The following is a 125,882-nucleotide window of genomic DNA, read 5'->3' as shown; positions in this document are numbered from 1 at the left end:
ATCCCTGGCCACATGAAGTACCCTTGGGAAAGATACTGAACCCCAAAACTACCCCCGATGCTGCGCCATCGGTGTGTGAATTCATATGTACTTCGCTTTGGATAAAAGCTTCCGCCAAATGACTAATTGGAATTGGAATTGTAATTGGAGGAGACTTTAAGAGCTCACCCAGCAAACATTCCGACATAGAGAAGCTGAAACATCAAAATCTGGACATCGTCGGCCAAAATGACATTTGAACCGCCGACGTCAGGTCACAACATTGATGTCGTCTCATCTCATCATCAGTCTTCAAAAACTAGTCAACTTGTTAATTACTCTTTCCCGTTTCCTGTTTCTTATCAATGCCCACGTTGACATCAGGGCAAAGCACAACCACTCAAGAATTACTGTGCACAACATCTGACCAGATTAACTTTTAAATCTAAAATAATGAATGACTATGAATTCTAATACACATGCAACTGCATATGATACAAAATGGCTTATTAAAGGAATAGTTCAACACTTTGAGGACTATCCATATTCACTCTGTTGTGTGTTGGCTCTGTTGCTCAGAGTTAGATGAAGCTACCGCTAAAGAAATGGTTAGCTTAGCATGTACAGTAGATTGGATACAAGGGGAAGCATCTGGCTTGTCTCCGTCAAAAAGTAGAAAAAAAACTTCCTTCAACCAGTGCCTCTAAAGCTCACTAACACGTCTACATCTTCTTTATTTAATCCGTTCAAAAAACAAAGTGTAGGTAGCTTCATGGAGTTCCAGTCTGAACGTGTTATTTGGTGAGCTTTCAAGGTGCTGGTTGGTGGATTTACACAAAGCCAAGCTAGCTGATTCTCCTCACTTCCCCTCAGTGTGCTAAGCTAAGCTAACGTGCTGCAGGCTCCAGCTACATGTTGACTGTACGGATATGAGAGTGGCTTCTCTTCTCATCGAACTCTCTGCAAGAAAGCGTAAGATGTATTACTACATAATGTAATGTACTGTACAACCGATACTGTGAATGGTTATGTTTTTCAATAAATCCACAATGGCTCTATTCAGTCTGTGGAAACTGTAGTGTTATGAAGTGCACTCACGTCATGCCATTTGCCTGAGCGCTGTAAAACACTGTCATGTGTGGGGTGAACACACCAAGGCTGAGCTTGTAAAAAAGCAGAAAACGCTTAAGCTGCCCTTCAGACACATAAGACTTCAGCACCTGTCAAGGGGTTACTTAAGTGTCAGCCTGTAACCACGTGCACCCAGCAATATGCAGCCAGCCTATAGTACATGAGGATTGGTGTTATTTAGTATTTTGTTCCAGAGGAAGCCATTCCACCTTCTTTTCAGAACAGAGTGCCACTCCATCTCCGATTTGAAATATTGGGCTGGGAGATGCTCTTGCCCCCTAGGCACGACTGTATTTCAAAAACTGAAATTTGAGTGAGTTTTTCTGAAGTTCCCTGTGGTGCTGTTCTTTTGGACCACAACAGGCCACAAATCTGGCAGCAGTGGCTTTTTCTCAGTGAAAATACAGAGGAACAACTACCCATTAAAGCACAAGAGGAATTCGGTTGGAGCTGGAATGCAATAAAATGTATAAAAAAGCCAAATTTGACTTTATGCAAAAGATCTGAGAATGTCGCTGAACCAAACAAGGGATATAAAGGAACAAATAGATCACAATCCTTTTTATTTATGGCTTATAAAGAAAGGGGCGGTCACATCCTGCAATAGGGTTTCTGGTTATCACATAAGAGAGGAATGTCTGCAGACTACAAATAAATCTGCAGCACATGAAATCATGCATTTGGTTGATCCTAGTTTGGAACTGATCGTGGAAACAGTAATATGCTGGCAGTTTGACTAGTTGTTATTTGCATATTAATTAATAGGCTGTAATTAGAACATTATACCCTTCTTTTTGAAAATGAGCTACATTACAAACTGAGAGAATCATAATGGGAGTCTTTAAACAAAAACATTCGGCCATTTGGCTTGGCATCACTTTGCTCCTTTGTTCAGCGCAGATGAAAAATGACTTAAATACAGTGCAGATTAATTTAACAAAAACCCCATTGCTGGGAAAACACCCAAACCTTGCTTTATTGGCAACAATCTCGGTTCTGAATGTCTGTTTTGCAGATTAATGACTAAGACGTTTTAAAACAGAGACAAAGATGGAACAATAGTGCGGTAAATTGTAAGTCTTGACGATCATTGTTAATAGCTCTGATTTTCTTGAAGCTGCTTCCTCCTTTTAGAAAAACGGGGCCCTCTCTGAGGCTTTTTGCAGATCACACGACACTCTCGCAATATCAGTTTGTGAATCCCACTCCTCTTTTGCGACGTCACCTTGTAAATTCCTCCCCTCGGCTTTAAATGCATTTTTACTGCTTTGAACATGAAGAGACCACCATGTGCCTTGAACATACCTTCACTCGCAACAGGTTCTTCTTTTCTTTTTTCTGACTCCCACTCAAACACTCACCCACTCACTCCTCTCCACTTGGTGACCAGAATAGAAGCAGAAAAGCGACATTGACGAGCCCACTGGGCCTGCAGGCTGACGTTAGGCCACCCTGGGTTGAGGCTGGTGGAGGACCACCCCAGCAGGCTGCTAAGCCCAGGGTGCCTCGGCCAATTTATGACACCTACAAGAGGAGATTGCACTGTAGACACTTTAGAAAGCAAGTGGCTGAGTCACAGACCTGCTCCACAGCTTCCTGCTTCCATTCAAGGCTTTATTTTGAATTGTTTATTGTGCCCACATATTTACCATTATTAGTGTGGTTGATGCTGCAGCGTCACACTCATAGTGTCCTTATTATTATTTTCCCGTGCCCTTTTTTTGTGGTCACTTCTGATTCAAAAACCCTTTATGCTACAAATACTGTTCATATGTTGGCACATGTATAATTTTACTCAATTTTCTTGCATTTTCATAAAATATCCACAAAAAGACCTCTATGATTCGTTTTTCTTTGTAAAGCTACCAAGAAGATTCTCTTTGACATTTTAGGAATTAATTAAGATTTAAAAACAGTCCCATATAGATGCACATTGTATTTTATCCACTGCATAGTTTCAAAATGCTCAGTATCACATAATGATCAAGTCTACATAAGCTCATTATGGTAGAGCACTTGCATACAGTGCAGCCTCCATTAAATGCTCAACGTTGCACCCTGATCAACTTTAGTTTAAGCTCTTTCTTGTCATATGCACAAGACTTACAGTGAAGCAGTTATTGGCAATGAAGTTCTTAATTCTCAAGCTACAATAAGTTCATTATGACTGTTTTTTGAGTTACATAATGCATTATTGCCTATGGAGCCTGGCTGGCCTCCATTGTATTTATATCTCTATCATGGTAATTTGTATAATCTCCATTCAAATTTAAAGATGCTCAGTGCTGCATGGTAGTCAAGTGTTAATAAGCTCAAAAGGGCATTTACAGTTTATTAGTAATTATAATATGGAGGCCTACAGTAGCCCATTTACTCCCATTGTTTTTATAACTTAGCACTTGCATACAGTAGAAACGCCACTAAAAAGCATTACACATTGTATTTCATAGTCTCCATTCACTCCCATTGCTCACTCCATGTTGCTCAGCATCAATGCACACAAATGCATTTTTATTATTATTATTATTATTATTATTATTATTATTGACTCCTGACATTGATTAAATTGCAATGAGCCTTCAAAGGTATAGACAGTAATCAGAAGCACCCCTTCAGTCTGACTGCTCAAAAAGGAGTAAAATTAAGACCAGACCAGACTGTGGACGAGGCTTAATCCACAGCAGATCCTCCCCTCAGCTTGAATAAAGCTTTGCAGCGTGGCTCTCCACTATGTCTGCTTGCTCTGGTAACAAGCCTCCTCTGTGACCGGAGAGGAAAAATTCATAAGCAAGGAAGGCAAAGGTAGAGCTACCTCCCTCCCTTCCTCTTCAAATAGAGGCATGCTGAGCTTCACTGGAGAGGGTGGCGGTAGGGAGGCACAGGGGAGCATTCAGGCTCCTCTCCCCCTCGCTCCCCAGTTTTTAAACAGCCTTTTCCACGACCCAGTGTGCACGCAAGGCAAGCCAAAATAGATAATGAGGAATGTCAGCCTAGAAACAGAAAATCACCTCTACCAAGACCAAGCTGTTCCAGAGGACTGGATTGCATTCCACGGCAACTCTGAGTGATTTATTACTACCAAAAAAAACCAAAAAAAAAAACAAGTCTCCCAAAAAGACATCTAGCTACACAGCTGGTTAATGCCAACTGGTAGTGACTTGTGATGAGTAATGACATCCCTTTGAGTCAGTAGCTTTGTTCTGCCGTGTCTGGATGATGGATCATTCTTTTCAATACGTTTTCAAGATGTGCCGATTACCCGTTTCATAATTACTATTTTTTTGTACAGCAGAGCCGAGAACTATAAGAAGTCATTCTCCCCTCTGCCAGGTCAGCTGTGTTATCACGTTTCTGCGGAGCACGGGTTGAAGCCGTGGATGTCCGCTTTTCACCGTGCTCATCAACAGTAGATCCAGGGTCCATACAAACCCAATTAAGAATCAATTTGAGCCAGTGTCAGACAGTCTGGCGCCTGGAGAGGGGTAAATGCTTTTAATATGAGCATTTTATCGTTGTCTCACAGTCTTCCATCGTCTAACAGTCTAGCATGTGTAAAGTATCTGTCATAAGCCTTGTGCCTGACTGCTACCACAGTAGTGCATCCACGGACCTCCACACATGGCATGCATGTGAAAGGAAAGGTATAAAAACTGATATGTGAAACGATCCCACTTGAAAGGCATACATCATACAATACGCAAGAACAATGGAGTTTTGACAGTAGCTGTGATTGGCATATTTATTCTTCCTGCTGTTCAGTCTCAATTTAGTCCCAGGACAAATGTCATGGCATGAAATGCACTCTTGAATCTACAATGCGCCCACATCGAACATGTTTGACATGGGCGCAGATTGACGTGGTTACATGAACACTTTGAAAAACAGACACCTTTGCCACTCTTATCTTGCAAATAGCCTAAGTAACTCCCTGCCACTTCACATTTACCACAGCTTAACCGTCAGTCAGATTAATATATATGGACCTGCATATCTAAGCATGTGTTTATTATTGTCACAGCTCCGTTGACGACCTTTATTCAACATGTAAAAACACCAATTTCAAGGAGAAAAAAAAATTGCATGCTTTACGCCAGCACGCACAGAAAAAAGCATCAATGCACTACATCAGGCCAAACAACCATGTTCTCTTCTCTGTGTGTTTTCACAGCAGACATACCGTATGCCATTCATAATGGAGCTATCAAATCAATATCATACTATACTTCTGCCTCTGCTCCCATCAGGTAGCACACTGTACCTGTATTTTCCATCAATTTGTAGCATTTCAGATAACAAGAGCCTGCACTTAGAGCACACCCTGCCTGAAACCTGGGCTGTAACAGCCTCTTTTGGTGGCTCTCTCCACGCTGACATACCTGTGGCAGTGAAATGCCATCATTATCATTTGAGGCAACGCTGCGCAGAAAAGACCCGTGAAGAGATGATGGCCCGTAATGGCTGAGTGGCAGTCAAGAAATGAGTCATGTTTTCTGAACATAGTCACTTGAGCATGAAGGTAATTTTTTCACAAAGGCCGTCAAAAGTTGTGGATGGCAGTGATGGTTTTCATGCTCTTATTGATTAAACAATTAGGTTAACTTATGGATTGGATACATGTTTTGTTTGACAGTTGTGACAATAATAATTATGTGTCCCATTTCTGCCGTGTCTGCTGTAGGGTTTATTGATATTTTAGATCACAATATTGTCTGGAGAACAGACCTCGTGTACGATCAGCCTTTGCTTGGACTTCTTTTATTGTTCTTTCTGGAAAGCTGAGACACAATACTGTGTTTTTTTTGTCCATATTCTGAACTCAATTGGAACGTACGACTTTATCGCACCAAAAAAAATTAAACACCTTTACTATGACTCCTGTGAGGCTTTGAAAGTGCTTCTGTTCATCATGTTGCATATTGGTGCTTGTTAACCAGTGTATAGCTTAATTAGCTTCAGTGGAGGTTATGTTGGATTTTATTTTCATGTGACTGCTAGCAATGAATATCAGGAATTCCCAATATCTCTGACTCTGAGGAGGTGATGAGCTCCCACTGAGCTGCTTGGAATGGATGGAAGGCAGCGAACACATCATTGGATGACTGAAGATGTAGAGGTGGTTGTGTGAGGGTTGACAAATACTGTGCACTGACGATATAAGGCTTTTAAAATTTAATATGGGTTTAATTTAACAGTAGACTTTAGCTGACCAAAGTTATCCATATTTGTTTGGTTTTTCAGGCATTCAGCATTTTATTAAACGTCCCATTAGCAGTGGGCATAATGGGTAAAATCTTTGATCGCAGTAACATATATATCATGACATAAGATAACAGTTGAGTTAAAAACAAAAGATTCAGAACTCTATAACTAACTTTCTATCACAATGGAAGCTTAAAGGCTCCAAATGAGAACAGTAATTTCTACCTTTACAGGTTTTAAGGTTAACAAGTGCAAAGAAATACCAGCCTGACAATATAAAAATCACACTGCTCTCTCATTAAAAATTCGCTTTGGCAAACCAGCTTAGTGGTGCCTTATCGTCACCAACTGCAGGCATTCCTGCTGCCCAGATCACATGATCTTGCGAGCTGGAAGCTAGATTGGCGAGATCATGAGATCACAGGAGAATCCAGCGCTGATTTGCATCATAGCTCGCCTCGAAAATTTAGCAGACACTAAGGCATAGCTCCCACGGTGGAAATGGTAATGCCAAATCTCTGCTGGTGGACACATTTGTACTCGCCAAGTTGAACGTATCTGAAGCATATTTTCAGAAAAAAAAAAAGCTGTTTTCTCATCATACTTATTCATGATATGCAGTCCAATTACAACTTACATGAACAGAATTTTGAGGAAAAGGGTTTTGACAGAGACTTAAAAATTTGTAAAGGCTCTACCAAACACAACCCCACCCACAGAGGTGTGGTTGATCTGACCTCCGTGCATGTCAAACTTGGGTGGAGCAATGCAGGGAATTACATGAATTCACTGAACTACCAAATAAAGATGATGGTGGAGTGACAGGAGAGTGGGAGAGGGATCACCCCCCCCCCCCCCCCCCCCACAGCCACACAGCCCTCAGAAAATGATACTCCTCTGTCTCATGAAGGATAAAAAATGTTACTATCCAGTACATAAGCAGCCAATTTGCAAGTTATCTTACAAAATAGATAGCACCCCCCACCCCCACCCCCCCAGTGCTTCACATTTCAGCTTTTCAGAAAGACCAATTACAGAAACCCTTCATGAGAAATATATTAGGTAAGTGGAACAGAAGCTAGCTTGGAAAGGGCTAAGGACTATATTTAAAGTCCAACCCCACCATAAAGATTGCTCGTGTTCCTGCAGCATCAATTCCACTGTGTATTTTTGCACGAGCGTTTATTTCCCCCAATTTTCCTTGTGCACTGCGTTGCAAATTAATGACTTCCAACCAAGCCTTGAGAGGATGATATCTTCCTGTTTGGTGGATTTATTATTTATTGCGTCTGTGTTTGTGTCAGGGTTAAACTGTATGGTATGCCTCTGAGCTGCAGGTGCTAAAAATAGAGGCAGTCCCAGAACTCCTACTTGAGTGACAGGATTCCTTTCACTGGCACACAAAGATGACCCATTTCCTCTTTTCCTAAAAAGTTAACTACCACCTAAATACATTTACTAATTCGTTTAACTACAATACTTTTTTGCCAGACCAGTTATATAAAAGTTATTTTTAGTATTCTATAGTTTATTCTGCAGTCTGGAGCTTTCTTAAAGAGAGGTCTGACTTGGCAAGTGAGCAGCTCAACAGTGTGAAGAAAACTTAACTATGGAATCACTGGATGTTGTAAATCTCTTTTTTTTTCCCCTTCCTGTCCTCTTTTTCTCAGCCTTTTCACACTGGAACAATGAGCATTTGTTTTCATTCTTTCAGTGTTTCAGCCTCTATGTGGAAGAAGGTAGACTGACTGCACAACAACACGTGTACTGTAACTACACTCTAAGATAAACATTCATCATTGGAAACTAAATTAAAACAAATGTTCCCGAGTGCTTTACCAAGTGCTTTCAAATGCTCGAGTCTAGATTGAGATGCTTTTTTCAGATAAGCTTGTTTTTGGGCTGAGACACACTGATATTTTTGGAGCAAATCACACAGTTGGAAAGCTGTGTGACTGTGGTACATTACATTTATTTGTTCGGTGCTTTTCCCCATATAAGAGCATTTTTACAGACGTCTCAAGGACAGAGGAAAGGCAAAGTTCTGTGAGCCAAAAAGATCTAGAGAGGAGACAAGCCTGGATCCATGTTGCTTGTCAGATTTTATCTATTGTAGAGAGCTGAATTCGCTTTCTATGCTTGATCTAACTTCTGTCAGCGGAGTCTGCAGTCGACACAAGTCTCATGGGGGAAAAAAATTGAGCACTACATAACTTCGAGAAGGAAGAAAATACTGTATGAAATTCAAAGCCAGCTCCAAAACAATGTTAAAGTCCCAAATTATTAATTGACTATGCTATTTATACGATGACTAACCGTATGTAGCTCCCAAATTAGCTGCAAGTGAAAGAGGCAATATGAAGTTAAACATTAAGGTGATATGGCCCTAAAATAGCCCAATTATTTTATTTCAGGATATTTCTGCGATAATGATATTGTTGATGATATGACAAAATACGTAGTGCTATTTGCCAAAGATTTGGCGATGGTACACAATGTAGCCTAGTTCATCTGACTTTCAAAATGTCATATCGATATTGTCAGGCTAACTATCAGTGACGCTAGCATACTTGAATATTTTCCACTCATGCAAATACTACTAACTCAGAAACACGTGTTTCTCCATAGCAGCTATGTTTAGCATATCGCTCGTCTCCTAGAACTGTTATTGCTGGAAGCTGCGTGATGTTTGATGATTGCGAGGTGCTACAGATGTTTCCTGGGAACCGATTTACAAGTTACTGAAGTTGCGAACACATTCCTTAAGTTTTGATGGTGCAGCCTGATTCACTGAATAAGTTTGAAACTAGCCGGTAGTTACTAAGAACAAAGACTAATTAGTCTCAGGACAGACTTAGAAAACCTGTGCGCTTAAAAACCAGGCACATGCACGTGATGCGAGCGCACAGAACAGTATCCGCGAGCAGAAAGCCGTCCTCACAGGGGAGCACTTCTGCTCCACATGCACACATGCAGACGTATGAGCACAGGGCTGTGACGAGCATGAGCTCAACCCTCCCTGTGAGCTCGCAACGGCTCAACACTCACTCGTCATAGCCCTGCGCTCATAGGACATATCTGTGCACATGGAGAAGTGTTTCCTCACAAGGATGCACCTCTGCTCGCAGATGCTGTTCTGTGTGCTCGTATCATGTGCACACACCTGGTTTTTATGTGTGTGAGTTTCGAGACTAATTAAATGCCCTGCTATACACACTATTTAGTGATATGCAAACTGCTGAGTTCAAACTGCTTGCACCACACAAGCTCACATAGAGATTAGTTTTTGCCAAATATTTACATCCACTAACCGCCAGGTGTAACTGCTGCGTCGCTCATGGCGGCTAAAATGAACATCAGCCTTCTGACACACGTAGAGTGAGAGCTAAAAGAGGCGATATGAAATATGATCAACATGCCTGAGCTGGTGGGATGATTGGTTAAATTTTTGTGCAAAATGTGATTGCTTTTCTCAAAAATAACCACAAATTACAAACAAGAATGCTAATAAGGCTAATTTATGCTCATAAGGCTAAATGTCAGTTACGTTAGCGTACTTGAATATTTTCATCTCGTTCTAAAACGCACAAGAAGTTAAATGAATAAAACAAAGTAATACATTTACAGCAGTTGTTACATTTTTTATTTCGCTCTTTCAGTAAAACTGATTTATTATGTTTCTTTTTGGAAGTTATGTGCTGTGTGCTGATTGTGAGTTGAGTTAGATATTTCATGGGAGCCAATTAGCACGAAAGTCGCTGATAGTTAACACAATCCTCACTGTTTTAATGGTGTGACCTGATTTTAGTAAAGTTTGAAACTTGCTTGTAGTCGAGGAAAGACGTGCACACAGTCTAAGTGATGGATTTAGGAATAGCTGGTGCAAACCAATCCTCCTGGTCCTTATTGAATTAAGTCATTGTCTTATCATGACTGTGGTACAGTTCACTTGTGGGTGAGTCTGATAATCAAACCCCATTCCAGCATGGGAACCACCATTAAACGACCATCATGATTATTCCCACCCTTCTTCATGCTGCCCTGTGATTACAAAACTATAGAAAGCTACTCTGCACAATAAGCTGGGAAATGGATGCCGCAAAGAATTAGCTTCCTCTCACTGTAGAAAGAACAGAGAGTGTTTCTGTCTGCGTGGAACAAGAGCGTTTATCAAATCCCATAGAAAATCCTCAAAAAACTCAGTTTAGATCCTTTGATTTTTCTTTTTTCAATAAATGGCTTTTCCCTTTAAGGTTTGAGATTGCCTTTGAATTTGTGGCTTTTGATCTTAATGAGTAAAACCACCTAATAATGACTCAAGACATTGCCGCAGCATTCCCAGCTACCCTCTTATTTACCGCATGAATGTTTGTTGAAACACCCCACATTATTGCATGAGGTTTTGGCCCGCAATGTGAGCGGCACATTTGGAGACAGGGGACACACACACACACACACAAACACACACACACAAGGCATTAGAGGACAAAATCAAAGACAACATGTCGAGGTGAAGGGACTTGAATTCTGAAACTGTGTCTCTCTGTGGGGTCTCTGCGGCGGCAAAATACCACACAAAACCTGCCACAAAAAAAATGTAATTATCACTCGCATAATCCAGTGTAACGTCTGAAGTGTGGATTCATGTTTTAAGGCATGTGGACTGCTGTTTTCTTGTGTTTCTGCAGCTGATTTCCACGAAAGAATCAGCAACATGAGTGCAATTTCAAAGCAATGGGCTGCCATGGTACTGCATTGTGTATTGTAATAAATGAAGACCTACAATATTATCAATATAAGCGTATAGCAGGTAGCCAGTAGGATGTTTGTTTAAGCTACAGTATAATGTAGGGAATAGCAAGAGCATGAGTAATCATGGGCAATGTAATGTGTAGGTATGGATAGTATTTATTCTCCCCAGTGTTAATTAGCACAAATTGAGTAAGTGAAAGCTATGGTCAACTGTGGATGTGAAACTATGGCAAAAAGTCAGGGAAGTATACAGGAACAAGGAAGCAGTTTTTTGCCCTGCTGTAATTTCAACATGGCTTAAAGTGGTGATTCATAAAGACCTATAATTTACAGCGTGGAGTCTGCTCTCATGATAAAGTCTGATCTCTCGCAGGGAAATTTATTTACACTCTTTCGATGAGTCAGCAGCAAAACTTTTAGCTCTTTTGTGCCATTATTTAAGGTTTTGATTGCACGCTGAACGCAGGCAAGAATGAGAGGCTGCAGCACGGAAAGCAAAGCAAAGCATTTTCTGACAACTTCATCTGTCCTCAAGAAAAAAAAAAAAAAAGAAGAAGAAGAAGAAGAAGGAGAAAAAAAAAAGAAGGAAAAACAGAGACGAGGGCCGGCTGTGTGTATTTACATATATACTGCATTGACCACAATGAATAAAACACCAGCAAGCCAAGCTCTCCTGGGTCAGTTCAAATGAAACAGAGAGTTTACACGTTCAGTAGTAGGCCATTCATAAACATTGTTTCTCTAAATATGAATATGTGCCAGTGGATCAGCATCATTACATCTGCTTTCTTTTACTCGGCTATTCTTTATTATGTAAAAGTACACCTCGGAAAACATGCAAGCTTTGCACTAATCCTCTCACTCTCCACCTGGTGAATTTGACCCAAATTCAGATTTCCCCTGTGCGGCCGGGGGACTGCTTTTTATTGAAGCCACGTGTAACGGAGACCACTGACCTGGCTATGTACTTTGGCTCATGAGAGGAAGAGAAGCGAAGTGATATTTAGGACATTAATAGTTCCATAACTTGGCATTCGAGAGTTTCTTCTTAAACAGACTTTTCTCAGGCAAATATGTCCTTTGCCTGATTTTGCACCACTGAGGCAGCTCTTTTATTACAATGCTGGAAAGTAAGGATCTAAAAATAGGCGTAGTGTTGGAGAAGAATGAAAGCTCCCACTAACAGTATAATATCATGTTCAAAAGGAAGCTGCATGGGGCTGAACTTTAGAAACCTGAGGAAAATGTTACCATAAACCTGCTTCCAGCTGGGCAGATCATTTTCCTTCCAGTACATTGATTGTTGAGAAATGACAATCGAGACTTCACATGATATTTAGAGGTAAAATGACAGAGCTCAGACAGCATAGAGCATATTAAAAATTGCACGTTGCCTGAAAAGAAAGGCGGCTGTGCTCAGACACCTCGACTCACAATGAGGACCCAGCTGGTAGTACAGCAGCACAGGTAAGAATTACACATGAGCCATTAGTGTGTTGTGTTTCTTCGGCTTATCATGGGTGTAATGGTTTCTAATGATAACCTTAGTGCGATGACTGAATGAAACAGAAACATATGAAGTACATTTGTTTCTTCATTTGTTTTTGCAAGATGGAAAAACATGTAGCCTGCAGCTGCCATATCCAGAGCAGTCAACAAATCATGACTAAATAGTTGGGGATCTGCTGTGCGCAAACATGCGGCCGTCCAGTTTGTCATTAAGATTATGTCGTATTTGTTTGCAAATGGCAATTTAATGCTAATGTTTTGCAGCTTATAGTAAAATAGTAATGGGCTTTCAGCTTTGAAGTGTAATTTCATCGACAAAGCCGAATCATTCCCAGTCATCTCGGTTATAGTTTCATGTTTTTTGGGTGCCAAGTCTCTTACAATTCTGGTCTCCATTCATGGGCGTAAAATCAGGATTCAATTTGCCCCCCTCTCCATTGTACCCAACAGAGCAGACGTGCTTTAAAAATGAAGGCAGGACTAATGCAACGAAACTCCTATTTGCATCATGGGTAATTTCTTCAGTTAAAGGCAAGCATCTGTGGAAACTGTGACAATACATTGCATACAATAAATATATGTGTGATGATACTGTATTATTCAATAAAGTACACAACGGCCAAAGATATAGACTGTAATCTGAAAAATCCATACAGTCTTGTTTTGAGGACATGTACTGCGCCTGCAGGATAAGATACTGGCCTTGTAGTACTCCATAGTGTTTTTTTTTATCTCCTATTTCAATAATGTTCTTACAATGACCAGGAAGACATTATGCAGTTTATAGAAATGTGTGTTTACCACCAAGCCTTTGTTTAAAGAACCAGCCATTTAACAGCATTCAGTTCCAGTTCAATAGATACGATGTAGGCTATTTAATGCGTATTTATTATCCACATACATACATTACATAAAGGAGTTACATGAAAAACAACTGGAATTGGAGCGTATGTGCTTTTTCCACACATTTGAACACTCAAATTTCACACTCGCCTGAAAATTACTTTTACTCGCAGTAAACTGCAGCCCATACCAGTGGCTTTTCACGTTTCAGCCGACTTTCTAACAAATGTGGTGCACTTTACATCAAAGCTAACCAATTTCTATACCATGCTACTTTATTTTACAAATTTGAATCTATTTATTCAAACATGTCTGCCAGCCACTGATTTCTGTTCATTTCCTTGCAGTATAGAAATCAGTTAACAAACACCTGAAGCTTTCATGCGTCATGTAATGCATCACATTCAATATTCAACATCACATTAAGAGATAAAAATAAAATAGAATGACATAATTGTTGAGTGGTAATTCACTAATGGCAGATTGATTTAAAAGTCTGCACTACATTACAAAAACAATGTAAAATTGGCAAAAATGAGCACAGACTTCTTGTTGACTGTGATGGATTACAGCTCAAGCAAGCTACAGGAGTTTGTTAATTGATTTTCATACACATAGAAATGAATGGAAACCAATGGCTGCCCAGAATATCAGGACACAAGTATGCATTGGAAAATATGTGTGTGTGTGTGTGTGTGTGTGTGTGTGTGTGTGTGTGTGTGTGTGTGTGTGTTCAGCATAATGAGTATATAGATATGGCTGTGAAAAATGATATTCAGAAATTAAAAATCCCTTTTTTTTGGAAAATTGCACATTGAATTTAATGCAAAACTATCAATTAGTTATAGTTAGTTTCCTCATATATAAAAATCTACACATGTCCTGACAGCTCTTGTAATTCACATAAGTGAGACAATTTTCAAAGGGACAGTGAATTTAATTAAATGGATTCATCTATATGAGATTTCAGTGAAGCATTTTAACGTCTCGTGGTCTAAATCCCGTTTCAGATGCTTTTCCATGTCGACAAGAATTTAATTCAAAGGGAGGCGGTGAACATTACCACTTCTTGCCTTGAACATATGGATGGATCCTGAATGTTTGCACACAGCGTATTCGAGCGTCTGCTCTGAGGAACTCAATGTTACTGTGTGCTGCTAGTTAGCATGTTCGTGTCAATGTGACTGCATTCGATTTGTGCATGGTTATGGTTGAGGGAGTGTATTTTGACACTTTCCCTCAATATTTCAGGTTTGATGCATTTTTATATACAGTAACACTGCACATACACACTTTCTTATCTTAACAGTGAGGCTCATTCTGCTGTGTTTATTGATTTTTTTTACCGCACATATTACACTTATTGCACATTACTGAAATACTGTCGCTGCATTCATTCATTCTGCACATGTATTGATTATTGCTCATTTTGAATCATCAACATTCCTTCTTGCTGTCTGTCATTGGTTGATTGTTCATTTCGTACATCATCGGGCTGCAACGAACAGCTGTTTTCATTGTCAATTAATCCACCAATTTTCTTGACTAATCGAGGTGTCATTTGATCTACACAATGTCAAAAATGAAAAGGGTCCATGAAATCACCCAAAGTGATGTCTTCATATGACTTGCTTTGTCTGACGGACAGTCCAAACCCGAAGATTTCCTGTTTATCATCGCATGAAGACAAAGAACAGCAGCGAACCCTTTTCGCTTTCCCCATCTGATTCGATGCTAAACTTTAACTTGCCGTGTGCAGTGACCATAAAGCAGAATGTAATCGTATAGAGCAGCTACGAGAAGAGTGCAGATTTTTTCCTCTCTGTTAACATGGTCCTGATATATGGAAAGCTTCTTATTAAACTAAGTTAAATGCTTGACCCAGTTAAAACAAGTTTAAAGTCAGCCTCATTATTTGGTGTTTTTATTCTAAAATACTAATTATCCAGGTGCAAACTGCTGCACACAATCCTGAAATTCCAGCAGGACAGAAACTAGCATGCTATTTATAGGAGTTGCTTTCAGTAAGGTGTTTTTTGGTAATGAATGGTCTTGCACTTTTTGCACTCTTCTCCTGATTAAACAGCGGGGCTTCCTGATTTAAATACTGCATCTCATTGATTTGTTTGAGAAGTTTGCAGAAAATACAGCAGAACTTGTTGTTTAACACACAGCGCACGCCAGATAGGGCGTTCATACCAGCCTGGATGCGGGCTGCTGGTAATTAGCATTAGGATCCAGTCCGTGTCCCGGCGGGCTCCGCTCCAGGTTTTGCGTGCAGCCCTCCACAGCCAGCTGCTGCAGAGCAGGGGACCGGTGCGCCGTTTCTCCTCGCCTTGTTTGCCTCCAGTCCGGCTGTAGCTCCGACTGTCTGCGCGGCGTGTGGATGAGACGCAGAGGGAACAACCGGGAGCGCACCGAAAGCCAGACGAAAGAAGTCATATCATCCCTCTTCGGGCTGTACGTGTGAACCAGGCCGCTGGAGACTTTCAGACAGACTTGACAGTGGGGAAGACGTGCTCGGAGTTTCATTTTGGAGCGAGGCTGGGGCGCATCTCCTTGAAGTGATCCTTTTTTATGCAGTCTAACCGTAGCGCTCCCGTCGGAAGGAGTCTGGGTGCACGCACCAGAGGAGGAGGAAAGGGGGGGGAAGTAACGATCTTTACTTTTGAACAGACCCCTCGCCATGGAGCTGTTCGTCCGGTCCCGGACGTGTTGGCTTGAACAGATACCTGCCACTGGAAAGCCCTCCATCTGCCCGCTGTGAGGAAGAAAGTGGAGCATGCAGCCGAGCCTCAGCCGTCTTTGTGCGACCCGCTGCTTAGTTTCTGGGGGCCTCTTCTGAAAAAGGGAGAGGAGAGGAGAGGAGGGGGGCTCCTGGTGTTGATCTCAAATTCACACTCCATGCCGGGATCCATATTTTGGCACGGCGTACCCACTGTAAGTAGCCTTTAAAAGCGGATGTTTTGAGTCTTTCGAGGGAGATGCGGGGTTATGCCTCTCTGAATCAATACCATTTATTTACACTCCCAGGATATGATAAGGCAAATGTCAGAAAACGGGCCCACGGGCTCCTCCGGCAGTTTGAAACTGTTGTGCTGGGATCAATACATAGCCCGTAGTATATTATTATGGTATTTTGTAGCGTCTGCAGCCTCCACACTTTTAATTAATATGAAGTTGCTTGGCTACCAGGACCCTGAATCCAATGTGGATTTCAATATATAAATATTTATATATGTCATTGTCTCTCTCTGTCTCTCTCAATATATATATATTTATATATTTAATTGAAATCCCACTAAGAGATGCACTCTGTAGTGCTTGATAAAATGTGTAAAAATGCTTATATTCAAGATGCTTTCAGATGCCGGAGGGATTTTAATTTTTAAGAATTTGTTTAAGATGAACACTATGACAAAGAAAGTCCTGGATATGAATGAGAAACCCATAAAAAAAAACCAAACAGGGGTTGATATTCAGTGATGATAATCAGCGTGATAACATGGTGAAAAAACAGAGCTCACACAAACATCTCCACCCAGTCCAGGACACCATGGAGCTAAGTAGTTGGATGTCAGTTACTGTCTCCATTTACTTCTCCATTTTGCGGCTATAAAATAAGATCATTTCACAGAGCATGTATAATTCACAGACCTGAGCCAGCCATGTGTGATGATGGGACACACACACACACACACTCACACACTCACACACAGTTTTTACAGGCTCAGGGAACCATATCTCATTCTCACGTGAAGCTTTTAGAGATAGGGCTGCATAGACCTCAGCAAGAAACCCCTGGAGAGCTCGGCTGCGATGGACTGAAATATCAAGGTTAAATAACATTTACACAAAATCCATACTGTCAATGCCAAATCAGCATAGTGGTGCAACATTATATAAGCCATACTGACAAGTTAGGGAACTGAGAGCTTCCCCGGCATATACTTATATAACAGCTTTCACACAGGGGAGCATAGATGATGACTTTTTCAAATCCAGTTGTTTTTGGAAATAAAAGCAAACCGAAGCATTTGGTGGTTCAGTTTTGAACTAAGAAAAGTGAAACATTATATAAGCTGTATGCACGGCGTGAAGAAATTGACTTGCCACCACACAAATCCGGGCATATTTTGACCGTGGCGGAGAAGTTTTTGTGTCGTGCCAGCCATTTTGGAGGGATGGAAAAAAAAAAAAATGAGGGGATGATACTGACATGCCCATCAGTGATCCCTGAAGATGAAAAGGTCATTTTGTTCCCCTGTCAGTGCGCCATGATGGGATGTTTTACTGGTCAGTGTAGATGTTGCACTTTGCAAATTCTCGCTCGGGCTCAGTCTATTTCTTGAAACAAATGCTGGGGACAGTGGATTGTAGGAATTCAAGGAGAGGAGGGAGGGTGAGGGTTGGGGTTGGGTTGGTGGGGGACAAATGTTCTGTTGCCTCTTTCTCCACCCCTCCTCCCCCTTTCCACCCTCCCTACCTTCACTCCATCTCTCACCCGCCCCAGACGTGCTGGTTTGGTCCATTTGTCTGCGTTGTCTTGGGAGGAAGTGCCATCTCATCTCACATTGCGCAAATGGTTTCAATGCATGCTAGTGTGAATTCTAGCAGGTTTTTGTAACTGCCAATTTCCATATCAAAGTGTCTGCATTTCAATAGGGAGAACTTGAGCTACCAGCCCCCTTCCTCTAAGCAGTTTTGTTCTGATAGAGTGCTGCTGCTGCTGCTGCTGCTGGTGGTGGTGGTGGTGGTGCTGGTGGAGGCTCCTGACAAAGATTGCTGGACACTGCAGTTGGTTGTGTGTGTGCGTGTGAGAAGCGAGTGTTAGTGTTGGAAACAGATTTCGTGTGGATTGGGAGAATTTGTTGGCCATAATCTCGCACCAAAAGCCATGTATTTAGTGGAAATTCTTGGACGCCACCCAGAGACGTGGTCATGTTAAAAATGTTTCGTCTGTTACAATATTTCCCCCAGCATCTCTCCACGCGAGCATGAAACATCAACAAAGGCCTGCATTTTATTTTCAAGGAGAAAGAGAAGCCACTGTAGCCACGGCGTGAGGGGAGGGGAAAAAAAAAAAAAAAGCATAAATAACTCGATGAAAAATCTGTTTACATACTCGACTGGTATTTTGGCTGTAGCAGTCTACGTCAAAAATGGCTCCGGAGTGAATTTACTTTCAAGTGCTTTCTTTCACAATAAATGGTTTAATTCCACATTCAGCGAGGGTAGATGTAAAGACGCAGAGCATTCAAGCTTTGTGAGAGAGTACCTCGCGGAGCCTGATTGTTTTTCTGTCGCCGAGATAATATTTATTTCCCATTCTGTGCAGCTGTTGTTTGTCAGTGAAAGAATGCTGAAAGACACTGTTTATTTTGATGGATTTTCCCTCTTTGTCTTGTGATACATGGCCTAATGTTCTCCGCAATTTTAGGTGAGTTGAAGGGAGGAAAAAACAAACGCTCGTTCTGACGAAGCACAAAGAGAAACAAAGAAAAGTAGCGCCTTCTTGGCTTTGTGCACGGCCCTTACTTTGGAAGCAGGATCAGCATAGGTTAATAGTGAAAGAAAGTGCAGCACGGAGGCGTTATTACACAGAGACAGGGAATGGAAATGCCATTGGGAGCACAGAAGGGGTCAGTGGCCCCTTCATGGTCATCCCGCTCCGGGGTAATAGCATGAGCCAACTGCTCCCCAACCTGAGAAGAAAGCTTGCTCCCTCTTTTCCTTCCTTTGTTCGGACAAAATAACATAAAGAAAACTTCGAGAAGAAGGCAGAAGTGGGAGTTTTTCAACCCAGAGAGCAGCAGGGAGGAAAAAAAAAAAGAGGACTTCACCTGCCATCTTCACTCATGGCGGCCGGGTTTGACAGCTGTCTTGTTCAATTCCTCTGACGTGCTCACTGTGAAAAGTTTGACAAACAAATGGACAGAGAGAGGGGAAAGAGGGAGTGACGCGTAATGGAAGATGAGACAGTTTTGATTGGGTTGCTCTTGCGGGAGAAATCCTCCGTTTACATCAGTTACATATAATCAATGTGTGATGTTCAGTGCTTTTTCTCCTGAATGGTGAAATCCTTTTCTCTCTCTTTTTTTTTTTTCCTGTTGACTTTACACCAGTCTACGTCCTCTCCTGTTGGTGATTTCCCATGTTTTCCTACAACCGCTGCTGACAAAAACCCACAGAACAGGGCTCTCTGCATTGTGTACGTGTAGGAGGAGAGGGCAGGAGTGATAACAACAGCAAGTGTAGGAAGTTTGTCGAGTCAAGCAAAAAAGTGAGAGAGTGGAGTGGAAACCGTGCTGTGGTGTGCTGAGCTGAGCCCGGTTGTTCAAATTATTAAAAAAGCTGCTGAAGAGGAGAGGTACATGCATTCTGCTCTGTGGAGGCTGCTGGTGGTTGAGAAATTGGCATCAGTGCTCCTTCTGAGATGGATTTCTTCCTGGGTGAGTGTTGCTGCAAAATGGTGTCGATAGTAGTCTCTGATTCTGAGGGGCTGACTTGAACCTGACGTTTGCCACTGATGCTGTGAAGAGACCAAACTGCACTCTTAGTGTTCCTGTTTGGCCATGGTAGCCAGAGGAAGAGGAAGAATACAAAGCAGATGAGCAGGTTTAATAATTAAAAAAAAAAAAAAGCAAAAAAATTGCATTTTGTTTATTTAACAAAACTGCTTTGGGGTGAGTTTCTCATTTGACTGCGAAGGCCCAACATGGCCGTTTGGTGGCTGGCCTCAAAAATAAAGAGACAGATGACTGGAACGAATGATTACGTGTTAGGGTAGTTAACCCGATGGATGGATGTGCGGCCTCGCTCGCTCTCGCAGAGAAAACACATCTGAGGGAGGGAAAAAAATCTCTCTCGTACCGCCACCTCCTGTGTTCAAAATGACAGTTAACTTTCCCCCACTGCTTTAAAATGGATGTTTAATGATCAACAGAGGCATGGAGCTTAGGTCTAGCAGTCACGCTGGCTCTATACGCACTCACCGCCAAGCCTCTGCTAAGAAAGCTACCCCCTTGGTGTTGTTAAAGGACGCTCAAAAGGAGGATGGGTCTTGAGTGACGGATCATCAGAGGTCTCTTTCGGGGGGGGGGGGGGGGGGGGGGGTGTTAACCCTTTAGTGTGTGTGGATTTCGCCCGGTTGGGGAGCCGTGGGCGGCGTGTGATGGATGTGTCCCGGGTCTTTAGGCTCCATATATCAGAAGATTAGCACTGACCTGTGAGTTGTCTGAGCCGCCCTCGGAGCTTCTTCTTCAGTGCTGGCTGGCATTAGCATACGAGGACACTGCTCTGTCTCAGGGGGATACAAAGATAGTGTTCTTTATTTGGTTCTGACACAGTATAGGTCACAGGAAGTGTGCAGATTGAAGGCTGAAGGCTTTGTGTTGGTGTTAGGTGTATCTGACAGGTCATCTGTCTTCAGCTGAGGAAATGCTTCCCTCTTCCTCAAATTCCTAAACAGGATCATGTAATTGTCCCAGAAATTGAGGTTCAGGCCATGCCTCACTGCAGAAAAACCTCTGCCCGTCCTCCTTTATGCTATTCATGAATCATATAAAAATGTAAATCAGTCGGCTGATGCGGTGTAACGCTGTTATTTCTCGTTCTGCTTCGGAAAGAAAGGAATTGTAACACTGATGTTTTGTTTTCCAAATAAGTCATCTGCGGGGCGTCTGCGCGCGAAAGACGGCTTGAATTCGTCTATTAAATGCTTTCACGTAAGCAGCAGAGGTGCGTTTGCTTCCTCAGAAACCAGCTTTTCGCTGCGTTGAAAGGATGAATTCAGTATTTTTGTAAGTTTCGCAGCACCTTCTCAAATGATCATAAAATCCTTGCACATTTAGTTTCTGACCAACGCTCGCATTATACTGCTGGCACTCTTTGTTGTCGTGGCTTTATGTATATGAAGAAAGCTTTTAATGCAGAGTTTCAGAGAGCCTTTTTCGTGTTGAGAAAGAGGCTCGCGATCACCTTTAGTCTGCCACCTCTTTGTCTGCCATGTCTAATGGCTATTTGATGCCTGCTTGGTGTCACTTGGTGTCTTGTGATGAAGCCAATGAGTTTTCAAGGTGAGGAGATATTGTCAAAGCCCTTGAATGTTCCCCGGGCTTTGATTGGCAGGCGTTGTCACAGAAGATGAGAAGCGGTGGGAGTCACACAGCAAAGAGAATCTATTACCTAGGATGGCAAGGCGTGCTTTCACAATGTGTCAGTGCAGTCAGCCATCTTGCTCTCTCTGTCTGTGGAATAGTCCCTCCTCTGCGCAACCAGGGAACAGCTTTCAAGTTTAATTTTGGTGGCTGCCATAAGTAATGTTGTTGATGGCTTTTTTTTTTTCTGGGGTTTCACACTATAATGAATTATCATTTAAAACCAAAAACATTTAAGCGTTCATCAGCAGCAGTGTGTAATCGGCTTTATGATTGCTGGCAGTCAGCATTAAGAAAAATAAAGAGGGCAAAGTATTGCAACGTAAATGACACCCTGCTATAAAAAAAAAAAAAAAAGAAGAAGAAGCAATGTAGAACTCAAAATTCAGCTGAGCCCTTGCTTGTTGAGTTTCTGATTTCCTCCATTTCAAAAGCCTCCTGTGAAACAGAGAGAGGCTGCAGGCTCTGAGATGCAGTGAGAGAAGGAACCTTGTTGATCAGCCAAGCAAATCAGATCTTGATATTTGAAGAGTGGAGTTGTGATTGCTAATCACTCCACTGCTGAGCTTTAATTAGGAGGCTCATAAGCATTATGCCATTTCTCAGCAGAGCATAGTCAAGCATCTGATCAACTTAAGAGAACAAATAATTCATTTTATTATTAGTTGTGGCTGCTAGAACAAGCACAGGCCCTTTTTGTGTGCTGTAGATGAATGAGTATTTTATTTTATGTACTTGCGCTGATTAAAAATATTGCAGCATGACTGTGTTTCATGTACATTACACACTTTCTTAAATCATAGCTTGACCTTATTAAGGGATAAAACAGACAGAACAGGGCACCGTGCATGGACACTTATCAGCAAAGAAAGCCTGAATCTAATCTAAGCTATTTTCTAGGAGATGGTGCTGTAATATGGACTGAGCTTACTTTCAGTGGGCAGGTTTTTCTGCTGTGCTCCGAAGACCTTTGTTAGGACATTTTAATTACAGCAGAGCTGGATGTAATTGATCTAGGCTTAGAGGGATTTCACTGTCAATGAGAATAAGCCTGGGCGTTAATACAGCCGAGCAAATGCTTCCACCTCTGTGCTGCAGTCGCACACACAGGGCCGGCAGAGGGGAGAGGAGTTGTGTCTCCTGGTTGACTTTGCCTTAATTCGGCGGGGCGTCTGTCTTTTATGTGTAATGGTTAAATCAGCCTCACAGGGCCGTCTGACACAGCGGCGCAGACGAGTCCTCCTCTGCCTCCACTTTAGCATGCATTGTTGCCACCTGGAGTGTCCTCTTACGGAGCACTTTCTGCATGGTTCCGTGTTGTCACCCACAATCTTTAAATTTTTATAAGGCTGTTAGATAATGCTTCCCGATGAGGGTGAATTATTGATGGTCTTGTTCGTATGAGTGGGACAGGGCAGGCTTTTAACTCTCTGAGCTACCGGGTCTCTTATCCTGTAACTAAGGGACACCGCACAAACACCCAAAGGAATGATGTACTGGAGGAGAGGGGGGGGAAAAAACGGAGGCAGGGGGCTGAAAATAAAATAAAAGAAGCATGCATCCTTTACACTACTGTTGGGCTAAGCCACAGCACAAGGGGAACTTGGCAGCAGAGAAAAGCATTGCATCTACAGAAGCCTTTCTGTGTTTTTGAAGCATTGAGGAGTGGTATGGCGGCTGTGTGTTTGTTGCTTATATTTGTTGGTTTATGTGGGATACACACAGCGCTCTGGGTCTGCTATTTTATTTTGTAGAGACAAATGTTTCAAGTTATCTACTTTTGTTAACACAGCGGGCTCAGACTGTGATGTGAAGCTGTTTTAAGTTACTTTTTTGGAGCTCGGGTGGACAATTAAACTCGGCAGCGAGGATTGTTTAGGTCAGTTTGAGTGAAAACACCATCCATTCACTGACTTGTGCTTGGGTTTTCTGCTTTTCTCCGTTTTTCGTCGCTCTGAGCTGAATATCTTTGGGGTTTGGACTGTTGGTCAAACAAATCAAGCAATAAGAGTTTGCATTGGGTTCTGGAAACTTGCGACTTTTTGTGTATTTTCTGGCGTTTTAAAGACTAAATGATCAACGGATGAATTGGTAATCAGATCTGTAGTTGCGGCCCTGGTAGAGAGAGTGAAATGGCCAGGTGGCGCAGAGCGTGCACAGTTCAAGTGGTTTTGTTGTGGAGGAAAATTGACTCTTTCTGCCTTTGTATTGTCATATCCTTGGTCCAAGGTAGCATAAACAGTATTTCTCAACATATCTTGGAGGACGAAACCACACAGCCAAGAGACTAATTTGTTTTTAAGAGGTGAAAAGGAGGTTTGAGCTGCTCCTTCGACCCTGAATGACAAACTGTGAAACGTGCTGCAAACATGGAGTGATTGCCTCAACATATGCACATAGCTGCTTTTCAGTAAATCAGTCCGCTGAATGTACACCAGTGCACCCTGACAGCTGTCCTGACTCTTATAGCACGCACTTTCATCATTGTTCCAATTCATTCTCTCTGCGCTCGTATGCTCCTCCAGTTTGCATCACAATGGAACGAGCAGAACAAACTCATGGAAATACTGGTAAACCGTATAATTTAGCAGGCTGAAATTCAGGCGTATTGTCCTTTAAGCTTCATTTCAGGGTCCATTTTAACACGTATTTGGAGATGTGCTGTGTTTCAGTGAAAGAGCGCTACACTTGTCCTGTGAATAGCCTTTTGCCAAAATCTCACAGATTTGCTGCATTTAAAACACACAGCTTGGCCGATGTTACACTCCAAGATTGGACCCCCTTTTTTTAACTGATCTAGTTGGTTAGATTTTATGTTGTGTAAATGTGTTGTATTTTTGTCCATTCTGACTTTTTAACACTCAGGTTGCAACTGCCCTAAAGAAAAGTATGTTTTCAGCTTCTTTCTTTTTTTGAACAGCAGGCATGAGTCTAACGGCGATGGAGGAAGAGACATTTTAGGCCCACCGGTAAACCTGCAGTGGGTCCATCTTTCAAAATGAAAATGAAGTGTTTCGCAGCTGAATCAGGGGTAGTAAATCTTAAATAATAACCCCGAGACTGTCAGGGCGAAGACAGGAAGAGAACATGAAAGTAATTATGTACAAAGGAACAAGAAAAACAAGACCAACCAGTTCCCATTTCCCACTGGAAACGCTGCAGATTGATGCCTGTTTGTTGGTTTCCAAAGGAACAGGCAGAGTGGGTGGACAAATTAATAGAAACCAATGCTGAGAATAAATTAGTCTGAATTGAAAACAAGCACAAAACCCGTCCAGGCATACAGCGCGTGGATGCATATTAAATCCATGGCTCATTTCCAACTCAATACAGCCAAATGGTAGAGCTGGGCAATATGGTTAACAGATATTAGCTTGATATTTTAAGCCTTGGTGAATTACTGCATCTCTACGAACAATTTTTTCCCAATTAGAGCAGTAATTCAGAATAATCTGCTTGTGATAAATGCTGATAGATTTGGACAGGCCAGTCTAAACAAACATGTTTTCATTCAAAGTTATAAAGCATTTTCAATCATGTTTTGACAAACAGAAAGGAAATTTAAAGTCAAAATAACCTGGTTCTGCATCCAAGCATGTCCCTCCAGGATCTTGGAGAGTTTTCCATGATTATGAACAGCCCGAAATACTTGAAGCAGAACATGGAGGACATCTATGAACTTAGTGTCATTTTCCTGCTTTCTCTCAAACATTCGTCGAATATTTTTAATGTCTCCTTATTTCCAAATGAGAGTACACACACTGACATTAGCTGCCACTGCTATCGTGTCATCAAGCATATCTTATTTTCTCTTTCACTCTTTCCTTAATGGAAATTCAACTAAATTATTGGTTGTGTGTCCGCTTCAAAAGAGGCTAATCACCACTTTTTAAACTGAAATGATGCAACTACCAGTTCCAAACAGAGATAGCCTGAATTGCAGATCAGACACGAAAGCTGAAAATAATTTAAGGTGGTATTGGGAGAAGTATACCAAAATGATGGCAGCATAGTGCTAGGTAGTGTTTAGTTTTTGACTATGGAACAGAAACTTTGCCTTAATAAAAGCCAAAACATGGCAACAGTTATAATTGAAGCAGCACATATTAAAAGTTTTATATTAATAGTGGATCAAATGACCATATTTAATGTGACAGGGGCAGCGTTTAGTGTCTTCCAGCTCATTGTTTTGGTTTTACCGGCCAAACTCCGCTCCAATCGCTCTCGTAGCATCATTTTTGGCAGGAGCAGGCAGCTCATTTCAGTGAAAAAGCTCTAAAAACCCACTCCACTTCCAACTCTGCAACAAATGCCATGCAAAGTTAGCTAGCTGGTGAACACAGTCTAACATGGACTGTCTGTGGAAACAGATATTTTCCCCCAGGAGCCGAAAACAGAGCTTTAAAGGAGAATGAATATTGGGTTAACATTCATCAGGTGGCAGAAACACGACTACAGACGCATGCTAATGTTAGTCTGTGTCTGCTGGATGTGTAGATAGGCTGCTGCTTCATAAGTTAACTTTATAAGGTGTTAAAATGCGGAATATGTTGTTTTTACAGCTATGGGATTAAATCTACAGAGGATTGGTACAAAAAAGTGGATGCTGCTAGGATAGATGGGAAACACAATAAAACTGTGAACTCAAAACATCTCTGTAGAACATCCTCAGCTAAATATCATCACCTTTACAAAGCAGGTATTGGTGATGCCCGTTTGAAAACACTTTCATCCGAGGCCAAATGTCACAGCTGGTTGCACAAGGCAACTGGAGTAGGAACCAAATACAAGCAGAGGAGGCAGCAGGATGATTCAGGTGGCAGAACCTTGAAAGCAAAAAAGACAGGAAAGCAACAAGCAAGGAGGAACTGTCCAGGTGAATGAGAATGTGCTGGTTTAACAGCTGAAGGACTGATGAGGGCAGCGAGGACAGGTGAGCGGAGAAGGTCAGGTACCTGCAGGCCTGAGGAGAGAAGAGGGAACGGCGGCATGTTCGGCAGCGACAGAGCGTTACTGCCACTGCCATCGAGAATAGCAGAGAACAAATTATTATGAAATCTCAATCAAGTGAAAGAGTACGCAAGTGTGGCTCCAACACCGCTTTGAGGAAACATGATTGAGTTGTGTCCCAGGTGGGCGGATGGGTGGGGCGGGTCAGGTGAAGGGCAAAGGGAGGACACCTGGTGGACAGGAAAAGAATGGCAGTGGTTTGAGGAAGTGGACATGTGACTGGAGGGAGAGAGAGGCTGAGTGTGACACCAAGAAACACACTTGCAGCTCATTACCGGGCACAATAAGCAAAAGACTGAGAGGCTGACAGTAAGTAGTAAGACGATGTTAAACGTTTCTTTCACGTTTTCCTGCTTTCTGATGGATTTACCTGCAGAAAAAGACAGAATGTGTCTGCTGTCGACCGTGGCTCTATAATAGCATTGGCAGCCATCTCGTGGGACTCATTAGGACTGACGATTACTTCACGGCATTGTGTAATGGCCAAGGTATATGAGGCAATTTTACAAGACTACAGTAGCTGCACCATGTTTTGCGGTGGTTTCATGAATTAAATCATATTCCTGGAATGGTTTCCCCTGTCACCAGATCTTAACATCATTTAACATCTAGGGAAACCCTGCCGAGCACAGCAAGGAGTCGATTTCCACCTCATTCAGACTTTACCTCTCCGAGAAACTTAGACATTTCAGACTTGGAGACACTGTAGTCCTTCATACCTTCTGTTAGGATCTTGATATGTACAGGTTAATTGGTTTTCACTCAATATAGCTTCTCCATATTGATCTTTATGCCTCAGTTTCTTTGTAGGTGTTCAGCATAATTGACTCTTCTTATATACTATTTCATATGTTTATCATGTATTGTGTGAGTGAAAAACATCATTATCATACACTGACTTCTTGGCTTTAAGTCTATTGTGGCATATTGTGATAGCGTTTTACAATAATGTGTTGTCCACATTCAGGATTCTAATCAAGTTTTAATTAAAAAGCCAGTGGTAGTGTGCCAAATACCGCAGTTCCACGAATGACCACTTGAGGCTGGCTCCCCAAAGCGAGGCTTCATTGCACCTGCCTCAGCTCCACCCATACTCACTCATTTTTTGGATTAGTCGGTAGTTTGGCGAAGTCAGGAACTATCAAGATAGTGATGGCTGGAGCCACTGTCGCTGAGCTTCACAATGGCTCCTCAGAAGCCAGTGGGTGGCATCATGGAGACTAAATCCACGTTTTATACAGTCTATGGTGTAAACGTACCATGACTCCTTTGGAAGATGTTTACTGAGGTAATAAATCAAGTGAGGATCAGGACTGTTTTCTCATATGGTGACATACGATCAGACTTCTTTCGTAATAAATCCTAACTTTGTGAAGGTTATTAGTTTTTTTTTGAAAAAGAGCTCATTTCAAATTAGTGGTCTTTTTAGTTGTTGCTGAAGTGTGAATGTGTTTTTCTCTTAGAAAAACATTCTGACATTGATTTCAGCCCGAGTGTAAAGTGATTTGTGCCTTTGTGACTGACGGGTGTGTTTTATAAAATTCTGTATGATCACTGTGCCTCTGGGTGCACATTACAGCCCTGAATTCAGGAAAATTAATGCATGTCAGTCACTAAAGACACCGAATGAATAGAGACCACACAAACCGTCCACAGTTGGAATGCGGCCCATGTGCTGACCATGCATACGTAATGCAAAGCAGACAGGATTTTGGACAAAATGTGCTTCAAGTCTCACAAAACTTTCAACTTTCTAATGAATCCATTACAGGAAGGTGATGAAACCAGGAGGATGGATGGATCATTGTATGTGAAGTGAGCCATTGTGGCATAGCATTAAATTGTTTCCAGTTGAAAGAAGCCATATAACTTTAAATAGCTTCTAAAATCAGGATGAAAATGCATTGAGCATGAAATGTAAATCTGGACGTCAGGAAACACATAGCAGCTTGTTTGAGTGATGAAAAATGTCTGGTTAGCAGTTTACATTCTTCTGATAAGAATGAAGTCTCACAGACGGAGACATAACAGCTGTGTGAGACACTTGTACTGCTGGCATTTCTGAGTTAGTTGTCGTAGGTGTTACACGTGTTTTATCTCAACTTGAGTGGGAACAACCTTTTGACACTTCAGAAATGTTCTTATTTGTGTTCAGTCACGATTGACTGAATTGAGCCGGTGAGAATTGACTTGATGACAGTGCTGATGTAATCTAGGACACGATTTCCAATAAAATAAATAAAATCAGAGTTTTCTTGAGCCCAGTGTGACATCCCCAAAAGTCTGTATTTTTTTTAAGCAACAGTCCCTAATCTAAAGATATTCACTTTAATATATTGTAAGACAAGAAAAAAATCAGCAAATTCTTGATTTTCAGTATTGAAATCAGTCATTTTTTGCCATTTTCATGTCAAAAATCAGTTAGTTTGATCTCTAGCAACAAAAAACTAAATGTGGTTTTCCGTGGCGTTAAGCTGGAATTCACATTTTATATTTCATTAGACGCCTTTATTTTGGAGAGCTCAATAACCAATTTCATAATAACATGTTAGCTGCCAGATGTATAAAAATGTATAAATGCAGGAAACAGCACCTCAGACTTCATGTGTGCCCCCACCTCTCTCCAAATCTACACCCCCGCATACGATTCCAAATTTATTTTTCAGTTAAAGCGCCAACTACTTGCTCCTCTCAAGGATTAATAGTGTTTGCATATATTTCCTCGGAAAAAGTAACTGCTCTTCGCTTTTGGCAACAAAAATGCCACTTTGTCATTGTACCACTTTGTCATAAACCCCATTTGGATGGGATTAGATTTAGGGGGGGGGGGGTGGGTGGGGCTGTAATGGAAAATGGAGCATGTCTGTAAATTTCAGTCCCGTCAAATCTTGCCATGTCAGTAACTTGTGCAGATTTCAGCGGTCAGCCAAATCTGGGACCTCCCGGGGCCTGGCAGGAATAAAAACCGTAGTCCCATCCGAAATGACAACCCTGAGATCGTTGGCAAATAATGTGTCATTCCCTTTTGGGGAGTGAAGCGCTCTGTACGCTCGTCTCGCTCTGACCCCGAACCGAGATCACTGGATGCTCCAGATGCAGCGTTTCTTCTCCTTTGCTGCTTTGTCATTGTTTAAACAAGTTGCTGTCAGTTGCGGAAATTATGTTTGATCATTGTTGTACATTTCTGGTGCGATGGCAGCACATGAATGGAGCTCTGTAACGGCGGAGACTGATTGCACAGACTTCTCCTCCCCCTGCATGTTGTTCGTTAACATCACAGATGTTCTGTATTAGCATTTACTTCACGTACATTTCGCTGAAAACTAATCCAGTCTGAATGGGGCTACAGTGTGTAAAAATTCAACGTTGTGTCAATGTATTTCCCCCCAGAAGGTGTGAACATCAACACATCACCTCCCGGAAATGTGTTGAAGGAGTGAATGAATCTGTGTGTATGTGTGTGTGTGTGTGTGTGTGGCTCATGTTTAGGTGAGGGGTGATGTTGCCAGGCCAGTCATGGTTTCCGTTGTAAAAATGTGTTTTTAGCATTGCAGCGAGCTGGAGGTGAGCAGTGTGTGTGTGGGTGTGTTTGTGTGGATGAAGAGCAGGCAGGGGAGTGCTAGAATTATGCGTGGAGGAGGTGAGAAGTGAGGCTGTCAGAACATTTGTGAAGGGACTGATTGAAAAGGAGAAACCTCTCTTTTCCATGTCAGCGTCGAGCTGCTCCCTGCTCCTCTCCGGTGACCCCACTGCTTAACCAACTGCTCTGAGGTCAGCCTATTCATTTCAATGGCAAGCAGGAGTGACCGCTGAGATCGAAGCAACTTCAGGCTGAAGATTGATGAATGGAACAGACGTTTCACTTCACACATTTTCAAATATGTAGTTGCGCAGCAGATATGGTCTCAATAAGCCGAAGTAACCTTTGCAAAATATTCAGGGAATCTGAAAATGTGAGCGTACCGCCATAAAATCTCTCTGCAGCAGCAACTGGTTTAGGCCAAAGTATGAAAAGATAACCATTAACAAAGTAATATTTCAAAGTTTGCTATAGTTTAATAATCATTTAAGTCTTTTTTAAAGCAGAAATAGCAACTCACCAGTTCCAGCTTCCTAAATTTCTGGTTTTGTTCATCTTTAATGGCATTCTGCACAATTTTTTTGTACCCTTTTTGTAAGTGCCTGCACCTCCACAGCCCCTTTTTGAAAACTGCACACCACCCTCTCTTCATTTTGCTTGACACTAACCTGGTTGTTCAGTCTGGGTCTTCTTTGTTCTCTTCACTTTACTAAGCTTCTTTGCTCGCCCCTCTCTGTTTCGCCATGTCCATCTGCCCGCTGGCGCTCTATCTTATCTACTGCCTCAATCATTTGGCCAAGAGCCGCTGAACACACCAACTGTTGTGCTCTCTCAATAAAATAGTGAAGCATTGCACCTTTCAGGGGTTTTCTGTTCTGGCTTTTGGTGCTTTTTTTTTTGCTTCAGATGTCTCCTTTTAATCTAGAGCAAATCATCCCTGAAACAGAACATGACATAAGAGCTTCAGTTTTGCATGTTTAAATGTTACAGGAAGCCATTGTGACACAGGCCTAAACAGACAATGTAAGAAGTTCTGTCATCAATCATCATAAAGACAACTGTTGACACGTAAATTATTTATAGACACTGAACCAAGCTGGAATTATGATGGAAGAAGTAGCCCGCACTGGCTCCCAGGAGCTCGGAATAAAGAGGCTGGTTTGGGATATTTTATTGCTCTCGAGTTAAAGTTAAAACTACTCTTAAACCTTGTAAAGACTTTTCTCATATTATCACACACACAGTTTCCTGAAGTCCAAATTTAAATGTATGAATTGCACTCAGTGTGCTTGCACAGAAGAAAAGGACGAAGAAGAAGACAGACGTTTTATCAAACTAGAGAACTAAGAAAACCAGAAAATTATCACATTAGAGAAGCTTCTGGAATTTTTGGGTCTTTTCCTTAAAAAAAAACCAAACAAACAAACTCAGAATGATTAATCATTAATCATTCATCAGTCGTTTATCTTGATAGTTTTTTGATCGATTAGTCGAGTTAGCTTTACATCTCTGCTTTCATCAAAAAAGCATAAAAAGGATGTTTTGGATATTGTGTTGCTCTTTATATGTTCAGATTGCTTGTTTTGTCCAATTGACAGTCCAAAACCACAAATATTGAGTTTCCGGTGAAAAAATAGACGATGAAAACCGGCAGATTTTTGCATATTTTAAGCTTTCTGTTGGCAACAAGCGATTTCAGCTGAAGACACCTTTGAGAAGTCTTTTTTGTTTCAGTGTGTGCTGCTGCAAGCCACAGTTAACAACCTGTTTATCCTAATAGTATAATCTTATCAGCTCTGTGTTGAGAAAACACTCTCTCGGTGTCGGCCCATCTCTGCGCCTGGCAGTTGATGGCACGTTCTCTCCATCACTGGTGGAGCCAAGGAAATGACATCATGTCCCTGCAGGGGTTGAAAGCGCAGCCCTGACAGGACTGTCATGACAAAAGAGCTCCTTGGGAACATCAGGGTGCACCGAAGACAGGGGAAAAAAAAGTGTCTGGAGGCTGTGTTTTCTTAGTTCCTGTAGTTCCCGTCTCCCACTTCTAGCCCATCAACCATTTTCTGATGTTTGAAATTCCCCTCTCACATGTGTGTCTTTTTTTGTCCTGAATGTAGGGCATGGGGGCGGGGCAGAAAGTTCTCCAAATTAGTAGTTATTCAAAGAGTGGAAGACGGATCATTGTGTTGGCAAGATGCAGTTCAACAGAGCCACATCTCTATTTCACTTGTAGGTTTCCAGCTTACACTTGGACTTGTGCATTAGTTTTGTTGCGGCCTTACTTGATATGTATGTATGCGCTCTTTATCTGTCTCTTCTCGCCGTCGACAATTGAAAATAAATTAACATTCCTGGGCTTTATTTTTGTCTTCCCTAAGCCTGTGGAGAAAACTTGGAGGCTCACCCAGGAGGTCAGGCCATACTCACAGGCTGTCAATCCTCTGCAGTGACCCCACCGCCCCCTCCTTTCTCCCCCTTCCATTCTTCTCCTCCTCTGCTCTCCCTCTCCCATCCATTTAGTCCCTCCTGGCTTAGAAACTCAAACTGCCCCCCCCCCCTTCCTCTCTCACTCTCTCTTTCATTGGACGCCTCTCCAGCTTGAGTGAGGCAGACACAAGCTTTGTCAAAGGAGACTCGCATTCATTCAGCCGGCTGTTGCACACAGCCTTGTGTTTCATGTTAAGACATGTGGGCTGTCTCCTTCTATCCATTTATTTTAATTATATTTTAATTGCTTGCCGTCCTCTTTTAAATGCTTGCTTATTATTTCTATCAGGCTGATGTGAAAAATTGGCTGTGGACTGTGATTTCCTCCATTATCTTAACTGATGATAGATTTCTCTCCTTGGGTTTCCACTGTGTATGTATAGGAGACAAAAGAAAAACAGATGTCCTGAATGTTTGCATATCATTTTTCATTTGATGGGTGGATTTTTTTTTGTCTCGTTTCCAGAAAGATATACTGTTAATAGAGAGAGAAAACCCAGGGGAATGTATGTACTTGTGATTTTTTAGGAAGAGGAGCTCAAGGCACAGATGAGAATGAATAACTTTTATTTAGCCAGTGGTCTTCTGGTGTGTGTTGCATGCTTGAGCCCATTAGATTTAGTGTAGGTGGTGACAGTTAGTCATAACTGTGTACCTTTTTTTAAATGTCTGCCTCAGTGGAACATGATGATCATTATGCCGAAATCGCTGGCCGAGAAACAAGTAACCTCAATTCCCAGGCTTTGGGGGGTGGGAGTTGGGGGGATATTGGTGTAGATAATTCCTCTGCACAATCTCTGAGGGGTTAACGATGCCTCGCTTACCTCTTAAAAATCATTTTCTGCTTGAGAACATCTTAGCCCCCCACAACCATCATCCTCGCCGTCCCCTGATGTGAAATTATGATACGTCTGTCAGCGCTTGTGTAAAGCATCTTAATGTTAATCGCCTAATCCCTTTATCTCAAGTCCGGACCGATTCAGGGCAGAAATCCCACCATACAAAACAGTGTTTTTAGGAAGATGAGCATGGCTATGTCCTCCACCAGCTTAAGGGAGAAAGGAGACATGTTACTCAGCGGGGCGACGGCTGATCGGGAGAAAGGACCCCGGGGTGGCGAGGGCAAGTCTGCATCCACGAGGCCTGGCAGGCTCTCGCCCCCTGGTGTCTGGAGGGGCTGAGTGGCTCAGCGGGCCCAGCAGGCCAGAAGGGCAGGGGGATGTCCCCCCCAACAGTTTCCAATCTCCTCCTGTCAGCCACGATTATGGTTGCCCCATGGCCCCAGGCCTCATATTTGCAGAAGATAAATGGCTGAGGAAGGAGTCACGTGCGTCTCTGGAGATTTGGTGTTCTGCCCAATATTGAACTGGTGGCAGTCTTGTTAGAAGACTTGAGAGCATGAGCAGCCTCAGTGGACTGGTGGTGTGAGAATTCCCGTGCAGGAGAGCTTGTACCCTCCATTTCGCTCTTATCTGATCTGGTTGGGCGCCACTGGCAGATAAACAACTGGAAGACAAATACAACTGCAATCCCTATAAAAATCAGCCAAGTTTAAATGATAAATTATAACTTTGCCGCATGTGTGTCTCCTTGGCTCAGACCATGCTGCACAACTGCTCGGTTAGAGTGACCTCAAATGAAAATAAACACTCTCTCAGTCTGCGTCGGGCGAGGTGCTGATCCAGTGGGGCTTTTTTTCAGCTATTATCCCCCTGACAAAGCATTGGTCATGTAGAGAATGATTCTAATAGTGACTTAAATTATTAGTCAGTGTGCTAATGTGAAGGCTTCCCATGTTTTGTGGGTTTTCATGTTGCCAAAAATATCCAAGCGCATTAGCGAGGCCCAGAGAGCGATCAGAGCTGACTGCTCTGCTGCTCAAATTTAGGTTCATTATAAAGTAATCAGGGTGGGTGACGGGTGGCTGTGGAGGAGCAGCATTCAGGCGGGGAACGGGAAACATTCGTTCTCCTCTGCATGGCGACGGCTACCAAGTGACCAGTGCTGTTTACGATGTTGACACGTGTGTGTGTGTGTGTGTGTGTGTGTGTGCACATTGGGGAAATATTAGATGGCACCCTCGTAGGAATGAACAAGATACAATACTGCAATGTGTGCATGCGCTCGTGTGGATGCCGTCTCTGCATGTGCGTCCACGTCGACAGGAGTGTGCACGTCCATGGTTAATATGTGTGTGCAGGCATGCATGTGTGAGTGTGTGTGTGGCATTTCACATATGACACAACACATCCCTTCTTGGTGTTTGACTTTGGTAAGCAGCTTATCTGTCTGGTGTGTTCGTCTGTCTCAGGCTCTAACCTTTTGCTGCTTTTGCAGACAAAGGGCTGTTTTTGCCACCCCTTGATAAGGAAGGCGACAAAAGTAACTCACAAAGCAACTGTGTCTCTAATGGCGTCCTGTGTGAACGTGTTGCCGGAGTGACAAGCTCTCTCCCGTGGGGATCTGGGAGTAAATGGGGAAGGTGGAACAGGGAAGAGTGGGAGAATGAGGCAGTGTAAACATCCAGTCGTAACACGCTGTATGAGTGTGCAGCGCCAGGATCTGCTTTGTTTTCATGTCGGTGCCCTCATAAACATTTGAGAACAAAGTTTTAATGCAAGTATTTCTGTGGAACTTCTGAAAAAATGCTTTTGTTTATTCAATCCAGCAGCAGCCAGGAGTGTTGCTTCATGGTGCTCAGATTTGTGTTTGACTACATTTCATAAGCAGCTTACACACAATGTCTTTTATTGCAATGCACACATGCGTAGCGCCCAGACAAAAAGATGACACCCGGGGCTGTGATTAGGCCGTTGATGACCGTCCATTTTCCTCCATCCTTACGCTCTCTCTTCTCCCTTACTTCCAGATGAGAAGATGACTGGCGACGCCTCTCTGAGAACTACTGATCGTTGACATCCCTCCAGCTTTCCGCGCTCCCACCGCAACGCACTGAACCGCTGTTACTGGCTCCTGGATTGTTTGCATACAACACATAATGGCCTCTGCACTGTGGAGGTGTCCGCTGTTTCGCTGCCTCTTGCTCCTTCTCTTTTGCTTTCACTCTTCAGAAGGTGAGTTACCATGGAGTTATGTGGCAGAGAGTAGTGTTAATGTGATTCTGGTCAATCTTTCAAGAAACCGCTTATTATTCAGCTTATGAATGTGTCGAATTTATTAGCAGACATTCTTCAGTGTGTACTAATAGTTTCTCTTCAGTGGTTTTACCCTTGGAGTCTGAAAACGGTATTTCGAGCACTCTGAACTCATTGAAAATTCCTGGCAGCCCATGGACACTTTACATGACACATTTCTTCACAGTACAAAGCTTGCGCGTTGTGTCAGAGACCTTCCCCTACAGGTTCGTAGCCGCACCTTTTTCTGCACAATGAGCTTCATAACAGATTGAGCGTACTTTCAGGCACAGGAGCTGCAGAGAATAGGTGCGTTTTTGTTTATTTGAGCCTAAATCACATCGCTCTGTGCAGCCAGTACACCTGCAACCATCAAAAGCAGGCGGCTCGAGCCAGTGCCAGACTCAGGAACTGGGAAAGAATGTTTCAGTGTTTTTAATTGTCTGCAATGACATCCCAGGGCTCTTTTTTACTTCCTTCCCTCACTTTTGATTAGTACATTTGGCTGTAATTACAAGTATTGTCACAAAACACACCCGTCTGTTACATGCCCGTCAAAACCACTGATGCTGGTATGTCTGCTTAATGATGATCATTACATTTTTTTCCCTCTGTCAGTCCCATTGTACCAGGAAATAAAGTAACCCAAAATCACATGCTTGCGTGCCAAGCATTGATTACAGATAGACGTTGAAGCACATTATTTTGGGGGCTTCCTTTTCAATTTGGATTTTGCCTTTTTTGTCCCTCTCTCGCTTGCTGTTTTGTTCTGCGATAGATTTCTCCTCCAGTTTTATTTTAGGTCTAGCTGTGGTGCACAATTTGTTAACAAAGCCAGATTGCTATGGAGCAGGCTATCCCAGCAGTCTGTCAAGCGTTTTTATTTTGTAGATTAGCAATTTTAGATAATATGGAAGACTCTTACTGAGGTATTTGAAGACTAGCCCTCTGATTTGGCCCGGCTTTCAAACTGAGTTGAATAGTCCTGTTGAATTTCTTAAAGAGCAATACTGCTTTGGTATGCAGAAAGTCCAGGTTTTGGGTTTCAGTTGATGTGAGGGCTCTCAGGCCTAAGAATGCATATTTTCCCATCCATCAATAAAGGAATGTGTGTGTGTGTGTGTGTGTGTGTGTGTGTGTGTGTGTGTTTGCATGTGGATCCCACTGAAAACAATATGTGATTCTATCCACATGCCGCTCACCTTCAGCCAGCATCCCCACGCTTATGATCTACGTTTCTATCTAGTCGCTGCATCGAAACCTCTTCTCGATAATTTCCTCCTGCCCCTCACCAGGACAGAGCATATTCAGGTTATTGTTTTCACCCAAAACATTCCTCATGCTTTGAAATGCTCATGATATAGCTGAAGAGCTCGGTTGGGCTTTATCAATTTGTGCAAAGTCAAATGAAATTTCACGCTCCCAGCGAAGATCTAGCAAATCCATGTAATTGAGCATAGATTATTCAGCTAATCCTGAAAGTAACTATAATCAATATTTTTATAGAAACATTGTATTAAATGGCGATATGAAAGGGGCTGCTAGGAGCGATGAACCTGCAGAGAATCGTGACCTGGATCTGCAGCTCCTTGGCTCGACGGAGCTTTATGGAGAATCTCAGCTCCTTGTTCGGCTGTCCGACCTCAGCTTTACTGGTTGGCTCTCACAGCTCTCAGGACGTCGTTTCAGGCTGCAGCAGTTTTCAGCAAATAGCTCTAAAGACCCACTTTTCACTCCCTGCTCAGCACCAAACAGCAGACAGACACAATTAAAGACCACTGCTGGTGAACAGAGTGGAGCGGCTATGGCAGATATTTCCCTCAGGAGTTGGTAGAGACCAAAAGCAGAGCTAAAAGAGAGAGATTATTGGACTGGCATTCGCCTGGTTGCCAGAAATTGATAATGTTTCTCCATAACTGCTGGATGTGTAAATAAGCAGCTGTTTGCTAAGTTCGCCATAACAATTTAAGAGGTGATGATTTGTCAGGGTTGTTCACAACATGTTTCTGCTTGTTCCATTACTCTCCAATACTCTCGCTTGCAACAAAAGTCGAAAATGATCATTTTCTTGTTTTTCTTTTGATGCGTTTCTTTTGGATATTTCCTTTTCAGGTTTATTTTAGCAATTGTATATAACATACAGAACAGTGAAAATACCCCCTCCCCTCATTGAATGGAGTGAAACACAAGGAGACACTGCACTAACACAGTGTTATATCCTTCAGAGAAGCCGTCTGACTTTCTAGCTAAGCAGAAATGATCACATCCCCACGGTGGTGTCAGTGAAGCACCCATATACTCCAAATAAGGCTGTAAGATTTTCAGAAAGGTTTTATATCCTTTCCCAAGACTATACGTGATCTTTTTAAGGGGAATACAACTCTTCATTTCCAAAAAATCATCCATCAGTGAAGAGAGGGGAATCAGATTTCCCAGTGTCACGACTATCGTTTAAAGCAATTTCCTTAAATTTAATTTGGGAATTACCTGAAAATCTGATGAGTGTCTGTCAGCTAAGCCTCAGATCTCATGCTTCATTTTCATGTGAATTTGAAGACAGTCAGGGAATGGTGGACCCCACCACTAATGATGAAATCTAACGTACAGAGCTATAATCAAAGAATGTAAATATATTGAATGGATATTGTAAAAAATATGGCAACCATAAATAGTATAAAGTTTGGTTATATGAAAATCTTAAGGATTTTCATACAGTGGCATGGCACACTGACACTTCTATGTATATTTCCTCTTCTCATTATTTGTACTCCATTTCTTCCACATCCCTGTGCCATTATATAACAGATCTATAAAATGACGCTACTGCTAGAGAAAACTAGGTCATGCAGGTATCAGATTTGTTTTAGATGTTTTAGACCTCCCAGTCTACAGATATGAAAGAACACGAGCAGATTCAAAGGGAGCGGCCACAAAGGTGGGGCAAGTGCACAGACACATATCTGCTGTGAGTGAATGAGAGCTGTTATCTGAGTCTTTAAAGTAAAGAAAGCCAGATTTAGGGGGGGATTATGTCGCGCAGTCAGTGTCAACACTTCTAGTTGGCTGTTGTGTTTAAATGCCAAAAGGAGAGCAAGCACCTCGGCCTTCATATCTGAATATTGCACAAAAGGGAAATGTAAAAGATTAAGTGGGTTGTGTTTGATAGCTGTCATATCTGCAGAGGGAGGGGATCAGAGTAAAGAGGCAGTGTGTTTTTTTTCAGGTCTAGAGTGAGAGGCATTAAATGCAGATTTTTTTTGAATAATTAAAACAGTAGATGCAAGAAATGCAGATGAGGGAAATGCAGTTAGAAGCAAAAGATTCCTAAAAATATTCTCTGCTCTGTTAGCCTGGACCTGCTCTGGATAACACACCGTTCAAGGGAGATTTTTTTATTTTGATTGTCAAATATTCCTCGGTTGAATGTACCAGCATGCTTGTGTTTCTCCCCCAAAAGGTTGCAAAGGTTAACAATACGTCTTAGCACAACGTTTGTCTCAAGCAGTGCCATACATTGTGTTGATGGAAGACCCTCCCTCGTGCCACACTGGTATTTCCAGTCCTGGGGTTGACTGAATGGGGAAACCATTGTGCTCTAACTCCTCTCTGGCCCCGGGCCATACATATCCAGTCTGTCATCCATTGATATGCTTGGCTTGCCATTTTATAATTCATATTGAATGCTGCGGGTCCATGGCAGGGCGATCATGAATTATCAGCTAAACCATGGGAGATTCACAGATGACTGGTCAATCTGTGTGGTGAGAACAAGCACAGAGGAAGAAAAAAAAAAAACGGATACAACGGGTTTGCATGGAAATTCTGCCCAACTGGAAGTATTTCAAGAAATAAGGCAGGGGTTCATCATCTGGAGTGAATGGACTTTCTTTCAGATTGGGAGCCATATGGAGACAGATAAATCATCACATTTGTTATTTTTTTCTACTTTATCTTTAATACAGTTTTGTCAGCACTTTGCCACAGTCCCTGGAGTATGCAGCTTTTCAGTGTCTGCACCGAGCAGCAGGCATATTTCTGTATACCATTGCGTAACAATATGCTGTTTTAATAATAACCGAGGACCTGGAAAGTTTTGAATCATAAGAGAACATGAAATTGAAATGAGCCAGAGTCATATGAATCTCCTGGATCAGTATTTCACTCAGAGGAAATGAAATACAATATCACCCTTGATGGGGTCATCCTAGATTTATTGCAACAGCGATTTCCTGAGTGCGTTTTTGGTGAAGCAAAAGCAGCAAGAAATGTCTCTATCCAGTGTACGAATGTGAGCGCAAACCTTTTTTCTGCCTTTAGGAGAGAGCCTTGTGCTCCTTTGTGTGCTTAGACGAGATTGTAAAAGTCGCTCTTTAATGGCCAGTTGATGAACAAACACTTAATTTAATGGGCAAGGAGCTACAGTTTTCTGACAGTTTGATTCCATTTGTTAAGCATGCTTTACATCTCACTCGCTCAGCAGCATCTTGGAGCTGTTCAGTTCACACCCCTTATGGTAACAAGTTGTATAAACATTGGACCAGATGCCCACCTCACTCTTTCCTTTCTTAAATGCTGTCCGCACTTGTTTTTTTTCTCCTCCGGGCAGCCTAATTCAAATAATAGATGAGTCCGGCTTACAACCACAAAGTAGTTTGCCTCATAATCTAAACTTTCGGATTTGCTCGGTGTGAGTCGCTGCATCACAGGAGGGTTCAGCTGTCATAACAAAGTAATGCATTTAATCTTGAGAGGAAGCAGAAGGGTTTCAAATAAAAGTCTACGCTATAGAAAGCTGTAGAGTTTTTCCTTTCTTTGTGTGTAGGGAAGGTGTTTGCCAACACTATAAATCAGGTTTGGAAGAGAAACAAAAAGTATTTACAGAGGCAACAAGAACCTGTCGGATTTTAGTGTGGTTCAGTGTTCACTGAATACTTTTGAATAGCTTGGAGGCATGTCAGAACTAATTTCATTTGAACAAAAAGCACAAGAGCTAAACAAACATGCAAAAACAAAAGCAAGCATGTTACATTTAACGCCAAAGGGACATTGTACTAAAGCAATCAAAGCAGATTGTTGCTCTGACTGAATTCCCGCGGCAGAGAATTCTCTTTTTTACCACAGCCACTCCAGCTGTTTTGTAGTCACATACATTTTAAGCGTTAATTTGTTAAAGAGAGCTTAATTTGGAGACACATCATGTGTGTAAAAGAACATGAAGGCCATTTGAACAAAGAGCCCCGCTCTCGTAGTCACAGAGAAGCAGAGCCAGGCTACAATTATTTTAACTCTGTGTGAAAATTGTTAAAAAATGATGCATTTGTCTCTACCTGTCCTCCACGATCCGTATCAGAAATGTCATAACAGCTCAGGTCTCGTGTTTTTGTTAGTGCTGGTTATGATTTGCAGAGTAAATGGCGGTGCTGACAGTGAGGAAAGGATGACAATCAATAAACGAAATTATGATGGATTCTGTAAATGTGCTTTTGTGTGCTTTCTTTGACTCAAGTGTGTGTTTTAGTGTGCACACAAATTATCTGACGTGTCGGTTCTTATGACAGAGAAAAACATGCAGAGAGGGACTGATGTGTAAATATAACATGAAACTGGTTCCACTTTGGTTCTCCTACCAGTGGTTTCTTGCTCATTTCACTCACTTTTGCATGGCTTAAGGGCATATGTGATTCGAATCAGTGTAATAATGTGTGTTGGATCTCTCTCTCTCTCTCTCTCTCTGTCTGCCTGCTAGCTCTCACTACAGGCCATGAATGCAGCTCTGTTGCATTCACTGTATTAGTAATCTCCTCAGGCTGAGAGGCTGTGCCATAGAGCATGACCACACATTTTTTGTCCAGGAATTAAATGTCACCTCAGGGTGGGTCACCTGCAAACAAAAGGCCACCAGCCGATTTGCAGGTATAAACAGTCTAAGATAAGGAAGCCCTCTCCTGCCGTGCAGGAAATTGAATAAGTACGCGGCAAGAAAAAAGCCAGAGAAACAGCACAGCACAAAGGACGTTTTTGTTTGCCTTATGCTATCGGTATTGACCCCCTCTTGTAGCGTATATCCCCATTGAGTGTGCGAGGCACAATGGTCTCATCGAAGATGAGGGGCAGGAAACTGTCTGTCATCAAGATCTCCCCATCTGCGCGTCTCTTATCAGCGCTCCTGTTTTCTGCTCACATTGACCGGAATGCTGGTGGAAGGGAATGGGGCAAGGTCATCACGCTCAAGCCAATCAAAGTGGTCAGTGTTCCAGAGATAGCAGGGGGCTACTGCCAAGGAATGTGCCTGGATGTTTTATTTTCTCTGACTTTCCTGGTAAATCTCGTAGACTCCAAACAGAGCTATATAAAAGCCCACAAAGGCTTCCCCTGTTGTGCAGCATGCATGCGCAGTGTGCTAGCAATATCTTTGTATGCATGGGAGACTCTCAACAGACTGTTACAATCTGCAAAGCGAAGGTCACATGCTCTGCGTAGGCTTATTTTTGGTAGCCTTGCTACCTTGACTACTGTAGACTGTAGAAGGGATATAGCTATGAAGCTCATGCTAACTGCTCTTGAAAAATATGTAAAAACACAGCCAAGTTTGCTAATCAGCCTGCCACAGCTCTTCAGTCTTTCACCTGTGTTTAGTTTGGGGCAATTTGGGCAAACGGTGCACTGGATTGAAACAATGCAAAACATGTCAATGTATGATGACTGCAACTGAAACAAACTTTTTTAGCAAGCCAACCCCCTCCAAAATCAGTCATATCCATTATGAACATTCATGCAAACGTACCATGTAATCAGATTAAAAAACAAACAAAAAACCCCCCCACACATTTAAAGATCCCTTCAAAATCAGTGACTTCCCAGTTTCAGCCATACAGTTCTACTGTCACAGATTTCTTAAATTGTTGCCCAACAAAACATTTCGACCAGCTTTGTTCAGAATGTCTGGCATTGGGGTTACAGCTCACAGCCATTGCAGTAAATAAACAACAACTGTCGTTTTTCGATAATCTGTTCCTTCTTGTGTCTCTTGTAACCTGTTTTCAATAAAAACCCAGAAAACAAATTCATGAAACCCAAAGCCAGTGTTGTCCATTATCTGACACTGCAGGTGCTTGCACAACCAACTGTAGTCAGCTGGCAGTAAACATGCTAACACATTAGCTTGATAGTGTTAATCCTAGCACGGCTCTTTACCCTCACCTTGCGGACTGTCGCAATCCAAGTCTGAGACTCCTGTGTATGCATATATCGACTCAATTTTCCTGAAACTGGATGCAATTGCAAACACGGAGTGGAAGCACAAAGGGGTCTGACCAGGGACGTGCACACACATTTTGAGGGGCTGTTGCTCTGGCCTGAAAAAAATATGCCCAACCCTGGTGTCTAGGTTTTAGCCAGCTAGGTAGCTAGCTAGCTAAGATTGGTTAATGTCATAGCATAACATAAAGCAATATTGCCCGACTTGGTGCTAAGTTAACAAGCTGTGCATTGTTGTGCATCCCATTGGTTATATCATTCGACATTAATCCATTCCACAACTTCCACTGGATGCTGCAGTTTCACATTACAGGGAGCATGACATTGCTTTGCTTTTTTTTTTGTCTTTTTTTTTTAATGTCTCTGTGCACCCCACCTCTGTGTCCCACAGTAGCATGCCTATCGAAGTTTTGATGACATGGCAATTTGGTTAACTTTAGCAGTTATGGACTTGTATTTGTGGAGCCACAACAGCAAAAATAAACCATTTTTTTCCTCCAGAGGGGCAGTTCAGCCACAGAAGGCAAAGGCTGTTGCTTAGGCAACTTTATCATAGCCTTGTAAACGTCCTTGGATCTGACCAACCAAATTTTGTCCAGAATTATATGCAATCTGGAAAACATTGTTAGTGGGAGCTGAGGATGTGTCCTCAAGACATTCCAGATAAGAATCATCTATTAATCCAAGCCAGCACAGGTTCTTTCTTAATTGCATTAAAAATTGCATTTTAATGTGCCTTAAAATGTGCACTAGATTGAAAACGTATGTCAAAATGAAAGAGGCAAAAAAAACCCCCATACATGAAAGGTTTTTTTTCTTTTTTGCGTGCACCAACTACAGCCACAAAAATTTCTTGTATGCTGTTGTTGTATCTTGGATTGAATACAGAAACATAATTTCATGCCAAAAAGAATAGCAAAATTGCACTACACCACCTCATCTGCATAAGTACAACCTCAGCTACATCACTCCATCCACTTGGGCACAAGTGGGTTTGTTAAGAGACACGAAAACACCAAAATGGACTTGTGCCCAGTGAAAGTGATAGCGTCACTGCGTTAAAGGCTACTGCAGGCTCTGCGTCTGCATGAAGATAAAACCTGTGTCTCTTATCAGAATTATCTTTTCATTATCGTCTCAAGGCCCCGATCTCTGTTCCTAGTCATCCTTGTAGTCTCTGGTTCATTATTCGTGTAATTCGTGTTCCAGTCTCAGCCTCTCTTGACACCCTGTCTATGACGTACCGAGTAAGCCTCCTGGGCTCGGCTCTGTGCAGACAGGGGCTGGGTGGAGGGGGGTGGCGCCTTTGTTAGGGGAGGGTGAAATGGGGAGACTCTGCCACAGCAAACAGCAACAGAGACACAAGCATGTGATGGAGACAAACCCACATCCCCCTCTTCGTCTTTTCCCCACTTCATCCTTCGTTTTTTTCCTCTCCATCCCCACCCCGAGGGAGGCACCTGACTTATTCTGAGACGTCTTGTTGAGCGGAAAATCCAGCTGAGGTTTAAGTGCAGGGGTAAAATATGGGCTTTGAGGGAAGTTAAGCATCACTCAGGGTAGATCAAACCTGTGAAACTATACCCCTGCTGCACTTGGGAGTGTTTCTTTAACTCACCTCTTTCTGTGTGTTTCATCAACTCCTCTGCAAAAAAGAGATGCAACAATATGTTAGATATTGAACTAGCAATGAACTAATTCTGTCAAAATGGCACTCTCCTGGGAGCATATAGGTTTTTTCATCTTCCAAGTCGAACATTTTTTTTCTTTCAAATGTTTAGCCTCTGTGACAGTTTTTTGTATCTTTATGAAAGGGTTGTTTTCTCATTAGACCATACAAGGTGTCGAATTATACTTTGCTTTAATCCGAGTGATGCGTCTATGGAACGAACTAAAGAAGACATTACATCTGGTAATGTCTCTGCAACTGAATTGCACTTGTCACTTGTCAGCGTGACTTATATTAAGCACTGACCCTCTTTGCATTTAGAGGATTATATGTATTACTAATGTAATGATGCTCCTCTCTTTCCTTGCTGGTTTCCTTTGATGTGCGCCCACAGGGTCAGGGATCATCCAACCAATCGACAGAGGAGAAAACCTTGATACTTGCAGCCAAATTAAGACACAGTCATTATAGCCTCCACTCTCAAGCTTTTTTCTTTAGTTCTCACTCCCCTGGGAGAAATTCTTCATCCGCAGTCTTCTGCAGCTGAGCCGCCGGTTCTGTTCAACGAAAATAATCCACCGTGTCGACTGTGCATCAGTTGTGGCAAAACTTAAACATTTTCTGTGTGTTGTGTAATCCCAGACTGATTTGTGCAACATCAAAATAGAGCGGTCTGTGCATGTCAAACATTTTGTGTACATTGTCGGGTTGTTAGATACTTTATAAAGGGATTTGCATGTTAGAAGGAAATTTCTGGTCTTTTTCAATCAGGGTCTTGTTCTCATAATTCCTATGGTAAATCTGTTTCCGCATTAATTTGAATTTAACGTAAATTATTTCAAAGGCTTGTCTCGCTTAGCAGGAGTAGCCAACCAATTATTACATATCGTATTATATATATCCAGTTGATTTCTTCTCCAGCACAGTAATGTAATGAAACCAGTGTGTGCAGTTGAACAGGCTATTTGGTTAGCTGGAAAGTTGCCCCTGAAGTACGTGTTTATGTAGTTAGCTAGATAGCTAACCCAGTGGGCTGCGGACCGTTTTTTTTTTTTTTTTTTTTTTTGTTGTTGTTGTTGGACTCAGAGACAAGCATTTCAAAAGAATGGAAAACATTTTGGAAATATGCTTGTTCATGTTCTTGCTGAGTGCTCGATGACAGAGTTAGATGTATGCTAAATATGTAGCTAGCAGTAGCCAACATCAGGTTAGCCTAGGTTACCTCATAGTGACAACATGATATGAGTCGCTGTTGGACCACAATGTGTTGTTTTTATGCTTTTTGTATGGAAGAGATAAATTAGGGGTACTGTTTTTAATTGGTGAAATTGTTACCTTTAAAAAAGCTAGAGCCAAGCTTTGCGCTAATGAAGCTAACTGGCTGCTGGTGCAAATGAAGCTAACTGGCTGCTAGCTTCATAAATACAGGACCGGTATCAGTCTTCTGGTTTATTTTTCAGCAAGAAAGCAAATAAGTGTATTTCCCAAAACGCTGAAATTGTTCATTTGAAAGATTACTCTAAAATTGAAGTTTCCATGGAAAGCTTTAGGAGGCTTGTGCAGCTAGCCCTCATATAAGTTGTTGTGTCAGTGTTGCATATATGTCAGAATGGCCACAATTATGAGAAGAAAACCCAGATTGAAAAAGCACTGGATTTTCCCTTTAAATTTTTGCCGCTCACCTACAAGAGAAAGCATTACACGGCTGCATCTGGTGTGATAGGATCTAGCTGCTTCTAAATGGACCCACCTGAGGAGTTAAGAGGCAGCGGCAGGGTCTGTCACGCTTAGCTTTGGCAATATGACAAATCCTTACCCTTAAACCCCTTCAAGGAGACATGCGTCAACATGCAGCATGTGATTCTCTCCTCCCACCTGCTGTTTTTTTTTAAGTCAAGTGAACGTTCAAGGGATGCATTAGAGAAAACGCCGTAGCCATGAATACAAATGGCGGCTTTGGAATTTGAAGTGGCAACACTGAATTCATTGTATCACCAGAAAGAGAAAAGAGATATGACTCAGAGCGCTTCATCTAACCACAAATGGACTCAGTCCTATATTGCCAGTTTCTATTTTAGAATACTTATATCGGAATCAAGAGTGTCTGATAGCAGTTGTCTGGGAAAGGCGGGTGTAGCCCCGGGGTTTGTGGTCTTGTCTGACACTGTCTTTAGAAACAATTCCCAGCAAGGTGGACTAGAGTGAGGACTTAAGTGTCATGGGAAATGGTGCCATATGTCCAACTAGATTTTCAGTGTTTCACCGCATTTCAGCAGTTGAAATGAAATACGAGCCGTTGTGGCATAGTGAGGAGTTCTGGGGTTGTTGACTGTATTTGAAAAGCAGGTGTTATTTTGCGAATCCCAAACCTCCTTTCTCATCTCCCACCTCGCCCCTGTGTGTCTCTCACTTCTGATAGGCGGTCGTGCTGCATTTGCGAACTTGTGTTGCACATTGTAGCCGGCAACACTAGGCACCTACCAATTTTAGGGATGTGGAAATGGAAATTTTGAGTGCTGACTTTGTACAGTGTAAGCTGAATTTCTCCAAGTGTTTACTTTGTCGGTTTAGAGGCATGTGCATGGACATGTGAAGTGTAGTTTTGTTTTATTTAATACATAAAAGGTTTACCACAGTGGTCTTTTGAATTAATTTTTTTCTACGCTAATTTGATTCCTTGGCCAGCAATCAAAATGTTCCACTGAACAGATTAGAAATACTGCAGAAAAGAACAAAGGAGCTGGAAAAAAGCGCCAAATGACTGATGATGCTTTGAAAATCTTTACCCCACCAGAGCAAAACATGCTGTATGGCCACTCTGTCACTCCGGATATTGGATTATGGAAGCATCCCCCGCTGTTGGAGGAAAAGCTTGACTCTAAGATCTGCTCTTTCTTCCAAAGATGTTGGCTACCAGTAATATCAGGAATAAAACAACGTAAAAAGACAAACAATCTTGAAGTACTCCTGCTGTGACCGCGGTGGGGGCACTCTTATTTGACTAAAGGCTACACCCTCCTTTATGCTGCAGAGAAAGCGTCCCTGTCAAACCCAAGCCCAGAACAATGGGGGCCAGCCTAGGGGAAACAGGACCATTTGCATGCAGCTGTTTGCCGTTTCCAGGACCACAAAGGCCAATCAAAGGAACCTTAATGGAGGATGACAAGCGTCAACCAACGCCTTTGCTCTCTGTCTGTGCCAGCCCTCACCACTCTGTCTACCCTCCAAAAATGGCCCAGTTTTTTTTTTCCGACTGATCAAACATTCCTCCAGCTCTTTCTCCCACCGTCTGATGTCCTGACGCAGAGGAGTTTGTAGGGTTAAAAGCTGGTCACAACTGCGCTCGCTCGAGCTAAAACACAGAACAGATGAACCTCAACATGTGTGTTATGGTCTGGCGCTTGCAGTCGCCAAATGGCAATATCTCGACACCAAAACCTCCATTATCTTTTCGTTTCATCTCCAGGGTTTTAAAAGCCACCGAGTGTAACTCTGCGGATGGTTTCAGATGCACCCATCTGAGCCACAGTGCCACTTCCAATTTCAAGGGTGTTGATAGAAAACAAAATATGTATTATGAGGTGGGGGGGATTGTCGGCAGTGAATTATAGGCTGTCAACTGGAGAAGAAGAAAAACTCCCAGAATGCAACATATTGAGAAGCGGTCCCGACCCATGCTTTGCTCTCTTGAGCTCAATAGACGGCTTAGCAGGCAGGTCAGGGGGGAGGAATCTGAAAAGCTACTTTGCTCGCAGTCACTCACTGACCAGAATGCATGATAAGGCTTCATGTCACCAGGGCCAGGAATAGGGAGCACAGCCAATTATAGCTAAGTTATTTGACTAAATGTTATATATAGAGCATTATTCAATTCCCTCACTGATTGTGTAATTTAACGTTAACCTGAGGTACAGATACAGAGAGAGCAGCCCCTTACTCTTTCTTCTTTTTCAACACTCACACAGGGATCGTGTTATGGATTTTTCCCTGCAGTTTTCCTGACACCGTTTTCCCTGCAGCTGGTGCCCTTCTGTCGCAGTCTTCAACTTCTGCAAAGTTGAGCAGTCAAACAAAGCACAGAACGTGAGATGAAAAGCTTTTCGTAGCTCTCTAAGACATTGACATTTGTGCACACAAACAATGTCTTCCCAAAATCTCGCAAAACTTGTTTAAACCAAGAAAATCAACACAGGAAAATACCTACACCCAGAAACCTTTGTTGTCACAAGGTTTTGCCGCCTTAGCTGTGCTCAAATCCTTAGATCTTAAGCAACATCCAGTTAAGTCGACCAAAAATATATTCTCTTGAATTCAGCTCTGCACCTCCTCCTCCTCCTCCTCCTACAGACCAAGAAATCTCCTTTATATATATTTTAACTTTTTAGACAGATTTGTCATTACTTGCCCAATTACAAGTTGACAAGACAGTCATTAATGAGGCCGAGACTATCCGCAGTTTGCAGAAGAAGCAATTTGTTCTTAAGGCCGCCAGTACAGTCTTGATACTCCCCCTAATTGATGTACTGTTAGCCTATGACCAGAGAGATCTATACAGGCGAGGGGGGAGGAGGCCAGCCGGGCACAAGTTTAATCAATCGCCAGGCCAGTGTTGACAGCAACGTGCCATCATGCAATAGTGGTCTGAGAGATGCGGCAGAGTTGCTAGTGGACAGCCAGAGAAAGAAGGTTGCAAAGGCAGATGGCTTGTGCGTGTGTGTGAGTGTGTGTCCGAGAGGGTGTTTTAGCCAAAAGATGGTCTCTCCGCTCAGGATTTTAAAACCCCATGAAATGCATTCTTTCTGTCTGCTCTCTGTAGCTGCCGTGATAAACCCGTCACTCCTTCCATGAGGAATGGCAGGCGGGACGATCATTAGTCTTCGCAGTAAAGCCGGCGACTTCACTCTGTGTTTTATCATCCACTATTCTGGACAGGTTTTCTGAAAGGCTTGGGTAATTGTCGTGGTTATTGGAATAGATGGAGTGACCCCACAGCCCTCCACTTATAGTCCGGCTACTCTGACGTCTCCTAATGAGGTGATAAACAGTCCAGCTAAGCAGAATCTACTGGCCATTTGATAGATCATGGTATTATAATGAAATGTCTAGTGGTTGAATGCCAGAGAATTTATACCATTAGTTTCATATTTTGCTACACTGCTACCACTACCAGTGTGTGCTGAAGTTTCTCCTAATATGCGATGACTTTTCATTTTCTGCAGTGTATGTTCCACAGATGTCTGTGTGTTTTTACTTTTTTCTGTTTGCTAGTGTGACATGAACAGACTGACATATAATATCATTATAACTGAGCCAGGCACAGCGGGCCGAAATGACTAGCAGACATGTGGGTCGAGGGTTTCAGGGTAGGAATTTCAAGCCGGAATCACTTCAACTTTGAGCAGTTCAAACAATGCTAATTGCATCAGGCCCTGACTGTCAAACGTGTGAGGATAATTAGAGTGAGGGGGCAAAGTGAACCCGGGGTGGTAAGCCTTAGTACATGACAATGCTTGGGAGCCAATCATGGGAGCATGGAAAAGGTAACAGGCTGAAAGGAAGGCTAATTAGCAGAGAGCAGTGCAGAAAATACAAATGGTAGCTGCCCCCTCAGGGACCCGCTATTGCTGCAAACAACGGCGATTATTGACAGTTCATGCAGCGCTCTGCTTGCACTTCTCAAATGGAACACATTTGCATGTTCTACTTAGATTTTACCTAATTGTTTTCTCAGAATTGCAGACAGTTACATTTCTTTTTGTTTTTTTACTTCGGATCGCTTTAACCTCAGATAATGGATTTCTCTTTCTTTCTTTCTCACTTTGTTTTTTCCTCTCTTTGCAAATCTTGACATCTGTAGTTCCACACTATTTGTGACATGACATTTTATCACTCAGACAAAGGAAACACAGAAGAACAACCTATTTCATTGTAGTTTGCTCAAAGGAGGGTGGGACAGATTTGAGTGAAATAGTTAATTTTCCCACCAAAGTGGAGTTATTTGGCGGCGCTCCCATCTGCTGTGTTCCACGTATAGATTTTTCCTCCTGTGTGGACTCCAGACTCTTCGATCGCCGACACTGTAAAATGGATTATATTACGCTCCATTCTGCCGAGATTCTGCCTTTTTCTCTATCTTGCTTTACAGAGCAAGTAAAGCAAAAGAAACAAATGAGGGGGTTTGTACGCCTCTCCTCCTCAGTCCAGATAGGTTTGGCTCTGCGGTGGATGTTCTCTAGGTGGAGGCCCTCCTGATGTCTCTGTAGCCTTTGTGTTTGCTCAAGAATTTATGAGGTTACCATTGGTCTCCACTGACTTAGATTAGATGCCTTAGCCAACATCCTAGACCACAGAGAGATGGAGAGATGAATTGTTTCGTCTTTCCCCATTCCTGTATCGCGTGTAATGGCCCGTCTGTTTAAAACTGTGGTAAACATTGGACTGCTGTTGCCTATTTATTTTGTGCCAGTGGATCTTTTTACCGCGTGATGTGTGGTCTTATTGTATTGAAGCAGTGATCCCGTTCTACTCATTAATTTTATTATTTGCCTAAAGTTTCCTCTCTGTCTCTTGTGCCAGGCTTCAGCCGTGCGGCCTTGCCTTTCGGGCTGGTCAGGAGGGAGCTCTCATGCGAAGGATATGCAATTGATCTCCGCTGCCCGGGGAGTGATGTCATTATGATCGAGACGGCCAACTACGGCCGAACTGACGACAAGATCTGTGATGCTGACCCATTCCAGATGGAGAACGTCAACTGCTACCTCCCCGATGCCTACAAGATTATATCACAAAGGTAAAACACTGGGGAGTGGAGGGATCTTATTTCACAAACATGACCAGGAGCTGGGGAGCAAAAGTACGGACCTCTTTTTTTTTTTTTTTTTTTCCCCAAACAAAAGAAATGTTTAAATTATCACCCTGCTCTTGCAGCCACCTACATACCGGACAATTAATCAACATCTCACACCTTTTCATTTCTTTTTTATTCCTTCATTGACTAGATTATGTAGGTGGCATTTTGAAATTCAGAAAACTGGGGCGTAGATTAATTCTTGACAGGCAGGAATTGACATCCATGCGGCAGAGCTCTTCACACCAGCTGCGCGTCGTTGCTGCTGTTTGAGTCATAATCAGCGGAGCTCAGAGAGACTGCAAGTCACATGAACACCCTCTTAATTCCCTATCTGGAACACTGGGCTTGCTTTGTTCAAACACTTGTACTGCATTGAAGTGGCTTTGCCTCAGGTAGTGAGCAATGCCCATCATCGTACCTTTTATCCTGGTTACCCTCTCACCGGATGCTGCTTTGCTGTCAAACGACAGTACAGGAACACTTCAGCTCGATGCTGCTTACCCCCAGAGGTGTGTGTGTGTTTTTTAAAGGGCGCTGGATGAGCTATTCATAAATAGTAACCAGCACAGGTTGTCTTCTAATGCACTGCTATGTCCTAACCTGACCTCCCTTAAACTGGCTCCTTGGCACCTTCGCCCACCATCTTGCACCTCTGGGTTTCCCCCCTGCTTCATTCACTTCTGTATTTACTCTCATGAGATGCAGCACAACAGAATAGCTCAGGAATGGATCGAGTCCTCCTGTCTTACTCTGTCTTTCTAAATATACAGCAGAGTCCCAGTGCTCTCATACAGTAACACGCCGCTGACAGTGTCCATGCCCCCTGGTTTGACTGCAACCTGCTACATTGTGCAGCACATCTGTTGACGAGTCAGGCTCTCACTTGCTGGAGCTGCACTTCAAACTTATCTCCATCGAATATTCCCCGGAGGAAGCGTGCGAGCAAGAGCTTTGAGAAGACTCTGCACCACAAGCCCTTAACCAGAATTATTCTAATGATTCAGATCAGAGGAAATGGGCTCCTGACCGTAATTAAGGTTGATGTGATAACCAGGGATGTTAAAGCAGTCACAAAGCTTTGGGAGACTCTGATTAGTCCTCTTTCAATCTGCAGCAAAGTAGAACAAGGAGGATATTTAAACTACGCCACATTAAGACACAATGTGCTGCCAATATTGAGGAAGATTAACAAAAGAAAATAGCACCACAGACACATAAACAAACATATTAAACAAGATTGGGGAGACAGAAACAGTGGGAAGTCTGCTGTGCAGAGTGGCAGTTTTGTTGGTTTGGAAATTGTGACAAAAAGTATTCATCAGCAGCCCATTTCTCACAACAAAAACTGCTAGCCAGGAATCAAATGGCTTGATTTTCAACAACATTTAAATCAAAGAGGTTTGTCAAGTGAAATGTTGGGTTGTTGACAAAAGAAGAAGTGGCTGCATGAAAGATGTATGAAGGAACTGGTGGAAACTCTGTGCCTGTTTAATATTCAGGTGATCGCTCCTTCAGAGATGTACTGTAAATGGACGGTATGTCTGACCTCTTTCTGTCTGCCGGCCTTGTGGTCTCAACCTCTCTGTTTCCTACCAGTGTAGGGATAAAAGCTATTCGTAAACAAAGAAATAATCCAAATAAGGCCTTTTTTTGCATGCTTGCATTACCTTATTTCAATGGCCACCTCTTCTCTGACCCAGTGACACTAACAGAAGAAATCTCTTACCCAGTCAGAGGCGCAGCTCTTAGGTAGAAAACAAGCAGAACACTTAACTACCATGAGATTGTGCTCAGTGCAATAGAGATTACATGCGGTGATTTCAGTGGCAGTTTAAAACAGAGGAAGCGTGTCAAAATGCTTAGCAACAACACCTCCCTTTTCTCCGAAGCAGAAGCCTCTAAAAATTGCAGCACAATAAATGCCAGAGTGAATTCTTACAATCTGAAGTAAACGAGCAGAAGTGCAGTCTTTTACTTAAAGCTGCGCTTAACAGTATTTTTTTTAATATATTGACAATGAATCAAATGCCATTGGATGATGTGAAAAGGCCACTTTTTGTGACAAACCCGCTGAGGATTATCACCCTACTCTGCGGCTAAACATCTTTCAGCTCAGCTTAGTTTGTAGCTCAAACAGCTACAAACTAATGCTGCTTCATGTTTTCTGGATGTGCAAATAAGCAATTGTATTTGTCAGTGTTGTGTTTGTAGCTTGCTGCACTATCCCCACATGGCAAAAAACCCCCAAAAAGTTAAGTCAGGTTTAACTAAAATTACTCCTAATTGTAATTCTACAAAAAGTACAATACTAATAAAATTAGTGTAGCCTAATCTTTACATACAGCTGTGCAGAAATACCAGGTTTACAATGAATGAATAGACATGCTGAAGTAAAAATACTTATGCATTAACAGCGTGATGTACTTAAGTATCAAAAAATAAAAAAGCATGATGCTGAACGGCTCCTTTAAAACTGTATATTATTAAATGTATTTGTGTTTCGTGGATTATTATCACTGTCGCATCGACAGGAAAGCAGCATTGTAATATTGTAGCTGGTGGAAGTGGAGCAAATAAATCCTCACAAACATATGTACATAACAAAGCATTGTATTAAATGAGCTAATCATGTCTTTTGTATGTGAAGTCTTCATGTGCTATACGAGCTATAGCTGCCACTTACATGTAGTGGGTAATTTTCCTCTGAAATTATAGTAGCTCAAAATTGTACGGTACTTCAGTAAATGTGCTTTCCACTATTCAGTGCTAGAGTCAGCCAGACTTAAAAACTCTAAACACTGAATTAAAAAGAATATCTCAGGGTGTATTTGAAGTGCTCTCATCTACTGTCAGTCAGTTCACATTTTGATGCAGCGACTCTTCTCCCTCACAGCGGCTCTCACTGCAGTGAAGTAGCCATGAAAGCGAATCTCTTAATTGCAGCTGGCACCATATTGTCAGTGATGTTTAAACCATCGCTGATGATGCTATTTGTTAACTTCATAATGGACCTTGCACCTTTTTGTTCATATATATGTTTAATAATCCATTAGCTTCAAGGGAAGGGTTTTGTTCTGAAAATGCATAGGTGGATTTAGAGTGCGCATTGAAAAATAAAGTCTTTTGCTGGCTAATGTACATACATTTACCTTTTGATTCACTGCATTAGCATCCCGCGTAGTTAAAAGCACAAGGTCAAGGTTTTGTGTGGTTTTTGTCCGGCAAAGTCCCATTTTGTAGCGACAGAAAGCCTCTTTAATTGCTAATGGTTCTTTGAAAGTCATGTCCCATGTCGAAATGTATGTCCAGCTTGCATGACTGCTACTGACCTTTTGAAATATTTATCTCAGGCTTGCAAATTGTTGAATGTCCTTATTTTGGTGCCAATTTTTTCTTGTTTGCCTCTGTTACTGCTGACATTATTCTCAATCCCCCGGCCTCAAGTGAGCTTGATTGAAGTGGAGCCAATTTCACCCTATACAGTATTTACACACTCAGTCCTCTGCTGTTCTTTTTTCTCCCCCTCTCCCTCTTCACTTGAACTTTCTTAGCACCCGCAAACATCTGCAAAGACACGCGCACGCACGCACACGCACGCACGCAACCCACACATCAGACTGATAACTCATTGCCGATTTCAGACTGGAGGGCAAACAACCTCCCGTAGAAACACGTGTTTGCTGCGTACGTGCAGAGGAGCCTCCCGGTTTTACCAGAGTCATCATTCCAGTCCACTGCACGTCGCCGCCACCTGTCGTGTGTGTTTTAATGAATGTTATCCCTTTCAATAGTGATATGAAGACGCTGTGAAAAGAAATGCCATCGCTAATTCCCAACATGCCTTTAGCAGCTCTCTCACTCTTTACTCTTCCTTAATGCTTTCTTTCCTCTCTCTGTTTGCCAAGGTTTAAACTAGAATGCATATGTGACAGTCCTGGCTGGGATTTCATCAGCTTCTTTGTAGCTGTAACGATGAACTTTTCCCCCTCTGTGTTATTAATGTTGTCTTTGCGGAGTGCTCTTGCTGTGGTTAGTCATGATGAAATCTCTGGTCAATCTTTTTTTTTCTGTAGGTGCAACAACCGTACGCAGTGTGTGGTTGTCACTGGCTCTGATGTCTTTCCTGATCCATGCCCTGGCACCTACAAGTACTTAGAGGTCCAGTATGAGTGTGTTCCCTATAGTAAGTATCGCCATCCAAATCTCATACTGAACTCTTATTGTGTGTTTTTAAAGTGTGTGTAGAATAGACAGATGTGCTGTCACTACGGTCTCTCTTCAGTTGCAAAGACTTGTTTGCTTTACAGATGATACTGCAACTGGAAACTGGAAATGTGTGGAAGGCATTAATGATGATCAATTCAGCTGAAGCATTAAAGTGTTGCAGTAATTTAAAGGGTCAGTTGATGAAAATTACAAAAAAAGCCTATTTTCTTAATTACCTCTGGTGGAATCCAGCCATGTGGATAGTTTTGGTTTTCTTTGTCCAGGTTTTGAGATATCCACCTTCAGGGTTGAGTTTTGATAGCTGCTTCCATTTTGGACCCGGATCCAAGTTGGCAAAATACCCAGATTTGTCAGATCAAGTCAAGATGTCCGGTCATATTGTACTCCAATTTAATAATAAATACCAAAAAAAAACAAAACTATTTCTTTGTATTCTTACATCCAAAACCAATCATGTTTTCTTCCAGTAGAAAAAAGGCTTGAACCAACCAGTGTGAGCCAATAATGTGGCATCCACCCATCAGATACTCTCAGCTGTTAGCAGCACAGAGCTTAGAGTCATTAGTCAGCTAGCCAGCAACAGCATGGTAGGTCAGTGTGTCTTTGGGTGTTCGCCACCTCAGACCTACCTGGTGAACAATAAGGTGTAAATCTTAAGTAGGACACACCTGTTATTTTCATGTAGTGACACATATTTAACATTTTACCACTGTAGTGTTTTAGTGTAGGTGATTGCAGGTAGAAATTGATTCCTTGAGTTTTAGTTACACCAAAATTACAAATGTTGAAAGCTAATATTGGATTCAATACAATGTTATCAAGGCTGTTCCCTGCTCGTGTGAGATTTCTGCCTCCACCCCAGTACAAAGAAATTTGTGGTTTATATTGAAAAATGAAATTTCAACAGCAAAATCTTCTGCAGAAACAGTTTACGTTAGTCTTACTTACTGTTTTGATTAGAGCTCCTCCAGTTTTTTACTGTGAGCACAAGCAATACTCCAATGACCTCTACTCTGTTTGGGCAACAGAAGAAATCTCAAACCAGAGGCCAATAAAACCAAAACCATCTGCATGACTAGATATCACTTGGGGGTAACAGGGAAAATATGTTTTCTTGTAGTTTGGCTGAACTGACCCTTTAAAAGGCTTTAATAATAGTGACATTAGATCTGGTGTCTTTTGCTGGGATTATAAAAGAGAGGTTAAAAAGAATCAGACACACGACAGTCTTACATTCACTAATGTCACATGGAAACAGATTACAGAGGATATCAGAGTAAAACAGAATAAGTGAAGAAAATCCTAAAAGTCTGAGATGACTCTGCATCTTTTTTTTTGCAGATTAGCCAAATTCCAGTATTCTGGTCATGGATCGGCTTTAGAGACTAAAGCTGTGAAAATTGTTTAATTAAATGTACTGTTGAGTTAGTTATATCCGGTATCTGATTTGACTTAATCTACCTTAAAAGGGTGTTTTAGAGTAGTTTATGAGAGCGGCTTTAGGCTTCATCCCTGCCTGTGAAAGTACATTGTATTTGAATTGACGAATGGTAAACATTTTCAGAAATATTCACCTGTTTTTTTTCTTCTTTCAAACAGACCTCCCTTTCACCTCCTGTCCCGTTCCCCCCCGACTAACCTCTTTGCTCTCATTTTTTTTTTTAGCGTCCAATCTTTCACATATTGTCTCCAGCCTCTCCCCCCTCCACCCCACCGTATGCAGCTTCAACAGTCCACTAAAGAAACTCCATATTAGGCCGACTGTTCATCAGTCATCTCATGTGCTCTTGCTCTCTTTGGCTCATTTAAGAGTTTGGTCTGTAACATTAGCACCGTGTCGTGTTTTACGTGTGTGGGCGAGCAAGTTTGGAATCGACTTTTGATTTGTGTTTATAAAGTTTGAACAAATTCCACCCTCAGTCAGTACATGCCAAAAATAACTCCTGTGCTGTTTCTCTAAGAATGTTATCCATCTAAATATGACCAGGAGTTTTTTTTTTCTCCTGCCACTTAGGAGAAGCATTTTTAGAGGGATTTATTCTGCTTTTATGGTGGCCAATGCATTATTTTCTTGGCAGTTTAAGATGGTAGGAATAAAAAGTTGAACGTGCTGGAAAACATGGCACATAGCTTGTCTCCAGCCATAACTTGTCTGTTTTTATATCCTAGGATAAGAGGCCGTCTCGCTAACAAACAACCTTTTTTTTTTCCTAGCTCTTCTTCCCATAGCAGCCCTGCAGTTCATCTCATGGTCATATCCTCCAACTAATTCTTCTCTTGTACCTGGTAGTTGACTCATGATAACCTTTCTCTCCCTTTTGCACTCTTTTTTGCTTTCTTTTCCAATGCCTGAAATAGAAGTGGAGCAAAAAGGTAAATGAGTGGTCTGGTCCTCCCCACCCCTCCCCTCTGGCTCCTTGTTCTGTGGTGTTGAGTACAGCTCCCCTCACGTCTCCTCCCCCTCCTGATTGCCTCTCCTGTCAAATGCTAAACCCATAGGAGGATTGTTTGCACCCATGGAGTCCAAATGAATTTCAAAAGCAGAATTTCAAGTGACATCCACGTTTTTTTCTTTTCTTTTCTTTTTTTTTTTTTGTTCCCACAATGTGGAAGAAAACACCAACTGTTCGGTGTTGATTTGTTCCAGCGACTCTTGCCTAGCACTGTATTAACTCTTGAAGAATGAGTAGTTCTGTATATATATATTCTTAGTTTGCTTGGCCCAACTTCTGCTGCACCCATAGCACGTGATGTGAAATAGCAGTGATGGCTGAGTGGGATTGGCATGACTAAGAAAAACAAAAAAGTTTGAAAACAAGAATTCACCGTGTCCCTTTTTTATCTACAACCAATTATTTGAAAACCATCTAAATGGGAACCTTGCCATGACCTCCCTCACCCATCAGTGGTTTCTCTTGTCTTTTGCCACAGAACGAGTGAAAATCCTTTACCACTGTTGTTCGGTCTATTCCCCAACCTCCACTTTCATTTTACCTCTGCTTTGCTGCCGCCACCACCATTGACAACCTGTTGTTCACTCTTATCACAAGATGTGAAGTCCGTTCCGTTATCATTTTGGTTTATGACCTCAGTCATGTGAGTATGCATGTGCAGTGTGTCCATATACCCAGCTGTTCATGTGGCATTTGACATCAGGGACAGGCTGGTTTGAAAAAGGTGTGACCTGTACTTCTCCCATTTCCCTTGTCTTTCATTTGCAGGATTTTTCCCTTTTTCGTTCACACTTTGTTTAGTTTTGTCCCTGTAGCAGCAGACCCTTGAGATGCAAGTTCTTTTATCCTCACGTTTCTCATTCTGAATAATCACGATGACACATTTATTTTTTTTTTCCTTTTCATTAGCAATAGTTCAAAAGCACTAGTTAAAAGATTCCTCCAAATTCACAGTCCCTGATCTTTTTGTCCTGCACTTGAGTTGTACAGCAGCGACAATGATGCACATCAAATGTGTTACCTATGTTTTAAAATATTTTGCCTTATTGTATTTTGTTTCACTCTCTTCTTTGTCACTAGTTTTCATTTGTCCCGGGACTCTGAAGGGTGTAGGAGACGCCACCTTCCTGTTTGAGGCCGAGCAGCAAGCGGGGTCGTGGTGCAAAGACCCCCTGCAAGCCGGTGACAAAGTCTTCTTCATGCCCTGGACGCCGTACCGCACTGACACCCTGATCGAATACGCCTCCCTGGAGGACTTCAAAAATGGTCGCCAGACGACCACCTATAAACTGCCCCACCGGGTTGACGGGACAGGCTTCGTCGCCTATGATGGTGCCATCTTCTTTAACAAGGAACGCACCCGCAACATTGTCAAGTTCGACCTGCGCACTCGCATCAAAAGCGGCGAGGCTATCGTTAACAATGCCAACTATCACGACACCTCACCTTACCGCTGGGGCGGCAAGACAGACATTGACCTGGCAGTAGACGAGAGGGGCTTATGGGTAATCTACGCCACGGAGCAGAACAATGGGCGCATTGTGGTGAGCCAGCTAAACCCATACACTCTCCGCTTTGAGGCCACATGGGAGACAGCGTACGACAAGCGCTCTGCCTCAAACGCCTTCATGGTGTGCGGCGTGCTTCATGTGGTGCGCTCGACCTACGAAGAGAATGAGAGCGAGGCCAGCAGGAGCCAAATTGATTACATCTACAATACCAAGCTGAGCCAGGGCGAGTACACTGACATCCTCTTCCCCAACCAGTACCAGTACATCACCGCTGTGGATTACAACCCCAGGGACAACCAGCTATACGTGTGGAATAACTTTTACATCCTGCGCTATGACCTGGACTTCGGGCCTCCGGATCCTGCTGAAGGTGAGTGCTGCTCCATTTTTTTTTTTAGTCCATTGTCTTTGTGTAATTCCTCCATTGTTTGCTTTGAGCGTGGCATGTCACAGATGGCTGCCTTTTAATTTTGGATGCAGTTCAGGTGTGATAAAGAAAAGAGGGTTGTGTTAGTCTTGGGGAAAGGGCTCATTTGCAGTCAGAAATTACAGATTCACCTTGGAATGAGGGATAGTTCCCAGTGGAATCACACTGCTTCAGAAGCCCGTTTCTTTATTACCATGAGGCGAGCTGACGCACTCATTCCACCTGAAGCTTGGACCCTATCAAATTCTCTAATCTCAGGCCTTATCCAAAACCATTATGAATATATAGATATATATATCTATATATATCTATATATATATGCGTTTGAGAAGTATTATGCACAGTATGACAGAGGTTATCCTTTCCTCTTTACCTTGGGATTTGAAGTTGTGTTGCCATGGCTACCTCATCAACTTCACAGAAGCCATTTTTCACAATAGATCAGGAGATAATCACCATCCTATTGTGGCATAATATTTCTAAAACCACCAGGCTGAAGAGTGTGAGTTATGTACCACATGGTGAATCAGAGTAGAAGAATAGCTGGGACGAGAGATCAATTACAGTGAAGGATCTTGTCAGGCGGTTAGGGGGCTTAAATTAATCTGTGAAGTGCTGAGAGGTGACATACGTGTCATCACAGAGGGACCTTGCATTAAAGTGATGATGGGCTTAATTACCTGACTGCAGCCATCTTACCCCACGGAGGAAGGCTAAGTCTCCTGTATGAAGTGTGGAAACAAGGAGCTTGACCCGACTTCACGTTACGTTAGAGGCTCAGGTTGCCCCTGAGCGCTGGTCTGGATTAGGTTATGATTTTTAACTTCTGGATATTCAGGAGGGGGTTGCCAGGAGGAAATCTGATTCTTGACCTGAACTGTTGAAGAGGGGGATTTGGCGTTGATGTCTCAATGGGGGCTGTGTGCTCCTGAACTCTGGCCTCTTGTCAACACGTCTGTTTGTTTTTCTGCCGTTCCCTGGAATCTCCCCAGCATGATAACTCGACACCCCAGGGGGCTCCAAGTTTGTGTCTGTTTTGCTGAACAACCAAAGCCTCAATTAAGAGTATGTTAGAGGAGATATGAAAAATACTCAAACTTTAATGAGTTCTCCACGCATGCAAACTGCCTTCTCAACTGTTCACGTCGTGATGTATGTAAATGTAATTAACAACTGAATTATCATAATTACCCTCCTTGTCTCAAAAGAGGCTCAGGGAGAGGAGGAAAGTGGCCATCACAGAGCATTTTCAGTGAAGGGTTTAATGTGCTCTCTCAGCTACTGTAATGCCTCGGTAAACATAAATGCCACATAGGCTTAGTGTCGCCACTTGCTGCAGGAACAGTGCATTTAATCAAGGAACCCAACAGAACATAGTTGTTGATTTCACTCATTATTCTAAGCACCCGATTTCCCACCACTGTTTTGTTATTGCAATTCAATCAGAAATGCGTCTTTGCAGCAGAACTTGTCACTTTGCATCATTAACTATGTTTTATGGGAACATTTTGAAATATTTGTGAGCTCAAGAAGGAGGGAGGAGGCATCTCGAGATGCCTCGGCCACCAGCAGCATGTCTGGCTTTGTGAATGGCACTTGAAAATAATTGGTTCTTGTTTATTAGGTTTTGTCAGATCTACACCTTTAACTTCTTTACTGTGTAGCTATTAGGATTTATTGCTGCCCATGATATGGCGTTGAATTAAACAACCTATTCTGCAGGGTAATCTAATGGTGCTGAAATAATGTCTCTCTCTCTGAAACTGAGGGGCACTTGAGGCGTAAAGGAAATTAATTGTGCCCATTAAGATTCATCGACCACAGAGTGAAGTTACCTCGAACACCAAACCCAGTGTATTTCGCTCCTTTGTAGGACTCATGTAACACAATGAGCGTCTGTGTCCTTTTCTGTCAGAAGCTTCAACCTTGGCTGTAATACTCATCCTAGAGAGACTCTGAAGTGCCAGCAGGATTAGGGGTTTATATTAAGGGAGTTTTAGCAAAGTGATCAAAGCAGAAATAATTGACTTTAGCAACTTGCCGGTATTTCCTTTACCTTATGTGCAGTGTTTGTAGAGTTGCAGGTTTCTTAATTCTGGCCCTGGTTGAAGTGATTAGCCACAATCATTCCCCATATTGATCTTTCCGCTTATTGTTCCAAACAATTCGCACGCATTTAAAGAAAATGCCAGTTCTCTGCTAATGCATTGTGAACACAAAACAGCAATGATCAATACTTAGAGAGCCTAGCGCCTCAGAGGTCTCTCTAGAAGTGGTGCATGCCAATAAAAAGCACACCTAAGTGCCTGCTGTTGAAAAACTTAGAGGGACACCAGTAATGTATTCTCTGTGATGTGCAAAGGCATTAACTGATTTCAGTCCAATGAATTCAAAAAAAAAGAAAAAAAAAGAAAAAAACAATCAGAGGAGCCAGTAATTGCCTTGAGCATTTCAAACTAACAAGGAGAGAAGGAGAAAATTAATTTGTCTTTGAGGTAGCATTGATCTTAGGCCTTAAAGACGAGAGGCATAAAATTAATGGCTTTGTCCAAAAGGCTTTGCCACTCAGTGTAATCTGGTAACGGTAAGCACAAGTGGGCTCTGAGCCGAACTTAAATGTCAAGAAGAAAAACTATTTCATATCCATGCCACATGATAGCTACCTCGTCACAAAGCTGATGTTTTTTCTTCTTCTGCTCAGCCATTTCGTGGCTTAACTCAGCTGTGCATCTCACTGCTCTTTGGTTCGCCTTTACTTCCCTGAACGACGCATCCAGGTGAGCCTCCTCGACGCAGGACATTTATAGATGTATCATGCACTAAGCCTGTGTTCCACCCTCTGAAGCATCATGTTCGACAAAAATAGAGCCCAGAGTGAAGGAGTCAGGAGATTTGCAGGGGCTCTAATTGTTCTGCGTCTTGCCATGGATCAACGCTGGCAAGATTATAGAGGGAAATTGTTTAAGTGGACGTTGTAGCTGCAGATGACAGAGAGTTTTGGAGTGTTTTTGCCACAAGTTTATTTCTGTCTGCACATACATCTTCCTTTCTGCGTGTGTGTGTGTGTGTCTTCAGTGTGAGCTGCTTTGCCACCTTCCCCCGGCTCAGGCCGTCTAGTTATGACAGCGCTATGTCTGCTGCTCCACAGTACTCAGTTTCAGGATCATAAATTACCCCACACAGACACAGGATATGTCCGGCAGAGCTTTTTCCGTCTTCTGCTCTTTAAAGAACAGGCGCTAATAAAGCAGGGAGCCCTGCAACAATTTCTCAATGGCATGAGTTTTTTTTTTTTTTTTTTGTTTCATTTAGCAGAAATAAGGACGTGTTCCACAGTGTTGGAGCTGCACGTGATTTGTCTTGTGGGCCTTTACCTTCCATGCCAAGCTGTGTGCTCCCGTCACGTAGGCTTGAATGAAGCAGAACAGCATGAGTGCATATAAACAGCCTAATGTAAAATTCATGTCTTGTGGGATTTGTTTCTCTGTCATTAATTACCAGCACTGGCTCAAGGTAAAGAGGCAAAAAGACCAACTGTAGCTGTTACACAGTCCTTATCCTGCGAGTCTTATTCTTAACTCAAGCTAAAATAGCCTTAGCACAAAGCCTGGAAACAGCTAGCCTCACCCTGTCCACTAATTAATGCTAATTAACAATGTTGAGCATTACTGCATAATTTAGCCATACATACTATATGGTGATTACTTTTTAAGTCACATGTAGTGAGATGACAATTTGAAATTAGATTACAGTTTGATTGAGACCGTCCGAGATGCGCTAGCTAGCCTCTTCCAAAAGAGGAGAGCTGTTACTCTCAGTAAGTTCAAAATTGTCTAATTTGCCTGTTGCATGCGTTAGCTCGCTTGCTAACATTCACCACTGGTAATCCTACGTTCAACAATACGAGTGCTTCAGAGTTGGAGGTTATCTGAACCCAGCTGCCTCGTCAGCAGTGCTAACGTTAAGCTAGCTGCTGACTGTACCATAATGTCTCGTTTTTGATGTATGTGATACATGTGACATTTGGGTTTGGAGAATTTGGTGTTTGTATTGAGTAACTGAGAACATTTTTCAAGTAACATGCCCAACACTGGTAATTAACATATTACATCTTGTTTGTTTAATCTGTACAAAACAAGTGTACAAAGACAGTTTTTTACGGGGGGTTATACGGTGGATGTGTCCTTGAGCACTGCCACGCACCCAGCGGATATTCCAAGAGGTGTTTGCACCTGGCCAGGAAATAGGCAGGCCCTCAACCCACCAGAACATTTTTACTTTACTTACTTACTTACTTATTTATTTATTTTTGCAGATTAAACAAAGTAGATATAAGGTGTTAATTAGTGATTTTGTTATCTATAGACTAAGCCAGGCTAGCTTTTTCCCCTATTTCCATTTCTTATGCTAAGCTAACCTAAACAGCTGCTGGATGTAACCCTATATTTACTGCTCCATATTACCATGCTCTTCTCTTGTTCTTGCAATTGGGCAAGTTCACAGTGCAATGAAAAGAAAAAAAAAACAACAACACCACAGCTGCTGTTTTCTTTTTCATTTGGATCAACAGTAGGAAGTTCACTTTCCAATTAATGTGGTTTAGAAATGGATCCCTGCTAACTGAAACAGGCTTCTCCGCTCGTCTTCCAGCAGGATCCATCTGAATCAGCTGCTTCTCAGTTTGAGGACAGCAAACATCAGAGGTAAAAAGGCGACAGGAGCACGCTGATTGATTTGCAGCCTTTCATAGGTGCAATCAGACCCTGGCTAATTTAAAGGATGATTTTAAACTGAGCTCTGCCTATTTGATATTTCCTTTCAGCTATATGTGTCTCTTCGTTATTGTACTGGGAGGATTAGCCTTGTAAGTGATTCATCATCAACAAATTAAACCACTTAAAACAGCTTGATTTGGCTGCGAGTTGTCATCGCTCTTCCCTAATAGCAGGTATTAGGCGGCTTATGATCCATTTATCCTGCCATTTGTATGGACAGGTAGATAGTTTTTATTGCTCTGGTTAAATGTGTGTAACTGGAGATAAAACATCTCTTTTAGTGCTGTGGTGTACGAGACAAAAGCAAGGACAAACAGAATATCTAGACCCCGGATCATCTGATTACGGTTTCATATTTTTTGTCATCTTCCTTGCAGATACGCAAATGGCTCTGGGGGGCTATAAAGTGATAAAACTAATTCTGTTTCATCTCTGACGTCTTGATTGATGATCTTGCATAATGGTTTTCCTTCCTTTTAACTCTGTTTTAATTTACACACTCTGTTTAGACTCGGGTGACAGCCATTTTTCAAGTGTTCACTCTCAAAGTCTTCCATTATTTACAAGAGGTATTATTCAGCATATGGCAACAGTATGCCTTTGGTGTCAGATTGCCCATAAAGAGTGACTTCACTGCCTCTTGGGAGAAATGGCAGCTAATTGGTGCAGTCCTCTCTTGGTTGAGTGCTATCAGAGGACACAGAGCTCTTACTGGATGAAAATTTGCTCTTCGCAATCAAAGGAAGATTGCAGCATGCCTGGTACAGAGGCATCAAAATAAGCCCACAAATGCATCAACATCAGACAAACACATTACTTGATGTAGGATTAAACAGATATGTTGTATATTTAATGTTCTTGATGGTCTTCGTAATCACACTCTGATTACCCAAGACGCAGTGACTGAAAACATCCACAAAGAATTTATCTCATCTTTGATTAAAAAAAAATCAGTCAACATCTGAGTGCCCCTCCTAATTAAATCAATATGAGTTTCTGATTCTGCCTGAAAGAGTGAACATGAGAGAGACAATGACCAAGTGTCTCATGGCATGAACTCAGAAACATTTCTAATTGTGGGGGGAAAAAAAGCTAATTTGCTGCTTCCTTCATAAGCTTGAATAGAGTATGTTGTCTTAATGCTCCTACGGTCATATCTCAGTGGATTTTGTGAGTCATTAATGGAATTTTGGAGGCAGCTAATGATTATTTTCATCTTTTTTTTATTATAGTGAAAAGCACCCATCACAATATTCCACAAACCCAAGCTGAATTCTTGAAATTGGTTATTTTGTTCATTCAAAAAGACTAAATTTACAATGAAATAAACAGAGAAAATCAGGAAATCCTGGCTAGAGCCAGATTTCTTTCCCCTTTTGCTTGAAATATTCTCAGGATATTTGTTAAATTTCTCCACATCCACTGATGAATTTCTTGATTAATTGTTTCAGCTCAAAAGGGACCAGTTAAATAGTCAAGAAATTTGATTTTTAGGCTGGTTAATCATTTGGAATTAACGAAAATATTTTTAAAAATTCATTGGCTCCAGCTTCCAGTTTGGTTCAGAATGTGAATATTAACTCGTTTTAGCCTTCAGTGATGATAAATTGAATGTTCTTATTTTTCAGACTGTTGCTCAAATAAAACCTCAGTCAATTTGAAGATGTGACCTTTGGCCCTGGGAAGCCATGGCTATTGGTGACATGTTCAAGACTGAATGATTAATCAAGAAAATAATCAGCTGATTAGTCGATGATGAAAATGCTAATTTGTTGCATGCAGAAGAAATATGTTTTTTTTTTCTTTACCTTGCACGTTATAATCCCATTTGCAGCACCTCTTAACCGATGATGATGTATGCTGTTCAAAAGTATTTGCATTTGCCAGATTGACAAAGAAACATGAAAAATAATGGCCAAGACAGACCAAAATATCTCTTGATACTGTGTGATAGTGTGCACTGAAACGTGGGTGGTACAGGGCTTTGGACTCTTAAGTTGGACCAATCAGGTTAATCAGGTAATGCAAGCATGCTGTTTCAGGCAGATGCATATTAGGGCTTATATCAGCCTGTGGGAAAGCAGAAGTTTACTCAGGTATGGAGAGGTTTAATAATCTGAAACCCAATTACACTTGCCCTAGTATTGCATTATATGCGTATATTGAATCAGTGGAGTCAGCCTATGAATCATCTCACTTTTCCTGAGTCAATAAAATCTTCACTGGCAGTACACAATATATTTTAAAAACGTATTTTTAAATGCGGCATTGTTGTGCTGTTGTACAGAGTTATTTATCTGTTCGGGAAGGGTCAGGGAAAAAATAGATCTCGGACTGTTTGAAATACCTGGTCATTGCCTTTTTGTCGTTCTTAACCTGTTTCATTGGAGTAATTCTGAACACACTCATAGCTGTGGGTGCTCATGCTAACCGCACTTGTCAGCTGTTACTTTTGCAGCCTGGCCAACCTGTGAATGTCTGGGTGACAGACACACAATGACTGAATGAGTGTAAGGTAATTAGCCAGGGCTCCTGCCAGGGGAAAAGGTCACTGAGTAAAATGTCACAATTCAGCCTCTCTGTAGGGTGTCTTGGGGTTTATTTATTTTTTTTATAGTGAGCATCACAGGAACACCATTCCCTCCCTGCTGTGGCCTCCTGACCACATCGCCAGATATCAGCTTTGTAATAAACTCAAATATTTCACTGGAATGAAAAAGCAAAGATCCGCCTGCCTGGCTGATTCGTGTGAAACGTGAAATGTGGGCTTTGTCACCATTCTCTCTCAGGAAATGGAGATATGTGTCTGATGATGGAGTGTCAGATAGTATGATATTGCATTTTTCCAGAAGCACCCAGGGAACCTAAAGACCTTTCGCAATGGCAGACCTCACTGTGGGAAGCTGCTTTTATCTCCAAATATAATCAGGTGGTTGTGGGTAAAAATGTATGATCATTCATGCAGCAGACAAGTACATCCATGTAGACACTCCCACACATACACACAAACATGCACTGTGTTTTTATTCATATTGGCTATTCATACTGTATAAAATTTATAGATTTCCTATTTCTGCTCTCATTTGCTAGTTATCTTCAGGCTCTCTGCAGCAGATATCCATCTGTGCGCACGCTGTGGTTTAAAGCAGAAACACACCTGAGCGATGGAGCAAACACAAGCACACTTGCACACGTGCGTGTGCGCATTCACACGTAGATTTGCTTTGCAGGGTAGGCGTGGATTGAATACAGTGGAATCGCATTATTGCTGATGTATGGTTTTTGCTCGGAGCAGTGCAGTTCTCCTTCCGCACACCAGCTTTATCAAAGTGAGAGAGATGAACTAGGCAGAAAAAAAAGTAAAATGCAGGCAGGCTTTGTCTTCATTGTTGACATTTAATCAGCCCAAGGTACTGACTCTGTTGGGAGGAAATCACTGCTATGTCAAAGGATAGCACCGCTGCTGCTTGTCTTATTTATGGGCCAAAGTAAACTATAAATAGCGATAGATAGATTTAGTGTCGCGTTGGCAGGTTTGCCTTGATTTTGTTTAGTGAAGGAGCAGGAACGAGGTGGAAGCTGTGCGAAGCTTTTTATTTGCAGGAATTATGGGCAGCAGTAACTTTAGCAATACCAACAAGCCACGGGACTCGAAACAGCTGCAGTTCCCCACACTGCTGCAAGTGACGGGAGTTCAAGGAGAGGACATTTATGACTTGAGCTCTAACAGCTTCACTCTTCTCTCGTTCTAGTGCCAGCCATTGAAGATTTCTCCATCTCTCCGTCCATACCGAAGACCACCTCAGTCGCGACCACCACGGCTGCGTCCACTGTGAAGGGGCAGGGTGACACCACGGCAGCAGGAGCAGATCCACGAGACGGGAGGGACCCGTTCGAGGACCATCGAGGCTCAAGTACAGCAGAGCCCACCGTCCCTGAGCTTCCACCGACGCCTAGGCGCTTCTGTGAGGCGACCAGGAGGAGAGCCATCGACTGGCCCCAGACCCACACTGGAAGCACTGTGGAGAGGCCCTGCCCCAAAGGGACCAGAGGTACGCCCACCGCCTGATGGTGTTTGACACCAACTGATGACATGTCATAACTTTTTGGAAACGAATATTTTCTATTCTAAAGTTTATATTGTGTTTTATAAATATACTTAAATACTTAAAAATATTTTTCCACCCACTGTTCTGCCTGCAGGATGCTCGTGCTGTACCGAACATTCATGGACTGCTAATGTTATGAAAAGTTTCATAAGTGCAAACACATAATATGTATGGATAGATTAGACTCTATTCTAATTTAGATTTGAGATCGATACCACTCACATGTCTGTGCCCTGAAAGACTTAAGACCGGAGGTTAACAACTAGCATGAAAGTCTGCCCACCAGCACCTCTAAAGCTCACTAATTAACGCGTTGTACCTAGTTTGCTTAACCTGTACATAAACAGAACGTTAAAGAGACAACTTGTGGTTTTACATGTTGTAACTATTCCTTACAACGTGTTAACCCTCTTAACCCCAAGCAGTTTCTGGGCATCACATTTTTACTCAACTGTGGGCTTGTTTTTCACTGCAATATATAAATCCTGCATCTCTATGGAAGCAGCCCAATCATGGCTACAAGTAGCAAGAACACAAAAATGTCATTTGCGCTGTCTTCTACAGTTATAATGCCATAAATTGGGGTTGCTTCACAGGCTATACATATTGAAGTACTTACATTTTTACAACCTGTACAGAACTTCTCCTCTCTGCAGCCTGCAGTTCAGCCACTTTTACTGTTTTTTGATCATGTGACCATTGGTCTCAGTCCTTAACGGCTCCCCAGTTGCGCTGAGAAGTTTGAAGTTTAATGTTTTTGACGGGATCTGCTTAGTGTGAATGGGTTATTTTAGAAATTTAATTGAGACACATGTAGAATGAAGTGGTTTTAATGAAACATCACTATCTTAAGATTTGGTTATTTTTCCTGATGGAAACGTTCACCACACATGATTTATCCAAGGACCTTTGGACATTTGAAAATCAGTAATTTCTGTTTTTACAGATTTTGGCTGTGATGGATGGCATAATTTTAGCTTCTTTTTTCTTTTTCTTTTTTTTTTTAAGAATACATATCTTTCAAACTTGCTGGTGAGTTGTGGTGTTCGGATGTTTTTTAATTTGTGTGCTTTTGAGGAGGTGCAAGTGGGCGAAATTTTGACAAAACAAAAAACAAAAAAACAATGGCTCAATCTAAAATATGATGCAGTCCAATTAAACCACACCAGAAACTACAGTCTCAGAAATTGCCCCTGTGTTGACTTAACAAACTGCACTGTATTATTAATAATATGATTTTGTATAATCAGTTCATTACATAAATGTAAGCCCATGTGATTGAAAACTGGACTAACGAGGTGAGGCTCCTCTGTGATTGTGAGAGCTGCTGTTACGATGTCATATTGTTATAAACACATTGCAAAACCCAAATACCAACACAGTAATCAGTCACCATGGCTACTATAACAGTAAGATGACCAGCTGATCCCAGAGCTGTGTGGGAGATCTAATTAGCGCCTCTCCGTAAATATTGGTTGACGTTTGTCACACTGCTGTAGAAAAAGTTTCTTTTTTTTCCAGCACAGTCCTTCACACTTAACATTTATGTTATCAAACTGGTTCAATATCTGCTAAAATGTAAGGCAACACAACACATACTTCTGTTGTAGACAGGAAGTTAAAAGACAAAACGCAGAGTCGGAGCCCGTCCTGGTTACTGGAACACATAAAGTCAAAAATATTTGATTGTATGAACATGTACATGTGTTTCTGCTATTTTCATCTTGTGTAAGTTCAGCTATTTTTAATCGGCTTGATTATTTGCCACTAAACTCTGTAGGGGGTAAACAGGAATAGCGGGTTTTTTCCATTAACAATCAAACATTACAAAGAGCCTCAGAATCACACTTTCAGCATACAAATGATTAAAAACAAAACTTCAAAGATCCTGACAAAATGTGTGAAAAACGCCCCTGTTACTTTATTTGTGCTTATTTAGCTGTTAATGTGCTATTTCCATCATCGCTTCTGTGTAGCGAGTTTGTGACATTTCAGCTAGGGGGTACGTCACATTTTAAACTATAATCTCGCTTGATTAGAGCCCCTCGCCTGTCCCAAAAATAGGTAACACAACTCTGTTTTAATATAATGGTGTAATGTAAAGTGTCCCTGTTAGTGTCTAATTTTGAAGCCCATTTAGTCTTGCAGTGCGAATTCATGGAGAGAAAAAAAAAATGCTGTTGCCAGCCTAACGAAGCACAGAAGCTAATGAAGGAAATTATGAAATTCAAAGCTCTACCAAACTCTAAAGTCCGGTCATTTGTCTTAAAAATTCAGACTTTATATTCACAGTTTATATTCAAAATCAGTGTAGGAAGTCACCAGCAAGAGGAACATTGTGCTGATGGCAGTTATACCAGTTCAGTTGACAGTGATACTCACACAGGAATCTCTCACAAGTTACCTTAACACCCCATCACGGAGACTGACAGAGCTGTCAAAATATAAAGTAGGGCTATTGGACGATGAAAGCAAAAAAAAGAGATGATGTTTTTACTGCGGGGGTGAAAAAGAAATGAGTCTTGTGTTCCATACAGTGTGCTGTCACTGCTGTCAGCCCAGAGGCATTGATTAGTAGTTATCATGTATTTCATTTAGACTTGCATGGTATGGGAGCCTATGAAATGTTTACTGTTCTGAAATATTTACGGGTAATAACAAATCAGAGTCCATTGTTTTTTCTGTCAGTTTTGTCCAAGCTATGGACGAACCTGATAGTGTTTTAGTATCCCTTAGACAATTTTGTTTTGTTTGTGTCGACCACACAAAGCTCGCACGCTTTCAAATTGTTTGGAAATCGTTGTTCCTGCCTAACAGTTTCCAGTTTCCCGCACCAGAGAGTCTGTATGAATGAAGGATCAGCAGGAGAAACTGTATTTGAGCAAGGGTTTGGCTTCTCTCCAACGGTTGTGTTTATTCTGTACTCCACTGCAGGCATCGCTTCCTTCCTCTGCACTGTGGCAGGGACCTGGTGCTCCAAAGGCCCAGACCTCAGCAACTGCACCTCCCACTGGGTGACTCAAGTGGCACAAAAGGTAAAACAGGAATGTGTCAGTTACAAAATATAGCAGCAAACAAATATGTTGCACAGTTAAAATCAAACATCTAGTGGCAATTTATGACCTTCTTTGCTTGGTTTGTTTTCTTTAAAGCTGCTGAGAACTGGTCATGCGGGTGCATATCATGAAAATACTTTTTTCACATGGAGCTAAAATACAGAGTGGTAACAGAAAGAAACGAGCTATCTGAAAGATCAGAAGTAAATGCCAAGTTCTGCAGTCAGTTACTGGGAATCAAAGAGCCAGAGCTCCTTTCTTCACTGACTTGTCTGCTTTGATGTTCAACAGTCATGCAGCTAGAAATCTAATGTAGACGCACAGATAAGAGCGTCAGTAGCCTGAACAGACCATAATGCAAAGCAAACACGCAGCATATTGCATTCTAAGGAGGAGATGCTTTTTTTCCCTGACCTGAAAAACACCTTCAGCGTGCAGCAGGTTCAGACATGGTGTTGGCAGCCGGCATTTTGGGAAAATATAGACATGACTAAAAGAAGTGGGCCCCAATTCCACACTACACTACACATTATATGCAGGTTTTTGTGAAAGACCCATTTTCCTCACAATGCACAAAGACCATATAGAAGCTACTCACAGACACAAAACATGAAACTAAATTGCAAATGGAATCTTCGGAAATGATCTTGGAAAAGCAAAAATAGTAATTTAATCCTCGGACACACATTGTTGGTACAATGGGGAAGAATGGGAAAACCTCATGTTTTTCCAGTTTAGGAATGTTCAGGCATTATTCCAAGATGCTTATACCAGTTCGTGACCTTGTAGTGATACCGCAGAAATAGTGTACATATTTGCTCTCGAACAAACCAGATAGAACAAGTGTATAATTGGCTGAACTGATTGTGTTAGCATTGTTGTTGAATTTTATATGGATGTAATTACCAACGATGGCAGTTTTGCAGCCATTATGCCACCGGTATGTGGACACTTCTGTAGTTCTTTTCACCAAGTGGGAGATATCACAGCTGTCAGAATTTTCTTGTATCTCTGACTCCGAATTACACCTTCAAGGCTGAATGGTATGAATGTTTTTCCCACTCTGCCTCCTGTAATTATGGTCTGTATGATAAGACATTAGCTGCATTAGCTTTCTCTTTGTGAACTTTAATTGGCAGTGGAATTCCAAAGTTGCTTTTTAATTGATGTCTGTGCATGTAATGCTTCATTTCCTCTTGGTACAAAATGGAAAAGTACATTGATTTCTTGTGCACTAACTGCGAAAGCATCATACCATGAACATTAGTATATAGCATACACTGTATAGAATTAGTATTTCCAAGGAAATTGGGTCACAGCTCCGTCAACACAGATTGGCTGCATCAAAAAAGTAGAACACTTGATCGTTATCGCAGAGTTCTTTTTTCTTTTCTCTCCTTCAGCTTATGTGTTGCAGTTGTGCTGTAATGTTCTCCGTTAAACGTGCAATCCCCCATGTTCATACACTGCATACAATGACTTTCATTATGTACAAGCCCTGCCACAATAGATTAGGACTCTGAGGTGTATGTGGGATACATTATTTCAGCTTCACAAACCAACTGAGGACTGCTTCATTGACGCTTCACTGACACCCACGTTTTCCTCTTGCTGTTTTTAGATTCGAAGTGGCGAAAACGCTGCTAATTTAGCCAATGAACTGGCACGCCACACACAGGGCCCGGTGTTTGCAGGAGACGTCAGCTCCTCGGTGCGCCTGATGGAGCAGCTCGTGGATATCCTGGATGCTCAGCTGCAGGAGCTCAGACCCAGCGAGAAAGACTCAGCTGGACGCAGCTTCAACAAGGTACTGTGAAAATTCCTGTCTGAACCAAAGCTTGTCCCCCTTTTGACCCAGGTCTGTGTCAGCATGACTCAGGACATTCATTAGCAAGACACCTACCAATACACGCAAGACACATGCACTTACATACAATTTATGCACACACACACACACGTTCGTGGACACACACGCAGTCTCGGGTGAGGGGGCTAGAGAGGCAGGTCTTGCCCTGAGGGGAAGCTCATTCCTCTACAGCTCCCTGGTAATTACCGGCTTTGGAAACACAGGCTCACCTGGCAGTTCTACCTTAAAAGAGCTAATGGCCATGAGCCCCCCACCAACACAAAGAATAACTCTCATTGCTGACATGTGTGGAAGTCTCCCCTGGAGCCTCTGCAAGCACTCAGCGAGAAAAGAGTAGGCCTAAGACGTACCTACAACTCTCAGCTGCTGGCAGTTCCATGGAGAGATGAGTGACAGTTTGAAAAATTTGATTGTTATTCAGACTTCCGAGACAGCAGTTGCTCCGTAAACAAAGCGCTTTGCACCGAAATCATGCCCGTTGTTCGTGCCCTAATGTTCAGACGGCTACATTACCATTATTGCATTTGAAGATAAGAGCTAATAGGTTCGTCACTGCAGCGCTGATAGTGTTGTAGTGACTTGTACATCACAGCAACAACACTGTGTGATTGGCTGATTACAAGCCGCAGTGACAGAAGTTAAGGGATCATAAAAGCGGTTTTGCAAGTTTTATTGTCTAAACAGGAATCACATACACTTTTCATCACACCGTCACACATCACTTACTATTCTGCAAACCATGCTGCTGTGTTTTTGATTTTTTTTCCCCACCGTTCCAGGCAGCCATTGCTTTCCAGTCATTTCTGGATGATATTAAAATTTACAACTGTATTAGCAGACTTGCTTGAGTTGGGGAATCTTACACAGTGAACATCGAGCCTGCATTAATTTTTGTAAGACGTGCATTATTTCTGCATGTTAATTCAGTTTAATTGCACTTCTTTACTGTGCAACAATAATGCAACTCTGACAGAAATTAATGCAGACGCAAGAAACCAGGTTACATTGTAAAATCAGACAATACCTTGATATACAGTGTAGTTGTTTCTTGGCTGTTTTGGAACCGTGGCTTACTTGCTGTAACAGACAGGCAGAGCATAGTTTGTCCTGATAGCACAAATCTCAGTTCAGCTATGAAAACTGATTCATTTTTACTTAAGGAGTACCTGCGTTTGCTGCTCTCTGGTGATTTAGCCCCTTTGCAGTGATTTACAGGTGTACTCCAAGATCTGGTGACATCACTGTCATAACTTTAAACCTTTATATACTTTTAACAAGTCAGTTATATAAGGATTCAGTTGTTATGAACGAGGAAATTAATAGAAAGCAAAGAGTTTTTTTGAACCAGGCTGCAAACATTCTGCTGTAAAGTTGGCCATTTTAATATGGGAGTCTATGGGGATTGACTCACATTTGGAGCCAGCCTCAAGTGGCCAATCAAGGAACTGCAGTTTTTGGAACTTTTGCATTGGCTTCTTTTTTCAGCCCCGGAGATTTGGTGCTTGTGTGACTTAAGATTTTCCACCAGAGAGAGCAGTAAAACAAAGAAAGAAACCCAGTTACCTATATGCATGGCCAAGAAATCAGCCTTCTCCAAATCAGGAAGTCAGGTTTGCCCTGATTCCCCTGCCCTGATTATTGAAACTGTCATTCTCGTTTACACGATGAAGAAATCAGGTCACTGCCGAAAGACAGCTGAAACCTTATGCATGTAAGAGCATATAAGGCCGATCTGAGCAAGTTTCAGGAGTCTGCCAAAGGATTTTCATACCATCCAGAAATCAATGAAAGTGAATGGGTGCTTGCAGTGAAAGGAAAAACACATGACAATCTATAACTGCACAGCATGTATTAGACAACAAACAGAAAAAACGCCAAGCACAGTATAAATGATCTGTATTCAAGCAGTCAAAGCATACAAAAAACCTTCTATGGTCCTTTAATTTTCATGCAGCCCCTTCTCACAAATCAGCAACTAAATGGTGGTGTACATGGGAGCAGTGTTGTGTTTTCTGCATTTCGGTTTCCTGTGTGTGTTTGTAAGAAGTATTTATGATGTGGAGGTTGTAATCTGGGTAACAAAAAAAAAAAAAAAAAAAAACAGATTACAGCATTTTTAGCTTTGTTTTCAAATTGTGTGTGAGAGCTACAGTGTGTGATTTTCTCCAGTTTGACTCAATTAGGATGAGAAGACGATTTATTTAATGCCAAGAGACCGACAAAGAGCTGGTGCTGTATTATTCTCTCCATACCATGAAATGCAAATGACCTCGTCCCACATTGTTTATCTTCTCAATGTATTTTAAAGCATCACTAATGGGGAACATCAGAATCCAGTCTCAGCATTTTTCCTCCACACTGCTGTGCATTTCTCTTCTCTTTCCCTAACTATTAAGTGATCCATATTCACATTTATAATTCAAACACCGTTTTTCCCCCCCAAAAAAGCATTTAGAGCTGTTGCATCCCTTCAAGGTTGTAGTTCATACAGACCTGTGCCTTTTCTTCTTTTCATTATTAATTCTGTAATTCATGGTAAGTGGCATGATTTAATGTGTCCTGTTTTCTTACGATCTTGTCTTTTGTGCTTGATCCTCTTGTTGTGTGGAAAAGCTTCAAAAAAGAGAGAAGACATGCAGGGCGTATATGAAGGTATAACTACCACTGTAGGCTTTTTGTGTTGCTTTTTTACCCCGATCCCTAACGACCAGCAGCATGCAGCGCTGTTTGTCTCTGTGTCCTTCATTGTCTTGTTACACTATGCGCCTGGTGCCTTGCTTGTACAAAACATGGCTGCTTCCTCATCTGACTGGGCTGTCTGTTCTCCCGTCCTTCCGTCCATCTGAGGATGCCACCGTCAATATCACTCCGTCTTTGTCCTGTTTTCCCTCCTCTGTGTGCTATCACTTGTGTATCTTCCTTTCATTTGTCTCTCTCCTCCTCCTCTTCCTCCCCAACTCGTTCCCTCTCTCCATCTCTCTTGTCGGCTTTTCATACGTTGTGTGAATAATTGCCTTCCCACGGTCGTAATTGCACCTCCCTGTCAGCTAGAAGTGTGATCAAAGTGGCAGTGTGCTCAATTTTCACTTGCTTACATTGTACAATTTCGAGTCTCCCCCGTCCCCTCAACAACAACAGAAAAAAACCTCCTCTCCTGTTGCCATTGTATTTTATCCGTGATATTAATTTCTGAGCCCATTAATATGTTTGTGTTCCATTCTGATTTTTCAGTTTCTCCCTCAGACGTTTTGCTTTTCATGTGCCGTGCCAGCATTTATTTCCTTGGGCAGGTTCTGCTGAAAGACAAGGACATGGCGTAAACACTCAGGACGTGATGCCTTGCATGGCATAATACAAATGATCTGATTTTGTATCTCTCAGCGGCTCATGGGGGCTCCCTGCAAATGTGGGCTGTTTTTACTTGAAGTGTCATTTTACTGAGAGAAAAGGACGATGCATTACCCTCACCTGATTTAAAAATGTGTGTTCTTAGTGGTTTTTCTAGTAGCACCACTCTGTGAATGGGGATGCTGGCTAGACTGAAATATGTCGGACGGATTGCCGTGAAATTTTGTTTCCAGGTGATCAGCTGGTCAGTCTTGTTTTGAAAATCTGTGGTGCCCAGAGGATACATTTTAATGACTTTGGTGATCCCCTGACTGTAAAGTGAGTGCTCGTCCGATTTAGCATTGCGTTCCTATAGTGGATGCTTTTTTTTAAAAAAACCCATAAAAATCAATGCATCAGAACCAGAGATATCATCTTCTTTATTCTGTGCCTTCTTCGTCTACCTTACCCACAATGCTACTCAACACCCAACATTTCAGGTGGAGACTTCGGTGTGTTATGCTAGTGGCGGCTAATTTAGCCTCGAGTTGCTAGTCTCAAGCAGAGGGGAGGAGGAGGCTTCTTCTTTCAAGCGCCACAGATTTTTTTCCCTTTCAGCCCCGACGTTGACTCAAGTGACATCACTTGAGGTGATTTATCAAACTTTGCACCACTCCCTCTGGGCTTTGATTGGTAAAATGGGTGGGTCTCCCCTTAGATAAAATACCTCAACAACTATTGGATGGATTGCCATGAAATTTGGTCCGGACATTCACGTCCCCTTGATGAATTGAAATGTTTTCGCTGAACCACTTTCATCAGGTCAGAGTCTTAATTTGTCCAAACTACTGAATCACCACATGGTTCTTTTCTCCAGCTGTAATGAGCCATGGGGGCTCCCCTGGTAGCACCCCTGTGATTTGTAAAGTGACCTCCTCCCAAGTGAGAATTAAAGAGGATTCAATCAGAACACAGATCCTTCCTGCACCACACAAATGAGACACAGCCGCCTTTTTATCCCCCCCTTTCGTTTTTCATGGGTCCTCTGGGCGGGGGGGCATTTAGTGTCTGTCTGGTTGTAATGGCTCCGACCATGTAATAGCCCCTACTGTCGCTCTCTCTCTCTCTCTCTCTCTCTCTCTCACACACACACACACACACACACACACACACACACACACACACTTAACTCTCATCATAGTCACAGCTCGCAAGCTTCTAGTTGCCTGCAAGGTCAGGGCCACAGAGATTGATTTCTGTGCTCCGGCCCCAGATATAAAGACACGCTGAGAGCCCTGTGTCTGGATACAGTCATCATTGCTGTGGTTAATATGAGCTCAGTGGTTAAATGTTGCGGTTAATCATACATTGATGCAGACTTGGGTTGATCCGCTTTCTTGTTATTCCAGGCAAACGGATAATCCTGTCTGTGGTCAATTAGTGTTTTGGATAATCACAGCTGTGACTAATTGGTACAGTGAGCAGGGGCTTGTTGTGGTTAATTACCGTTATTGTGGTGGGCCTTGCTCTGGTTAATGGCACCTATGGTTAAATTGTCACTCTGATTTATCACATCAAATGTTGCTCTAGATTCTGAATCTGGGATTTTAGAAAGTGACGCTGTGGTTGACTGTGTCAGACAGGAGTCATGAACTCACCCTGCCGGGGTCAAAGGAAACTCTTGTTTTATCAACGTCTGATATTTGTGTGGGTTTGGTGGAATGTTTTGCTGACTTACTGCTTATCAGAAAGCAGGAAATGAAAGGATTGCAATTGAAAACAAGCAGAAATTTCCCCCCATCTAGACTCACATTGCCACTCTGGACATGGATTTCATGATAATGCCCCCTTTCCTGCAGGAGAACAGCATTCAAGGGCATTATGGGCAGATCCTGTTAGGGAAATAGGACTATTGTTCATTATAATTGTTATTTGGGAAAATAGTTTCTTAAAACCAGGAACTAAGAATGCAGCATTGTAGACAGCTCCATTCAGTGAATGGGAAAAGCAAACATTTGGTTTGTATTTCTTTTCCCCCCTCAAGCATTTTTACATTATTCAATAAAGAAATTGGTCCAAGACAGGGTTCCTTAGATTAGGCCTATTTTTCATAAACAGGATATTTGATAATACATACTGCATTTTTTATCGTCATTATTATTTTAGTTACCCTGGACTTCCTTGAACTCCTGTGTCTTCAGCCGCAGTGATCCTGAAGTTTCAGTTTGAGTCGTTGTTCCTCCTGCCACTGTTTGCCATGCATGCTCTTTTTATCATTTGCTGTCCGTTCCACGCTCGTTGTTATCAAACTGAAATTATGACGGGAGGAAACAGTAAGCTGACATTTCACTTGTCTCCATGGATACAGGCAATCGTGGACACTGTGGACAATCTCCTGAGGCCGGAAGCTCTGAAATCCTGGAAAGACATGAATTCCACAGAACAAAGTCACGCTGCCACAATGCTGCTGGATACACTGGAGGAAGGGGCGTTCGTCCTTGCAGAAAACCTGATCGAGCCAGCAATCGTAAAAGTGCCTGCAGAGAATATCAGTAAGTTCCTCTCCACTAACTGTAAAACAGATCAAACTACACGTCTGTCAGTCACAATTTATGATGCTGATGGTTGTTTCTCTTCTTGGCTGTACACGACCCCTCACTAAAATTGTTTCAGAGTGAGTGGTGACATTGTCTTCCGAGCGTGGACACCCGGGCCGCAGTTCCTCAAGGATAATGTCATTTTTAAGAACGGCCACATCTTGCTGATGTCATAGTGAAAGATTAGACTAAAAAAAAAAAAAAACAAGCAAATGTCTCCTCACCGGCAGATTATTAGCAACATGATCTCATTCATTTAAATCACCTTTGTGCAGTGAACTGTCATATTTCCACTCATAGCTCTTTGTTGCTATGGTTATGATCTCCAGCTCACCCTTTTTGTCTTATAGCTCGCTGATTTTTAATCTTTTTCTTGCATCGTAAAGTCACCCCATTGAATGTGTGCTGCAAGATGAACTGTCCAGACCTCTGGGGGGAAACAAAGAGACCAATTGAATGGCATTGTTCCATTCATACAGCACTCTATCTGTATCTCTCCAAGCCTTTCCCATTAAGTGGTAGTTAGCTAGGCTGATAAGGACTAGTTGCTCTGTCTACCAAAAGCACTGATTAATACATTGTGTAATATTCAGCATATTGGCTACTTAATCTCTGCGTTCGGGCAGTTTTTATGAGCTTGTCAAGCTCACGCTTATCTGGGAAGTAGAGATAGCATTCCAGTGGAGAAACCTAAATACAGCCACATAAAGAAACACACAACCTCAGAGAACGGCTTACCTGACCTCCCCTGAAGAGTCAGAAAAAATGTGAAAATGATTGTTGCTCCTAATTAGCAGTTTGTCGAAGCCCAAGTGGCACCTCCAGGCGAGCATCAAGGGCAAGACGAGGGAAAAGGGAGGGAGAGCGAAGAGAGAGCTAAAAACTAGACAGAGGGGGAGAGCAACCAGAGAACAATTCCTCGTCTCCGTCTGTCAGAAGCCATCTATCTGAGGAAGTGAGGCCGTTTCTGATGGGCGGGAGTGTGCTGATACGTGTGTCCTCCTGACCCTTCAGTAATTTCACACATCAAAGGGAGCACCACCCGGCAGCTGGCATACCGGAGAGAGGGGCTGCAGGAATTTGGAGGATTTTCAGAGATTTGCTCGCCGAGCCCAGAGTTATCTGAACCCACAGGGGAAAGAAAAAGTAAAAGTACAAGCTCAATGATATTTTTGATCCTATGAATATTTGACATTCATGCTGCAGTAGGCTGTGTGCTTGCATTTGCTCATCCTCTATTGCCGCCCTTGTTGTTATTTTTTCTTCTGCTCGTACCTCGGAGGCTTTCACAATGCCAGCCAACAGCTTAGTGACATGTTTTTTTTAAGTAAATGACACTCTACGGGGTCTTGCCAATAAGATTTGATTCTGTTATGGGTACAATGAACTTCACGTCTTTACACATACCCTGCTGGGCCTTAACGGTAGAGCTCTATTAAACATCATGTCCTGCTTTTTAAATGTTACCTATGAGTAATACATCCCTCTCCTTCTATCTCTCTATCTCTCTCCTTCCCCTCACCCCATATCATCTCTCAGTGTTGGATGTCTACGTGTTAAGCACTGACGGTCAGGTGCAAGATTTCAGGTTTCCTCAGACAAGCAAGGGCGGAGCGTCGCTTCAGCTCTCCTCCAACACGGTCAAAGTCAACAGCAAAAACGGTGAGAAAAATCAATTGCTGCAGAAACATTTAATCATCGTTGATCTTTTCTTTACCGTTTTTGTTGTTCGGTGGGTACGTTTCTCGTCTTTCCTGCAATGAAGATGAGGGCAATCACTGATGTCTTTAAACACAAGTTCCATATTTTGGGAAATACACTCACACATTACACGCATTTGCGTTCTTAATGAGATCTAGATAAGACTGATACCACTCTCGTATCTGCACGTTAACCATAGAGCTAAAGGCATGAGGTGATTAGCTTAGCTTAGCATAAAGCCTGGAAGCAGGGGGGAAACAGCTAGCCTGTTTCTGTACAACGTTCAAATACATGCCACCAGTCTTAGAATCAAGATTCCAGTTTTCATTCAGTGTTCTGATGCATTTCATTATTAGGCTAAAAAGCTCTTTTTAATATATCATTAAAATGAGACTAAAATTTAAAAGCTAAGCTAGCAGAGATGTTTTTGTAATGTTTTTGTTGCAGTACCCCAGTTAGCCACTGAGGAAAAAAATGACAGTAACAGGCAGACTTTGCCACACTATATCCAAATCTCTTCATTCATTAGGCAAATTCATAATGGGCTCACTGCTGCCCCCTGTGTCCTTTGGTGGAAAAACAGCTATTACAGCTGTGGCACTGAGCAAATAACGGAGCAAATTGTTGTGTAAGTTTATGTACACAGGAGGCAGCAAGAAGCGCAATGAAGGAATAGTTTGACATTTTGGGAAATATGCTTATCCCAAAGTTAAAGAAAATATTTCTCTGCCTCTGATGTCTCTGCTGGCTATTTATCAGCCTCACAAAAATGAAAAGACTCCAGAAGGTCACTGGCATGGCGAAGAAATAGTGCCACACACAACTCCCCTTAAAACCCCAACTTGTCTAGTTGATTTAGACATTACCTGCTGAGTGGTGAGCTTTAGAGATGCTGGTAGGCAGATATTTTTACATTTACACAACATTATGCTAAACTAATCACCTGCTTGCTGACTTTAACTCAAGACAAGAAAGTAAATGAGCATTACTCCCAAAATATGGAACCTCCAAGGCTTAGCACATTCATACAATATCAATGAGTGAATATTCCTCTTTTCAGTCAACAGATTATTTGTGCTTTGCTTGTTTATGCTCCCTCTGCATGATGATTTCATTATGGCGTTTTGCAGGTGTGGCCAAGCTGGTATTTGTGCTCTACAAACACCTGGGCCAGTTCCTCAGCACAGAGAACGCCACACTGAGGGGAATGGGGGACCTGAACAAACGCAACCTCTCCCTCACTGTCAACTCCCACATCCTGTCAGCTTCTATAACCAAGGAGTCCAGCCGTGTGTTTGTGGCTGACCCCGTGATCTTCACACTGGAGCACCTGGATGTAAGCCTCCTCCTGAGACTCCCCCAGACGACAGCATAGAGCTGGGCTGTTAAAACACTGAAAGTGGCTGCGCAGCCTTTCTCAGTGAAGGGCAAATGCTGCGCTTTGCTGTATTATTGTTGTTGAAAAAAAAACGTTGGAGTAAAGAGAAAGCATCTATATTATGCTAAAGAGTCATGAGCTGTGACAAGCACTAATCAGAGATGTAGACTAGTAGAGAAGCAAGTCGAGCTTCTTCTGTGTCGTGTTCCACCTTGGAAAGTGCTATTCTGATTTCTTTCTTTCTTTTTTGAATCTCCTTCATCTTTTTTTCTTTCAACAACCCATCACATTTAAAGAACTGTAAGTGCACAGACGATAATTGATCAAACGAGCACAGTTAAATGCAGTCAACACACCCACCCTGACGTCTTGTTTCTTACAGTTGCAGATATGAAATATACAAGGTGTGTTTGTGAACAATCATGCATATTGCAGCGCTTGTTCATATATGTTTAATTGTTTTCTTTTCTCCCTGCGTTTGTGTTTTGTAGAAGGAGCACTACTACAATCCCAACTGTTCCTTCTGGAATTATTCGGAGCGCAGCATGATGGGATACTGGTCCACTCAAGGCTGTAAACTGCTGGAAACCAACAAGAGCCACACAACTTGCTCCTGCAGTCACTTGACCAACTTTGCCATCCTCATGGCTCATCGGGGAAATGTGGTAAGTGGCCCTCTCCATGTGCCTTGCACGAGCTATTTTTCTGTCTCAGTTAGTCGCTCTTCCGTCTCACTGATAGATTTGTGCACACACGGCACGAACAAGAATGGCATTTCAGTGGAGATAATTAGATTATTGCTGGAGGAGAAGGTAAGGGGAGGAGGAGGAGGAGGAGGAGGAGGAGGAGGAGGGGGAGAAAAGGAAGCTGGCTGTCACTTTAAAAGAGCGAGATTGTGGATCAGGATAGGAAGTGCCATACCACTATCAGAAGTAATTATATTTTACCTATGGTCCGTGTCTAATATTCCTCCATGCATATGTCCCTGAGAATCATGGGAAACAGTATAACCTCTGCTTTAACTTATGTTTCCACCCCTCTTGAAGTGGTGTAGGATCCGTTTGGTCGCAAAATGCAATTACAATCCAATTACATGATAAATAGCATGTGTAGCAAGGACCTTGCCAGTAATAAATGTGGAGGATAAGTTTGTGGTTCATTTAATAATAAGTCCCAACTCATGAACTCTGTCCCTGTCATCTGTCTTAACCTCAACCTTAACCACAGTTTGAAACCAGAGCCCCGAGGCTAGGCTGAGCCTCACACCAATTCCCTACACATCACCTCAACTGCAACTCCTGCTCTCAATAAAATTACACATATCACAGGAGGAATTGCCTCACTTTCAGGCCACCATGTCCTTGAGTGATATTTTGTATGGTCGAGTCTGCTATTTTCACATTTGCCTGGTGCCCGTCTTGAAACATGCTCCGTTTTTGATTTTTTGAAACACGGCGGGATTTGACCTCAAAAAGAGAAGCCACATGTGGACATCACATCACGTGGTCACGGTTCTTTGTGGCGGTTTCTTAACTGATGTCACTTTCTGCAACATGGGCCCCATAATGCGACCTAAGCGTGTTCAGTTTGAGTGCCAAATGTCATCGGGTACGATCAGGTGAAAGGATAGACAACATTCACTCGTACGTATGAATCAGTTTTTCCCTGATTTTAGCTGCTGTAACTACATTTTATTTTAAAAAATCCCTTCCTAATGCTATTTCAGTGTGACTCTTTTCAATGATGACAAAATCCACAGTTGCTGTTTTGAGCAAAAGTACATTTTAGAGTTTGTCTGATGCTAAAATCGGGCCCCAACAGTCTGACTTGGACAAACCAACTCAATATCTTCTTAAGTTTCTGCCTTTTTAGTACAAAAGAGGCCTTTTGTACTGACATTTGGAAGATATCTACTTGATTTTTCCCCTTAGACTGCTAAAGCCTCATGTTAGCCTCAAATAAACATTTTTGCACAGTACTGTGGATTTTGTCCCTCATCTCATCCACTGAAAGAGCATTAGGAAGACACTTCTTAAGAGATAGTATGAACAGCAGGAATGATTACAGCCAGCAAAACCTGTCCCAATACCCTATAAGCACAGGCATATTATTTTAAGACATACCCAAAAAATTGTGAACCTAACCGCGAAGGACTGCATCGCACAGAAATATCCATTTTCATTATAACCGTGTATAACATCGATATTTCCATTAGGTCAATGTGCACTTCAACAAAAATAGCTACGTGTGCTTAAATGCCACCAGTCATGATGAAGAGTGTGGCGCTGAAGGCCAGTCTGTCATGTATGTTTTTTCTGCAGGGGGACGGGAGCGTCCACGAGCTTCTCCTGACCGTCATCACGCGGATGGGTATCGCCGTGTCTCTCGTCTGCCTCGCCATCAGCCTCTTCACCTTCTGCTTCTTCAGGGGCCTGCAAAGCGACCGCAACACCATCCACAAAAACCTCTGCCTCAACCTCTTCATCGGCGAGCTCGTCTACCTCGTGGGCATCAACATGACGGAACCAAAGGTACCGGGGAAATTATACCGCAGAGGGTTTTGACTTTCAGACTGCTGATGAATGGGCTCATCTGCTGTGATTAACCTTTAAACGCTTGAATTTCTTCTCCCTCAATTTTCCTTCAAGTGGATTAGATTAAAATACCACATATCCATTCTGTATCTGCTTATACTTGAAGATCTACAGCGCTGATTCCGAGTGAAATATTCACACTCAGGATGATTTGATGATCAGTGGTTTTCTTTTTTTGTCTTTTTTTTTTAATGGATGCACCATTTTAACAAGTAGAAATATTCCATGCATGATTTTATACGCAGTTCTCCCACATCATCTCTGTCTGTCAGTGGATTTTAACCACTGATGTTAATGATGATGTTAGCTTAGCTTAGCCTAGATCATTTATAGAACAGTTATGGGATTCATAAAATTTAGGGAAGAAATTTTAATACTTAAATGTGCATTTGCACAAATACTGTCATCTCATTCCTGAGTTGATCAGGAAATTGTCAACATAATACCAAAAAGTTTACAAAAAGTTAGAATAAGTTTCAAACTAAGAACTATATTTTTCTTCTTAGCAAACAGTTGCCTTTTTCCACATTTGGAGCAGTTTTTCTGTCTACTTGATGAATGTAAGGCAGTATTTACTCTCCTTTTAGCTCTAAATTTGTCTCTAAGAACTCCTGAGGGGAAAATCTCTCTTGCTGCACTATGTTCACCTGCTAGTAACTGAGTTTGTCTGTGTTCTGGCAGGTCGTCAACAGCAGGTCTATCAAAGGGTTTTTGCTGAAAATAGCTGCACTCTGGGACTGGAAAACCAAAACAATAAAGTTGTGAGCTATAAAACCAAAATACTGAGGTGAAAGATGCTGATGCACTAAAGTGACCTCTATTACATTAAATGGAGCCGTTTGACCGAATCAAAAATATTGATCAGAGATGCTCTCTTCTTGACATTGTGATCGAGTTAAGCTGAGCTAATGAGTTTAAAAGTCAATGAACTTTTCAACTCCAAACAGAAATCTAAAACAGTTTGGGTAAGTAGTAATCAGTAATTCAGAGTGAGTAGGAAATGTTCAGATTCAGCTGAATCCAAGTCATCCGTCTGCACAACCTCTTGTCTTTGTGTGTAACGCCTGCATGTGTCCTCCTGTCAGCTGGTGTGCTCCATCATCGCCGGCATCCTCCACTTCTGCTTCCTGGCTGCATTTGCCTGGATGTGTCTGGAGGGCGTGCAGCTGTACCTCATGCTGGTCGAGGTGTTCGAGAGCGAGTTCTCGCGCAGGAAGTACTACTACGTCTCCGGGTACCTCATCCCGGCTGTGGTGGTGGGCATCTCGGCAGCCATTGACTACAGAAGCTACGGCACACAGCGAGCGTGAGTGTGGTTTCTTTGCAGAGCTCCTTTTGTGGGATTAAAATCAAGACCATTAGTCCTCCTGTCTCCTCATCAAGACAGACGCACACAGCATGCATGTACTGTATGTGCTAATGATGGTAATATCACAAAGAGTGGTCCACCTCTGCCCCTTGGCAAATTTACACCCTGTCACTGCTTAAAGAAGAGACTGTGAGCAAAGCCGCAACATTAATGAATGCGCCGGCTAGCCGCACTGGCCTGCTGGGTTTTTATTCTTTGCATGTGGGTAATTGCCGCCCTTGTCAGTTAAAAGTTTATGCACTTCTCCGCTGGTCTTCATCCAAGCAGCAAGCTTTATGATTTGTAAGACTGCAATCCTCTAATTTATGGGATTAAAGTAAACTCCATTTTTATTGCTGTAGTCTTCACTTCATTTCTGTTTCCTGGTGATAAACACAGGCCGAGGTGCAATTCATTCTTGGAAGTGTCTACAATACTTTGTTTACTGTTCAGAGTCTTAGGTACACAGTCCGGCATCCCACATTTGTAGACATTTGCAGACTGTGAAGTCATGAGACCAATAACCGCTGGCTTTTAGACTGCAGCTTCTCATGGCACGAGGCCAACACTCCCTCAAGGTCGGGTTTTCTTCTCTGTGGTCAGAGGAGTCTATATTCTGTTGCCTCTCATCCATCCTGCTCTGCCGGGCCCTGATCGATGAGACAAAACTTTGTTTTGGCAATGAGATGATTTAATGAACTGATATCACCTTTTGCACCCCGCAGATGCTGGCTGAGGGTTGATAACCATTTCATCTGGAGTTTCATCGGACCTGTAACCTTCATAATTGTGGTAAGTTGTAATTTTGTGCACGTGTGTGATAACTCTTTTTTTTTTTTCTGTCAAAGAAAAGCTTTGAAAACAGTGTATAGATTTTCCGTACTGGCAGCCTCTTAGCTCTGCTTTCTCCGATCAATTTGCATGAAAGGAAAGTGGTCCCATTACAGCTGACACGAGGACATCAGTGTCCACTCAGCTATGAAATCCTCTGAAATCAGAATTGGTGAGAGGTAACAACTTAAAGCTGTTTGGTCCTTGCTGTACATCTAGAGAATACTCCCCTCCTGCAATCAGGAGGAGAAATCATCTCAGGCATGAAGGTCATTTGCTCAGTGGGAAAACAAGGGCGATGGTGGTGGGGGGGTGAACATGGAAGTAATGAGTGGGTGGGCCAGACAACCATTACCACAGCTCATAGCCCTGCTGAGGATCATGACACATCCCCAGCCAATCCCAGCACGCGGACATCTCCGTCTTCACCTTTTAATATTTCATGTGGTGCGCTGGGTGTTCACAATGCGCACACGCTCACACATTCACAACATGTGCACATGCATGCATGCATGCAGGAATGCATGCGCACAGCCCTGAACAAACACACACACAGCGTATCCATAGAGGTGCATACTTTAACACACATGTAAATCTGTCCATAGGCTGTAAATACATGTAAAACCAAAGTGCTGCGTCGGCAGCACTTTTTTTTTTTGTGCTGTATTTGGCAGAGAAGCCGGAGACCTGAATATTGTAGAGGACAGTCCCTTGGAGACCGGGCATGAGGGGGAGTCCATATGTAGTTTGCCTCAGCTTTCTGCAGAGTGCCTCCCTGCCTCCCTGCCTCCTCGCCCCGCTCCCTGTCTGTCTGTCTGTCTGTCTGTCTGTCTGTCTGTCTGTCTGTCTCATCGGATCTGTGTCATCTCTTGCGGGTGTGTTAAATGCATCTCCAGCCACTCGACTCATGCGGATGTAAATCGGCCCCAGTGGCCGCGAGACAAAACTCTGCATTACTCTAAGCTGTGATCTAAAAGCCTCTTTCTGTCTTCTTAGCCACTCCTTTTCTTCCATCTTTCTTTGTCGGTTTCCATCTGTTTTCCACTCACACTCTTGTTGTTTCCGTTTAGAGACAGAAGAAAATGAAGTATTTGATGAACTGAGAACACTACATGGAGATCATTGGGCTTTGTTTTCTTGCCAGCTCGTGCTTTTTTGTTGTTTATTTTCCTTTATGTACAGTAGATTGGTCACGCTTTCAAAATGCTAGCTCAGAGCAGATATGGCAAAGAAGTTTTTAATAACATGAAAATCCGGATATGTACTTGTTTTTATTGAATATTTACAGAAGTGCATTTCAAAGGTTTAATACGGTATTGAGCCAAATTGAAGCACATCTCCTGCCTTTCCCTCGGTGGCCACAGGCCCTGCAGTGCTTACAGAGAAACATCCTGAGAGCATGGAAATCTTTCTGGATGTATGGCTTGAATCACTTCAGTGTTTTTCCTGGCTTCAGTAAAAAATGTTTCTAAAATATGGCACTCATCGCCGCTCTTTCCTTTCTCTGCTTTTCTGGAGCTTTTGTTTTTGCTACATGAGATCTGTTTGGACTTCAACAGATATACATTCTCATATTCAATGAGGATCTGCGCTTTGACGTTGACTCCTATGTCAAACAAACGGGGGAAAAGAGCATTTGGTGCAGCTCATGTTGAAGGCCAGACCTGTGTGAGGGGGACCAAAGTGTTAACCTCGCACTGTTGTGTTGTTTTTCTTCGCAAATCAGTGTACTTCACGATCTGTGCTGAGGCGTCACACTTTCTTATTCCTCTCAGTGAAGGTATGCTGGAGTTGACGCTCATTACGAAGCCAACGCCACTATAGATTAAGCAATACTCCAAGTCAGTGTGAAGCATAAAGACCGAGGTTAGCACATGAGTACACATTCGAGCTACTTGTGCTTGAGCATTCTCTTTTCATGATATACAGGTAAAACCAAAACAATTGGTTGATTAATTGATGGGTGGACAGACAGGACATTAAGGATTAAGTCGTGTTTCATGCAAAATACAGACATTTCATTGTTCCAGCTTCTCAAATTTGAGAATTTGCTGCATTTCCTTTCATTTATTTTAATATTCTTTCCAATGATTTCAAGATTTGAACTACTGGTTGGACAAAAGAAGCATTATGAAGGTGTCACATTGGGCTTCTCACTGTTTTCTAAATTTTTACAGACGAGAACAAAACCACTATGAAAATAATCATGAGCTCCAACCAACTACAACAGTAAAATCTTTGTTACATGTTAATTATGAGTGATAGTAATAATAATAATAATAATGTAATGATATAATATGTAAGTGTATATAGAATAACATGAGTGCTTCTATTTGTAGTACCTGAAGTACATTTTCCTGATTACACAAGGAGCACTGTTTATATTCTATTGCATAAATTCAGTGAAGTATCAGTACTTCTACTTCAGTAAAGGGTCTGAATACTTCCTGCACCGCTGCTACAGTAGCAGCAGGAATTGGATGCCTTTCTAAGTGCAGTCTGTTAACCCTGATCCACGTCTGTTTTGACAGGTCAATGTCATCTTCCTGGTGGTGACGATGTTCAAGATGGTGAAGCACTCCACCTCCATGAAACCCGACTCGTCCAGGCTGGGTGGTATCAGGTGAGGGGTGTCACTCGGGGGGATTAGCCGGCCGTGCCGTGGTGTCTTGTGTGCGTGAAAAGAAAAATATGCGCCATTACTGCTTTTGACTCCCGTCCGAATTTTTCAAAAGCAGCATTTTGACCAGCACGTTAATTTGATTTTCTCTTCTCCTAAACCTGACCAGACCAATATTTTTCCCTTTCAGTAGCTGCCTTTTTAGTCGATTTATGATATCCGTATTTGCACTACGCAGGGTTATATTGCCTTTTTTTTTATTTCTTCATAACTGCATGTTTGACCTTTGGTATCTCTTTGCAGCCGTGCTGGCATAGTTTACAGGCATCCTTGGAAGACTGACTCAACTGTGCCTCGTAGATTTAAAAAGATGGTAAAAACGGAAAAAAGCCCCTCTCATCTTTCTGCTTCCAGTGGGCTGCATTTGCTCGATAAAAAGACAAGTCCCTGTATATTTCAGTGCCTGGATTCTTGTTCAACAATATGTTTGAGGGCAGGCCAACACATGCTATGTGGGCGCATGATTTTTAGGCAGCCACTCGCAGTTTGGTCCAAACCCAAAAAAAGGCATTGAATTGGCGTTCAGGTTTGTTTTTAGCACACAGAGAGCCGCATTAGAGGATGCTGGATTTCACACGTTATCCTAAGAAGTCAAAACTCATTAACTGTCATTAATTAGGATCTACCTCAAATCGGCTTTGTGTTTAGTTTTGTGTGTCAAATTTGGGAGCTGGTAAAGTGAACTAATTGGTTACATTTTGTGTGATTAGACAAAAAAAAAAAGAAGGACTCTTGTATAAAAAAACAGCAGAAATTGGACAGCAAGTCTAATCAGCCATCGATCTCAACACCTCCTCTCCTCTTTCTGTGGATCCTCTCTCATGCGATATCTCGTGGTCCTCGTCTCCTCTGCATGCTCGCTGTGCCTCTCTCAGGGTGGCTCGCCTCTCTCTTGTGTATCAATAACGACCAGCCGTCGTCACTGAAAGCGACTGTGAAGTTATCTTATTTCCTCCAGGCTTTTCTGCTAACCTGCTGCGTTTGCAGTCTCTTTAGCCGCACAAGTCCGAGGAAATATTTTTTGACTCAAGTGTCAAATACAGAACGCACAGTCGTTGTAAAACTTTGTATTGGCATTTATACACCATGCTGCCTCTAGTGCAAGTCGTCTGAAAGGAAAAAGAGGGTTTCTGAGGGTTTATTGCTTTTTGTCCAGGAGAAAAGAAAAGCCAAACCAAGCAAAGATGGAATCATCTGCAGTTTTGCGGTTCCACTTTTGTTAATATCGCTCTTCTTTGTCGTCCGCAGGTCGTGGGTGTTGGGAGCGTTTGTCCTTCTTTGCCTGTTGGGGCTCACGTGGTCCTTTGGTTTGTTCTTCCTCAATGAATCTTCCATAGTGATGGCTTACCTCTTCACCATCTTCAACACTCTGCAAGGGATGTTCATCTTCATCTTCCACTGCCTCCTCCAGAAAAAGGTAAGATTCTGTCCAACAATACAGGTTTTAAACGAGGAATAAATCAACAACAAGTCGTTTGTTGAGAAAAAATGCCCAAGCTTTGCTTCCAGCTTCTTGAATGTGAGGATTTCCTATTTGTACTCACTTTATATGTGCAGCTATAAATGAATTTGAATGTGAATCGAAGGAATTTGAAAACATCACCTTGGAAAGCGTGACATCTTTTATTATTTAGACCAAACAAATAATTATTTTGATATGTTTAATAATTAATCTGGACAGAGACAAAACATTGTCAATTGACAGTAAATAAGTTGGCTACTGTTTTCATAATAAATTTGGCATTAAAGCTGCTTTTCAAGCAAAAATACTAGCAATTAGCTTGTTTCAGCTTCAGTGTTGCTTTTCTTTGTCCAAAATAATAAATTGCAGTATGGGGGTTTCAGACTGTTGATCTAACAAAACAAGACATTTTAAAAATATCGCCTATGGCTCAGGTAACTGATTGGCTTTGTTCCTGTCATTTTAAACACAAAACAAGTCATTAAGAAAATAATATGCAGATTAATTGATGATGAAAATGATCATTAGTTGCAGCTTTACTTTCACACAGCTCAAACATGTCGCTGCCAAGAATCGCCCGTTTCTCTCCAAATCTATTTAATCCCTGTACTGCAGGTGTGGATCTGTGAATATTAGCATTGCAACATTTCGTGATATTTATTCATTCTCACTTGGCAACCCACATATCGAAGGGCTTCCTCTCTGCAGTATTTCAACATGTTATCATAGTGTGTGTTATCCCTGTCCTTACAGATGTGGCATTTAAACTGCTGTCAGCTGGATGGCATTTAGATAAAGATTTGGGATTTGCATCTCTCACAGGGGAGGGCGGCACGGTGGGCAGTGGTTAGCACAGCATGTACCCCGCTTGCTTGTGTAGGTTTCCCCCGGGTGCTCCAGTTTTCCTCCCACAATCCAAAGACGCATGCAGGTTCGAGTAACTGGCAAATCTGCATTGCCCATAGATATGAATGTGAATGGCGTGAACACGGCTTGTCCGAGGCGCCTCTCGCCTCTCACTGTCAGCTGGGCTTGCCCAGGGATGGATCTCTCACGGGAGGGTGATTGTGTCGCTCTCTGTACGCTCGGTCCATCCTGACCTTTTGTTCTCCTGCAGGTCCGCAAAGAGTACAGCAAATGTTTCCGTCAGTCCCAGTGCTGCGGCGCGCTGCCGCCTGAGGGCCCCCACAGTTCAGCCAAGACAGCCACGTCTCGATCCACGGCCCGCTACTCCTCCGCAACACAGGTACGTGCACCCCGCCGGGAATCAGATGTATCAGGGTTTAGATTTAGAAAACCGTATGTGAGACGGTTTATATGTAAATGTTCATTCCAGTTAATTTTATGTCAGTGGGATTAGTCTTTGTTTTCTGGGCCTTTTTCAGCAAAAGAGTCTTTTTCTCCACATTGTTTTTTTTTTACTTCCTCAAGGGACACATCTGGTGATCTGGTGATCCCATTAACAAGTATTTGTCTGTGAACCCAGATCTAATATACTGTAGCTAATTCTTCCGTGCCATAGAGCTCCATTATCGTTCAAAAACTCATACAAGCGCACCATAAAGTATAAATAATAAAATACCACAAAAGGACAACATAAATTATGTCGCACATTTTCATTAAAAAAAAAGGAAAAGGCAGGGATATTTTCATCTTTTTCTTTCTTTGTAGCCATTAAATACTGAGACCAGACTTCATAAAACTTGCCTTGGTAATTATTAGCTCTTGTGATTAAAGATTGAAAAGAGGCAATGTCCGTCATTAATTTTAACCATTCATCAAAAACAGGCTTTGTGTGGCTTTTTTTTTTTGTCATGGTCCGTTTTAAAAGGGTCATCCTTTAGTAAATTTCAACCTTTCACTTGAATTTTAGAATCGTAAAGCTCTTGATTCTTTCAGCTAAATACGCAGTTTGAACATTGAAAAAGAAATCTCAGCACAGCACTTTGCTTCACTTGTTTGGCTTTATTATCAAGCTGTTAGACGGCCAAAGCTGTATATCAAGGGATGGAACTTTTTCTTTTACATTAGGATATGTTACAGCACAGTGGCACTCACCTCAGTTTCTAAAACATTTCTGTTCGAACGTTCTTTTATACCTACCATGGTCAAGAGAGAAAACCTATTGGAGAAGAATTCATTTTATAACATAAGAAAATATCGTTCAGTTGGTCTCTAATCTGTACAATCTTAAGAGCACTTCTGGGAATCTGGCGGCAGTTTCTGCTCTTACTATCCAGAGAACAAAGAGCTGCTCAGGGCCGATGTCTCAGATTACAAGCTGTAAGATTCATTTTTGGTATCGGTCGGATCAATAGTTCATGCCTTGTATTCCCGTTAGCGCAACCGTGTCATCAAGCAGTGGGTGAGTTTAATATTGTACACAAATATAGGTTGGAATTATAGCCACTCAATCCTCTGGGCCTGAAACCTTGAATGACAGCGGCACCATGTTGAGTCCTGATCAATGGCTGCTTTTCTCTCTACCCAGAGCCGCATCAGGCGGATGTGGAACGACACTGTGAGGAAGCAGTCGGAGTCCTCCTTCATCTCTGGAGACATAAACAGCACCTCCACACTCAACCAGGGTAAGCAGCCGTTTCTTCCACCGCCAGCAGACGAGACACATGCTCCATTCTCTTTGTGATGAAGCTCTGAATTCACAATAAACACTTCAATGGATGCAGCTTACATGGCTCCGTGGCAGCTCGGAAAAGAGGAGGATAAGACCCCATTTAATGTTGCATTTCTCTTTTAAGCAATCAAAAAAAAAAAAAAAAAAAAAAAAACAGCGTTAAATGCTGCCTGTGAAGTTCACAGCGTTTTCTCTGCACTTTCCTGCTTCACTGGGATTGTGTGAAAGGAGTGGAACAGAGACAGAAAAGGTGGCACAAAATGTTACTGATGAGGACTCGAGTTCAGACCCTGACTGCAGAGGCCGACTGTGCGGCAGCCTCCTAACTCATCTTCACCCCAGAGTGATTGTCAGCATGAAGGTAGGGGTTGGGGGAGATGAGCAAAGTCAGGCTGAGGTCAGAGTAGATTTTTGGAGTGATACCAGCATCATGAAGCTCTGGCTCCAGACAGTGCCAGCGCAGATTTGGCTGTAGTTATGAATTAGTTTAGTTTAAAAAAAAAAAAAAAAAAACTAGAAAAACACACACATGCCAGCGCAGAGTTCCTCCGTCCAAGTGACTGAGGATAGTTATTACATTCTTGAGGATTTACACAAGCATGCTGACAATGATAGGGATACTGTATTATTCAGGGCGGGCCACTGAGACATGTTTTGTCTAGTGTCTCGACTGGATGAGCTTGTTTAGATGAATTTGTTTCACGTAAACACCGCAGTTGATTGTGTTGCTAGGCTTTGGTCAACACTTGTCGTGATAATATTGTTTGTCAGTTACATCAGCCGACTGTTTGGATAATGCCTTGCTTTGACCGGCGTTTCTATGGCTGCTCCGTCCATAATAGAAGGCAGACGGATTGTAGGTCATAAATCTTTTGCGGTGTCAGATGTAGGACAGCGAATGTCAGTGTTTGTTTATGCAGCACCCACCACCACAGACCATGAAGTGCAGCACCTCGAGCTCCTTATCCTCAACTGTTTATTTCCCTCCTGATTTTTCTCCCTCTCTCTCCCTCTCTCTCTCTCCCTCTCTCTCTCTCTCTTCCTGTTATTTCAGGGATGACTGGCAATTACCTCCTAACTAACCCTCTCCTCCGAACCCACGACACTAACCCTTATAACAACCTGCTGGCAGAAACTGTGGTGTGCAACACCCCCTCTCCACCGGCCTTTCACTCCCCAGGTGCACATCTGCTCTCCACCTTTTTTCTTGCATAGATTTGTGTTTGTTTTAAAGCAAATGTTTGTGACATTTTGGAGGATGCACTTCTGGGGGAGAGAAAGATGAGACGATTGATACCACTCGTATGTCTGTCTGTTAAGTGTAAGGCTGCCGCCAGCAGCCAGCTAGCTTATCTTAGCTTAGCATAAAGACTAGGAACACGAGGGACGACCATTTTCCTTCAGTGTTGGTTGCAAGTTGTATAAACGTAGGGAATCTGACAAATCATTTAATCACTTTTCAATTGATCAGCAACTAAAACAGCACATAACGTTACTGACTTATCTCGGGCTGCGACAAGCGATTATTTTCACTGTCGATTAATCTGCCAATTATTTTGTTGATTAATCGAGACAGGCAAGTGTTTCTTGTTCTGTCCATTTAAAAAGATATTGAGGTGGAGTGAAGAATCCAGAAATATTAACATAGTCATATTGCAAGTTTGAGTATGACGTCAGAGGAAAACAGCCGCCGTGAAACTAACGTCTATCATAAATTTGAGCACCATCATCCCTAAGACTCATTGACCCATTTTATCTGGTTCTGTGTGATTCGTGCCAAAATCAAGCTGTTTCAGTAACAAAATCCGCTCAAAAGCACCTTCACGTCTTGTTTGTTGGATCCATCTGAAAACAGCAATTCGCCGTTTTACCGGGTAATCATGTGCTTGGCTATTTCTTAGCTCTGAGCAGTTGCTAGGCAACCAACGCAGACTCAACAGTTGCTGGTCACGGCCAAGGAATAGTCCAGCACATAATCCCCTGTAAAACATTGAATTATCCTTTTTACACCCATTAAAAAGAGACATAATGAGCTTTAGAGCTGCTTGCAGGCAGACATTGCTGCCATTTGACGTAACCAGGCTAACCGTTTCCCCCTGCTCACAGTCTTTGTGCTAAGCTAAGCTAAGTAGACGCTGGCTGCACCTTCGTATTAAGCGGACATATGTAAGAGTGATTCAGTCTCATCATCTAATCCTCTCCTGTAAGTGTGTTGGATTTAATGAAAACGTGAAAAACGGTTGTGGCATGCACTGAAAATGTTGAGAATAATAAGTCTAGATTCACCGTTTGTTCTTCTTCATTCACGCCTTCTCTGTATTTGCAGTAGTTCTTATCTCGGCAAGTTTCTCCTTTGTAAACACAGGAGGAGATAAACTCAGAGACGTCAATGATATCTTATCTCGTCTACTGAGCAGTCATATGGGAATTCCTCCCTGCTGAATGAGAGCCTCACACGCCGGTCCACATCTTTTATGTTGTTGCCCCCGTATTCATGGATGTTGAAATCTTTACATTTTCCTTAGCTTACTTCAAATTAGACCACTTTGAAGCGTGTCAGTGTTTATGGTGACCTAGTTCCTCACTGGCAGAGCAAAAGAAACCCAATCAAAAAAAAAAAAGAAAAAACAGAAGCACATGACGCAATGCGGGCAGAGTCATAGCCCTCAGATATTCACAGGCACTTGATGATAAAAGAGAATATACAAAAAATAGCTGTATGGCGAAAGTGTGCACGGAGAGGATATGCAGTAATGTATAGCTTTACCCCCCCCGCAGTCTTCACGGCCTTGTTTCGTGCTGCCAGCTTGCTTACAGCACAATGAGAGCACTTCGCATTCAGAGATAATGAAGCGGGGTTGGGACCAAACAATGTCTGTGCAGAAAATCAAAAACATTTTATTATTTGTGTGTGTGTGTGTGCATGTGTGTGTGTGAGCTCAGCAGCAGCAGCCGAGTGGCTCAGACACAGAAGTCGGTGCGTGCACAGACAGCTTGTGCTTTATTGCCCTAAAATGTTTACCTGCTTAATCGCGGTAGGCTAATTGCATGTTAACACCGGAGCACCGGAGACAGATAAAAAGGAGCCACATTTAATGAGCAGGTCATTTTTTAAACATCTCGTATGCCTGTTTCACTCAACTCATCTGCGTTCAAACACGGGAGCAGCAGCAGCAGACGAAAATGTTAACACATGGAAAACAGTTTGAGGAAAGCAGGCAACAGTATGACACACAAATGTCAAAACCGGGTGTGAAGATCACCAACCAAGTATGAAATCCGCGCAGAGAGACTGTCAAGTTTAACATAAACTTTTTCAAGATCTCGCCTGCTATAGTCATTACACTTAGCTCCTGGAAAAGGATGAGCGTGTCTTCTATTATAAGTGTATTAATACTAAGTAATACTCTGCAGATGTTCATGCGATGCAGTAAAAATCGGTAAGGAGAACATCTTGGATGAGTCTCTGCTGGAACGGTTCCCAGAGTGCAGCTGTCGCCATGTCCAGTTGAATTCTGTTCACATCATTTCCCTCGCTCCCAATAGACAATACCTGTCTGCAATAAAATCACTGCCTGAGCATAAACAAATGCAAATTTGGAAGTCGGGTCTATTCAGAGAAGTGTCTAATAATCTCCCCCCTCCCCCCTCCTCTTGCCCTTTTGCTCTCTGTGCTCCTTTGGCTCTTTTTTAGAAACGTCTTTGATGTTGTTTTTAGAGTTTTTCTTTCTCGGCTATCATCCGTGTTCCGACACGTTCGTTTGAAAACCGGTTTTCTGCGCGCAAAAGCCTGTGACGACGTTCCCCTCACCCTACAAAATGTCAGGCTTTTCGCTCACAGGCTCACAGTGTACCCCGTAAATAAAATCCTCATATCAAATCAACCGGCCCCCTTCACTTTCATCCTGCTACTTGAGCTCAGTCACAGGGCTGCACGAAATCAGAGCACCCTGCTATGAGTGAGTGTGTGTGTGTGTGTGTGAGAGAGAGTGTTTTTTGTTTTTTTTTTTCACATAAAATGCAAAAGCAATATAATATGTGTCATTCAGGAAGAAATAATTTCATGGGGAAATGTTCTTTTACTGTAGACTTTTAAAAAAGATTGTGCTTGCTGCTGAACCCTTTCACCTGCTGAGTCCAGGATTCAGTTGTCCTTGGTTTGTCCTTTAGCTCTCTCAAACTGTTAAACACGTAATTTCGCTGTCATTCTCCATCCACCTACAACAATTTGAGCAAAGCATCACGCGGGCTAAATTACAGTTAATTGCAAGGACACGGTCAGAGTTGGATTGACTGAATCCAGGCTGGATGTTACGAGCTTCCACTTTTGTCTTATTTCAGTGATTTTGTTGTTTCTGCTGCAATTGAAAAAAAGCATCTGTTTTACTTTTTTTGCACATCAGCTGTTCTTAGGCCAGATAGCCTGAGCAGACACACTTGATGTGAGTGGTGGCAAAGTGAGTCATTGCACCGTGCCTGTCTGTCGTGGTGTGTGGGGGTTGTTGCTGTGCTTGTGGGGCCCCAGTGCAGAGAGGTGGCTGGCCATCTGTGTTCGACATTACTCTTTTGTCTTGCCTTCTTTTAGCAGGTGGAATGTTTTATTCATTGTTAATGTCACAACACCTCCTCATCAGCTTGTATTTATTTATTTCTTTAACGCTCATCCTACCCTGTTGCTTTTTGTGTGCTGCCATGTCCTTACCTGCTCATCAGCTGCTGTATCACGTGTTGCCGTGCGGTATTTTTTTGAGTTGTTTGAGTCATCTTTTGTTCTCATTTCTCCAATATTGTTCAGGATAATCTCTTAGATTGGCTATAATGATATTCAGCCACGATGAGGACGGACAAGGTGGGGAGCTAATTGGGTTCCCCTTTGAATTTTAAAACTTTTCGTATTTGCATAAAATTAAAATTAACCCAGAGATCAAAGAGCACAAGAGTGAAGTGTCCTGAGCAGTATCAAGTTGTATGTGGATGGTGTAGTGGAGACTGTTTTGTTCTATGAAAAGCCAAATAATTATACCTCACGCACTCTTTTTGCCGTTCCTTGCAGGACAGCACTCTCTGAGCAACAGCAGGGACATCAGTGCCATGGACACCCTCCCTCTCAACGGCAATTTCAACAACAGCTACTCCCTGCGAGACGACGACTATGAGGCCGTGGGCGTTAGAGCCCCGGGTGAGCTGGGGGGGCTCAATCTGGACGATGCCGCCTTTGAGAAAATGATCATATCTGAGATTGTCCACAACAACCTGAGGCCCCGCGGGGCCCCCAAAGGTCGCGACGCCCAGAGGGAGCGGGACCGAGCTTTGCCTCCCCAGACCAGAGTGACAGTGGACCGAGGCGGGGGTGGGAGCGGCAGCGAGGATGACGCCATCGTGGCGGATCACGCTGAGGCCTCATCCCCCCAGAGAGGAAGTGGAAGAGGAGGCCACGCCACCCTGGAGCTGCTCCTGCACCCCCACCACAAGGAGGTGCTGGAGGCCCCCCTCCTGCCCCAGAGGACTCACTCCCTGCTCTACAGTGCCCAGAAGGCCCCCAGGCGCCTGGAGGGGCAGGGTGGCCATGGCTCTGAGACTGTTACTGCAGTGGAGGACATGGGCTCCCATTCACCCAACAATAACAGAGACTCCCTTTACACCAGCATGCCAAACTTGAGAGACTCACCCTCGCCCTCAGCTTCGCCGTACCCCCCGGAGGAGGAGGAGGAGCTCTCCCCCTCACCTCGAAGCGAAGGCGAGGACGCGTATCATAAAAGCATGCCCGAGCTCGGCGACGCGCCACAGCCCATGTCCTACTACCACATAAACCGAGGCACCAGCGACGGGTGCATCATCCCACCCAACGATGAAGACTGCGCCCAGGAAGGAGAGGCGCCCAGCGACGGACAAATGCAGCTCATTACCAGCCTCTGAGCGGACCGTCTTTGTTTGCACAGGGTTTAACAGATGGGTCCTTTCGGTTGATGTCAAGAGAGCCGGCAAGTCTGGCTCTGCACTCCACAGGCCCTTCCTGTTAGGACAGGAAGTGAAATGTTGTTGGGTGGGAAAAAAAGGAATGAAGAAATGACTTTTTGCACACAGATCTCATTAACACACAAAACACGTCCATCTGAGGCCAGACAAATGTGGACTGTGAAAGCTCTGCTGTTGGACTAAAGAGGTGCAGAGAATAACAGGCCGGCCGCTGGGTCAGAGATTCGTCTGGCGTTTCTGTTGTTCTTACTGTCAAAGAATAAGGGATAAAAAATACTCCAAGCAAAGAACTATGAAACTCCTGTCATACTCCTGGGGGACTTTGCAGAACCAGGGTCTTTTTAGTCATGAAGTACAGAACTAGAACTAGTGTGGCTCCACTACACAGTCAGGACTGTAAAGTTAAGAAACCACTAATTCAGACTCAGGCCTTATATTTTCTCTATTGCACATTTAACTGTTGTCAAAGTAACAGCTAAAGAAAATATATTTTGCTGTACCACTAGTGTAAAAAGTCAAAAAAATAAAGAAAAAAAAACAAAAAAAAAACAAACGGCAACCATTCAGTAGTTATTCCCTTTCAATGTTAATAAGATTCTTCAGACAAGGTTAATCAAAATGGTGGAAATGTGCTTTTTCCTCTCACACTTGACTCGTTGTAGTATGTTTGAATATGAAAAAAAAAACAAAAACGTTTCGAGAGATATCAATCCATATGAAATCATGCTCACGTCTCTGCTTGTGAAGTGCTTTTGCTTTCATGAATGATGAGTTTTTGCCAGTAGTATATTTGTTAACACCAGGCCATGCACAGATTTGGAGTGAATTGGAAACTTGTGTAATTTATTTTACTTGAAAGAAATTGTCAGGTTTAAAGACTTATGTTCGTGTCAATGCGACAGTGCAGTTTTTGCGGACATGTTTCATCCTTTGACACTAATTAATTTATTAACTGAACTATTCAGAAAAAAAAGGAGAAAAAAAAAAAGAAGAACATGGTTGGAAAGTGTGAAAAGTTGTTGCAGCACTGATTAGGTTCATTTTATTTCTTTTGTAAGAGCCCATCATCAGCTGATATTTAATTCAACTCCTGTTTGATATCAAATAAATGTGAAATTTTTTCTTGTTCGCAGATGTCTGGCTGCTCATTCATGTTTTGCATTAAAGGTCTGCTATGATCCAAGTATGCAGGAAAATTACAAGGGTAAGGCCGGGGAACAAATCTCATGAAAACACCAAAACTAACAATGTGTAAGTCTGACCCGGCTTTCCAATCTGTCGCTGATTTTTGGTCATCCAATATATGCTTTCCTTTTCAGTTCAGTTTTAGTAAACTTCATTCAAGCAGGAATAAATAGTGTTTTTACGGGGAACTATTTTCAGCGGTGGATTAATACACATTTGGTGCACGCGTGAAGATTGCTGGCAGCTGCAGGGTGTATGTGGGATTGACTCAAAATAAACTATAGTGCTCGTGTTCATGGTAATGAAGGAACATGTCACCCATGTTTTACAGCCTTTCTCAATCTTCTGAAACACTGCTGCACTCGGCACTCAACATTTAACTTCAAGATGAATTCAACTGTTTCTTTACGGAATTTCTCATGGAGATTCACGTACAGTAGCCCAGTGATTAAGTCAAAAATTCTCTGCACCTCACATGTATATTTCATAGACACACTCATACAAACACACATTTCAGCAGACAGTAACGGAATAGAATGTCTCAGTACAATATTTAGAGCTGCAAATCCCCCCGCCCAACATCTTTTTCTCTGTTTTTTGGCCTCCCTCACACGTCTCTGCCATGATGCTTCACTGACCAAAGCAACACACGCTTTTACATCTTCTCCTCTAACGATATGAGAGGCGTGCTCTCCCTCTATGATGCCTGTCTGCTCCATGTCGAGTTACAGTGGTATCCAGAGTGTGTAAAACTCAGTTTCGCCCCCTGTGGTGCAAATGTGCTTTGAGAAATGATAGCTGAGTCAACAGCATGTGATGAATTGCACTAAAGCTTCTGACAGTTGGCTCAAACATTTTGCATGTGAGAATTTACACAACGAGACTGTCGTTTTTGATATTTGAAGATATTTGTTCTTGTGCATTTGACTTCTCCGTGAAAGCAACTGTGGTGAGAATGTGACCTATAGCTTTGTGTTTTGTGTATTTCATTCAACAGTTGTGCCAAAGGCGGTGAGAGAGACAATGGATGTCTACGGTCCAGAGGATTAAGCTATAACAGTGGCTACACACTTATTAGTAGTTCATCTGTTTTGTTCTTCTCATTGAAATTGTGGACAATAGCTAAAACAGAATATCGCCAGCCTTATCCTTTAACTGTCACTGTAAGAATACGCCATGACAGTAATTATGCAAGTTTAGCAGCATGTGCCATAATCATTTCCAATCAGTGTCTAAATCATTCCATGTGCTGAACTGCAGCACATCACCCAAAGAGGAGACATATCACAGATTTAGCAGATTTAGTGTCTTTCATCCATGGCTCTCCAGGAGTATCCTGCTCCAACTGACCACACACACACTCAGCAGACATACAGTACATGCAGTCGCTGCAGGATATGGGTGGTGCACTTTATTAGTTGGAGCTGGGTGCCAGTTCGCTGTCAGGAGATTGACACGGAGGCCAAGGCAAAGCTCTGAGTCCACTGTGGCTGTCTGCCTTGTTGTTTGAACATCAGCCTCAGTTTACACAGAGCCGTTCCAAAAGCCCAGAGAGACACCGCACCGGTCTGTAAATTATACAGAAACCTGGCTTCTGTTCAGTTATAGATTTAAATTAAATGCAAAGTCGTTCACCCGCTCACGTTTCAGCAGGAATGGGCCGGCATTGTCTGCGGAAGCCTCTTTATTATAAACACTGGGCAGCCGACGTGGCGGCTCACAATCGGCTCCACATGAGACTAACCCTTCAGTGATGCCACTTCGAGGAGGGAAAGTTTCCCATCTGCATTTTCATAGCAGACAAAATCGTGATGAATGAATGAATGTGCTGAGATCCCTTTGCCAAGCATAAGGATCGGTTTTGCATGATGCATATATATTGGTTCATTATCACTAAGTCACCTGTGCTCTGCATTAGCTTTGCCACCCTATTATCTTAAAGAACATTGGATTCTGAAATTGAACAATATATAGATGATCACGTTCTTTCCTCAATAAGACTGAGGGGCGGCGGGGGGGGGGTGCTTGATACAAAGATCATCATATCCCTGCCTCTCCTTATCCTGCTGTGATGATTTCCGGCCATTCATCCTCTTCAAAGATACTCCCTCCACCTTTGACTTCTCGCTGAGTCGCTGACATTACCATCTGTGATTATCTGATTATATTATGATGCAGCATATTAGCCACTCAGTGTTTGTGTTGCAAATGAAAAAAGTTGTCAAAGTTTGTTGGAGATGAAAGTGCCTCATTTATCGACTCATCTTTTATCTGAGTGCAGTCAAAGCCCAGCTTCCATGGGGCAGTGGCAAATGAAGGCGCAATAAGGCTCAGTCCGAGAAGACATTACCGTGTTTTCATTGGAATCTGTTTGATGTTCCAGCCTCTGGTGATTTCGACATTATTTCATGTCCATCATCAAAAAGACATCAAACAAGATGCTGAATTCAAAATCAGATCACAGAGCCCGAGCGTGTGTGCTAACTGCATGTAGCCTATACTATGTGTGTGTGTGCTCTTGAGGTGTACGTATATTTTTTTCATGATTTACCTGAAACTTTTCTCGAAACTGGAATTAATATTATGTTGACAGAGTCATCTTTTTGAGCGGCTACACCAAGGTCTTGCTTAAAAAATACATAATAACAACATTGTTATTATTGAAATGAAAAGGCGTTCTTGCAGACAATGTTTATGTCTTGGATAGCAATCTTTTCTGTAGCGAGTGCAGGAACTATGCATAATTGCATTAGCACAGCCACAATGCAGAAGGAGTATTATATTTCCTCAGGGCCTCTGTAAATGTACAGCTTACATTCCTCTACATTTCACTCTGCAGCAGGAAGATAAAGAACATCTGAATCGCTCCTGCTCTGCTGCCACCGTCCCACCGAACAACAGCAGCATCGCCTTGGCTGACTCGGCTTCTCTGTGTGCATTTAAAGCTCTGGCGAAGAGAGAATTCCTGCCAGCAAAAACAAGCTCAAATCAGGTTCCTTCACATTTTTATAGCTGCGACACATAATGCATATAGCACTTATGGACTGTTCTCGGGTGGATGTAAATGTGAGAGCATGTGTGTTGAGGGGAAGCTGCACATACCACAAAATGTTGCCCTGGAAATCCTGCTGTGCTGTCAAAATGAGCTTTTGTGTTTTTGTTGCTTAATCTCCCCCATGCAATTATTGCAATTTAACTGTGCTGCGAAATTTTTAATTTCAGCCTTATGGCATTCCCAGTTTGTTGTTTTAATGCTTGTTAGGATATCATCACAACTACCCCCCACCCCACCCCCCCACCCCAACAGAGGGTTGTTTAAAAAAGAATTATGGGCTTCCTCCGCGACTTCCACAAAGAAGCCCATTATGAGAGATTAAGACTTTAGGCTTAAAATACGCTCAAGAGTCCTGTTTGAGTCCAGCTGAGAAAGGCGTGATATAATTTCTGGCCTGCGTGTGAGGAGAGGAAAGGGAGAAAGTGTTTCGGCGAGAGAGCCAAAGAGGCCGAAGAGGAGAAAGTGTGAGGAAGAGAGAAGGGGAGAGACTGTGAGACAGACGGAGAGCAGCAGCAGTCCAACATGTCAGAAACAATCCGAGTCTGAGCCCCGCACTTGTAAAACTGTCATACCTCGTAGGAAACACCAGCAGTGACCTCAGAATTGGGCTAAGGTAGCCTGTCACGCCCATTATACAGTAAACACTCAACAGAGGCCTGTGTTTTTGTTGGGTTGTCTCTGTTAAAATAATAGCAATGCGTTCCCCTGAGACACAAACATAACATATGACTGCTATTAGTCAAAAGCTCAGGAGAGGAATTTTTCCCATATTTAAGCAATTGGTCCCACAGTTTTTTGCCCATTTGAGACTAAACATAATGACTGCAATCCTAAAGGCTCAGGACTGGGAGAAAAAGAGAAAAGTGAATTAGTGAATAAATTCCAGTCAATCATGCCTGACTTCAAACACGCGAAAAACACACCTCAACATTAAATATGGTCGTTTTTGCTGTATGTCCCACTTCTGAGAAGCCTTTTGATTCGCCATTTCAGAGAGACAGCCCTGTCAAAAATAGCTCGCACAGAAAAATCTCCAAGAATGAGAAAGAGATTTCTTTCTTCCTCGCTGAAACATACATGTCGCACAGAATAGATTGCTCTCGTGTTATTCGGTGGTGTTTCTGAGTGATAATTGTGGGTCATTCTACTCACAGACGTTGTCCATATTATCTCTGAAAATGGATCGCCATTATTTTCATGAAAAGTCCACTGATGTACAAACACATCTGTGCCTATTTTGCATTTCCAATTTGAAGAGAAAAAAAACTCACGTTGCTTTAAATTGAAAGTGCAAAACTCTAAAATAATTAAAGTTTTGCAGCAGAAGTGGCACATATGTCATTTTCTGACTGACAGCGAGGCTGGCTGTACTTTACTGTGCTGCCACTGATTTCACTGTTGGATCACTGAGAACATTTATAGCATTAAACTGCAGGGTATCTCTGACTAATGCTTTATTTAAAAGGCTTTTATTCACAGCTAATTTACTTACAGTTGTTATAATCACTCACCCAGGATGTACCGAGCCTCGTCTGTGTGTGAAATACAGTGGTTACAGTAGCATGTGGAGATAATTATGAAGCCAAGATAATCAATGTCATGCTTGAAGTTGCATTCAAAAGATGCCCAAAGCAGTGTTTTCTTGGGCCATTGGTTTGAAAATCAAAGTGACGTGTTCAAAAAAAATAAAAGAAAAGTTGAATAAAGGTTTGGCAGCTTGTTGGGCTCTGATGAAATGAGCTGCTACACAAGGTGACATGTTTTATTATTGCTTCTTGTCGTCACTAAATGACCTTTACTACAGACTGCATCAACAAAGGTTTATATTTCATCAAAATATTTGGTGGAGGAGCTAAGACAGACGCACGAGCTCCAAACCACACAAAAAAGAGAAAAGCTAAAATAGAATAACCGAAATGTTTCACTGTGACATTTATTTTGAAAAGGTTTTGCTATCTAAATATCTTTTTTTATTAGAAATGGTCTTCTTCGGTCTCATAACTCCACAGAATATGCTTTACTTTGATGCTCTGGAAAGATTCCTGACACTTTTATAGAGGTGGAGATCAGATTTCAGAAAGAAGCTCCTCAGCTGTTTCAACTTCCTTCTATCAGCGTGCCCTGAAGCAAAGTATCTTTCCAAGAAGGGTCCAACTGAGGACCTCACGTCTGGGGACCCCAGCTCTGTGAGCCAATGGGAAGAGAGTAAGGTCCCCAGAAGTGAGAAGGAACATTTTGTTTTCTGGCACAGAAGTATAAAAGAAAATAGGCAACTACTTTTATGATTAATTTAACTGCTTTTCACTCAGAACAAGAGGATGAAAGAACTTCTGTGTTAAAAATCTGCTATAAGTGAAAAAAAAGTCTAAGAAAAGCCACACAAAGAGTGAAATGTTAAAGTATTATCATATTTAACTAGTCTGAAACTAACATCAACATTTTGACATTAGCAAGGTATAAGAACAGCAGTATTGCTTGTTGTATTTGATGATTTTACATTTGTTGAATGAAGTAACTAAAATGTTACCTGTGCAGGAAAAGATTAAAATATATGTATATTATTTTATTTCTATATTTCATATGTATGTTTAGAAAGCAGTGTGACACATACTGTAATTCACTAAAATCAAACACTGACACAACACAACTGTGTTTTCAGTTTAATTCCAGAGGTTTTGTTATATAACTTGCCTGTTTCATAGTTGATATATCAGCAGATCCCTGTTATGTTAAGGCCAGGTTGTATTTTTAGGTCTTTTTTTTTTCTTTCTTTTATCAAAATTTTTTTAATGGACAGAAAATATTTTGGTAAAGCTATTTAAAGTCATAAAGAGCAGAGAAAGAGACTGTTTTCAAGTTTGATAAAACAAAACCCAAAAAAAACCACTGTTGCTCTCATTTCCTTGTAGGCCTGTGGGTCAGGAAGGTGGCTTTGTAGTTGCCCTGGTTTTGAATGACTGAATGTGAATCAGAGCACCGCTGAAAAGCGTGCTCACACAGCCTTGCTAGTTTTCCTCGATGGAAAAGATTTCGCAAAACGATGCAAAATATATAATAAATACAAGAGCAAGTATCTGGCCCTGTGTTGTTCAATAGCAACCCCTTCTCTTTTTCATCTTTTTCGTTGTGCAATATAAGGAGGAACGTTCAGAAGTCGACAGTGGAAAAACCATAATATTTTACATAAAGTCACTCTGAGCTGCAGCTCTGTGTTCTCTGTTCTGTGAGAGATCAGACTAAAAAAAGCTTGAGGCAGCCCAAGAAATCTCGAAGGTTTCACCCCACACCTCCATATGTCTTTCACATTTCAGTCCATGGAGAGCACAGTGTGCACTCGTTCCCGCCCCCCTGGTCACATCCAGGGGCAAAATCCTCAGTCACACATTGAGGGGGACCAACCAGACTGGAGGGGTAGGAGGAACCATTTATATATATGTAATTATGAATGTAATTATTAGAATATATTTAAAAAAAATCATTAAATAATGGCACTCACAGAAGAACACTAAGGAGTTCTCTGTATTTTCAGTTTTAACTATCTAACCAGCGGATGCATGTTGGATGTTCAGTAAAATACATGACACAGAGTGTAAGGTGCTGCAGACAATGCACCCTCCAGTGCACAGACCTGCTACCTGCAAGCGTGTGTGTATTTTCACCAACAGCGCAACCATAACCTGGTCAGTTCACAGTGAAAACTCAGTCTCAGTTTTCAAAAGACTGCATCAACCTCCAGACCGATAAATACCAGACAGAATAACACCCAAGCAGATGTGTTTAACTAGAGCGGTAACACATATTTAACTGGTGCACCAGGGATGCTGTGATTTAAACAGACTGTGTTTTACCTGTGTGGTGGACCTGTGAGTGACCAACTGTGCATGGCATGTGGCGGATGCAGAATGGCCAAAAAGCAGAGCACGCAGCTGTTGTGTTCACTGCTGCCGGTCAACATGAGCACGAATATGAAGCAGGAGGAGTTCAGTGACAATCCAGAAGAGTATTAACAGGAGAAAAATTGCTTTCTTTTAACTTTTGGAGGCCTTTGTCTCCCCCAATAAAACATGAAAGTATGAGAGGACTTTTATATTGAAGCACTACTACACCAGGCCTTAACCTTGTCATAAAACACAAAGAAAAATAAACAACTGGGCACAATTTATAATGATGAAGAAGCCAAAAGGTAAAGGAGGACTAGTGTTTTTCTTTATCTAAATAATGACATTTCCTCTGTGAATTAATGCAGAAAATACACAAATTATTGCATAAAATTCCCCAGAATGCTGAAAAATGTTTGACATTTAAAATGTCATGAGGGAGGAACACCTGACCCCCCGTGCCCTCCAATGTGAAATGGTCACAACAAATATTTACATCTTCAGCTTCAACGTCAACATTGTGCAAAAAGGGCAAGAAGTGTCTTTTCAGTAACCGCATAAAAGAAAATCCTCTACTGCACTGTGCTGCATGCCCTCTGCTCCTTTCCTTACCACTTTGCTTTTTCTGCATCGATAAAGGTCTTGACTCGAAACTGCTTTAAGAGCACTGAGAATGAATGCTCCATGTTATGACGTTAACTGAGTCAAACGTTGTGGAAAAAAGAAGTGCACAGCAACGACAGTATGTATTTCTCTTTGGGTTTATACCCATAAAAAGATGAAGATAAATATATAGTATGTGGCTTTGAGTGTGAGCTGTTTTCTCTGAGGTCTAAGAAGAAATTAACATCTTCTCACAGTTCCAAATCAAAATATGGTTTCCTGCCTAAAACAGCAACATATAGGAAATATTACATATAAAACTGAGTAACAGTTGAGTTTTTGCAGTTAACATGGCTCTATAGGGATGGAAATGTCCGTTGGTCCACCGCATTGGTAAAATTTTGTAGAGATATTCATGCGCTCCTTTCATGACCCCCTTACTTTCCTGTAGCACCACCTTAAAGTTAAAGCTATGGATTGGCACATAACTTTGTACATTTGACATCAAGATTAGTACAGTAATACAGTACTTTGTTATACCTGCATCACTAATATCTTTCCCACCAGCCTCACCTGTATGTTGTGTTTAGTGCTTACGAGCAAATGTTAGCATGCTAACATTTTCTGCTGTAGCTACTTTGTATTTAGTGCTTATTAGCAAATGTAGCCATGCTAACATTCTTAGCTCTGTTTAGTGCTAACTACCAAATGTTATCATGCTAACATGTCTAGCTGTAATATGTGTTTAGTGCTTATTAGCTAAGGTTATCATGCTAACATTCTTAGCTGTTCTTTGTGTTTTGTGCTCATTGGCAAATGTAGGCATGCTAACACTCTTAACTGTGTTTAGTCCTAACTACCAAATGGTATCATGCTAACATCCCTAGCTGTATTTTGTGTTTAGGGCTTATTAGCAAAGGTTATCATGCAAACATTCTTAACTGTACTTTGTGTTTTGTGCTTATCAGCAAATGTAAGCATGCTAACACTCTTAGCTCTAAGTATACAGGTTCAGTGGGCTGGTAGCATGGATTTTACTATTGTCAGCAGGTTCTGAAATTGAGTGTTTTTCCTCACCTGCCACTGAGGCAGGTCAGTGAGCATTTCTAATGACCACATTATTTTTCTCTTTTTTGTCTAAAATTCATGTCAAAGGCTTTGTAATTATAAACACTGAGTCACTGGTACCTGACAGTAGAAATTAAGGTGACATGCCATCATGTCACCTTAATCCCTGACTAGTTTTAACTGAAGAATTGCTTTTTAAAGATAATATTTATTAATATAAGGAAAACCTATTTGCCATGGTAGCAGGTGACCTGAAAGTTTTACCTGCCACAGACAAAATTAACCCTGTAATTCCCTGCTTTTTAGTGTACAGTGTTTATTTATTTTATGTGTGTTGAGCTGTAAATGTTCAATATTAAAATTAAGTTATGACAGCTTTGTAAGATGTTTTTTTTATCAATAGCTATGACTCCAGTGAGCACACAAAACTGGAGCCCTGTGTAGAAACAGATAATTGATATAGTAAGACACAGTTGTAATAATATAAAATATGTCTTCAAAAGATGACATATTTGCAATAGTTAAAAATGTACTAATGGCTGAAAGTGCATCTTTATGACTCCAAGTCTTTATGACTTAGAGGAAATTATATTTTTCCTATCTAAGTATATCTGGTTTTTCTCTTTGCATGTCCAAAGAACTCCAATGAAAAAAAAAAAAAAAAAAAAGATTGAATAGTGCAAAAGGATTGTTCTTGACCCTCCCTTGATTTTCAAACAGCATTTCTTGTTTTCCCTGGTGACTTCTTGAGGGGGAGCCGTCGTTTAATGCACCGTTAAAAGGCTACAGCTGGAAAAGTGAACAGGAACATTTTTAACAACCTCACAAAGCCTCTAAAGCCTATACCCAGAGCTGCCTCTGACCACCTCACGCAAAAGAGGAAGCAGTCCCTCAAAACTGCAGACTCCAAATGCTGCATGTCAATCTTCCATGTGGGGCAGATGCACTGGCCATTTTCACTTTGATTATTCTGACCGATCTAGTACTTTTAAAAGCATCTCCTGACCATGGTTGAATTGTAATAAACATAATTCAAATTTGGACATGGGGTGTGTGCTATATTGCAGAGACCTTGAAAGAATCCAGGAGGGGAGGACAGGGCTTGTGCTGTAGCTTATTTCCAGAGCTGGTGAAAAGAGGGATCTGTCCTGGATGTACTGGGCATATATTTCCTGGAGGAACAGCAAATCTTCAAGGAGAAGAAAAAGATTCATTTCATCATCAGGAGGATATACAGCCAGGCTGCATCTGGAAGTTGTACCATTCGATAATGTATGTGTCTGAAAAAAAAAAAAAATTCTATTACCTGTCCTTGGGTATGATAGCACGCGCAATCTATCTCTAGGACATCAGTCCATAGAATAAAAGACACAGAGGAAACATTGAGAGTGAGGGAAGGAAACATGCACACATGCAACTTAATAAGAAAAACTCTGTAAGTATGTGAGTCATCAAAGCAGACAACTGGGTAAACGGCACAACAAGGGGTGCCAGCATTCATATTAGATCCCGGGCCCTGAGGCATCATTGTGTGTTATGAGTTCAGCATTAATTGCTGCCTTTGGGAACGTTTGCTCTTGACGTAATTACTTGTCAGAGGGAACCCTGACTCTCGATGAAGCGTGAGCCACCGAGGAGCATGTTTTTTGACAAATAATTCAGGTTTTTAACAAGACAGAGCTGATTCCCAACACTATAAAGAGCAATGTGTGTCCCTCTGTGTCTGGTGCTTGTGCAGTAATTGCAGCTCCAACATAAGCTAAACCCCCTCCTCCCAAAAAAGATTTTAAAAAGTCAATATTTATGTTTTTTTTCCCTTATCTTTCAGCAATTTAGAACTCAAAGAATTAGCGAACTAATCATTTATAATAGCAAAATGATCAACAGCTAATTTGATAATTAATCATTTCAATAATTTTCAAAGCAAATCTGAAGTTGTTGCTTTTCTTTCTTTCCTTTGGTGGTAAATTGAACATCTTTCCTTTTTAGACTGTTGAGTCAGACAAAAGGAGACATCTGAAGATGTGATGTGATGTGCATTTTCCTTTATTTTTTTACATTTTGCAGTCCCAAACCATTAATCAGTTAACCCCAAAAATAATCTGTGGACGGATAAAGAAAATAAGTTGCAGCCCTGCTGTATTTTTATGACACATGCTGTGGATTTAATACATCACTCTGTCTGAGATTGACCTAAAATTGAACATAAACAAGTTTTTGATCTCAGATTTCAGTGTCACTTTTCACATTTATTGCTCTGCTTGACCGTTTGACATGCATGCACACCCACATCAACACTCTGGAACAAGCACTCATACGCGCACTCATACACGCACGCACGCACGCATGCACGCTGACACACACACACACACACACACACACACACACACACACACATACACACACACACAAACACACGCCCTGTTGGACTTTGAAGCCTTGCGACCGTCATGTCCATCTTTTCAAACACTGTCCAGACAGGAGAAAAACCTTGGCCATCAGCTCTCCTCTCTGAACCTGTCCATCACTGTCACTCTGGATCAGTGGTGCAGAACTCATCCTTCCTCTCCCGCTGGTCCCCGCTGGACTGGACTTGCTCAGTCTAGCCCCTCATATCGCTGTCAGGAGTCCCAACTGACAGCCTGCTGCTGCAGCTGATTCCAGTTTGTTGGCCCTGCTATGGGCCGATGCCAGCAATCTGTGCTCTGGCAGTGGGTGGCCGTCTGGTAAGGAAAAGCTTTGATAGGTGCAATGATGGAGTTATTCATATGGGCATCTTAACACTCCACAAGCACTATCATATGCATGAAATAGCAGCGTGTTGGAATGGCAATCCCTGACTTTGACGTGAGAATGCTCAAATCCTGCAGTTCACAGGGAGAGATGGCGATGTGGGTGAAACACGCACACATGTCTCAACTGCTCTACCAGACCGGATGTCCCACCAGTCCTACGTCTGTGCATGAGCACAGGCCTTTTCTTTTCTCTCCCTGCACCACATGTGTGAATTCTATCATAATGACTGGGGTTTCCAGAGAACTCTGGATCTTTCAAACAAACCACAACAGGCGGTAAACCCAGCTTCTCAGCCTCCCACAGAGACAGGGACAGTCAGTGGAGAAGTGAGAGTGGGGATTGGAATTTAATTACAGCCTTAAAACCCTCAGAGTCCAATATGAGAGAGAGGGATGAGACATAAATCTACAGGGGTGCCTTTGTTTGTACGGTGGCTACAACAAGAAAATCATTCAAAACCCAGTGCGGTGACACTTAAGTCTGTAGAACAGCGGTTCAGAGTTTGACAGACGAACAACTGGGCTTTCAAAGGCTGACATAGTCATTCACTCTTTCAATCCAGCTTTCTTTAATTAAAGTGTCCATTCTTGTTCTATTATGGAAAACTGTGCCTCAATAACAGGCTGGAAGTAACAAAGACAAATATAGATTTGATTACACAGGCTGCGTAGAGTGCCAAACGGTATATTTGACTGTATATTAAAATTATGATGAATTTCAACAGCTTACAAAAAAAATAAAAAAATATTGGGAAGGTTTACTAAACTAACTGTATCTAGCAATACATCACTATGGGAGCTGAGATTCATGGCTAAAATCAGCCTGTCTTTTTCCACATTGCTGACCATAAACGCAATTCCCCAGTGTCTAAGTGAAAGAACATGGATGTACTATTACAAGGGAACCTATGGCCTTATGATTGGATTCAAAGCTGCTTTGGCCGACACATCAAGGGAATTTTCTGGGCTGCAGATTGGCCAGACTGGCGGCAGAGCATAGAATCTGCAGAGTGAGTTAGAAGTCACAGGCCTGCTCCCAATCCATTGTATTTCAGCCAGGGTGGGGCACTGAGGATGAAAACCAGATTGGGCGCTCCACATACTGTTCCACATGCAGCGTGAAGAATAAGGCCCAGAGGATGCGTTCTCCTTTGCATCACATTTGTAACAGAGATACAGTGAGGAAGTGTTGATTTAGGACTTAAATGGACTCTTCTCTGATAGGTGTGACATGGACCACTGAAGGGTTACATTCACGACCGTGTGGCTCGCAGTGTAACTCAGAGAAAGAGAGAGGCTTGTGGCTCTGAGAGAGGCTGTCGGGGGGTGGGGCACCCGCTAGTGCAGAAATCCAGATGTAGGTCACTGCCAAAAAATTCCAAAATCCTGATGTTCTGGCCAACTGGGAGGCTACAAAACCTTCTCCATGTAAATAACGTCAGCAAATCACCCCCTACAATCCTTTCCATAAAGAATCTGGAGACATTTAAGCTGAGACAGCCATGAGAATACAAACCGCATGTCTTCTTCTGTTAGGGTTTCTTAAATCACCTCAGCTCTGTTAAAACAAAATATCAGGGTGCAATTTGACAGGGACACGTCAGGCAATGGACGTGGGGGGATGACGTCTGTAGAGCTTATATAGGAAAGAAGTTGGTATAGCCAGCGTGTCAGCCATGATTGTGTTTGGCAACAATATCATGCTAATATACCTTTTCAAACTGACAAGGTTTGCTCAACAAATTGCTGCAAAATATTGCCGTCATTTTGTTTGTCCGGACAAAAGTCTTTAGGCAACTCGTCGAGGAACTGAATAGAGTCATGTGCTGAACTAACTGGCCTTGTTCCAGGTTTAGACAGAATCAATCCTCAGCTTTTGAACTAAGGGGATGAGTCAGGTATGACAAACTACCGTGCATAGAGCGGGAAAGCGACACGGAAGCTCTGCAGCTAAGAAAGCATGGGTGAATTCTTTGTGCACGACCAAAAGAGATGGATTCTCCTCACAAAAAGTCGGCAGAGAAACAGCCTGCAAAAAATTAACGCTTGTAAAACCGAGCGTCTCCAGCGGGCGCATGCCGATTCCACCTGTTTTCTATTTATTTGCGTAACCGCAGCCATACAAGTGTCATCATTCCCTCATTACAGTTCTACCAACTTTATATCCATTTTTCTGACACATGCAATCTCTTTCCCCAGGAGCTGTGAGGTGTTACCCACCACATGTTTCATTCTCTCGTGGAGACGTTTAGATTTTAAAGATCTTGTTGAAATGTAGCTCCATGTGTGATGGCTGTGAGAAACATGGAACTGTTCAAAACCAGGAGAGGGATCCACATGAATCTCTATGTTGCACTGTGGACTCAATAGTTACTTTGGGCTGCCACCTCCTAGCTTGCCATTTTCTGTCCATAAAATCACAGCAGAGTGACATCTGGACTTCATGCAGCAAACCACTGCAACACTTCAAACGTGAGGGTGGTTTTCACTACCTATCTGCACTAAAACTGCTCTCCAGCAGAGTAATGCAATAATGTATTCATTCACTTGCCATCCTAGAAATAATCTCAAGTGAGGCTGCAATTAACAATTACTTTGATTTGCAGTTCATTTGTCAGCTCTTTTCTTAATTAATGGATTCATTATTAGGTCTAAAAAATGTCAGAAAATAGTGAAAACTGTCCACCAACACAACTTCCCAGAACCCGAGGTGACACATTTAAATGTCATGTTTTTGCCTGACAAAACAGTCCATCACCCAAATATATTCAGCTGACAGTCTGTTTGGTGAAGAAAAGCAGTAAACACTCATTTAAGGAGCTGGAACCAAATTTTTTTTTCTTCATGAATCGATTATTCAAGATTATTTTTTTTTAATGCTTTCAGTGCCACATGCAAATTCCATACACCTCCATTATATTTCTGTGGAGGCAGAAATCTCTAAATCTGGAAAATTGAACCAAAATGAACTCCATGGCTGAGTACCACTACAGGGAAGTGACAAAATATGTCGGGTTAATTCTTTGTCATTTGTGTGAACTGGCCCTTTAAGTCTAGATTTTATACATATATATGTTATGATTATCAAAAATGAGCAGAAAACATAGGTTGTATCACCAGTCCACATAACTCCCATCTTAAACTACTTGAGTTAATTATGGGCAGAGAGACTTCTGGTATGTTTGCATAACGTTACGGCTATGCACCATTTTCCACTCCATGATGAAAATACTCCGTGAGCTCAGCTCTAAACAAAGTGTAAGAGCTGGCAGTACACACATGACATATATGTACTGTGACATGTCAACATGACTGGTTGTATTTATCCCTGCACAGGTTGCGACTGACCAGCCACGCATGACTGCTGTACCAGTCACTAAGGTTAATTAACTATCTGGAAACTATTTCGGCTCTGCCAAGTTTGTGTCACTTCAGGTATGTCTCCATTTAATGTCTTCCGCTCTAAGTATAGCTGGCTGGCACAGGCTCAGAGAGCTTTTCCGTTGTGTGGAATTATAATGACAGGACAGAGTGCAATAATATGGGCACAAGCTCAAAAAGGTTACCCAAAAGAACTGTGATTTGGCAAAATATGTCAGGGCAAATATTCAACCGATAAAGACCCTTAGCCCTTTTCTTTAGGATTTTATTCCAACATACATCAATACTGCCATACAAAGGCAAATTGCAAATGTATATACATAAACCGAGCCTGATTTTTTGATATTTGCTTCACTATATATAGTGAATATATATACACATATATGTGTGTGTGTTTTTTTATGTGTATATACCATAAAAAAAACAGCTCCAAAACAGAGCTAAAAACCACAGTAAGGACAGCTAAAGTGAGAGCTTAACTAAATTTACTCATTGATTTTCCCTAGCTCTTATCTGTAATTGAAAAATATAGATTCTTATGAACTTGGTTATTTAGTTAGCTATTCTATGTAACTAAATTAGACAGTGGTGCAATCCAATCTGTATGGATAAGTAGCTTTGCAGATCTTAAGCTGAATTCTTTTGGTCTGCTCAGGCTACCATTAAATTACATGTATGAATGTGTTAAAATGTAAATAAATTGAATCCATTCTATTAATAGTAGGAATGGTTGGACAGACAGACACCGCACCGAGCAAAACATTAACCAAAATCATATAAGCTATTAACTGTAAATAATAAAGTTTATTTTCTTAAACAAACTGTTTAAACAGACAAGATAGAGCACATTTTCTTGTACTACTCTGTGATGTGGGTATTATGGCAATCATTTTTTAGCTAAAATTATCAGCCGAAGAAGACATAAAAGGGAGGCATTACTTTCTGTAAAGTTTTCTAGCGGGCCTGAAAACATGAAACCCTTTTTGCAGGTAATCCTCTCTCTCTTTGTAGGGCAGAATACTTCATACTACAGCTTGTATGATCCCATCAGGGGTTTTAAAGGAAGTTGGAGTATTATTGGGTGACAAGGCAGGATATGTGTTCTCTTTTGCAAAGTACAAATCCCAAGAATAATTATTGTAGCTGGTCTCAAAGTGAAAGAAACAGTCATATTAAACTGCTCTTTGGCGTCTCTATTCATGCCTTGGCCTTATTTGTTTGGTGCATTAGCATAATCAAATATTGCATGACACACCGCTGTCATATCATTGCATTGCTTGTACCTGCGATGTGTTGATGTTATTTCTTCTATTGAGACACAGTTATTGCAGCACAATTCATTGGGGGACATCAAAGCCTCTGTTCTCTATGTAAAACAGCTGAAAGGCTCTCTGCAGCTTCGTATCTGCAGCTCAGTCAATTGCCACTTTAGGATGGATCTGGGATTTCTGCCACACAACAAAATGTATGAACACGTCATATTGTCAAATGTATCTGCTGATACAGTGACGCTCTGCAAGCATGAATTTATCATAACTCCATTAAATGAAGTGAAATGCATTAAAAAAAACCCCTCTCTGTAAGAAAAGCTTCTGATCTGTAACCTGTCATCAGCATACGTCTGTGTGAGTGTGTGTGTGTGTTTCTGTCTGAAATGTTATTTGATATTCCATATATAATGTAAATGCAGGATTTCATTTTTCACCTCGGTATGAAATTATTAATTAACTGCATTTACTATTCAAGCATTTCACGTCTAACATTACATGAAACATTCACATGCCGTAGGCTGTGCATTCTCTGTGCATTCAGCATTAAGGAAAATGATCTTTAAAGTGAAGGATTTATTAAAGAAACGGCCTAGTCTATTGTATTCATGCAGTGTGCAGTAAAAGTCCCTTTACTCAGTTCCTCTAACGTTCATACCAATATCCAGAAATAAAAGAGCCCACGAAGAGATTAAAATCACAGAAACAGCATTTTATTGTTGCTCTCTGTTAAATCATTTAATGTTTATCGTTCTAGTGTGTGTGTGTGTGTGTGTGTGTGTGTGTGTGAGCAGAGGTAAGGAGACAGATACATTCTGGTACATGGGCGGAAGTGGATTATTGCCAACAAATTCAAAATGAAGACTATTTTAGCATTGTTCACAGTGAGTGATTGCTAAGCACGAGGCATTAGTTATCCTGACTGCAGAGCTATAAATAATATTTTACTGTGGTGAGGATGTGTGTGTCTGTTAGCATGACATCTGGCTTTTAATTCTGGGGGGAAAAAATCTGTATATGCATTATCTTCTAATGCAAGCCATCTGAAGAGAATACAGATGAGAGATGTTCCCTCTGTTCCCACAACCTCCTTCAACAACAGTGCATGGCAACACACGGTGACCTTGGCTGATTAAACCTTCCTCTTTGGTTTGCTTTCTGAAAACTCAGCCTTCAGTGTGGGTCTATACCGTTCATGTGTTGAGCACCTACAAAGGTGCTGGACTGTGAAAAGGAATTTGAAATGAAATAAATTAACAGTAGAGTGGTTCACACTGCTTCTGCGTGGGCTTGTTTGTGCGTTGATATGTATGCATGTGATGTTGGGGATATGCAGATCAATAGGATTTCATTGCACGTGGCCTGTGGGATTTATTATCATCACTCATTTTAATGAGGTAGCAAGTGATAGGACAACAAGATCACTAAGAGTAATGTTCCACAGGGAGAGTGCAAAGACCGCCACCAGATGGTTCAGCTGGGAATGACTGGAATACCAAACAGGCTTTGCAAAGAGAATCCTTTTACTTGCAAGTTTAGGAAGCATAATTTCTGCCATGTTTACAGAAATAGACCTGAAACAGCCTATTAGAGGGCTTGAGCCAAAAAAAGAAAGCAAAACGGATGGTGTAGCACACTCCAGTCCACGCCACATGCACAGGAAACACATGATTTATAGACAGTGCGGGTGAACATAACTCTCTCACATGATTGCCACAGTGGACTAATATCTAAGAAAATAATGTTGTTTAGGGGTCTCTGTTGTGGGCATGCTAAATGTCTGCATCATAACATTTCACATTGCAGTGCTGAAGATATACAGTATCATGTGGGCCAGACTGATCCCTGGTTTAATTTCATAGCAAATTGTTGGCTCTTTGAAGCCTTCAGTTACCACATGGTGACACTGGAAATGGTCTATTTAATACCTGTTATATTGTCACTAGACCCACCAGTCCTTCAGCTGCCTCAAGCCCTCTGTGAGATTGGAGACGAACAAAGGGAATATGAATTAAGTCTGTAACTGAGCTGGCCCCTGGCATACTGAATTGTAAATTCAGCGGTGCTTTATGAGCCTTTCACACGATTCGGGTCTGATAATTCTTGGTCTTAATTACAATGGTAGCAGGCAGACCCAGGCTACAAAAAGATGTTGAACATAGGAAGCAGAGCCATCAGGAGGGTTCAAAAAAACTGAGATGAGTGGAGAATACCACTCTGTAGATTTGCAAAGGGAAAGTTGGAGTCAAGATGAATACCAAAAGATCAGAAAGAACTCCTGGAATCGCCAATGTCTTGAGCAGTATGTGTGAGAAGTCTGTGCAGACTTCTCAGTTCTGATTTTAAGCTATTTAACAAGCCCATTCCCTGCTGAACACTGGTACCTTAGGCCAAAACTGTCTCTCATGTCCAAGGCAAAATTTAGAGCTATTTGAAAACTGTAATAACGTGAAAGGGGTTTAAATCCAGACACAGTCACATTTTATTAAAGCAGACACAGTGCACGAACTGCAGGTTTGCAATGGCTAAATATTTAGAGCAGAGGCAGCAGTCATTTTATTTGCTTGAAACACACAACCGCAGTCTGCTGTGCCGATGCCAAACAGTCTTACAGAGCTAAGGAGTGGGAACACAGTGCAATATGAAAGATAATACAACTGAACTGTCACAAACTTAGAGACTCTATTGATAAAAAAAAAAGAAATAATACAAAGCCGTGCTAAAGATAAAAATAAGCAGCAGCTGCCTGACAGGGTGAGCTGTGCACTACTGAGAATAAATACAGACTTACGGTTAAGTCAGAAACGTGGCCAAGATGAACCTGATAAGACAACTATCATCTATACAGTTATTTTCAATTTGACCCGTCTCTGGAACCCCCACACAAATCAGCCAGCAAACCACTTAACCTGTAGCTCGGTTTAATTGAATTGTACTTTTAGGTACCATAGGATTTCAACTATCACCATGAGGAGCTATCGGCTTGCTTTAATCCTAGTTCAAGGACACTTAGGACAGCAAAATATTGCTATGAGTCACCAAGATTGAAAGCTTTTGCAAACCAAGCAAGAGCTCGGCCCAAAAGAAAAAAGGACCCCCCCCCCCCCAAAAAAAAAAAAAAAACTTCAAACAGATTGATGAAACATCATCAGAATGAGAGTTCCCCCTCAGCGTGCTCATCCTCGCTCTCACAGACATTCAAGGCACTCCAAAAGCTGCTGTCTGTGGAATTGACAAGCAGCGCCAGGTCGGGTGTTTGATCTCACTCGTAATCATTACGATGCTCTTAATTGATACAGGTTTGTCCCCTACTGCTGCAGGTCCAGGTGAAACATTTGATCCACGCTCCCTGAAGTAAACCTGTCCCTGGGAGGCGCTTCTGTCTACATGTCACCTCTGTCCCTGAGGCGAAAACAAACATCTAAGACTGCACAGTCAGAAGCAGAGGCTGTGGATATTTCGACAGGATTGTGTTTTTGCAGGTTGCCCATTTACTACTGCAGAAAATGTGTTGTATGCTACTGCCAAACATTTCCCAAAACATACACAGGGTTTAACAATCAATTTGATCAATGTGTTTTTCGTGCCTTCAGAGGAGCCACTGTTTACTGTTTAAAGTCAGATCAGAATGAACTTGCACATTTTTGGAAACTTGCCCCAGATAGTTATGGCATTTTTTTTGGACATTATTTATAAATTATTAAGTTAATAGTAGCATGGCGTGGTAAGACAGCCAAAGCTATGGATTGCTTAGAAGCATATTCCAGGTGGTGCATTCAAGTGCTGGAGGGAATTTTTGATTCAAGCCTGGAAGACAAGCATTTTGCAAACATTCTCCTGACATTCCTGTCAGTTCTTGAGTTGGTTCTACTTTTTGGCTGCTTATAAATAGAATAACTAAATAATAATTGCCCTCAGGGGACCGATAAAGTGCAACTTAGTATTTTTGGTTTTACACCATCTGGACAGTTTTTGATATCACTGAGGCTCAAGATGTCCTATCAAAGCAGCTCTTGTATCGCTGGAACACTGACAACCTCCCTCATTCACATACTGATATTTGCCGTGTGTGTGGACATACAGGCAAAGCTCGAATAATTACATAAAACATTTTTTGGATTGAATAATGTACCTAAACATTAATAATAATACAACTTACTCACTCTGGCTCCAAAAAACCAAGATGGCAATGCACGTAATGCCAAACTTGAGGCTTGAAAATGATAGTCCACAAACTAGTGGGTGATGTCATGGTAGTTCCGTTCACTACTTATTATACAGCCATGAGAGCAGTGAAAGCTATGAGCTGCAGAGCTGGATCTTACTCCTAAAAAAAAATCAACATAGAAAATTGCCGGTTTAATGTAATTTTAATTCACTTCACTTGATGAAAATATGAATTTGGTAGCTCGGTGCATTTAAACATTCCCTGTTAAGGAGCTGCCGTCTGAGCCAGTCTTGGTCGTTGGAGCTTCCCATCAGCACTTGAAAACATTTTAAAACAATCCAAGCCTTTCAAGTGCATTACCATGCAACCATTAACACAACCTTCACTAAGAATAATGATGACTAAACGTCCATTATGATGGATTACCCTTTTCAAGCTAGTCTCTGATGTTGATTTTCATACCATAGTGAAATGAACTGAAACCAGTAGCTGTCTGGGAGGTAGAAAAAATACATTCATCAATCTAAAAACATATGGGCGCAAGGCAAAGGGGGGTCAAAGGTCAAAGGCTGAAAAGTCAAGGAGGCTTGAATTCTGAGATGTATGGCGGGCTGTCATTGGATTTCTACAGCCTGCATTGTAACCTATGTGAGAAAACAGGCAAAAAACTTTAAATCTGCTATGGCAGCGCAGTGTGCGAGCCCTGTGGTTACGCCCTTTCATGTAAAACCATATGTGACTCATGACAAGTCGTTTGTCATGATGATGTTATAGTCTAAACCCTGCGCCATAAATGATTACGACCATTGTCATGTCTTATCAGTTCTGGCATTACATAGGCTTTACAGCACGATGGCTCAGGTTTAATATTATCATAGGTCATTCACTGCACTGTTTACATTGCTTTGAAGGATTTATGTATGTCCGGCCTACTCACTGTCCAGCACTCATGCAAAAGGGGCTTATGTCGGCCCCAGAAGTGGAAAGATTGGGGATGGAAACAGTTGAGTTGAGGGTAACACTCTTGCTCAGCTGGGACGGAGGAGGCAGACATTTAAAAGGGCTTACTGCTGTAGCTTTCTCTCTGGCTTTGATTGTCTTTGCTTTGATCTGGTTTGGGGCGGCCATGTTGTGCAGTGTTATCCTCCCATGATCTCTGCCATCTCTGAAAAGCAGCAGTGGAAAAGACACTGACTGGGTTTCTCTGTGTCTGCACTGCTTTGGCCAATATTTTCAACCCTCACAGTAAGCATGAATCACTTTATCTATGAGGAAAAACTGAAGAAAAACACTGAATGCTTGCAGCCCCCCACCCTCCAATCTCCTTCACCCCCCATACACGCATTGTTCTCTCTGTCAAGGAAGAAAATAATACAGTTCTTTGAAAAGGAGTATACAAGTATGACTCTGGAAAGGTGACCTGGACCTTTCTTGCCATACTTTGCACTTCCTCGTGCGTGCCCTGTTTTGTTAATGAATCAACCCTCCACTTAATCAAATGCAACATTACCTTCCCCTCAGCAACTAAAACAGTGCACTACAGAGAGGCTGTTCTGAGCACCAGCACTAAAGCACAACTTCAAAGGGATATTGTGCATCTATCCCAAATTAGCTGCCTGTGCAACTGTCTGAGCACTTTGAGACCATCCTCTGTTGGTAAGAATACATTATCTTGTGGTTGTGAAATTACAGGCATTTATGTTGTAGTGCACCACTGAGCCTGCCAAAGGACAAAAAACTTGGATATTCCCCGCATGAAGCCGTGAAGGAGACCTAGTACCGTGAGTACAGATTGAATAGAGACAAGCCCTCATGGTTTTCAGATCAACATTCCCAGACAGACGTTACTGTATATATATGATACCCCTCAATGCCCATAGCTCACCCAGCTTGGAGCTAACACAGGAAGAGGGCACCAAGCTGGAAATACAGGCATCAATACTTGATAGCTATATATATAAAAAAAAAAAGGAAGTGAGGATAAGGCGGGTTCTGCATACTTATGGCTCATGTTTCCTTCTTTTTTTTCCCTCCTGTCTCAGGTTTTGAACATCTTATTAAAGCCGATAAAACATTTAACTTCATGTAAGTTATAAAATCAGATTTTAGGCCTTTGCAACAGGTCATTTGAGCCTCTTGTCTAGGATCCAAAGTACATATTCAACAGAAATATATTCAGCGGGAGAGCTGTCATGTGTGTTGACACACACTTGGAAGACCTTCTGCAGTTTGCGCATGATTTGTATCACCTGCATATCATTAAACCATGCTAGCAGTGCGAGCTAAAACAAAGACAGGACCTACATCATACTGAAATATCTGATCGGTCTGCAGCTGAGGACAATACAATACAGTCCTCAGTGATGTTTTTTTTTTTTTTTTTTTTTTTTTAAGTCTTAATTACATAAACAAATGCATGATTAAAAGTTGTACTGAAGCTCTGCGCCAGCTGTTTGAGGCAGCCTGACACAGCTGTATACATGTGTCTTTGCACACTAAATCAAATGTCCCATTGTGCTCATCTGGAGTGAATTAGGCTGGGGGAGGGAGGGGGACCTAGAGGCTTTGATATACAGAGGAGGAAATGGGTAATGTCCTGGAACCACATGGAACATCCTAATAGGAGCTGGTGACTGATAAAAAGGAGATAACCAGATCATCTCTGACTGTCTGCAACTTATAACCTTTTCTTTCTTTCTTTAACAAGCTCACAACGTTGAAATAGTGCTGCTTTTTTACCACATTAAGACATAATTTGCTCTCATTTTTTTAATCAGCAAAGCTGTAATAAATCAGGCTTAGTTGCAAAAGCCTTCATACAAGCAGTGCCAACTCAACATGCTCGCCACACCCACAAAGAAAGACATAAAAAGACTGATTTTTGAGCAGAATGAATCGAATAATTGTACTCTCCGAGTCCCATTAATTTTAAAATGATAGAAGCGAGCTTGCCATTGCAATGTTGCTGGTTTGAATCCCAGCAAGAGGAAGGAAATTTAGGGATCCAGTGACAACCAGAAGCTGGAGAGCTGCAAATATCACACACCCCACTCCCTATAAATTCAGTTGATGTGCTGTGGAGGAAGGCACTCAAGCCCCAACCACTGGAGTGGAGTTGGTCGGTAGCCAACAGAGGAAATCTGTGGTAGTACTAGGCAGCTCCTGTGTGAATGTGTAGCAGGGTGTGTCTGAAATGCAGCCACTCTACCCAATATTTCAATTGCCTGGACAAATAAAGGCTTAAAATAGTGTTAAAGTTACAATATGTTTAACACGGGCCATTTTTGTAAACAAGTGAAGCTTGATGCTTGGTTACAGCAGTGAAATCAACATAATAATTATCATGTGTGTTGTTCAAACTAGATGAATGTATCCGGCTGAAATAATGCAGAGCAGTCTATAGTTACAGCTCTAAACAGACCAAATCTGAAAACAGGAATGATATGGCTTTTCATTCATTCATTTAAGGGCATAAATCATTCCCTTTGAAGCGCAGCCGAGCCTGTTTGCAACGAACATAAGAAAGCCAATATGGAGCGCAGCTGGTCAGCTGGGATGAACATGACATGCTGTTTCTTGGGAAGAAAATAGAAAGAAGGGAGAAATGAGGAGATAAAAGAGTGAAAACAGATGAGCGTCGTATTCAATAACCAAAATATCTCTTCACAGGCTAGCAAGGCATTTTCTGTGAAAAACAACATGAAGCACTGTACTTTATTTGATGAGTAAAAAACTTTTGGGCACTTATGGATACACAAAATGCTTCTTTATTTTAAGCATCAGACATACCGCAGCTCTTACAGGACACGCCGCACTATCACATGTCACAAAACGTGCAACCGAGTTACAAGGGAAAGCAGTGTTTGTAAAGCTAAAAATCACACAGCAGACAATCAGCAGACTTGCATCAGCCAAATGCAATATAATTAAGGATAAGTGACCACAATGAGCTTAAGTCAAGAACTTAA

The 125,882-nt window shown here is 42.0% G+C and overlaps 1 protein-coding gene across 9 annotated transcripts; it reads left to right on the top strand.

The window, feature by feature from the left end:
- Positions 1-15,739: 15,739 nt before the first annotated feature.
- On the top strand, positions 15,740-101,641 carry adgrl2b.1 (adhesion G protein-coupled receptor L2b, tandem duplicate 1). 9 transcript variants are annotated; one of them, XM_076744319.1, is made up of 23 exons: positions 15,740-16,353; positions 35,519-35,723; positions 51,286-51,499; positions 55,633-55,742; positions 59,320-60,120; positions 68,705-69,004; positions 71,996-72,096; positions 73,739-73,924; positions 76,598-76,636; positions 79,680-79,863; positions 81,448-81,570; positions 82,740-82,945; positions 83,479-83,652; positions 85,309-85,518; positions 86,667-86,887; positions 87,655-87,721; positions 90,292-90,383; positions 91,689-91,857; positions 93,020-93,148; positions 94,394-94,490; positions 95,592-95,717; positions 98,941-98,979; positions 99,591-101,641. In XM_076744319.1, the coding sequence occupies exons 2-22, from the start codon at positions 35,648-35,650 to the stop codon at positions 98,976-98,978; spliced, it is 3,663 nt and encodes a 1,220-aa protein (XP_076600434.1). In that variant the 5' UTR covers positions 15,740-16,353; positions 35,519-35,647; the 3' UTR covers position 98,979; positions 99,591-101,641. The 9 variants fall into 9 exon arrangements, with proteins under 9 accessions (XP_076600434.1, XP_076600433.1, XP_076600426.1 ...); XM_076744318.1 differs by having other exon boundaries at positions 98,941-98,994; XM_076744311.1 differs by lacking the exon at positions 98,941-98,979.
- The last annotated feature ends 24,241 nt before the right edge of the window (positions 101,642-125,882 follow it).

Source organism: Chaetodon auriga, chromosome 12, assembly GCF_051107435.1.
Source record: "Chaetodon auriga isolate fChaAug3 chromosome 12, fChaAug3.hap1, whole genome shotgun sequence".
NCBI lineage: Eukaryota > Metazoa > Chordata > Actinopteri > Chaetodontiformes > Chaetodontidae > Chaetodon > Chaetodon auriga.
The sequence above is the reverse complement of the archived record's forward strand: the minus strand, read 5'-3'. Positions and strand labels throughout refer to the sequence as shown.

Excerpts from the sequence above, each read along its gene's own strand:
- adgrl2b.1 (XM_076744311.1), top strand. The coding sequence starts at position 35,648 with ATGGCCTCTGCACTGTGGAGGTGTCCGCTGTTTCGCTGCCTCTTGCTC. Across the intron at positions 79,864-81,447 it reads AGTGCCTGCAGAGAATATCA|TGTTGGATGTCTACGTGTTA; the intron begins GTAAGTTCCTCT and ends ATCATCTCTCAG. Across the intron at positions 81,571-82,739 it reads CAAAGTCAACAGCAAAAACG|GTGTGGCCAAGCTGGTATTT; the intron begins GTGAGAAAAATC and ends GGCGTTTTGCAG.